Raw genomic sequence first — 131,386 nt, 5'->3', positions numbered from 1 at the left:
GATATCGGTTATAGTTTTCTAATTGGTGAAGATGGCAATGCCTACGAAGGACGAGGCTGGGATCGAAAAGGGCTCATACCAAAGGCTATAATGACGTTGGTCTGGCGTTCTCTTTATCGGTAATTTCATGAGCGAGTTGGTACGTTTCTATGTTTTTTACCCTAAGCTCTACCCTAAAATTTACTTTATAAAACGTTTTGCATCTGTGATTAGCAGTAATTTCTTTTTTGGCATCTTTCCGATCCAAATGCATCTTTATTTTTCACCTTTATGTATGCTTATATAGTTGCTATATCAATCCCGGTTAGCAATGAGTCTATGAATTTGCATCATAGACTGAAACGGTAGTTATTTTCACAGCCTAACAAAAAATAAGCAACAAATTTATTTAAGCAATTGACCTTTTCCTTAAATCCCATAAGCCTTTGCGAGTACACCTGAGATGTCGTCATTTGACGTCACGCCGATATGCGCCGTTAATAATAATAATAATAATGATAATAATAATAATAATAATAATAATAATAATAATAATAGAGATTTCTATAGCGCCCAATGAATAAACCTCTAGGCGCTTTACATAAAATACCAAGAGCTGGCTTAAAACTAATACACTTACTTAATGCTTAAAACTTAATACACTTAAAGTACACATGGTTAAAAACATATTATATGCAGGTACACAAAGAAAGATAAAAGCAGTCATGCAAGCAATAACAAAGTATAAATTATCAAAATAATACAACCAGAAATACATATTATACAAAGGCATTTAATAGCGACGAAATCAAAAAGTGTGACCGGCACAATGATGAGCAACCCAGGAGAGGAGAGGTTGCCAGCACTTCACTCTCGACGAGATCATCAATATATCTCGCCCCATGTAATATACAACAAAACGTTGGCTGGGTGAAGATTGCACAGTGAAAGATGAAGCATGAAAAAGCACAGATGTGACCGGCACAGGTGCTTGTTAACCCTGGAGAGGAGAGGTTACCAGCACATCACTCTCAGCAAGATTGTCAATATCTTGCTCCCTGGATGGAAAATGGGCAGGGTTATATAAATATAAATATCAGATAAATAACAATTACATACAAAATAAATAAGTTTTCAGAAGACGCTTGAAGGTGAGAAGTGAGTCGGCAGTACGGATGTTATGCGGGAGATTATTCCAGAGAGACCGCGCAGCGAAGAGGAAGGATCTCTCGCCATAGAACTTGGTGGATGGGCGATAGCGTGAAGAAAGAAGTGATTTTGAAGATGAACGAAGCAGTCTCTGCGGAGCATATTGCACGATTAGATCAGAAACATATTGCGGGGCTAGATCATTTTGAGCTTTGAACGTAAGAATCAAGGTTTTATAAATGATGCGTTTATTCACAGGTAGCCAGTGGAGTGACTGAAGAACTGGGGTTATGTGATGACTGCGAGGAATGCGAGCAACAAGTCGGGCAGCGGTGTTTTGTATGCGTTGGAGCTTTGAGATGTATGATTCTGGGAGACCATAGATGAGAGAGTTATGATAAGGATAATGAACTGAGTGCAATGCATTCGTCAAGATAATCGCACGCGCCGTGGAGTTATTGCATTTAGATCGAGAGCCGATAGGCTCGAGAGCTAAATGCAATAACTCCATGGCAAGTGCAATTATCTTGACGAATGCATTTGCACGAGTACATTATCCGTCATACACTTTGAGTGTATTAAAACAATAGGCAATATTAATTGCTGCATTCATTATATTAGTTTTAATATTAGGGAAAATATCTTACATTTTAAAAACACCGTCAGGCCATTGACCAGCTAGGTAGCATTCAACTGGTAAAGAAAATCAATCCCTCTATAAGTTAGCTATCAATGGTATCGATTGCGCCATACGTCATACTTTAGTAACTTATTCACGCATGGTTTGTAACCAATTGACTTTATGTTGTGATCATTTAATACCGTGGTTTCGAACACAGATAGCACTGAACCAATTCACCTGGAAACGATCAATTTAGATGTCCGACTAGTACTACGGTGAATTGAGATGAGAGAAAAAACATATCAATATCAACTGGACTTTATAGCTCTATAATTTGAACTTTAAAATCTACTTATATTAAAACACACGACATTGGGATTTTACAATTTGTTCAGTATTATAAAGCATGATCATGATATTATGCGCTAGTGTGTGTTTCCCGGGCCCGGCCATGTTATTTTAGATATAGGCCTACATGGATTTCATTTGTAAAATGCTGAATATTTTGCAATGGTGTCATCTTGTATAATTATGATCCACCTGTTTTGGCCCTTTTTAATTAATGGAAGCTCGATTATTCTCATTTGATGTTTGATTTATTTGAGGTCATTAATCATAATTTATGACTATGCTATTTGCAAAATAGAACACCGTTTGTAACTGTACCATTTTAACACCACAGAATGTATATTCGTACTTTTTTGATGGTATATATATCGAACAGACAATTATATAGTTATGTGACCTCTGTGTCGAAAGCGCCACCTAACTCTACTATATAGTTATGTGAAAGTAGTATTTCTAGTATTTGAGCGTGCACGTATTATCTAGAATCTATTGTTTAGCGTGCGGGTTTTAGATAATGCATTGTTTAGCGTGCAGGTTGGGCTATGAAGGGTAGTTCGCGAAAATAATGCACGGGAGAAGAATACATAACGATGAATAGAAACGGGCACTAGAGGTGTATACACGTCTAATTTCGATGAAACGAAGGCGTGAACAAGTCTTGCCGTTTCATCATCGCTGATTTAATGCCTTATCTGATCGATTTTACGAATGGCAGCTAACGCCGACCTACAGACGGTGTCTATGTGATCTTTCTTACACAGTCTGGAATCATTCACTGCACTAAGATTTCGCGCACATTTAGAAGGATTGATTACAGATTCACCGACAGTCAGAGAAGGTGATGAACAGGCTACTCTCGAGAACCGTGATGTTAGGTGGACAAGCTCAGTCTTGGAATCATTTAGAACAAGCTTGTTTTCAACAGTCCAGGACTTCACATCAGCGATACATACTTCCATTACCTTGACAGCTTGCTCGCGATCGGCAGGGTTAAAACAAAGATACAACTGCGCACACCATGAGTAATGATCAGATCTTGAAAAGGTGCGCTATACAATGTGAACAATAATGGTCCGGCGACAGACCCCAGATGAGAGGAGATTTGTCAGAAGTTGCATCTTTGATAACAACAGATTGTGACATATTTTCTTAGTAAGATGTTATCCACGACAATGCGGTGCCGGTAATGCCATATCTGCTAACCAACCTCCGAAACAATAGCTGATGATCAATGGTATCGAAGGCCGATGAGAAATCGAGTAGTACAAGCAGCGCTTTGTTTCCTTTGTCTAGAGCACAAACAATGTCATTCCGTGATTAGCACGGTAAGCAGACTGTTTGGATGCGATAAGATTGTTGTCATGAAGGTAAGATTGTAATTGGGAGATGGCAATTCGCTCAACATGATGCAGTCATGGTCCATGGCAAAGGCGATTCGACCTTTGTGGCATTAAACCCAGTTAACAGGAAATTAATCCAGTAAATCGATTCAGTAAAGCAAATAAGCTCATGCATTCGATCACTAACGGCAACAAGCTTCGGTCGATTACCCCAGCTGCAGCGTGTGTAAACTCTAATTTGCATAGAGGCTGTACGTGAAATTATTGATTGGCTCCAAACAAAGGATTTGAACCGGTGCACGTAATCATGGCGCAGTGCAGTCCATTCAATCAAATGTTGTCATCAACCTATTTGATCGCAGTGCATTGTTATGTGTGTGAGACGAACTGTCGCGGTTGATTGCAATCAAACAAACGATGTCTTATGTATTACTTTGTTCCGTGATGAAAATCGTGATGTTTTATTCAATCACTCTTGAAAATGTATTTCTTTTGTAGGCCTATTACTTTGTTTTGTGATGAAAATCGTGATGTTTTATTTCATCACGCTCTAAACAATAATTATAGTTACATGCATTTCAAGAAAAAATCTTATTAAAACGGTAGGCCCTATGTTGTTTAGAAAAATGTAGAAAGTGATGATGATGATGATGTCGATGATGATGATGATGATGATGATGATGATGATGATGATGATGATGATGATGATGATGTCTCCAAAAGTGTCCCGGTTTGTTTTTCTTGCTCTAAATCGTGCGTATCTATTAATAAGGCACTTCAATAATCAATAATCAGCCCGTGACGGCCTCCACTAACTTGCTACTAACTTGGGTTTATGGGCGCTGATATTTCATGTTCACTGTCACTTATTTATCAGAAAAGTGCGACCATTTGTCAATCACCTACAGTACCCAATTTCGGCATACTATATAAGAAACTCATCATGATGATTGCCAGAGAATAGTTAAAATGTAGGGCTTGTACCGTTTTTTTGTGGCATCCTTCAGAAGTGAGCGGTCCGATACCAATATTTTCGGTCAAATCTCCATTCAATTAACACGGGGAGTTGGCTAGCTATGCCTTGCCCTCACTCATATTTTACAAAAGTGCGACTATTTCTGAACATCTAACCTAGCTGTAATTTTAGGTCATGTTAGAGAAATATATTTGCTAGAAGTTTGGAGAATAGCTAACATATTGGCTGGTTATTTTTCACACAGTGATGTTAACTAGGCAAGTGTCCATTCTCCCAACATACATCATTTGTAAAGGTCACGCGTCAATGGTGAGAGCACTGTGTATTGTGTATAGGAAAACGGACAGTAACTGCAGTATGATTAGTTTGCCAAGATAGCTCAGATTAGATATCGGCCGATAACTGGATAATGATTCGTCATCAAGTTTCGGCTTCTTCAGCAGTGGCGTTATAACAGCATGCTTTAGGTTAGAAGGAAACTGACCAGATAGCAGAGACTGGTTAACGATGGCAGTGATCGAAGGCAAAAGATCAGGTACGCACTCCTTAAAGACAGACGCCGGTAGTGGATCCAGTTGACATGAGGTAACGTGAGAAGACTTGATAATTTTCAAAACATCGTCTTCTGTAACTGGATGAAAACCGTCGAAGGAACTGCGACAGATGTCATTTGCGATAGCAGCGGATGGTGATGTAAAACAAAAGTCAAGACGTGTGCGAATATAACTGATCTTTTGATGGAAATAATTCGCGAAGCGATCGGCGAGATCCTTCGGATCTTGGTGCGATGGGAGAGTACAGGCCGATTTTGGTTTAACTAGATTGTCTACAACACGAAATAAATCACGCTGTTCTGTGTCCCTAATCACCTGTTGGTGGTACGTCGTCTTGGCAGTGGTAAGAAGATCTTGGTAAAGTGTACACTGGTTCTTTAACATTTCTTTGTGAACAGTCAGACCAGAGGAATTAAATTACCGCTCACTACGTCGCTTGTCTTGTTTATCTTTTCGAAGGGCGTCACAATACCAAGGCGCATGTGGCCGCAAGATCACCGTGCGATCCTTTACTGGGGCATGGTCATCAATAATAGACCGAAGAGTGGTAAAGAACTGATCACATATTGAAACAATGTCGTCAGAAGGCTCAGCCACAAGATGATTAAGACATGATGAATTAATGTCTTTGCGAACAGATTGAAAATCAACGTCACGAAGCTTTCGACTTCGAAGATGAAATATGGAGATCCATCTGCTCAAAAGATTTGAAAGAGTGAATGTTGTTCAGTTTTATTCGGAGACCATGCCTTGAAAGAAAAGGAAGGCCCCCCCCCCCCCCCTCTTGTAGTACGAGGGCTATGGTGAGATTCATAATTTGGAAGCGTATTCTTTATATCGGCAGTGGCACGATCATCTCCAGTAAGCCATGTTTCGGTGATGGCTATAATATCCAATTGCTGGTTAATCACAAAATCACATAAGGCAGTAGACTTGGTTTTGGCTTTGATCGAACGGACGTTCCAAGTCGCAAAACGCACCTGAGGTGCATTATGGGTTTTGACACATTTGATTTTTATTAAGTTCTTGAAATTAACACCAGGCTGAGAAAGTTTTGAACTGCATGACGGGATTCTAATGCAAGAGGATATGTAGCGCTTTTTATGTTGTCCACCTCTGCAGCCTCTAATTTTTTTGTCATTAATCCATTTATTGTCCGCACTTATAATGTTGTTGATCACACTTTTTCCACGTCGTGTGATCGTGAGCGAGTCCAACTGACAAAACAGCAAAAAGGATCTTGTACGCATTCTCACAAATTTCTTTTGCTGGGTGCCAATCATTCGCCTGTGAATGTGGTCCAGGAAGCTGTTCCGTGTCAGTGCATTTTGCTGTTGTGTCAGTTGGACAACCGCTTTATTACTGATATGTGTTTAGAATAGAGTATTGAAGTAATCCTGTATGTAATTTTGGTTCATTTTTATGGACAGGATTTTAAAATATGACCTTGTGAAAAATTATAAATATCTTTTGAGCCCAGTTTACATTATACGATGAATCGTCTCCACTGCGATTGGTGAAGTTCAGAAGTTGGCTTTAGAAATTAGACATATTCATTATTAGGTTCCATTGAATATTACATTTTTAATCGTTTGTTCTCCATCGATCATGAATACTGGAGTAATCTGTAAACATGGTAAGGCCTAAATTATCATTTATGTCTCAAGTTAATTGTATGTATTTTTTCTCTCTATCTACCTATCTCTCTCCCACTCTCTAGCCCAACCAAGCTGCTCGTGATTTGGCACAAAACATGATAGCATGTGGAGTACAGTTAGGAAAAATTCGATCTGATTACATCCTACGTGGACATCGGGACATGAGAGAGAGGTACAAGCCTTGTCCCGGTGACAAACTGTATGAAGAAATAGAAACATGGTCACACTATTAATAATTAAACCTGATTATGTTCTTCATAAACTATAAAACGTGATTATGATGCATATTCATGTCGTCGTTGACTTATGATTTTTTGTACGAAAGTGAATTTATTAAGTGAATGAAACTCTGTTATTCTATCTAAAATCATATTGCTTTAAGGTGGTATTAGCATTATGGAAGTGCTCGAAGCATGTTTTAAACAGATTAATTGAGTAGAGCAAAGCACACTTACATGTATGTTCTAATGTATTATATAGTGAAGAAGCCCCCTTATTTGCATATGCATAATTAATGAATTAACAATTATGCAAATTAACTCATTAATTACGCAAATATGCAAATTAGAGGGCGGCTTCACTATATAATACACTTTGATTCGGGGCAAAAGTATGCAAAATAAAAATACCCTGAACATTTATGCATTGATATTTAGCAAAATATTGGTAAAAATTACATATTAATGAGCCTTTCCAGTCCTTTTAGCTCATTAACTATATTGATTATTGACATAAAAAATATGATACAAAGAAAATATAAATTGATATATTATGGAAACCGTATGTCCGATTTGCTCCAAACAAAAGGCATATTGATCCGTGTACTTTGCCCTACTCAATTAATCTGTTTAAAACATGCTCAAAGCATTTCTTAATTTCTATATAGAAAATGCCTCCAATACTACCTTCATAGCACAGTGTAGCATACGTATGTGCAAATTTATTCAATACTATAAAGGTCTAATGCACCATAGTTGCATCATGTTGCATTATCCTATTATGCTTAGAAATAAAATCACATTATTAGCGCATTGTAGCACAAATGATGCCATTCTGTTTAAAAGTTATATATAGGTGCATCATTATTACAACAAAATTTAAATCCATATACTTTCAAGTACACCAAGTAAGAAAGTTCAACTATACTTGATTAATTAAGGGAAGGGGTATGAACGTTTGGACAGTATTTATTTTGGGACATTAGAGCACATCAGACATATCGAATTGCATTCTGAATACGAATAATGTCCTTCTGATATCAAATAATTTGGATTTTTTGAAATTCGCAATTTAATACACATTTTATGGCAAATCATTGAAATTTGATATTTTTGATATTTAACAGTACTCGAAGTAAACTTTATAAATCTGATGATTTATACTTAAAGTGTATGTAGGTGGGATGAAAAGCCGACGATCAATTGAAAATTTTGACCTTTCATATTGAAGATATGGATTTTTTCCCAAAACACCAAAAAAAAATTAGGTCTTTTTGCGAAAAAAATCCATATCTTCAATATGAAAGGTCAAAATTTTTGATATCAGGAAGACATGCTTTGTATTCAGAATGCAATTCGATAGGTCTGAGACGCAATAAACGCTCATACTGACATACGATCAACATTTGCCAACAATTTGGAAATAAAAGTATTATTTGTTTTCAGTATTCAAACGGAAATAAAAGCATTAGAACTTGACGTGTGTTGATGTTTGCTTTTCTGATCCTTGATGCGTACTGCACGACAATACCAACTGACCTGTTCGGTAAATCCCATAAGCCTTTGCGAGTACACTTAAGACCCAGCAAACACAAAACGTTTTCGACATCATTCGCAAAAGGTTATAAAAGGTTGTCAGAAAACGTTTAAATGTCGGGTTATATAAAGGGTATATTAAGAGTATAAAACGTTTTCGTAACCTTAAAAACATTTTTTGATAATCTACTGCTCAGCAAACAAAAATGTTTTACAGAAAACGTTACAATGTCGGGTTATATAAAGGGTATAAAAACGTTTTAATAACATTCCAAAAACATTCTTGAAAACTTGATACAAAACATTCTAAACAGAATGTTATTTTGGGGTTGAAAAAATATTTTGCGAAAAATGTTTGCCCAAAATATTTTCAATAACGTTTTAAAAACGTTTTCATGACCTTTGTATAACCCGACATTTAAATGTTATTAAAAGGTTTTGAAAAAACATTTTAAGAACATTTCTGTGATTTCTGGGTTCAAACATTTTAACATAATGTTATTTAAGTATTGACACAATATTTGGCAAAAATGTTTGTAAAAATAGTTTACAATAACATTTCTTGAAAACATTTAAAAATATTGTTGTAGTGTTTTCATACAAAACGTTTTAAACGTTATCATGACCTTTATATAACCCGACATTTTAATGTTATTAAAACGTTTTTACCTAAACCAAAAGCCAAAATATAACTTATTTAAAACGTTTTTAAAACGTTTTTGTGTTTGCTGGGATGTCGTCATGTGACGTCAAATGACGACATCTCAGGTGTTCTCACAAAGGCTCACGGGTTTTACCGAAAAGGTCAATCAAATCTACGTGATACAACAAGCTTGATGTCCACGGAGAATGGTGAAAATATTGATTTTAATATGTTATCTTCATATTTTATGCAAAAAAAAAATTAAAAACTTACAAAACCGACTCAGGTACCAATGTTTCGTAGTGAATTTCGTAGTGAATAGTGGCGTGCTACCATTCATACTACAGTTCATTCATCAAAATATCAAACAAAGGCTCACGGGTTTTACCGAAAAGGTCAATCAAATCTACGTGATACAACAAGCTTGATGTCCACGGAGAATGGTGAAAATATTGATTTTAATATGTTATCTTCATATTTTATGCAAAAAAAATTAAAAACTTACAAAACCGACTCAGGTACCAATGTTTCGTAGTGAATTTCGTAGTGAATAGTGGCGTGCTACCATTCATACTACAGTTCATTCATCAAAATATCAAACTCACTCGATAGTATCGACCATAAGGTATATTCGAGCCAAACTTGAACACCATCCGGGTATTTTGATTTCATGTACCATGCAATATTCATAAATATACCACTATAATGCACATATTTGGCAAACCATTAACACAAATATTATGCACAGGTGCGCTGGAAAGTCCGTGCCATTTTTACACGGAAAACAGCTAGCTTCTCTTTTGATGTTTACTGAGGTATGGAGAGTGCGGCCTTCAACACGTAAAATTGAAAAGGCTATTGAGCATAACAAAGGGTTACACACTGTGTAGAAAGGAAAGTGGTTATTTGCATAGTAAATACACTGTTAAATCACGGCGATATGTAAATTGGGTGATGATGCCACAGCTCATTAGAGTATGTCACTCGGTCTATTGCAACTTGTTGTAATGAGTAGATATTTGATGAAGTAGTGTGCTATCAGCAGTAGATGATGAAGTAGTGTGCTATCAGCAGTAGATAATTTATGAAGTAGTGTGCTATCAGAAGTAAAAAGGGATGAAGTAGTATGCTATCAGCCAGGGGCAGATCCAGGAAGAGGGGCGCCGAGCCACCGCCGCTGCCGTGGCGGCTCGGCGCCCATACAAAGTAAAGCGCCGCTCTGCAAATGATACACAAAGTCAGGCGCCGCTCGAAAAAAAATAGAGGGCGCGCGCGCCGGGTGCGCCCCCTCTAAATCCGCCCCTGTCAGCAGTAGATAGTTGATGAGTAGTGTGCTGTCAGCAGTAGATAGTTGATGAATTAGTGTGCTATCAGCTGTAGATAGTTGATGAAGTAGTGTGCTATACTATTTGATGTATAGAATTGGCTACTAAAGTACTGTGATATCATCATTAGTTAGTGGATGAAGAGTTGTGCTATCAGTAGTATAGATAGTTGATGAAGTAGTGTGCTATCAGCAGTAGATAGTTGATGAAGTAGTGTGCTATACTATTTGATGTATATAGAATTGGCTTCATTATTAACTAAATACAAACTATAGATGGCGCTTTTTATCCTAAACCATATTTCTTTATTTGCAAGGGGTAGGTGATTAATACTGCAATTAAAACAGCTGGAATAGGTGAAATAAGCAACAAGGAAATTTTATAAACAAATTGTACCAAACAATAAACGGATTTATTTGTATTAAATGCTTGAAAGAGCAATTTCCAGTAACTAAAAGCGCCACCAATTTTGTCATTAAAAGATACATTTTATATCGGGAAAAGCTTTAAAAAATGCTATAAAAGTGAATAATTTTGTAAGAGAGGGAAAATTAAAGTTGAGAATGACTCAAAAGCATCTGTATACATTAGCATGATATCACTTTAATCTGTTTAAGCCTAAAATTTGGTTGTACATGCAGGGATGCAAATTGTGCGGGAGCGGGGAGCACCGCTCCTAGGAAACGAGAGTCAAAATTGAGGAAATAATGCCATGGGAAGAAAAAAGAAAGAGAGGAAAAAAGGCAGAGAGAGAGAGAGAAGAAAAGAAAAGAGGAGATAAAGGGAGGAAAGAAACAGAAGAGGAGTGAGGTACAAGATAATAGGGGATTGCTGTGAGGCAGAGAGGAAATCTTTAAAGACACTGGTTGTGTAAAATTTGTAGGAATTCACAATATTGTTCAAGAAATAAGACCAAAGAAGAGGAAGGTGTTGGTTTTAGAATATGGAAATGAGATATGAGGAAATTTACAATTCATCACCATAGGAGGTATTCAATGCAATTTAACAGGAAAAAAAGGAAGTTGGATGAAGGCAGGTACGTGGCCAACAGGGCATATATCTGAGGAAATTTACAGGGAGGCGGCAATCATATCTGAGGAAATTTATAGAGAGGTAGCAATGAGGATGGGAACAAAAGTTATGAAGGAATTCAGTGTATCAGTAATGCCACTAAGAGGACAAACTGGAAAATATTGAGGAAATTTAAAAAGAAGAACCATAAAGCACTGAACAAGTTGTGCTCCCTCTGACAAAAAATTAAAGAGGAAATGGGGAGTAAAGGAAAATAAAAGGGGGAAGGAGCATCTGTCCCACCAAAGTTGACCCCTAAGTGTAAAATACCATTTTTGACTCGCTACGCGCGCACATTGTCCTCATAAAGCCTTTTTTGGAATCTTGAAGACTTGACATTGAGTCGCTCTAACAATACACAATATGTTAACAATAACATGCTCATCTTTTGAAGTGTAGAATAAAGCTATTTTATGCATGGTACGATTGAGGAAATCTTGAGCCTAAAAATCTTGCTCCTGAGGAAGAAATCACAATTTGCACCCCTGTGTACATGATGTTTTGTTTGAAAAACTAATGAATGATCCCATCAAACAACCGTGTTAAGGCAGCTGTGTACTCTCAGACATGCATGTAGTAAAAGTGCCATAACTTTGTAATTATTCACGCAAGACATATAAAAGTATACATTTTTATAAAGGCAATACATCAATGAATCTTAATATAAATACAGATTTGGTGTAAAAACCACAATTATGAAGAAAATCACAAAAAGTGAGTTTTTGGCAATTTTGTTCGGTACATCATAACAAAAAACACTCTTTCCAAAAATTTTTGTTTTGTTTTTTTCTTAATCTTGAGACACCATTCCAAAAACGGTTTTTTTAGTTTTTTGATATTGGTCTTATTTTTTGAGATATTGACCATATAAGGCATCAAAATTAACTTTTAAAATTCACAAACGCCTATTTGAAAAAAATGATGTTTAAAATCGGAAATAGACCAAAATATAAAAAAAATGAGAAAACCGTTTCTTAAGTCGATCATGCTTTTTATGATGAGCATAATTGCTTACCTATAGATGCTGTATTTATTGAGTTATCGTGTACCTAAATCGTCATTTTACCGAGAAAATGAACATTGAAATAAAGGCCGTTGAAGTTTAAAGTGGTCACATTTTGCACTTTGATTGAAGCTCACAGGAGAATGCGACAGTTCTTCTTTTTCTACCTTACATTACGTGTACATCGGGTAAATCCACAGCCCCTTGAGAAGTTTGGGCGAAATCTATTCATATCTTGATGTTTAAATCGGGGGAAAGAACTTGAAAAAATTCACATTTTATCAGCTAAAACGGAGCCATTTGACCGCTTGGTTTTTATGAAATTAGTGCTTCCGTGGTGCTTCCATAAGATGCGCCGCGCATGCAGATAAGCGTTGCGTATGCGTAGCGTAACTGTGCGTTAACAAATTGCGCGTCTAAAAAACGCGATGCGTTGTTGCGCGCGTATACCCCGATGGTACAACAAAGATTTTCTTTCCTTTTAAATTGCGGAAATGAGTGAAATAGTGAAATAAAATCCATAAAATAGAGCAGTTGGAGTTAACAAATCTGGATTTTCTTTCCTTGTATTTATAAAAAACATAACAAAATAAATACATTTCAAAAAAGCTCAATTTCGCGAAAGAAACAATGTCTAGAGTACACAGCCGCGTTAATTGCTGGATAAAAAGTTGTTCTGGGAAGATATGTTTAACAGTTACATTGAAGCCGGCTACATGTAGTAGAAGGAAATTCATTATTGAAACTCAATTGAGATCATTCTTTTTCACTCTTTTTTTTTTTAAACTCTTTCACAGTACAATTAAAGACCCATTGATTCAGAAGAAAGCAGCAGTATTAAGGGGGTACTACACCCATTGATTTTTTTTGGATTTTTTTTGCATTTTGTGAAGAAATTACAAAAAAATTGGACAAAGTGGTATGCAAAATGAAGGGCAAATCTTCTCGTTTTATTGGTGGCATCGGTATCAACGTAGCTTACATGCTTTTAAAAGTAGAAGCCAAAAGGTGGTACATCACTGATGATTTAAATTCACTTCATTTTGGAAAGCTTACTATCAATGGATTTCGTTAAAATTTTGGATATGTGTTGCTAACACGTTAGGGAAATAAAGTTGATATGTAAAATGGGAATAAGTGGTTCCTGATTTCTTTTATGACTTCATGAACTTGGTGCTCCACAACTATCAAAAAGGAACTGGTTAAAATGCTTCTATTTTCAATGTTGAGCTATATTTTGTATTTTTAACTTGCGACATTATTTCACTGAAACATAACTAAGCCCCAGGTAATAGGTTACCACAACCATACTGCAGCAATGTTGAAAAAATTGTATTTCTTGTCACCTATACCACCATATTGGGTAGTTTTCCGTAAGCTTAACTTTTGTGATTTTGGTAACTATTTTATATTTATTTGTGAAATCCATCTCAACTAGGCATTCAAAATTGTACTCACCATTTACATCCCAAGGTATATTAGTATATCCACCTTGCACTTCTCGATATATATCCAGTTAAAGACAGAATATCAAAATTATTCCTCATTATGATATCACAGACTCTTACATGTGTATTCAAAATTGATGCTTAAATTTGACCTGAAGTCCTGAACCAATTGACCTATAACCTGACATACGGTGACCTAATAGCCTTTTCTTCTCCTAACAACACATTATATAATTAAATTGACTAATGACTATTCATCCATTGTGTAAGTGTTTATTTAATTTATTCAGTGTTATATATTTTGCATGCACCACTATAGATTTTCTATAGAGAGTATAACAAAGGATTTAATGTATTCTATTCATGTACCCTACTTGAACATGTTGAAAAGAATAAATTATAGTTTGTTATGAAACACAGATCTGAGTTACTAGGATACACAGTAAACAAAAAATATATAGGGCTAAAATGACTTACTACAATGTGTAAAAGCATTTTTTTCTTCTTTTTTTTCATTTTTTTTATTTCACATGATCCGTGCATATATAGCCTAGCTATAAATGAAAAAATATTTTTTTAGACCAATCAAACCAATATATGGGTGTAGTATGCCCTTAACGAAGTTAAAGCGCCATTTAAATACATGAAGCTAATTTATATACTGTCAGCATAATTATATAAATTACAGATTCATGTAAATTCCTAATTTTTGTCTTAAATACACGGCTTTCGGCTGACCCACTAGCAGGCACATTTATGACAAGGTACCAAAATCTGAATTTTGATGATTTTTACGATCGTCTGGATGATCAAATCACTGAATGGGCCTTTAATCACTGTTAATTATTAAGTTTGATTTAAAATCGGTAGAAAAGAATCTACGCTTTGATCATTTTGCAGTTAAAACTCAGAAACATTTACTCATATTTTATGTGAAAGTATCAAAGTGAAGCTTTCCAAGCTCCATATATATAATTTCAATGACTTTGATACTATGATTGGTAAATTCTACAAAATCATACAAATTTGCAAAATGTTATCCCTACATTTGGCGGGTTTAAATTGTATGTCATATCCAAACGCATACCTTAAGTGGAAGATTGATTTTATTCAGTAATAGGTGAAGTTTATACAGACTTACATTTGTGATGTGATCGAGCACAATCAGTCGAAAGTCGGATACAATGATTTTGAGATATAGTCAAATAAACGGAATAATTTCTTCTCTTTCCTATTGTTTTGGAAACCCTTCAACTGCTCATATCTTTGGAACAATTTGTCAAATTTTAGTGGGGTTTTCTGCAACATGTAGCTTTGCAAATGTTTTATACATCAAATTAGAAAAATAAAAATTGAATATGCCCGACTTCAGACTGATTTTGCTTGATCACACCACATTTATTGACCTCATTGTACAATGCACATGCACATCATTTTGTATGTGAAGTTTTTTTTATTTGTGTAGTAATTTTAGATTTATATAAATTATTATTTGCGTTTCTGTTATAATTATTTGATAATAATGTGTTTTTCTGGGTTTTGGATTCTCTAATAAAAATAAAATACAATGACAAAAAAAAAATAATTCTATGGAGTTGAATTGGAAGCTACTTTTAGATCCATGTTGAGCAATGTCCTTCCCGAAAATTCCAAAACCAATTCCATTAATATAAATTGAATATTCATACGTAGTGGTATAATTAAATTAGAAGAATTGTTTGACTTCAACACTATACTTAAAATTTGATCGTTTACCGAGAGCGCTTTCACAGTACCAACTGCGTCCTCAGCCGGATGTTATGGCTCTGATGATTTATGGCTTGACAACTTTGGATGACCCAAAGAATTTTCCGGAAGAGTCCTGGAAGTCATTCACATCAGGAAAGAAGGACCAAACTTGCACAGAGACACTGGAGTGGACTTAGATCCCGTTTGGAACAACTTTCTCATTCCCAAGACCACCAGGGGATGAGGAAAACACCTTTGACATCATTTTCTAGTGTGACGTCATCCAAGGCTGTCAAGCCATAAATAATCAGAGCCATAACATCCGGCTGAGGACGTAATAGGTACTGTGAAAGCGTTGCCGGTCGGTAAGCGATCAAATTTTAAGTAGTTTTGAAGTCAACCAATTCTTCTAATGAATCTAATCAAATCCATTAAGTTCAAATGCATCGAGTTAGACTGATATCAGTCCTTCAACAGCTACGCACGGTCATCGGGTTGTGCTTTGCAAGTGAGAAATCATTTTGTTCCGCCACATTTACTAGTTTCGAGAGAGGGCCGCGGGAATCAGACTAGTTTCGAGGCTAGCGCTCCTCGTTTATTCTTCATCAGATTCTGTGTTGCTCAAGGCTCCCTTAGGAGCACGAGCTGACATTCGCGCCATCATGGTCATATTCATTTTCGATGCGTGGCCGTTACGTGTCACGCTCCTGTTGGGTGATATCCGCTCGCTTTTATCTGATGAACTAGTATGAACAAAAAAGTGAAAAACACAACAGAAAATTGAAGAAATTAAATAAAACTTACAAGGAATAGTTCTCTGTTCATATTTCAACAACAAAGATAATAATAAAGAAAGGGTAAAACTCACACATAAGTACAGGGATTCGTAATGCGCGACTTACCATCCACCAAGTGGGCATCCAGGCGCGCTGTTGTAAAGCGCAATTTACTAAAATCGCAGCTATAACACAACGAGGTAAACTGGATCAGTTGGGACAGGACTATGGGGAGAGGTCCAATTTAATATGCAAGAAGTCATGGATCTTATTTACAACCATGCTCACTTAACGGCACTGCGGAGAATCGAACTCGGGTCGCAGTGGTGAGAGGCGTACACATCGACCACTACACCAACCCGTCCTCCCCATTGATTATCTTAATGATTCTCCTAAAATTGGTTTGCTAGAATCAAAATTGATTCCTGTAAACATTTTAGAAACAATTAGTTGAGATTTAATTGACCTTTTCGGTAAATCCCATAATTCCTTACCGAGATGTCAAATGACGACATCTCAGGTCTACTCGGAAAAGGTTATGGGATAAACTGAAATGGTCAATTGATTCTCGCAAAATTCTGTGATGAGAATCAAATTTTATTGATTCCATAGGCTACAGTGGCGTAGCTAATAAGGGGAGGGAGTAGCTGCCCCCCCCCAGTCTTCCCCCTGTGGGATGCTGGCAGCCCTGAATCTAAGAATCTAAGCCCATTTTAACCATATTCGTCAACTTTTCCCTCTTGAAGGTTGCCGTGCCATCTCGCCCCCTTCCCCCTCTGAAAAAGTTCTGGCTACGCCACTACAAAGCTATCTCCACCTTAATGTGTTATTATTCCAATTAACAAAACCTTATGGAGCAGAAGAAATAACAGCAATGCGTTTTACGGATTCATTCGTTTGACTATATAGTTATGGTGACGTGCACATACATGGGCAGAAAGAAAGAATGTTGTCCTTTTATCATCCAGAAGAAGAAAATTATGCAATTTATATTAATGCATGCATTTGGATGTTAATTGTTACCTATTTCCGACATCGTCGTTTACTGTTAAAGGTTTATCGTCATACATGTTAATCCCTTCTTTGAACTCGTCTGGGGTTCGATTCTTTTCACGGACAGATATAAAAGGCATCGAATAAGGCGAGTACAACATGTGCCTATCAAACCCACTCCGAGGAAACGTCCTTGTATTAGGCGAATCATCAAAAGATCATTTAAATTCGTCACCAACTCGATCTCAGGATCTTGCGTTACATCCGCCCCCTCTTTGCGTGTGCCGTCCCAACCGAAGTGGTGTTTTCTGTTGACGTTGCTGTATTTGCGATATCCACATTGTCCCGAGTGTCATAATCCACGATCTTGTTCTTCTCTAGTGGACTTGGTGGTGGAGTTGAAGATGAAGACAATTTGATAGTCAAGGAAGAACGTTTTAAAATATTTAACGGTGGTCCTTGATGCTTAACGTTATCGCTCGAGGATCCCTCAGGTTTATTAACGACATAGGTGTCTTGGCGCGTCGGGGGCTCTGGTGATTGTGGCCTAGGAGCATCGCTTGTAGATTTAAACACATCATTGGTGGAGGGCGACTGGTTTGGTCGGATTTTACTTGGCGCTACACTACCCCTCTCGTTTGATTGTGCCGTCCCACTCGATGATGTGTCCCTTCTCAAACTCAATACGTCTTCATGCATGTGACTTGCAGGTTCTTTGTCCTTCTTTATTAGCATATTACATAGTTGCTCGCGTTTAATATCGACCTGTTCCTGCAAAGAAATAAATGCGAAACCATCTGATATTAGTTTAACAATGTATTGTTTTAACAGAAGACGTTCATGTCGCATGGAACTGTATTGTTTATTTGCATGTCTGCTTGCGACTGTCATGTGCGCACTGAGTTTGTGGGGATGTGTGTGAGAGAGCCTTATTTTACCACAAGTTACAAGTCATAACTTGCAACAACACTGGTGTGGGGTGGGTCGTTTGTGGGGTGGATGTGAGGTGGTGGATGTGCCGTCAGTGGGAGTGTATGGGCGCGCGAGCCCACTGGGGATGAGTGCGTCTGTCCTAGTTTGGCTTTAATTAATGTGCTTGTATGTAATCGTGCACTGAAAGCCAAACTGGGGTCATCTGACTCCTCTGAAGAGTCATAAAGTTCTTGACTCCGCGGAAGAGTCACCGTTGATGACTCTACACAGGAGTCATTTGACTCTCAATATGGAGTCATTTTTGACATAGAGTCACTCCGACAGTTTATATAGGTATATAAGTATATACCTACCGGAATAGGAGACTTTACTTTTAGTTTCACGCCACATAGGCGATTACGCGATCGTTTAGACTGAACCACCATCCCTTAGGAATTGGAGAATACATTCCATGGTGTTAACAACCAAACTATTCCAGAGTTTGACTCTCTTGAAGAGTCATAAATTTCTTAACTCCGTCGACGACTCTGAATGTAGAGTCAATTGACTCCACAAGTAGGTCATCTGACTCTCCTGTGACAATCAGGTGACTGCTTTTGAGAGTCAGTGCTAGTTTACTCCACTTAGAGAGTCACTTGACTCTAGTATAGTCTGGCTATCAGTGTGTCTGTGTATCTCTTTTATCTCTATGTTTGTTTGTCTGTTTGTCGGGATGTCCAAATTTCAGCATTTTACTGTTACATACCTTTTTGAGCTGTTCGCTTTCGTGTTTCAGTTCCAAAAGGTACTCAAGAAGTTCCTCTTGACCACGCCCCTCAATTACTGCGCACGCGTCTAGTACAGGTGCCACGCCCAAATAGGCGTGCATAGCCTTGACTGACAGCTCCAATCTCTGCAATGGACTTCCGTATAACACCTCCTGTTATATCCGTAAACAAATTCATCAGGATTGTCAATAAATTTCTATCATCCTAAGTTTTACACAATATCCCCTTGGATTTGTTTAGATGAAATTTGATAAATGACCACTTCTACGGACCCGGCCGACACATAATTGCACTTGTCTGCAAGCGGAGCGGCACACCGCTGAGCGGCAGCGGCATGACTCTGAACTGAGTCATTGTTGCCACTCAGCACCGCTCAAAAATCATATTGTTCGATACGTCAGAGCGGCACCGCTCCGAGTTGATTTGATTTCAACTCCCAGCGGTGCTGCCGCCGCGGCAAAGCGGTGGAGTGATCGATATATCAGCTTGCCGCTGGTCACCGCTAGCGTTTCTGGTGCGACTGTGCAATGAAGTAAAAGTATGAAACCAGCATAAGATTTATATTTAGCCCCTTAGGAAAGCCCAAAAGTGCACAGTCAATACAGTTCTTTCCCCCACTAAAGAGGGGGAGGGAAGGGACGGAGCTAAGAGAGCTATATAGTGATCAATGTATTGGTCCGATAGAGGTCCACCCATGATTTCTTACCTCTCGTGTGATACTTCCTTCACACAGGTTATTAGCTATAGCACACATCAGTAGACCATCTTCAAATCTTATTAAGACAAAACAATTAATAAGATAATATATAATTAATGAATATAAATTAATTTTCATATTTTGCAATTAACTAACCATCACCTTTTTGGTGTTATTTTCTAATGATCAATGGGCTATTCCACTTAAAATCCACACTACCCATGTGGAAGGTTTATCTAAAGTCTAGTATGAGTGTTGAATAAAATAGACAATTGGGTCACTTCCATTTGAAATACTCACTCCAGTTGTGGAAGATAAAGGTAAAGCCGTAATACAGAGGGAGTATTGGTTTCAAAATGATTAACCCTGACTGACCAATTACATTTGAAAAACATACTCCCTCTGTATGTGCAAGATATTTCCACAATCTCCCACAGGGGGAGTATGGATTTCAACTTGAATAGCCCAATAATAATAATAATAAACCCCAAGGATCCACAGATGCAACTTTAGAACCCGTTTTTGTCCCGTGTACAGTACCGTAAGCAATGCTAAGGTTCTATAAAGAACCTAGGCCTAGGAACTTTCTAATTCATATTGAGGAACTCCTCACAAAGTTTAGAAAAGTGCATGAAAAGGCGTGAAACCCTTTTTGGTTATAAGAAACAAATATGTTTGATGAGGACACTGCTAAAGACGCCGCGGAGCATGAAATGCCACAACCAATCGATCGATTGATTGGGTGAGTGGTCGAGCTTGTCAGATCGATTTCAGTCGGTTATCAATTGATCGATTAATTATCAATTAACAATATTCAATAGTTACATTTTATAATGATCAATCTTGACCCCCAGTAGATGTTTGATCCATCCAAACACAGCCATATCTTCCTTGTACCAAACGGTGAAGGAGGTATCGAACCGTCGTCTGTTAGGCCATCGAGGATTCGAACCCTGATCTTCTGAATCCGACATCATCAATTGCAGATCATCGCCTAAAAGGGCAAAATAAGAAGTAGTAATAGAGTATACATAAAAACAAACGAACGACCGAACAAAATGATATTAATCTTCAATGGAATTTAGGAAAGGCCAGAATGGTTCAACATAAAGACGCAAATAACTTTCACTCAAATTTCACTTTACAAGTTGAGCCCCTCAGCACCCCAAACCATGTATACTGCAAAAACAATGTTTAGAAATCTGAGAACAGCAAAATGGCCAGCATTTGAAACACATTAATGTTTAGATCCTAAACACATTTCATATGATTATGTGTTTAGATGTTTAAGATCTAAACATTAAAGTGTGCTGTAGACATTTTTAAATGTTTCTAAACACCAATCTGTCCTCGATTTCTAAACACTGTTTTTGGTCGGCCATTTTAGTCAAAATATGTTGACATGATAAAGTAGACAAAAATCTGCAAAGGAGTTTAACACACATTTTTGACTTAAATGGCCGAGTACAGAGCCGTATTTATAGCCTACATACAAGGCGAGTCAAATATGTGTGACTGCAATGTGTTGCTCATTTAATGGTGAACATTTTAGTTTGCAAAGTAAGATAATTTGAAAAAGATAAACAAAAACGGAATTACAGTCACACTAGTTTTCTCTTGATCTCGGCTTATATCTTAGGCAATAGCTCTAATATTGTGAATAAATCTGCTGTCTACGGAAGATAGCATATACTTTTAGCTGTCTACGGAAGATAGCATATACTTTTATGCTGTCTACGGAAGATAGCATACTTTAGATATGCCTCTGGAGGGCGTAAACTATGGCATATTTTATAAAGCAAGCGGCCTGCTTATTATGAATTCAAAATATAGGCAAATTATTGAGGAAAACCAAAACAAAACAGCATTATAGGCCACACTACAACTTATACGGTTATTTTTTTTAAACACTTGCCATACGTTTTCTATTCAAGTGGAACTATCATGTACATACAATGTACATGTACTGACATTTTGTCAATCATACTGTGTCACATCATTACGTTCGTAGAAAGAAAAATAAACTTATATAGTTTGACTGTAGTAGGCTATATTTTACTTTTGAATCAGCTATGTAAACATAAAACTAAGTCACGTTACGTATTCAAATAAACTGTACTATGTGTAATGCATACTAGGCCTATATGAGCTTATAATATATGCAACCAAAATCAAATATCATTCTAAATAAATAATTATATAATACATACCCATGACAGTTTCAGGAATTATGAGGTTTTGTCACACAATTCGATATCAGAAAATTATAGCAGAGACCATGATGAATTAAAATAGCTTAAAATGGCGTCATGTTACAAGCAGAATCATTGTAAATTAGCAACATTTACAAAATTGATAGCGATACACGTTACGTATAGAAGGCGAACAGGTGTGCACGCGACCTGAACAGATAGATACTGCTCATGTAAAGAAAGCTGCCCGTTGTCATTTCAATGATGTCACCGGCATATATAATAATCATAAATCATTATCAATTTTAGTTCATTTTAATCAGCCAAACAAACAAGAGCTAACAAGCAAGCAAGCAGCTAACCAACCGAATGAATGAATAAATGAAACGACCTTATATTTAAATGAAATGAACTCCAATGAAATTAACTTATATGAAATGAACTTAAATGAAATATGAACGTGAACTAAAACAATATGACCTTAAATCGGGCCTTAAATGAAATGAACTTATATGAAACGAACTTATATGAAATGAAAAGAAATGAAAAGAAATTAAATGATCATGATGAAATAGCGAAATAACGAAATACCAAAATAATGAAATGAAATGAAATGAAATGAAATGAAATGAAATGAAATGAAATGAAATGAAATGAAATGAAATGAAATGAAATGAAATGAAATGAATGAAATGATATGAATTGATATGAAATGATATGAATTGAAATGAAATGATATGAATCGAAATGAAATGATATGAAATGAAATGATACGAAATGAAATGTTAGGTGTGGTGATGGTTGTGACCAAGTTAGGTCATTATTATGTTTTGATGGATCCAAGTTGTGATAATATTGGATCCAAATGATAAAATTGGATGCTTTACGCCCAATACTTATTGGTCTCGCTATGAGTTATAAAATAATTTAGAGGTTTAAACCTTTGATCTCAACACAAAAATTTGCGTACCTGGAATTTTCAGTCGACACTTCGACTTTCATCAGCAGATTGGCAACCCAATTCAGTCAGCGACCTTTCGGACACTTGACCCCAAAATCGGGTCGTACACTCTTGGTAGCTTGTATCGGCCCCCGTCTCTGTTCAGCGATTTTTGTGTTGAGATCAAAGGTTTAAACCTCTAAATTATGTTTACTACCAACACAGATGAACTTTCATTCTAGAGTTATAAAATATTGGACTCGACTACGTCTCGTCCAATATTTTAAAACTCATAGCTCGACCAATAAATATGGGCTCAACCGATCCAATTTTATATCAAAATCGGTGTAAGCATGTCAGTGTGCTAGAGCAAATGTAAAAGTCGACAGAAGAAAGAAGAAAGAAAGAAAGAAAGAAAGAAAGAAAGAAAGAAAGAAAGAAAGAAAGAAAGAAAGAAAGAAAGAAAGAAAGAAAGAAAGAAAGAAAGAAAGAAAGAAAGAAAGAAAGAAAGAAAGAAAGAAAGAAAGAAAGAACTCGGCTGTGTAATGAAATGATGAAATGAAATGAAATAAACTTAAATGAATGAAATGAGATGAAACTGAATGATATGCTTACTTGGCAGCTGTCACACTGTAGCACCATTTCAATCAATTTTAGCTAATTATTCTCGGGGCATGTTAAAAACAGATGTTACACTGACTGGATTGTATACTGTACATTCAATTGCATAATTATTTAAACACAATAAAATTTCCGTTTTACTGTCACCGTGATTAATAATGGGGTCGTGCATGCTAAGCTGTCAATTTCTTAGTTCCAGAAAAATCTTAGAGCAGAATAATTAAATTTTTGCACAAATTTGATTTTATGGTGACCTTTCTACATATAAATACACACTTCCAAGTTCCAAGTCATTATTTGAGACCATTTTGGCATCAGTATCAGGCTGAATGAGTAAGGGGAGAGTGGGGTAAGTGGTCCACTTCAGCCTAAATGTCTATATAAAATCATGGAATATCTGGAAGGTCATGTTCGCTTTGTCATGTTTAGGGCCTACTATTAGGGCCTACTCTTGATGGTAAAGAACATAGTTTGAGCAAATTTTCACCCATTTATATAAAAAAAGCATTGTTAATCAGAAATTAATCAATTTAAAATTGAATTTCAAATTGACCACTTACCTCAGGCCCGAACATCAAATAATTATTACGTATTCACCAAGTTATTGATAGACTGATATAACTTGATATAGGCCTAATACAATGCTACTTTTGTAGTGCAAAATAATTTTTTTTTTTAAAGTGTGAGACGAGATAGGTTTGGACCACTTACCCCACAAAAACCACGGGATAAGTGGCCCAGGTGACTAAACAAAATCATTTGACTAATTAACCTTTTTTTTTTTTTTTTGTGTGTGTGTTTTTTTTGTTTTTTTTTGACATTTGTTTTTAACTAGCCCACTTTCTTATAGCAAAGTGGACACGATAAAATGTTCCTGATTTAGACCCCTACAAAAATATAAGTTGGGGTGTTTTGTAGCCTTTTTGTGTTCAAATTAGTACAGAATGTCTTATTTTTTATAATTTTGATATACTACCGGTACTTGAGAAAAGAAAAGTTGGGTTCAGGGAGTGTTAAGGCTGAAGTAATTTTGACAACTCGGACAACATCAACTTGAATAATAGCTAATAATATTTTGGGAGTCGAAGATGATGATTATGGGTACGGTGCTCCCAAGAAAAAAGGAAGACACATCAAACTTTCGATCGACGACGAAAACAAAAATCAGCTGGATGGAAGACTCGCGGGTTATTTGACAAGCGTTTTTGCTTTTGAATTAATTGCATTAGCGTTGCCACATGGTATTTTCAATAGACGAAATAAAGATTTTTTCAGTAAGTGATATTTATATTTTTAAATTTGAACAATTTATTGTGTAAGGTAAGGCGTAACGAGTTGATCAATATTCAGCGCAATACAGTGAACTGGTTCAAAATTCGACAGCTTGACATACAATACATTGTAGGAGAAGCCAGACACGAGCCTATCCAGACACAAACCGTTCAAACCCAAGGAACGTCCATTATAATATCAATCTCTTTATGGGAAGTCACCACTTGACTTCGATTATTCCGTGGTATCAAAAGCCACAAGTACTTGAGTAGCATCACCCACATCCCAGTCAGCTGACACTAGCAGATTTAAAAATAAATAAAAATACATTTAAAATGAAAAATAAATAATAATGGATCATGATATTTTTATTATGATTTTAAAATATATAAATAAAAATACAGGAATTATATCAGTAGATTTATCATGTAAAATGATGAACAAATAAAGTCGTCATTTTAATAAAATAATGACAAACTTATAATTAAAATCATGCTACCATCTAGGCCTAAATAAATTTAAATTAATTCATGAATGATAAATAAATGAAAGTTACCTGAATAATAATATGTATACACGATGATAAATAATAGTAGTAAAATAATAAAAATAAACATTAAAAAAACTTAACATTCATCCAATTCATTAAATATTGTGTTATTTTTTATAATATTAATTATCAAACTTAATTCTAGACACTGAAAACTATAAAATAACTGTAAATAAACTAAATAATAGCCAATTGATCGAATTCCATCATAAAACATGCAGGCATCCATTGCCAACTTGACGGCGAAAGAGGATTAGGTATATAACAAAGAACTAGTATTATAATAATAAAGGGCGTTCCCTTGGGTTTGAACGGTTTGTATCCAGACGTGGTCTAATTCTGCATAAAACCGGGCAACGTTATTTCTATAGATCTGCTGTGCATTCAAATTGCATTGTATTGCATCGTAATTTCATTTGTGTCCATGCTAATTATGTTTGTACATGAACTCACATGTTTTCAAGCAAATTTGCCGTAAAATAGGTGATAAAAAACAAAAGCGATCGGAATGTTACAAAAGTACAGATCGGATTCAGCTTACTTCATATGAGATGATCTTTGGAAAAATACGGCATAATTTGTCATGGTGCTTTGCAGAATGCCATGCAGTAAAATACTAAAACGTTGGCGTTGCAGCAAATTCATGATTGACAACTAAAAATCGGCGTGTCGTTTGAATCCTCCGCTGTCAATTTCTTATCCACTCACTAGTCCTCACAAAAGCTTTGTGTTGATTACGTAATGTGTGGAGGCTAATTGCAATAAGTACGGTACAATGAAATAATGAGTAGGGCGGGCTCCGAGGCGGGTTTCTTCTTAAGTAACAGTATTGTTCTCCAAAAAAACCCGGAAGCTTGTTGTCTGGCGCTCTAGCTGAAATACAGCAAGATAATGTAAGATAGTAAATGTAAACCTGTATTTTAGCTGGAGTATCTCGAGCTAAGCGTATCCCGTCTAAAAGTGGGTTTTCTTATTTCTAAAGATTGATTGGTAGCACATTCATGAGATGCTAATTTCTGTTGTGTTAATTTCTGTGACAAACACACATCTATTTATTGAATCAATTCTTTCTCACTTCAATCAATGGACATGGCGAATAAAATTATAACAATGATTAGAGGTAAATAACTGTGCATCGGTTATTTGGAGAGTAGGCTATTGTCCAGTGTTCTTAGTCGGTTAATTAACCTCAATCTTACCGGTTAATTTACCGGTTAAATAACCGCATCATATTTAACCGGTGGTAAAATAGGTTAATTATGAATTTTGAATTATTCTGGCGTATGAAGTATTAACATTTTAATATCACTTCAATGTTCACTGGAAATATTAAAATAGTTTTCTTCTGCTTGTTCTCTAGTCCTAGAGTGTCTTGTAGCACATCAAAGATCATAATATGGTCTATTGTCTATGAGCATATGTAAAAATCTATGGGGGGGGGGGGTTCTTTGAAAAATTTTGTGCAAAAAGTTACTATTTTCGTCTGTTTTGTCATACACTTGTAAATTCAATGAAATATGACATTGCTAAAGAGCGCTAACAAATTGATGACCCAAAATGTGCAAATTTTGGCGCTTTTTGCGCATAGCACATTTTCCCTGTCCTTACCCATAGATATTCCAAAACCGTGGCACATCCCCGTATACCTTCAACCAAGCAGAATGCCCCCCTCCCCACCACCCGTTGTACAAGTGTCCAAAAATCCACAGCAGAGTTACAGATTATACCAGGTTATTATAACAGGGTTGAATTGACATAAGTTTATATGAAAATAATTTTTTTATTTTAATGTAAAAAGCTAAAGGTGGACAAGAACACTTCATCTGCTCATGTTAAATACTTGCATAATGTTCTTCAGTATGATGGCATATATTGAATTCCGAGCTCAGATTTATATATTTTCCAACCATAATTAACCAATCTTACTGGTTAATTAACGTTAATTAACCGGTTAATTAACCGCCATTTATAATTTACCGGTAAATTAAGAACACTGGTATTGTCTTGATTGTGAAAAATCTAAACATTTTGCCTTTGGAACCAAGGAATATTCCGAGGTCCAAAGCAAAATGTTTAGATTTTTCACAATACCCAACATAGCCCGAAACATCATGGCCTTGTTCCTTCCTCACTAGAGCCATGTAGCATGAATGCCATACATACGTAAAAATGGGGCACCGTGAACTCACGTCGCGGACTCGCGGTGATCACGTCACACTGACGGCATCTATTTATAGACAGAATTCAAAACACGGCGACGATAACAGTCACAAGTCTGGTCTTTTACATCCTCAAATGTGCTCAAAATTTATGAACATGCACCAAATATGTTTTGTTTAAGTCTCATCTTCACGTGAGGAATGGTAGGAAGTGGTATTTATGAGAAAAAGTGGTATTTTATGTGTACCCTGGACCAGATAGGCTCAGGAGTCTCAGACCTTTACGAAGAAGGACAGTGGAAATCGTAGTGATGGAGGTGTGAGTACCTCGGGCTATGCCCAACAATGCAACCAAAGTTCTTAAACTCATTCATAACCGTCACTTTAATCTCTTCACTTTACGTTACAAAATAACACAAAATTTGTGCTCAAAAGTTTTGCAAAATAGACGATTTTTACCTCTTCCCTTTCCAAACATCGATCAGGCTAAAACAGGACGACCAATAACAAAAGTGCGTATCACAATCTGGCAAATATAAATGGTAGCGCGCAATCAAAATACGGCAGCCAGCGCGCGCATACTTTGTTCGATGCACATTCATAACCTCATTAATAAACGCGATGTGTGCGATCCAATCATATTTTATTATTTGCAAAAACGCGAACATAAATCGAGGTCATTAATATCTCACAATTGACCGCAAAATGCGTAATTGTTCCAATGTCGCACACAATTGACTTCCGCGTTCGCCTTATTGTCCGTCCAACAAACTGCGCGCGCGCTGGCTGCCGTATTTGGATTGCGCGCTACCATATTTGCACAGATTCTGATACGCACTTTTGTTATTGGTCGTTCTGTTTTAGCCTGATCGATTTTTGGAAAGGGAAGATGTAAAAATCATCTAATTTTATAAACTTTTGAGCAAAATTTGGTGTTATTTTGTGAGGTGAAGATATTAAAGTGACGGTTATGAATGAGGTTAATAACTTTGCATCGATAATATATCGGGCATTGTGAAAAATCTAAACATTTTGCTTTGGACCTCGGAATATCCCTCGGGCTCGCCTCGGGATATTCCTCGGTTCCAAAGGCAAAATGTTTAGATTTTTCACAATGCCTCCAAATAACCGATGCGCAGATTATTAACCTCTAAATACGGTGCTCGCGGAGGTTACTAATATTTACTTTCAACCTCGATTTGCGTTCGCATTTTCACAAATTATAACTAAATGTGATTGGATTGCACGCATCGCGTTTATAATGAGGTTATGAATGGCCAACAAGGTCGCGTCACTGAAGTCATGAAAAGATTTGTTTGTATTGTATTGTGAGTGACACAGTTAATTGGGCTATTCCATTTGAAATACACAATCCCCCTGTGGAAGATTTGGAAAAGTCTTCCACAGAGGGAGTATGAGTTTCGAATAGAATAGACAATTGAGTAACTTCTATTTGAAATACTCACTCCAGTTGTGGGAGATATAGGTGAAGTCATAAAACAGAGGGAGTATGGGTTTCAAAACGATTGACCTGACTAATTACATTTGAAAAACATACTCCCCCTGTGGAAGATATTTCCAAAATCTTCCACAGGGGTAGTGTGGATTTCAACTGGAATAGCCCATTTCAAGCCAACTTGATTTATGAAATTTAACAAGTATTTTTGCAAATTGCAGGCTTCAACTGTTGAGAAATTCCAACTCGGACAGAACCAATAGCAGAGGGTGAAGTATTTGTTGTAATCACTGAGTACAGACAAACATTACAAAATGGTAAGAATTGCCTATAAGTAGGACAGGTGTATTAAAAATATTGAGTATAGTTTTCCCAATTACACATTGAGGAGAGACCTTGCGTCATTGAGCATGATTTTCATTAGGCACAGTTTTAAGAAGTGTAGTGTTCACTGTTCAATTCCGGGAAAGTGCAGAGATTGAGTTATAAGGCGCTCGAGTGTGATCGCACACCATCACACACCTTAAATCGCCTCTCCGAGTTCGATTTATAGCACACCTCAATTGCTAAACTTCTTAATGCACGGTGGCCGAGCGGAACGGGCTAGGACTCATAATCAGAAGGTTGCGGGTTCGAGCCCCGGCGACGCCATCGTGTTGTGCCCTTGAGTAAGGCACTTTATCTCGATTACTCCTCTCCACCCAGGTGTGAAATGGGGAGCTGTTATGAATACTGTCCATTGAGCGCCGCCCAAAGGTATGAGCATGCCTTGGGCATTGTATGGCAGCTGACATATTCTAATGACGGCGGAATAAATGTAAAGCGCTTTGGTACATGTTCACATGTGAAAGGCGCTGTATAAATACCAACATTTATTTAATGCAATTTTTATACCATGCCTGATGACAGTTTGCCCTAACATTTCCAGAAGTGCGATTTTTAGCATGCCTGTCATTTTCAAAACTCACCACAAACCCTAAATAACATAGCTGATGGGAGCACATTTGCTACTCTAATGGTGTAATTGTAAACAGTTTAATATGGAGCTCTAAGTTTAGGTAAACCTAAACAGGGGTAGCACTAGGTTTTAAAACCAGGGGTTCTCAGAACCCCTGAACCCCCTGAAAGTGTTAAAAATATGCGCTCAAATCCTAAAATGAGGGGTTCTCTAATCTGTCAAGTATTGAATGTACCGCTTTAATATATCAGTATCAGATTTTGTGATTTTGGTTACAATGAAAAATGATGTGTTTACCTGTACCATAGTTAAGCAAGGCCCGGCAAAAAACACAATCTCACGCTTTTCATGCCACGATTCTCGCTATTAACCAACTATCGCACTTTTTAAGAAAGTTCCCAAGCAGTGTACTTTAATAAAAGTGTTGCTTTATGCCATAAAAGTTCGCCGAATTCCATAAAACGCAGTTCAACTTCGGCCATGTCGGCAAAGTGCAGAATTCAACACCATTGCAAGCACATGGAAGCTATGCTTTACTCAATAAAAATGACATTTCATTGCAAATGAGTTCAAGTTTAGGTCAAATATCATGATATTTACTGAATTCCTGGAGTATTTTGACTATAAAACATAATTCAAGGGCAAATGTTTGTCATTTTTTTCTTCTACGGCCGATATCATTGCGTCGTATTTCACAGATGACATATCTCTACACACCACCTGCCAAGCATTTCTTTCCGATCCCTAGAATTAGAAATTACCAACTCACGTACGTGTCATCATTCAGTACTGCAATAACTCATCAGCAGTGATTCTAGACAATATCGCAATCTGTGTAAATATGCCATGTGTGTGCATTTTATTTCTATTTTTAATTTATGTTACAATGCTACGGCGACTTCACTTGAACATTTATGTTACATTGCATTTTATGTTACATAATTTCTGGACGGGCCGTAAATATTGGAGATCGAAGCTTTTATTTTCTTTCACATGTTTTCATTTTTCTACGCGCATGAAAACCCCTGAACTGGTATGCAAAAATGAATATATGCGCTCAAACTTCAAAATATGCGCTGTACGCGCAGAAACGCAGGTTAGCGCGACCCCTGAACCTAAATGTAATTCAAAAAGCTTATTCCCAATTTCTATTGATTCCGATTTTGTGTTTGCGAGTTTTATGTTTATTACACTGCTCCATAGACAATATGTTGTAATTTTGTTCTGATGTACCAGAACGTAATTCAAATTTCAAGATATTTTTGCTGAACGAATTAATCTACAATAAACATCATGTAGCCAGAGGTTTCCAGTGGCATAAAAATCTTTTGAGAAAAGTGGGGGGATGTTGGTGTGGACCATGCCCTTTTAAAAGAATGCAAGTTTTGATCATCTGACACATATTTTGAATGATTTCAAAATCTTCGCAAGCTTTGACACATTTTGTTCAAGCCTTGAAATAAGCAAACTGGAACCAGGTGCAATTTGTTTTGAACGTTGCTCCTGGTTCACTGGGATTTTACAAGAACCAGGAGCAATTTCTAAAGAAACAGGAGCAATTTTGAAATGGTAAGATTCTGTCAAACTAAAAGTGACATTTCTACCAATTTGTTGATATTACAGAGGAGGAGCTTAGCTCCAAGTCGGTTGGCCTTGGCACAGAGAGAGCGAGAAGAACAGGGAACAAAAAGGAAATCAGGGGATGGCAGTGACTTTGAGGTAAGTTGTTGGGGGTATAGATAGCAGCATTTGAGCTGGGCCAAAGCCAAAAATTCCGTAGTGCGACAGGATGGAAATTTGATACACATTTTAAATCCATATCATTAATTTTAGCTGTTGATATTTCAGATATTTCTGCTCATTCAAAGAAACAAGGGTCCAAGGCACTACAGTAGACTACTATCAAAACAAACTTCAGGTTCATCGTGTTGCCATGGCAATGAAAATAAATGGGTGCGACGGGACGGATCGAAAAATAGTTGGTTTTTGTGATCATGGGACATTTATGAATGTTTTATCAAAAGTTATTGGAGATCAATTTTATTTTCAGCATATATAAAAACTTCAATTACCCCCTTCTCTTATTGACAAAAAAAGTGGCAAGTGTTGGCTAATTAGTGAGAATCGTAATTGAAAACTATTCTGGCATGCAAAATTGAGACCTACTGAGATTTTTTGCTAGGAGACGGTTGTAGTTTCAGCTGCCAGTTATGTAATTAGGCTATACTTTGATCAGCTTGTAATTGGCGGGAAATGTTCGGCTTTTACCACTACATGTACGCCGAAAAAATAGATCCACATTAAGAGTGATATAAACTCCTCAACAAAAGTTTGGAAAGTTTTTTCAAGCATCTGTATCTCAAATTATTTGTGACATATTCATATCTTGTTGCATATCAATGGATAGCAACAATACTCCCCTTTACAATGACACCCCATTTGAAACAATAACATTTTTCACGGCTGAGTACACGCCTTGTGAATGTAGTGGGGTCTCAAATAGAAAAGCCAATTCTGTGGCTTTCTGTGCAGACCTCAATCATTTTTAGGAGCTTTTTGGCAGACTGGGCCCTCAACTAGAGTTGACAGACTGCTGACCATGCCACTATAGAGTGTTGTGGACCAGTTGCTGTGCTTTGTTTTTGCTTATGTGTAATCTGTTTTTTATTTGGTGTGTTCATTTCAGGAATACGGTTGCAAGAAATGGAAATCAGACGATGGAGTGGGAAGAAAGCCACTGCATAATATCAATCAAGCGTGTCATACAAGTTCTCTCTCTAAATCATCTCATGTGAGTACATAACAATGTAGATAGGGGTAGAAAAATATTACAAATTCCCAACAACAGAGAATACTGAAATTACTTGGTACTCTGGGTTGGGGATGAAATCAAAACTCGACCGTTCCAGACGGTTCCGCTGCTTGGAGCTGGTTTCTTTATGCGGTTCAACCGGCAGATGAGTTTTGATTTTATCCCATGGTAAACATGAGTAGGATTAAATCTTTCCCTAGAGAAGTTGTTTTCAAAGGGCTGGACTTCCAGAACAAGATAATAATACAAGACAATTTTGTTTTCCATAATGCAAACAAATCATGCAAGTATAAATTTAAAGAAAAAAAAAGAAATTAACTAATATTAAACAAAAACATTTTTACAAACAAATCTTGGAGGAGCTAGATGAACAGAGGAAGTCACCCCTTTAACAAAGATTTGTTACCATTAAAAGAACTATAGTGAGAGCCATCTTCAGAACTAAAGATGGACTCTGAAGATGGCACTCGCTAGAGTTCCAAGAGCTCAGCCCTCTGGAAAGGACTTCTCTAGGGAAAGATAAAATCCTACTCAATCAGACACTACTTTTTCCAGAGAGTGGGCTTAGATGAGCGCACTTTCACTTATTGTATACTTGATGTGTGCTACTCTAGATTACAGAACTATTTTGTTAATTTGGAAAAAAAAAAATTATTCTGTCTTATGATGAATCTTTCCATCCCTTTACCTTTACTGTAATATTGGTTACATTTTTTATTCATTTGCAGGAAGATCTAATCAGGAAGATTTTATCCAAACCATTCAAGATTCCAATACCAAATTACCAAGGTAACAATCATAACTTAAGGGATCTGGAATGAGCGTTTTGAGCGTTTCGACAGTATTTTTTTGTGGGACATGAGAGCACATCAGACATATCGAATTGCATTCTAAATACGAAGAATGTCTTTCTGATATCAAATAATTTTCATTTTTTGAGATTCACGATATAATAAAACTTTATGACAAATTATTAAAATTTGATATTTTTCACATTTTTGATATATAACAGTCCTCGAAGTAAGTTTTATAAATCTAATGATATATTCTTAAAGTGTATGTAGTTGGGAGGAAAAGCCGACGATCAATTGAAAATTTTGACCTTTCATATTGAAGATATGGAAGGTCAAAATTTTCAATTGATCGTCAGCTTTTCATCCCACCTACATACACTTTAAGTACATATTATCAGATTTATAAAATTTACTTCGAGTACTGTTAAAATTTTTTTTAATCATTTCCCATAAAATGTGAATTACATTGCGAATTTCAAAAAATCTAATTTATTTGATATCAGAAGGACATTCTTCGTATTCAGAATGCAATTCGATATGTCTGATGTGCTCCAATGTCCCACAATAAATACTGTCCAAAGGTTCATACCCCACCCCTTAATAACAATAATAAAAGCATTGTTTTAAGACCCAGCCATGTCTCTATCGCATGATATACACGTGAGGTAGTGTTATTTTAAGTGGAACAACAAGGCAGCACCTAGAGTTCCAAGCAAAAAAAAGATATTTCTCGTGTTATTTTAAGCGATAGAGACTCATTTGGGTCTCACAATAATACTTTTATTCTCATTCTTAAGCAGATCACCTGTAAAGTCATGTTTGCATGTATTTTAAATTTATGTCCACTCTTTATGGCTATTTTTATCAAATTCAATCAGTCACTCCATGCAATCCATGGTATGCTATGCCCAGTGTCAAATTTGCAACCACTCAGAGTTGTAGCTAACTCACTTGTAGCGTTTGCACAATGGGCTATCCCAGTTGGAAGACATGACCTCAGGGAGTGTGAATTTCAAATGGGGTTACCTGGATGGGTGACTCCATTTGAAATCTACACCCCTATGTGTACGATTAAGGTCATGCTTTCTATGGGGGGTGAAACTGGTGTATGGATTTCAATTGGACTAGTTTAATGGCTGCCAATATTTGGTTACCAGGGATTTCTTTCTTGATTGGGCTAATCCATTTAAAATCCACACTCCCCCTGTGGAAGATTTAGCTGAAGTCTTCCACAGAGGGAGTGTATATTTCGACTAGAACAGACAATTGGGTAACTTCCATTTGAAATACTCACTCCATTTGTGGAAGATGTAGGTAAAGCCATAGTACATGGGGAGTATGGACCTGTTTCAAAATTACAAACTCTGACCAATTACATTTGAAAAACATACTCTGTGGAAGATATTTCCAAAATCTTCCACAGGGGGAGTGTGGATTTCAAGTTGAATAGCCCATTGCTACACCTACCAGTGTGATATGGACATTATGTTGCTTTGCATATTTACATACAGGTCCATTATTAGCATCTCGAGGGCTAGGAATGCGAAGGATAGGATCGCGACAACCGTTGCACGACCCATATGAAGAGGGCGCCCTTGTATTATACACACCACCAGCTATTTCTGCTCATGAACAACTCACTTTAGACCGGTAAGTTGATGACCATTGTAGCTTATAAGACTAATTGGATTTTGCAGTGCATTTTTGTGCGTATTTATTAATTACAAAATTATGTACTACTCTCGTTTTTTGCATGTAGCCTTGCTTAATCACCAGGGTCTACATAATAGGTACAAGACATTTTTTTCTGGCGGAAAAAGTGAATTGGGGGTGGGGTCAAAATCCGCTGCCACTGGTTGATCAGACAGTGGAAGTGGATATAGGTATAGGCCAGTACTCAATTTACCAGAAAAAAGTTACTTGCATTTGTGCAGGTAACATAGAAAATCCACCTGCACAATTTAACCATATAAAATAAGAAATTTGTGCAGTGAAAACTAATCATCTTTTTTACAGATGAAAAGTAAAAAACTGGTGTCATTTCGTAAGGGATATTTTATAATACTTGTTTCCGATTCCAACTGTGTAATGTTACGACTAAAATTCTACATGCACTTGTGCAGGTACATTTGAAAAGTTAACTGCACAGAATCAAAATCACCTGCATATGTGCAGGTGGTAAATCGAATACAATAGGGCTGACACTTTCACAGTGATACCCACAACTTCACAAGTGATTCAAATTAACTCTCTCCATGCGGATGTCGTCTGCAGATGACAAGTTTTGTTTTTTTTAAATTCAAATTCAAAAATTTCAGATTTGAAAATTTTCATGACTGTATTTGGAATCAGCATGAATAATGTGTTAAAATGAGTACAAACAAGCCTAGTATTGATTCAGTTGTTCTTAACTTGGGAACTTTTATGTTGAAGCCTATGTTGAAGGCCTGACATTAAGAAAGGTTTGTTACATGAGACTGTGCCCTAACCACCAACAACCTTATGTAGTACCTCTTAGATGTATGGAAACAAAGGGAATAACAATCACTTACAGTGTGAAGAAATCAGGTTATAGAAAATTGATGAACCTGTTCATGCAACATTTTTGTGAACAATTTTGGGAGGATGGGATATGTGTAGTGGTTGATGCACTCACCTCTCACCACTGTGGCCCTGTTTTGATTCCCCACAGTGCCGTTAGTGAGCATGGTTGCCTATCCGTGACCATCTTCGCAGGTGTTTCCATAAGTTCTGTAAAAGAGCTGATGGGAAAAGTATGACAAGCATCATAGTTTACACAAACATTAATTTTTTTCTTACCATTGTCCATTTTGTTTGTTGTTTTTTTTTCCAGAGAAAAGCAGCAAGTCCATGGTAAGTATAGAACGCCTCAATGGGCTATTCCAGTTGAAATACATATACCCTATGGAAGAAGACATGACCTTTATAATCCCACACAGGGAGTGTAGATTTCAAATTCCACACTAAACTTTACTAAACTTTACAAAGCTTTGTCTAAATCGTTTGTAACTTACGAGGAGTCGTAAGTTCATTTCACTAATAAACTTACTTACGAACGGTACCCTTCGTAAGTAATAGGGATTTACTGCAGGGACCCTTTGTAAAGTTATGTCTAGTAGTGGGTATTCATAACTTTACGAACGGTTAGGTAACTTTGACATATCTACATTTCTCTGTGTGTGTGAGAGATTGTTTTCCTTAGGGGGTTTATGGATTTCAACCAGGTCCGCAACACTCCGGCGCTTGTTGGAGGACAGGAGCATAGCAGACAGTAGTACATGTACAATTGTGATTCCTATATATAATTATAGTTTTGAGAACGTAGACTCGACCAAAGTGTGTACTTCATGACAGAACTGCTACGATTAAAACCAGATCTAGGATGGGTTTAAACCATTACAAACATGACAAACCGAGAATGTTTTATTGGAATATGTTTTCTGTTATCGAGTGGTCATAAAATGCTCTGAGATTATGTAAACATGGTATTAAATGAGTAAATCAACCGAGGACTTCCCTAGAGACTTCGTTAAGACTACGTCATTGCTAATCTTGCCAGAGCTTGTTTTATTTTTCATTAGAATGATTGACAGCGTTGGGCGGACTTATACTCTTTGTTTTGTGAGCGGTACAAAAATGTGATTCCCAATATAAATTAATAAATTAATAAATTAAAGAATTCGGACTTGGCCGGCGACGACGCTTGCGAATTGCATGTCCTCAACTGCGGTATAGTATAGGCCGTTTGTACAGAGTGTCTTATCTCATAGTATAAAATCTCTGTTTCAACTGAAATAGCCCATTATTATACCATTAGGAACCATGTTGATAATGTGTAGCACATGTATGTAGTTAAATAGTGTACTGTTCGAAGTGGGGTTGGTGGAGGCAGTTGCATGTAGCATGAATAGATTTATTATTCAGTAGGCATGAAAAAGGACATTTCATTAGTTAATAAATAATAGCCAATTTATTTTCCTTTTGTGCATACCATTACCGGACAATATACAGCTATTTAAACAGCTCTTGATCACAATCTCATGTAATACAACCTCAAAGCAGTGATATTTCTTGTATTGCATTTAGCAAACAGGGACTAACTAATGTCTTGTTTCTAATACTTGTGTTTTCTCCAGTTGTTGTAGACCCAGTCCTTGCCAAAGTATTGAGACCGCATCAAAGGGAGGTAAGTGTTTTATTTGCCGATGAAATTATTTTCATTGTCATATGATCTGTATGTACTTTTCTTTTACATGTATTGCCCTTAAGGGAAGGGGTATGAGCGTTTGGACAGTATTTATTTTGGGACATTAGAGCACATCAGACATATCGAATTGCATTCTGAATACGAAGAATGTCATTCTGATATCAAATCATTTTGATTTTTTGAAATTCGCAATTTAATACACATTTTATGGCAAATCATTAAAAACATATCGAAACCTTTGGGGAACTAAGATTTTCCGAGGTATTCCACGCTTGAACTCCTATGGAAACACAGGCTAAAATCGGGTCCTTTTTTACATCTCTTGCCACCGAAACATAATTTATAGTGATATAACTTGGATCCGCTAGTTACATGGAACTAATACTGTGATCTTTTGATTTTTTCAAAAATAAACATGCTCGAAACTTGTTTAGACTCGCGTCTCTAGTGGTAAACCTTTTATTTTTAGTCAAAAATCGCGAAAATTTCAGTGTAAATTTCCCGTTTCTTGAAAAATCGGCAGCTTCTAGTCAGCTTCTCTTCACCAGAAAAATAAACAGCGCCATCTATTCACTTGGATCTCTTGAGTAAAATTTCTTCGAAGTGACCGCTTTCCATTGATGTAACATTCATTTTGATGGCTTCAGATTAAGACTCGCGTGTGTTCGTGAAAGGAAAAACCGTGAATTCGAAGTCGGACTGAAATCCAGTCATCAGGCCGTCATATCCTAGTCGTTTGCACAGACCTAAACATTTCGACGCACTATATGCGCAAAGCCTATCGATCAGGAAGTAAACAAACAACCCGCTGAAGAGGTTAAGTGGGCTCATTGTGTGTAACATGGACAAACTTCTTCGCAAAGTTCGTGTAGATTCTTCTAGTCTTTGTGGCCAAAAATTGTAATTAAATTTTTAATTTGTATTATTCTGTAACCACAATATTGCAAAACAAGTAATACAGAATAAAAGGTGTGTATTTGTTTGCAATAAAACACAATATAAAGTGGTTAAAATAGCAATAAACGAGTCATATGTCAAAATAAAAAAAATTCAACCGATCCTCCAATGTCGTTGACAGTATCGATCTGTGTTCACTATGCGTGACCTGTGCGTTCAGGCCAATTTTGATAGGGTCCTTTTCACTAAAAAGGTTTCCATATGTTGATATTTTTGATATTTAACAGTACTTGAAGTAAACTTTATAAATCTGATGATTTATACTTAAAGTGTATGTAGGTGGGATGAAAAGCCGACAATCAATTGAAAATTTTGACCTTTCGTATTGAAGATATGATTTTTTTTTCCCAAAACACCAAAACAAATTAGGTCTTTTTGGGAAAAAATCTATATCTTCAATATGAAAGGTCAAAATTTTCAATTGACCGTGGGGCTTTTCCTCCTGCTACATACACTTTAAAATATATCATTAGATTTATATAATTTACTTCGAGGACTGTTATATATCAAAAATTTGAAAAATATCAAATTTTTATAATTTGTCATAAAATTTGTATTATATTGTGATTTTCAAAACATGAACATTATTTGATATCAGAAAGACATGCTTCAAATTCAGAATGCAATTCGATAGGTCTGAGGTGCTCTTATGTCCCACAAAAAATACTGTCGAAACGCAATAAACGCTCATTTTAGATCCCTTAACAGGATCTACAATAATATAGAATAAGGTATGTAAATTCCAAAAAGTTCCTTCTCCTTATACTAACCTCCATAGTTAGACCAGGTCTAAAGTTAGACCAGGTCTAAAGTTAGACATTGTCTAACTTGTTTTGTGCATACTGACTGTAATGTTTAAAGGTAAAGGTATTGAATTTATCAGCTGCTATGTATTTATCATCATACATAGCATAGCTGATACCATTATTTGTAGTAGATTGTAAAGGCAGATGGTTGAGTTATGCATATGTATTGAATTTTATGGTACTCTGTATATCCCTGTGTGACATTTGTCCTTTTTTGCTCAAATTTAAAAGTGTAAGCAATTTTTTTAATTATTTTTTTGGTTTTTTGTTCATTCAAACCAATGCCTATAAGGCCAAAAAAAAAAAAAGTGTGTTTCAAAGCTCACAAGAAATTTAAAAATAAATGCGAAATGCGATTTTTTTTTATTCCCAACTTTTTTTCATGGTATTTTGTAGGCCCCGGCAAAAAAACGAGATCCAAAATTTTGAAAAGCGAGAAAAGCGAGATTTTTCCTGAAAAATGGCACAAGAAGCTTTAAAACACCCGAAAATCTGAAAATAATAATAAAAAAAAAAAAAAAATATTGCCTACCTGGCCCTCTGTTGATCAGATTAGGTCAGTTTAGATTGTCATGTAATTTGTGAACAACTCCCTGAACTGACGGCCCGGCGTGAGTCGAAGAAAAAGTGACAAAAATTTGACCATGAATTATGTTTTATAGTCAAAATATTCCACTAATTCGATTAATATAATGATATGCACATGACATTTTTATAGTAAGTGCACTGCTTGGAAACTTTCTTAAAAAGCGAGATAGTTGGTTTAGAATCACGGCGAGAAAATTTTGAGAAAAAAGTCTGATTTTCACGATTTTTTCTGGAAAAACTTAAAAAATTTTTTTTTTTTTGAAATAAAAAAAATTTCCGCATTTGTTTTTTGTCAAATAGTGGGATTTTACAAACGCGCGCGTCAGATTTGAGACGAACCTTTTTTTTGGCCTAATGAGGTTTAGTCAAAAAGATTTGGATGGTCTGGAGTCCGTACAGTCCTAATTCCAGTTGAAATCCATAGACCCCCTTTCGAATGACCTGAATCTCCCACAGATGGGGTGCAGATTTCAAATCGAGTCACTCATTCAGGTAACCCATATTTGAAATTTACATTCCCTGTATAGAAGATTAAGGTCATGTCTTCCATAGGGGATTACGGATTTTAACTGGAATAGCCCATTGCTCTGGGAAATTTGCTATATATTGGATTGTTGTGCAACATAGTGCGCTTGCAGCATTTTTACTATAACATTTTTCACCCTGATGTTGCTGTGACTTCAACGAGTTGAAACAGCTGTTTCGCTCGCGCATCTATGCGGCATCTTGAGCACATGCATATGTATGCCAGTGTTTTGAGACTGCCCAATGAAATGCGCACCGACGTCACTGCCACATCAGGGTGAAAATGATATGTTGTGTGACATATATAGTGTTGTGTTTTTTCCCTTCAATTTGATTCTTATTGCTTGTGTTTTTCAGGGGGTAAAGTTCTTGTGGGATTGTGTGACTGGACGAAGAATAGAAAACAGCTATGGCTGTATTATGGCAGATGAAATGGTGAGAGTAAAAAAAAAACATTGTGTATTTATAACATACCAGGTAGGGCACAAAAAATACCAAATTACAGGTTAGCCCAACATCAAAATGAAAATTAAAATCCCCGGGTTAAAAGCAAAGGAGGTCTACATTTGGCTGCCTTTCATGACCGAAATTTGGGATGCACAGTGACACTGCTTATCTGCCATCTACAAGCCTATCATCAAGTCATGTGACCCCTGGTTACTCTGTGGGTCACATGACTACCTTGCTGCCCCTACTTCACAACTTTCTGTGCAGTTAGTCTACATTTTTTGCTGAGAGAACTATTTGAATCTTACACTTAACAAAATGTAATTAGGTAATGGGGCACTCCACACAAGAGTGGGGATCAAGGGGGGGGGCAGGGTGGACAAAGTTTAAGGGCCCGAGGGTTCAGGGGCCCCAAGCAAAAGAGAAAATGAAATAAGCGCTGATTAAGGAGGTGCTAAAAGACAGGGCCGAATTAACCTGGGCCAGGCCAAAATTGGGAGGCCTCAAACTCACAGTGAGGAAGGCATGTGCACTCAAGAGGCCAAGTTTGGTTTACAAATTGGGGGCCTACTATAAGATCGACAGTGGTGGCAGAAGCATTGCAAATTAGAGGGCGATAAGCATATTTTGTTCCGTTTAATTTCAGATAATTTTAGCCCAAAATGAAGGTGAATTTTGCTATGTAAAGAGCTAGTATGATATGCACGAAGCGCGCCAAATTTTGCAATGTTACCATACTTTGGTCCAAAACATGGTGGTGTCAGGGTAAAAGAAACATGCATAGGGCAATTTTGGGGGCCCCTCTGGCCCTGCTAAAAGGGCTCACACTGTTTCTTGTCCATGGGCCCCAAGGCTCTTGCTATGCCCCTGGTGGGGATGCGCAATAATGTTCATCAATGTGTCGGATTGATGATATGTGGATCTTCGCATGTGGTGCTTTAATCTGTGCGTTTCTGGTTAAATGTTCTAAATCATGAATAATGTGCTGACTTTCATCTGCAATGTCATTAGTTCTCACGTGTACAATGATGTAAGATGTTAGCTCAGGAACTTCCATCAAAGAATGTTCCATGTCTGCTATCAAGGCTCCACTCATATCAATGGTGGTGTTGGGGAAGGGAGAAGGTCTGACATCTCAAAGCATCGAGTCTCCTATCAGTAATGACTGACTGGGCTTATCATCTTGGTTTGGACCATGCTGTTTTTTGGGCAGGTTGCTTTTTGAGTCCAACACATATGATGTGGAATTATCTTTGGCATATGAAGAATTTACATAATTTTGACCAACTGATTTAGGTTTGATGGCTGAGCACATTCATGGCTATTGCAAAGATTTATGATGTTGTTTGTATTTGTATCTTCAGCATCACTTGTTTATTCAGCAGTTGCTGGCTGGGGTAGAGATATGAGTAAAGTCTGCTGTGTAGGGGTGGTTAGCGAGGCAACATATTTGGTCAAACCACTTTCTTTGGTACTCTTGTTAACATTCTGTTATTTGGTAGTAGGGATTTTATTGTGTCTGATGTCATCACATGCATCGCATAAAAGTTCTTCACACTGACATATCTGTACTTCTTTTCCTTTATTTTGTTTACAGTCATAACAACCTCTGTATTTATTAGACATGTTTGGGCGAAATTCTGTAGGCCTTCGGTTCAAAAATCATGGTGAGAGGTGTATATCGCACTTCTGAAGTAGATGAATCGAGTTTGTGATATAATTCCAAGTCAGTGAGGCAAAAGCACAAATCATGTAATGTTACATTATCATCCAATCAATTAATCAATAACAATTGTATTGAAGATGGGGGGTGTTTACTTCCAATGTAAACCTACTATAAGTGATAGGCTACACTCTCTCTCAACATCTCACCATGAATTTTACTGTCTTGTAATGCAATACTTACCAAGCACTTCCGATACACATTGTATGATGTGCATTGATGTGATAAGGTTACTTTGAAGTGTCACAACACTGAAATTTGCAATATGTAGGTTTGGATTTTGAAAAGCCACATGATGTGGACTTCACTATCGGCAAGTTGGTTCAGGATATTTGACACTTTTTGATACTTGTTGTGAGAAGTTGGATACAACATGTCGCCTCATCCACAACTATCGCGACTACCACCAACAACTCTGCTGCTTCCAGGTGGCCGTCTTCGCTGCCACCATAAACACCACCACTTCAACTGCAATTGCTGTTGCTGCCACTAATACCACCAACAACAACTAGAATAGCAATACCTACCTAAAGTTTGTTCGGCTTATAATTAGGCAAAAATTATTCAAGTTTTTGTTACTGCGCAAAGTTCCAACTCATGCTCATGTATATTCACATAAGTGTGCACCAGTCCCGCACTAAGCATGCAACGCGCAAATAACGTAAGTGCTGTGCCCAACTGCGTGCAAGCCATTCTATATCAATACACAGTGTATATGAATCTTGTGTTTTTCGCCTATTATAAGCCAAAGAACTGTACAATTCTGGGATGTTCTTGACATTATTACACAAATTGAATTTTCAGGGTTTTTTTAGTTTTTTTTATGGTAGTGCCCATAATTTCGACCATTTTACCTTTTTACCTATAATTGTTTCTTTTCAGGGTTTGGGTAAAACTTTACAGTGTGTGACATTAATGTGGACACTATTAAGACAGAGTCAGGAATGTGAGTAGAAAGTTATGTAACACTAGCTACTTTGCAGCAAGGTATTTTGCTGCACACCTTACTTTTGATACTTTCCCTCTTGACCCCATGGGCACTACTGCCATTATTAGAGTGTCCCTGATTGGTTAATTACATGATATAATAATTTCAGTAGCCAATCAAAATAGAGCTTTCAGATCTGTTAGCAATTTTAAGCTTATTCCCCTTCAGCCCTACTGACCAATCTTACCATGTCTCTGATTGGCTAAATACATGATATAGCCCTCCTTGTAACCAATGAAAATGGTTATAAGAGGTCCAATAACTAGCTGGTAGTGACCATGGGGTTGAATTTAATTGTTTTTTCACAGCAAGATGGATACACTGCTCTTTTGATCAAGTTCTTTCAAAAGCCCAAATGTTCAATTTCCTTCAAATTTTAAAGTTGTTATTCTATACTGAAAATGTTGAAATAACACTTGTTGTTGGTAAGGGTTTCTGTCCATTATGAACTGAAATAACAAGGTAAAGTGAAAGAAACCTTACTGGTTATTTTGTCTGTTAAAACATGAAGTTCTATAGGAGAACAAAGTCATAATTCATGAATTATGACTTTATGTCAAACTTTGCTCTGTTGACCTACAAACACAACAAATTTGGCTGATTCCATTTAGGTGCAAGTTGGGACATGCATAAATATTACAAATATGACAAAAAATCAGGTTTGAATAAAATTAATCAATTTTATATTATAAAATCATACATTATGGCTTTAAGGCCATGATGAGTTTTCTGACCTATTTCTACTTGTAGTTGAATACTTGCCTTATTAGGGCCAAGCAAGAAGGTTAGATATGTCATAAAATGGCTGTGGTAGAGCCTTTATCTGTATTTAGGATTTATAAAACAAACAATAGATAGACATAATTTAACATAGCAATAACCCTATGACTATATAATTTATTTCTAATTTTCCCCCACAATTTTGCAGGCAAACCAGAAATAACCACATCAATAGTAGTAGCTCCTGCCAGCTTGGTCAAGGTAAGACTTGGTCACATTGTGATATTCCATTTAAAATTGCTAAAGTCTTCCACAGAGGGAGTACAGTTTTGAATAGAATACTCAAATGTAAGTTTATACGTGCTGGTGATAAACAATTTCAAGAAGTTTTTAAAAGTTTAAAAACTGACTTTCAGCACCAAAATTCACTCACCTCAAATTTTCAATGTGTGACACACATCCTCATCAGAAGAAGTCCTAAGATGTTGTGATGGACTTGCCCATTTGTTGACCATTGGGGACTTTACGGATATTCTGTTGCGCGTATATTGCTATCGCGCGCACGTATTCTGCACTAGTCTACACATACAACGCGATACATACGCGAACCTCTACAAGCGTGTTACGCATTATCAACACTCATGATGACGTGGGGTCGTCTACGGCCTGATAGACGGCACCCGAAATCATGCGATTGTCCAATCAGATTATGTGTGTACCAGCATGACCACTCCCACTGACTAAGAATATGCCGTGAACTAGTATGACTACAACTGGTATCTACTGGTCAGTTAATGCTCACATTAAGGTCATGTCTTCCATAGAAGGTGTATGGATTTCAAATAGAATAAACCATTACATTACATGGATGGTATTCTATAATACTTATGCAGGATAAACTTGCGCAAAACTTGGAAGAGTTCATTGTCACTGCTCATGTGATTGTTTCATGAATTTTGTCGATGTACAATACCATGCGCCTCTAGCGTTTGCTGGGGAGAGGTCAAAATATGCAGTACATCATGGGAAAATGTGGACATCCAAAGCCTGCGTAATTTCGAAAATAAAACAATGTTTCATTGTATGTTTAAATATCAGTATAATGATGTTACACATAATTTGCCATTATAGTAGATTTTTTATCTATTAAGGCGATATAATACCCTGATTTTCATCAGTACCCATCTTCTTTTTTTTGTTGCAAATTTATAAAGTATATAAATATGTTCATCATCTCATGTCCTGAACTTATAAAATATCTCTACATACAAAGTGGTTTTAAACCATTTTAGAAAATCATTTTAGCCCTATATATTTTTTTGTTTACTGTATCCTGGTAACTGAGATGTGTGTTTCATAACAAACCATAATTTATTCTATTGAACATGTCCAAGTAGAATACATGAATAGAATACATTAAATCCTTTGTTATACTATCTATAGAAATGTACTCACTGATTATAACACTGAATGAATTAAATAGGCCTAATCTCTTCCACATAGACAATTTAAAACTACACCATGTATGTATCTTCTATAATGTGTTGTTAGGAAAAGAGATTAAAAAAGGCTATAAGGTCATCAAAGGTCAGGTTATAGGTCAATTGGTTCAGGTCAAATTCAGGCATCAATTTTGAATACATGTGATAGTCTGTGATATCATACATGTCATAATGAGGCATCAATTTTGATATTTTGTCTGTTACTGGATATATAATGGAAATGTGTGAGGTGGATATACTAAAATACCTTGGGATGTAAATGGTGAGTACAATTTAGATTGCCTACTTGAGATGGATTGGGCAAATAAATATAAAATAGTTACCAAAATCACAAAAATGAAGCTTACGGAAAACTACCTAATATGGTGGTATAGGTGACAAAAAATACAATCTTTTTCAACATTGCTGTAGTGTGGTTGTGGTAACCTGTTACCTATGGCTTAATTAAGTTTCAATGACATAGTGTCATGCAAGTTCAAAATACAAAATATAGCTCAACATTGAAAATAGAAGCATTTTAACCGGTTCGTTTTTTGATAGTTGTGGAGCACCAAGTTCATGAAGTCATAAAAGAAATCAGGAACCACTTATTCCCATTTTACATATCAACATTATTTCCCTAATGTGTTAGCAACACATATCCAAAATTTTAACGAAATCCGTTGATAGTAAGCTTTCCAAAATGAAGTGAATTTAAAACATCAGTGATGTACCACCTTTTGGCTTATACCATTAGAAGCATGTACGCGTCATTGATACTGATGCCACCAATTGAACGAGAAGATTTGCCCCTTCATTTTGCATACCACTTTGTCCAATTTCTTTTTCTCCTTTCTTCACAAAATGCAGTAAAATGCAAACCTTAATCAACCGGAATCATTTCTGGAGCTGTTTTTAACATTATTATTATCACACTCACTCATGTGAAAATCCAATGGTGGCTAGAATGGTGATGTCGACCTGGAGGTCAAAAATTGGACTGGCAAGAGCATCAAATAGTGGCGCATCATATAATGAATCACGATAACTCTTAAATGTTAATGTGTCACAGATCTCTGTATGCATTAGTTATGGTGTCTGGCTGGATTCCTGGTGTTTTGTACGATCTCTTGTCGGGTTTTACCTAGGGATGAGTGTCAGCTTCGACTTGTTTCTTGCCAATTCAGCGGGTTGGATCTGGCATGGTTTTACATAATCAAACATCAGGATGACAGAGACCCGGTTAAAAGAGGTCCAAATAAGGGAGGTTGGACTAGGAATAAACCGCATCAAGCAGCCCCTTGTAATTGGTAAAAAGATGATTTTTTAAAATACATAATTAATGAATTTATAACAAGTATTATTAATGAATTTATATATTTTGTTACTTTTTAGAACTGGGCCAATGAAATTCACAAGTGGCTAGGAGGAAGAATAAATGTCCTAGCAATAGATTCCGGTACCAAGGCTGGGATAGACAAAAACCTTGGTAAGTTGTGTAGGGGTGTCTGTGTGTTGGAAAATGCCTACAACTGAGGATGTTGACCAAAATGCACTTCGCATAACAGTGAGCAGTGCGGACATCCTCGGTTCCTTTTCCCCCATCCACATTATTGATGTATTGCAAACAACATGAAATGCATATATAAGAAAATGTCTCCTTGAAATTGAAAAAAAAAATCAACATTTTTTTTTTCAATTTTTTTTTTGCTCCAGGCATGTTAAACATCAGTCGATTTTGACCCCAAAAAGATCACGAAAAATGAAAAAAATGAGAGAAAAAATAAAAAATAAGATTCTGAAAATATAATAATGATAAAATTTGATGTTTTTTTCACCCAATGCAAAATTTATTGGTCTCGCTATGAGTTTTAAAATATTGGACTCGACTATGTCTCGTCCAATATTTTAAAACTCTTAGCACAACCAATAAATTTGTGCATTGGGTTCAAACCATCAAAATTTGACCCTCAAATATAAAACAACTTGTCTATACCCATGGAAGGGTCACTGGGTTCAAATGTCCTGATTAAAATGGCTGATTTGGCCTTTGCATGTCACTTTGAATTAGTCCCAAGTTCATATACCCTTAAAATCATCTGTTTTAGAGCTATCACATCTTTAAAATCCATTAAATATACCCGTCTAAAAAATTAGATTAGCCCGTCTTAAAGACGGGCAGAAATATGGCTGGCTAAGACCTTGGGTCCAAGGTAAAGGACCTCAGTTGGAAAATATGTGTTTGTCAATATTTACAAGTAGTGGTGTGGGGGTGTGTTGGTATATGCTGCCAAGGACACAGCAAATTGTTTGTGACATGAAGGAGAATCACAACTTTGGTAAGAGTGGGGGTGTTTAATTTAATTTTTCTTTATTGAAGGGAACAACTAATGGCTCTTTACTATGCAACTGTTTCTATAAAGCATGTTAAAACTTCATTTTCAATTTTCCCCTTCAATTGGGGACCTCTTAGGAACTGTCACCTTTTTATAAATATGTACAATGGGCTGCAAATAACATAAATAGAAAATTGAGAGTGCATCCCCTATCCCTGCTTCAAGGTTAAATGTCATAAAAATTGTGTTTAATTTGTGTAGTGTTCCTGGTAAACCAGTGAAAGTCAGTAAGTAACATTCCCATTTGCAAAGTATCCCCATGGGGAGTGTTCACATACAGGTGTTTGTGTAAATTGGACTTGTTCATGACACAAAGCTACATAATTCACCTAAGGAGAAATAAATCATATTTTTCCACTTTTATTTTTCATTACAGCATCTTTCATGAGCCAATATGGCCGCCGCATAGTCCATCCAATTTTGATTCTGTCGTACGAAACATTTAGATTACATGCAGAAGTATTACACAAAGGAGAAGTAGGACTTATCATATGCGATGAGGTGAGTTTCGGTTTGTTTTTACATCAAGACTTATCTATAATATGTAGGCGTATGCCTTCCTTGAGGCAGTAATTTAGATATTGTTTTTATTCTCATAGTTCAATATTAGGCTTTTTCTGATAAATACTGGATCTGACAAACCAAATTGAAGTTCCCCAAATCCTCCGAAAAAATCCATGCACCACCTGATATGATATTCTGAAGGAACCTTCCTAGGACAATATTATATCTTTCATTAATATATTCTTGTTCATTTATTGGTTAAACGAGTATCATGTGACCAAAAATGTTTAACTGTTTTGCAAAGCAGTCAAAAAGCCGATTGATGAGGGAGTGGGTTACTATTCAAGTACTATTTCCCGGGGAAATAGTTTTAGTTTTACTATTCCCTCTGAGCATGTATGACCTCATTGCCGCATCTCAGTTCCTAGTGGTCGGTGCAACTCGCCACATACGCAGGATTTCAGTAACAGTTCCGGGGTTTTAATGTGTAGCAAGTCATGTCATGATGTTGTCTTGCGAAGCACACAAGCAGCACAGAACTCCATCTAAAATATGGTGGTTTCAACAAGAGGGAGGGGGAAAGCAAATTTTGGCACACCATTTGGAAATTTTACCCCCAGGCTCATAATCAGAAAAATAAAAACAAATATATCCATCAAACTACTATTTAATTTCTGTTCAAATCTGATATTTATGGTAACTCTGAAGGGGCTGTGCAATAATTATCTAGACCATTTAAAGGAGTATTTTGTGATCCTAGCATCCCCTTTTTATAACATTTTTCACGATAGTCAACGAGTTATTTATGATTACATGTGTATTACACTGCTCCATAGGCCACTGTTGTAATTTCGTTCTGGTACACCAGAATGTAATTCAAATTCGACAATATTTTTGCTAATCTAATTAATCTGCAAGAAAATTTTTTTACATAAACATTATGTAGCCAGAGGTTTCCAGTGGTATAAAAATCTCAACTTTTTTTTGGAGAAAAGTGGGAGGATGAGGCTGCGGATCACAAAATGCCCTTTTAATTAGAATTTAAATCAGTATTTTTTTAAACCACATTAACATCCCTAAAGTCTACCAAAGTGGCTCAACACAATACCTATAAAAAACCTACAGAAAAATCTGATTTGAAAGGGCATTTTTATATTACTGGAAACCTCTGGCTAATATTTTTTGCAGATTAATTCGTTTAGCAAAAATATTGTGAAATTTGAATTACGTTTTGGTACACCAGAATGAATTACAACACATTGCCTATGGAGCAGTGTAATACACAAAATCATGCATAACTCGCAAACACAAAATCGGAATCAACTGAAATTTTGGGATTAAGCTTTTTCGTGGATATCTACTGACAAATGTCATAAAAAGAGAATGCTAGGATCATGAAAATAAAAATAAATAAATCAGATTTATTCACCAACCCTGAGTATTGTGCAATATAAGGAAATGAATATTTGGTTACAAACATTATGATTATAGACAAGTTTGAAATCATTGTGCAATATAAGGATATGAAAATATGAATTGGAATTCCCCTTGAAATCACTGCTTACCATTTGCTATAAATAATCTGTGATTAGCGAACCTAATTGCAAATTGTACCTCTCTTTTTCATGTGATAGTTTACATCAATAAAATTAAAAAAAAATTTTGTTTGGGTTTGTAGTTTTGCACAATTGTGCTGAGCCACTTTGATGAATTAAAGGGGTGGTAAGAGATAAATAAAAAAAATATATATATATATATATAAAAATCTGATTTTAATAAACAAAATCTGATTTTGTTTAGGCCAAATTAAAAATAGGTTTGTCTCAAACCTTTTCACGCATTAGTTTATTCACGCGCATTAGTAAAAAAAATGTCCCCAGAAAAAGTGTCAAAAATATGATCGGATATGCCGTTTCTTTAACCCTAACACCCATAAATAACACAATGAAAACCACTGCGCATGCGTGAATCCCAGGTTCTGCGATGACGCAATCACCCCAAGTGCTACATGCTCATGGAATCACTGCCCGGGGCAGCGTAACCGGCGTGGCTACCGGTCAGTGATCGTGTGCTTGGCATGCGAGGGGCCTAAGGTTCGAATCCCAGGGTGCCAAGTGACTTCTTTGTTCATCTTCTCTCCTTTTTTGTTTCTTCTTTAACTTCCGATAGCAAAAAGCAGGGTTGGGTGTTAGGGTTAAACCTCCGGAATTCATTAATTTTTTTACTATGCAACTGAATATGTCCCCATCTGAGATGGTTTTAATAATCTCTGCGACATTACTTTGACTACTGCCTGTAGTGTCGAGCTTTATGTGAAAGCAAACGAATATACTTGCGCAAGTGACGACTCTGCCTATGTACGACTCCCCCATACTTATTTACAATATCGTAAAACCCCGTCTACAAGCATACATAATAATAATAATAATAAAGACAGATTTAATATAGCGCCTAATGCAAATGCCTCTAGGCGCTTTACACAACCAGAAACCGATTAAAATATCTTAAACTACAAACAAAGAAAATTTTAAGGGCCTAACAAAACAATTTTTTTTTTTTTTTTATGGTGTTTTTTATAAAAGCTAAATTAATTCGAAGTAAGCGTAAATATACCAATACAATAGATTGGTCTTAAAATAATACTTGTTAGTATATGCTTGAATCTATAATTTATTTGCTCAAACTCCATAGTGGCGCCTGGATTAATGTAGCTTTCATCAGAAGCACTCTTTATGCTTGTAGATGGGGTTTTACGGTACATCGAAGTTTTGCGTATTGCTGTACTAACGTGTAGGTTGACTTGACTTGACATCCAACATCAATGATACATTAATTCTCAAAGTTCTGATCAAGAGCTGTAAAAGCAGCTGCACAGAAAACAGGCTGGTCAAGCTCACTCCAGAAGATTTTAGAGGAAATACTATCGGGGCGAACCCGTGTAATGATGCACCAAAAATCATTGTTGAGTTTTGTGGGTTTTCTGGTGAGAGCCATCCGGTGGTGAGGGTTTCCGAATTCGGCAATCTCGGTATAACAACTACTTGTAAAGTGACTTTGAGGTTTTTTCACATTTGAGTGTGCACCTTCGTCACGATTGAGTGAGTTTTTGCCCCTCCTTCTGATTTGGATGATTTCTAGCAGACTTGTAGTATTGGTACCCGTCATGAGTACGGGTACGGGTAATGGTCCGAGCCATGAGTACGGGTAGTGCGGGTACAGGTCCCAGACCATGGAGTGCGGGTACAGGTACGGGTCCCAGGCCATGGGTACGGGTACGGGTCCGAAGCCATGAGTACGGGTACGGGTCCAAACCCAAAATAGGGTACGGGTACGGGTCCGGAGCCATGAGTACGGGTACGGAAATTGGGACTCGAGTACAGGTACGGGTCCCAGTATGGGTACGGGTACGGGCCATGGGTACGGGTACAGATATTGGGACTAGAAACATTGTATGAGTCCCATTATGGGTACATGGGTATAAACAAAGCTATTGTTATTGATTATTGACATTAATTTATTGGCTATTATACCTTGCTGTAAATACACTCTTTGATGCCATTTATACCACAACAAATGAATTAAACTACATTTTGCACCAACAGAATTAGAGAAATTAATTTTGTCATAAGCATATACAACATTTTAATTTGTTGTGTGTGCCATGAGTTGCTGAGACATTTCTATTTGCTAAGAAGTACTTCCATTTACAGAAAATTGTAGAACTGGTTTTGTGGAATTAATCAAGTACAAAAAGAGATTGGTGATGGTCTTAGTGAATCTAGCTTAAATATTTTGGGATGCAAAAATCATGCAAACTATGTATGTGTATTGACACACAGACTGCACAATACTAATTTCAACATACATTTAGCAGTGATATAGCATTCAAGTTATTATTCACCTCAAAACATCAACTGGATTTCAAATTTGATCCAAAATTTGTAGACTTAATTGTCAATATCAAATTTAGTGAAGCCTTTCATGCACATCCACACATCCCAGCACACATCCACCAGATTATCCATTAGCTTAATATAATTATTATCATTAATTATGCACATCTGGATAATTATTAATATTTTGCCTATAAGCTCCAATAAATCATGAATTTCTGTAAACATGGTATGGCAAAGGAACTCTGTATCATTTGACTCAAATGCACACACTGCCCAAGTGCATGTGGTGGGAAAATGTAGTTTTTATGTGTGCACTTGTGCTAGGGGAGTGTATTTGGATGGGGAATATTAAAATGATGAATAAAATAATGCTATAACAATGATATCAAAACATGATAACTTGAAATTCACCACAAACAACAATTTCCTGAAATGTTTTACTTCCACTTTGCTATTTTTTTCTGTATCAGTCAGAGTGTGAATGCTACATCATATACATGTATGAGTGGCATACAGTGTGCATAGGCTGGAGGCTGTCACAATCATGACAATGTAGGTATCTACCCTGTGGGTAGCATACATGTACATTTTGTGTAGCCAGGACTAGATTTACCTTTTTCAGGGCCCTGGGCCAGGCTACAATTTAGGGCACTTGCTATCTGGATCCATGCATGTGTTACTCCCCACCCAACCCCATCATGAGTGGAGTTCACAGGCTTGTGAGAAGTGAGAGTAGATCTACTCTCACTTTCTTACATGCATGTAGGCAGGCACTGTATGGTATGGTACCCGTACCCATGGTACCCGTGTCCACGGGTACGGGTCCCGGGCCATGAGTACGGGTACGGGTCCCAGGCCATGAGTACGGGTACGGGTCCCGGGCCATGAGTACGGGTACGGGTCCCAGGCCATGAGTACGGGTACGGGTCCCAGTCTATGAGTACGGGTACGGGTCCGGGTCCGACGCCAAAATAGGGCATGAGTACTGGTATGGGTCCGGAGCCATGGGTACGGGTACGGAAATTGGGACTCGAGTACGGGTACGGGTACTACAAGTCTGATTTCTAGATCATGTATATGACCCACTGCTAAAATCAACATCACTTCCGGTAACGAGGATGCGTCCTTAGCAACCAAGTCTCGCGGGAAAAGCAGTGGACCAGTTCATCTGTGATCAAGCCATCAGCCAAGATGGCGAAAGCTCAGATTCGTGAGTAATTTTTATTTGGATTTGGCTAACAAAAATACCAGTTAATGATTTCAACAATCCTACCAAATGAATCTCTTTACTGAATACATCTTAGTGTTGATAAATATCAAGAAATCTCAAATTCGGGCGTGGACGAATATGTCTTCCATTACTCTGGCCTTGAGAAGGGTGAAATTAGACTCCGAAGATGACCGCACTGGTGATCTACCAATGAACTACCTACCCCTCCAACTGATAGTAGTAAGACTAGGTTCCTGTGACCAGTCATTGTCCGTAATGACTTTGCACATCCCAGTTCCAGCAGTGCAAGCTCTGCTCAGCTGACTCTAACTCAAGGGTCTGCTGGGTAATATAGGGGCATTGACTTAGCACATTGGTTTATGCCACTCATACCAGCTGTTCCTAGCCTGAAAGTAGGATGGAGTGCCCAATCTGATGATGGTTTAATTACTTGTATCTCTGAGGGAAGCGGGACGGTTGGGATCCCTTAAAACCAGTTTAACCCACCAGAGACCTCAGAGAATTGGTTGATGCCTACCCAAGACAAGGAGATATGCAGTTCAATAAATACTTCCCAAGACACCTTCAAAGAGGCATTATAATGGAGTGTTCAAGGGTGAAATAAGGCTCCGAAGGTGACTGCACTGGTGCTCTACCAATGAATTACTTATCAGAGAAAATAGCCAATATTTATAGCCACAAAAAAGTGAAAAATGGCATATTGAGAAAATCGCAATCAAAAATTATATTTAGTACACACGTCAATAGGAAAAATAAAATTAAAAGCTGCCTAACACAATATCTGAATATAATACTGCTTCTTACTTAACAGAAATGGAAGGAGGGGTATTTAATGTATCTATGCAGGCAAGAATTTTTTTTATAAATTTTGCATTTTTTTCACCAAAATTTGATGACATCATTATTGCAAATATCTATTTTTTTGCAATCCTGGAGAAAAAAGACGACCTCTGAATTCATATTCCTGAGGTTCCAGACTATCAATATCAAGTGGTTTTTAAAAAAGTTCTTTCAAGGTAACCTAACTCCAGTTTTGGAGCCCTTTTTTAAGGTTGGGGCTCTGACAAATATAAAGTATACAATACTGTAAAACACTTTAATTTCGCGGGTACTTTATTTTGTGAATCGCTTATATTCGCCATTTTCGCTAGTATATAATTTTGTGAATCCAGGATTTTGTATTTCAAGTCAAAGTTTCCAAATTCTTATCTCTGCATGGCCAGAAGCTTATTAGTGAAAATTAGCCTTACTTTGTTGGGTATTTCCGCCTTACCTTCCCTAAATTGAATGTTGGGGTATCTCTGAAATGAAATATGGCCATTTTTTTGTAGGAAATAACATGCAAGCTATGATAAAATTACGAAATACTTTTGCCCAATCAACCAATGCCATTATGGCCACCATGGGGGCGGCCATTTTATTTCACAAACTTTCATTTCTGTCTCATAATATTTTATTAATATTACTTCTAAACAATTTAAAATATCTTTTTAAATCATAGAAACAAATGAAAATAATATTTTGGAGCGTTGTTTAGAGTGTTATAACGTGAGAAAACAAAGTTCAAAGCAAAAATAAAATGTTCTGATTGAACGAGGATGTGTATAATTGATTGATTGAGTGATTGATTGATAATTGGTCATTATTTTCTATGCAGCAAATGGATAAACAAAAACAGATTTTGCGATTTCGCGATTTTCTAGCGAGTTTTATGTGGAGGTTCAATGCTTTGTGGAATTTATATGATCCTTATAATGATATATGAGGCTATTTTGATGATGTTTCAAGGTAAATAAATGATCTACTAATGAAAATTATGTCACATAGTCACAAAATAACTTTGAGGTGAATTCTGTACTGGAAGTTGCTTGAGTTAGGTTGTCAAATTCGGAACCAATGTGCAAATCGTATGTGATAAAATTTGCGAGTATTTAATTTCGCGAATCAAAAGCCCTCGCGAAATTAAATACCTCGCGAAATTAAGTGGTTTTACAGTATACATATTTAGAATTGCAAAGACTAGATGAATCCATCTGTTAGGTCAAATTTTGGCAAAAATGCTCAGTTTTGGGGAAACTACAAAAATAAAACATTTCTTGACCCAATTTTTTGGGGGCGGGACGAAAAAATTCTTGAGTAAAAAAAAAAGTTAATTTTCAAGAACTATATATATCTAGGACCTGTTTAATTTTGACGAAGTTAAAGAAATTTTCATCAAAAATGGTTTAAAAATGCTCAATTTTGCCAAAACATGAAAAAACATGCTTTTCACCCAAAGTTCCAAAAAATTGGGAATTTGGGTGAAGTTGATCAAAATTAAAATTTTTTTAAAAAGCTGGTCCTAGATATTTATATCTAGTTTTTAAAAATTAATATATTTTCTTTTTACTCAAGAATATTTTGTGTTACATTTCCCCAAAAAATATGGGTAGAAAAACTGGGGTTTTGGGGTGTTTTTTTTCTCTCCAAAATTGAGCAGTTTTGCCCAAATTTGACCTCTTTGCCATTCAACAATTTGGCAGTTATGAGGCCTAAAAATTTCCATAATTCCAACGTTAAGACCAACCTTAACTCAGAAAAATCACCTACCCTGATTATTGTGCAATATAAGGAAATGAAAAGCTGGCTACATACAATACAAGTGCAAACAACATAAAACATTGGGTGAAAATAAAATATGAATTGAAATTCCCCTTTGAAATCACTGCTTTGCCATGACTATTTATATCTATCTGTGATACGTGAGCCTTGCAAGTTGTATGTGTTGAATGAAAGGCCAGACATTGGGACTTTCCACCGTTACTAAAATGATGATTGAAACTACATGCATGAAACATTTAGGCTCATTCTTCTACTGTATGAAGAAGGACTGCTTACATGAAACTAATGACTCTTAACTGGTATTGCATGAAATGCACATATAAAACCATAGTGACAATCACTGTAAAGAGTCTACAAAAACTAGAGTTGAAAGGCTATCATGGCAAGTCTAAGAAGATGTTAATGTTGTGTGTTGCAGCATAACATTTGAGGAGGCAGTAGTCATTTGAACTGTGGAACTGTTATTGTGAAATCCAGTTTAATGTTTTGAGAAAAAAAAGTTGAAAACATGTTCTGTCTCTGGTGACATCAAGTAACATTGAATCTCAACTGATACTGCAACAAGCGTATAAACCATTGAAGCGACAACTGCAAAAAATTCTACACAAAGTAGGAGTTGAAAGGCTGCCTGCTGCCATGGCAAGTCGAAGATATTAATATTGTACAATGTATGTTGCTATGCGACACTTAATTTGAGGAGAAAGTAGCCATTTTGAAGAGTTAATACGGTGGAAGTATTAGCATGAAATTCAGTTTGTTTTGAGAAAAAAAGATCAAAACATATAAGTACTGTCGCTGATGTCATCAAATAGCTTGAAAGAGATTAATGCTTTCTGCAACCACGTATCTACTTTGTCAGGTGATAGCACCAGGGTGCCAAAAATTTACAGCCTGAATTGCAGGTCAAATAATCGAAAAGTTGCCCAATTTTACTCTTAAGCATCGGATTCTATGGAAGAGGAAACTACTGGCAGTTGCTTTTGCTAATGTTGAAAAGTTGCCCAATTTCTTAACCATTGGATTCTATGCAAAAAGGAAATGGTCAAAAGTCACAGAAAAAATTGTCAAAAGTTGCCCAATTGGGCTACCTAACTGCAGGTTTAGCAACACTGGTACAGTGTTCAGTATGTGTTTTAGCTGGAAGCAAGGAAAATACAATAGGATTGCAATAAACAAACCACCTTATGTCCGTAAGATCTCAATATAGCTAAGAAAAGGCACCGGAGTGACGTTAAAGATGGCATTGAAAAAGGCAAATAAGCTTGCAGTGGTAAGAAAATAAACTTGATGTACAAATCTTAAAACCAATCCAATTCATATTGTGTGTGAATCTGACAGTATTCAAGATGACATACAGATTGCACTTTAACCTTCTCCATTTCTCACTTGTGATGCTCTGCTTTGATTTAGCATATATATTAGTTATATCAACTGAAGTGACTGATGCCAATGATACTGTAAGATGTCAAAATCAACATTTCATTCTTTCCCACAATGATACACTTACAATTCAGACATATAAAAACAAAACATGCAACTCGGTGGTGTCTTCCACAAGTAACCACGGAATTACAGTGAATGTTCTTCAGTTGTCCTCTTGGTCCATTTTTGACTACTTTACCCTGGAAGAATCGGGAGCAGAATGCTTGAATCGATCTTTTGGCTGGATTGGATTTATGCCGGCAGAACCATGCACGATAGTAGTTAATTGCAGTACAGTTCATATCAACATGAGAGCGTCATCTATTTTGGAGATACAGGAGAGCAGTTACATTGCATCAACAAGCAATTTTGAATATACCAAATGGTTTGATACAGGTAACCTGTATGCTTTGGAGGACTTCAAGTTCAACCAGTGTAAAAATGTTCATATCATTCATGAGATTTATCAAATGCCATACATGTATAATGAAATTCCCTATGTCAGACTAAAAGAGTTCAACCCATCTCTCAAGATAACATTAGAAGGTGATTCACACTTCCACCCAGATGAACTTCCTGGATTTGTCCTTGGTCTTCCAGATGATATGCGTTTAGCTGAGTTCCCAGTATGTTCTAATGGCTGCTTCTGTACCCTACACTTCCAGATGTTTTTTATTGACTGTCCAGATGTGTATGTTAGCAAGAACATTCTCTTAGTAGGCGGATCTCCTGCTTTGATTCTCGCAAACTCAACTGCAATAGACCTCTCTGACAGACAACTCGTTCACATTGAACCTCAATCCTTCCTCAATCGATCAGATGTTATCATTTTATTGTTGAGCCAGAATAAGATGACAACAATTGGACCTGGTATTTTTGAAGGTTTAGAAAACATTCATACAGTGGATCTCTCTTTCAACCAAATCTCAAATATAGAAGCTGGTTCATTTTCACATTTGTACAAATTAAAACGGTTGCTATTAAATGTAAATAAGCTTGAGTATATTTCACGTAGTTGGTTAGATGGTTTAGTTAATGTACAGGTTCTGTATTTAGGTGGAAATACTATTAAGGATGTAGAATCAGATATATTTTCACATATGCAGATGATAAAGGTGTTGTCTTTACCTGATTGCCATTTATCCCAATTGAAAAACCTTCCAAATGACCTATTATTGTTGGATATTGCATCAAATATTTTTGCAAACTTTCCCATAAATCTGCCAAAACATTTAACCCATTTGTCCATAGTTTACAACCATTTTTCCTTTCTGAACCAAACAACACTGTACAATAAATCTACATTGATATCACTAGTGCTATCACACAATAATTTATCTGTCATTCCAAGTGACTTATTCAGTCTGTCTACTTTAAAACGCCTTTACTTGGACTTCAATAATTTGAAGAAATTAGAAACAGACCTTTTTTATAAGATAACGAAGTTAGAGATATTAACTATATATAACAACAGTATTGACTCACTACAATCAGGTGCATTCAAAGATCTTCATCAATTGCGAAAGCTTTGGCTGTATAGTAACAAACTCAATGTGATACAAAGTGACCTTTTCAATAGTTTGACAAAGCTAGAGAAATTGGGTCTGAGTAACAATAGCATTGAATCATTACCATCAGGTGTATTCACATATCTGCATCAATTGCGAGTGCTTGGGCTGAATGGCAACAAACTCAATGTGATACATAGTGACCTTTTCAATAATTTGACAAAGTTAGAGATATTAGGTCTGCACAAAAATAACATTAAATCATTACCATCAGGTATATTTGGAGATCTTCATCAATTGCGAAAGCTTTATGTTAATGACAACAAACTCAATGTGATACAAAGTGACCTTTTCAATAATTTGACAAAGCTAGAGATATTAGGTCTGTACGAAAATAACATTAAATTATTACAACCGGGTGTATTCAGGGATCTTCATCAATTGCAAGAACTTTGGCTGTATAGGAACAAACTCAGTGTGATACAAAGTGACCTTTTCAATTGTTTGACAAAGCTAGAAATATTAAGTCTGCATGAAAATAACATTGAATCATTACCATCAGGTGCATTCAAAGATCTTCATCAATTGCAAGAGCTTTGGCTGTATAGTAACAAACTCAATGTGATACAAAGTGACCTTTTCAATAGTTTGACAAAGCTAGAGGTATTAGGCCTACATGAAAATAACATTGAATCATTACCATCAGGTGTATTCAAAGATCTTCATCAATTGCAAGAGCTTTGGCTGAATGGGACCAAACTCAATGTGATAAAAAGTGACCTTTTCAATAGTTTGACAAAGCTAGAGGTATTAGGCCTACATGAAAATAACATTGAATCATTACCATCAGGTGTATTCAAAGATCTTCATCAATTGCAAGAGCTTGGGCTGTATAGTAACAAACTCAATGTGATACAAAGTGACCTTTTCAATAGTTTGACAAAGTTAGAGATATTAGGTCTGTTTGAAAATAACATTGAATCATTACCATCAGGTGCATTCAAAGATCTTCATCAATTGCAAGAGCTTTGGCTGTATAGTAACAAACTCAATGTGATACAAAGTGACCTTTTCAATAGTTTGACAAAGTTAGAGATATTAGGTCTGTTTGAAAATAACATTGAATCATTACCATCAGGTGCATTCAAAGATCTTCATCAATTGCGAAAACTTTGGCTGTATAGGAACAAACTCAATGTGATACAAAGTGACCTTTTTAATAGTTTGACAAAGCTAGAGATATTAAGTCTGTATGAGAATAACATTGAATCGTTACCATCAGGTCTATTCAAAGGTCTTCATCAATTACGAGAGCTTGATTTGCATGGGAACAAACTCAATGTGATACAAAGTGACCTTTTGAATAGTTTGACAAAGCTAGAGAAATTTAGCCTGTATGAAAATAACATTGAATCATTACCATCAGGTGTATTCAAAGATCTTCATCAATTGCAAGAGCTTTGGCTGTATAGTAACAAACTCAATGTGATACAAAGTGACCTTTTTAATAGTTTGACAAAGCTAGAGAAATTTAGCCTGTATGAAAATAACATTGAATCATTACCATCAGATGTATTCAGAGATCTTCATCAATTGTGTGAACTTTCGCTGTATAGGAACAAATTCAATGTGATACAAAGTGACCTTTTCAATAGTTTGACAAAGCTAGAGCAATTAAGTCTGTATGAGAATAACATTGAATCACTACAATCAGGAGTATTTAAAGACCTTCTTCAAATGCGACAGCTTAGGCTATATGGCAATAAACTTAAGGTGATTGATATTGACCTTTTCTATGGGTTGACAAATTTAGAGATATTAAGACTTGATACCAATGAAATTGAATCACTGCCTTCGGCTATTTTTAAAGACCTTAAAAGCTTGAAAGAGCTCCACCTCTATTATAACAAGTTGACTGAAATACCAAGATATGTTTTCCACCAATTAAATGCAATGCCTTTACAGGTATTAACTCTCCATTCAAACAAAATAGTCAGACTTTATCCATATCAGTTTGCAAATTTGACAGATTTGATAGTTCTGGACCTTGGTGGTAATGAATTAGAACAAATTCACAATAAAGCACTGTCTGGTTTAACCAAATTGAAATTTATAAACTTTGAATATAATGATTTAACAAAAATAACAAAAAAATCTTTTATGGGATTGAGAATGCAAAACAATAGTTATATCCAAGTAGACAGCCCAGCCACATGTTGTTTTCTTGAAATGCTAAGTCAGTCTCAATGTGTACCAAGATTCAAGAAATCTCCTTACTTAACATGTAAGCAGCTCCTCCCATCTACAGCAGTGAAATGTTGTACATGGATCTTTGGCGTTTGTGCATTGTTTGCAAACATTGTGGTGTTCATTTGGGGATGTCAAAAAATGATGTCAAAATCAGCAGATGAAAAGCAAGTGAAACAAGTTGTTTTTATTACCAATTTAGCTCTGGCAGACTTACTTATGGGTGTGTATTTGTTAGTTATTGCATCTGTCGATCAATACTATAGTGAGTATTTTCCTTCATTTGCTGAACATTGGCGTAATAGTGCACTTTGCAAATTTGCAGGATTTCTTTCAGTTTTATCAAGTGAAGCATCTCTTCTCTTTCTAACACTTATAGCTGTAGATAGACTTTGGGCATTTCGAAAAATCTTTATAACACGCAAACTATTTGGCAAAATGACGCAAGTATTGATGACAGCATTTGCATGGGCTACTGCTTTTGCTTTAAGCAGTGTAACTATTTTCTTACAAGATGATAAATTGTATCAATTTTCTGATGTTTGTATTGGGCTACCATTAGCCAAAACTAAAATATATGAGGTAAACTATGAAAATGTTACAACATCATACAACTTTGGCAGGCCTGATGATCATACTGAATTACAAACATTTGCAAAACTTGGCTCAAAACTAGACAACTATTTCTCGATCGGACTTTTTCTTGGGCTTAACTCTCTGTTGTGTTTGTTGATTGCAATATGTTACATACTCCTATTTGTGTATATGTAAATCAGGATTCTCCTTGCTCAGAACTGATTTGAAAATGGCCATTAAAATGGGTGCTATCACATTGACTGACCTCATGTGTTGGCTTCCTATTGTCATCTTGGGTATTCTAGCACAGACTGAAGTAAAGGAACTTCCCCCTGAATGGTTTCCATGGATTACAGCATTTGTTTTACCTATCAATTCTGTACTCAATCCATTTCTGTATGCGACTGTAGATCGTGTATCAAATCATTTTGTAGATCGGTTACGACCAAATTGTTACAATGAAATGGAGACAATGATGTAGTCCATATTTTCATGTATTTGTTATATCAGTATGACTTTACTAAGAGATAGCATTTATATGCTATTTCTAAATAGTAGAAAAAATACTTTGCAAAAGTTTTAGGAAAATGGAAAGTGTTATATGGCAGCAGTAATGTATACAAAGATAAGTGTTATAATTAGAAAAACACTGGACAAGATAATAACAATAACAACAATAATGGGTCAAAATGTTTCCAATTTTTGTGTACATCCATATCAAAAGGATGACTTGGTAAAAAGATTTTTACATCAAATTTTGGGTGATTAATTATGTCCTCATATTTTCCCCAGTGCCACCCATCAATACATCAATGATTCTGATTTTAAAAAGTGTGACCTCTTTGTCAGCTTCAAGCTTAAACTGATATAGTATTTTATTTGGTTTTTTTTCTTTTAAATTAATACCGTAATTTCTGTACCGAGTACAGTTTGTTTGCTGTTGTGTACAATTTAGCAGCACACATTGTTATTATTTGTTACTATTTTAGAAATCAGTGTTTGTCACCAAAGGTGACTGTCTACCCTTAGTAAAAAACAAAAATAAATAATAACAATAAAAATGGTCATGTTTTGTTGTCTCTTTTCTTACATTGTAATTCTTTTTTTCCCTCTAGACATAAATACTTCATAAATATGTTATGGTACAGCTAAGATATTGTTGGAAACATAAAAAAAGGAACATTGGAAGAAAGGAAACTTGTGATAATGATTGTATAGTTTGATCAGCATGTAATTGGCAAGAATTGTTAGGTTTTTACCTCTACGCCAAAAAGTAGACCGACTAAGAGTGATATAGTTGACCTGTCTGGCCTATATATGTGACCGTCCACGGCGAATGAGCCGTAAATTCCTCCCCCGGTCAATTTTGTTTTATTTCGTGTTTAAAGAATAAACATCATAAACTTAAAAATGGTATATCATTTGACTTCAAACGATATCCAGAAGCGGGGTTATGGTTTGTTAAACTTTGCTCCTTCAACAAAATTATAGCTTTTTACGTTTTTACATTTGTCTCTTTTTCCACATTGCTGGCAATAAATATCAAACAGTCATAATTGGCGGTCATTTCAAATCATCCCCAAGTCAACGAGGTTTAAGAAAGTTCTCTCCTTGTTAATTGTTGGTTATGCATACCTGTACAAAATACAATGCCTGGTAACCCACCACTGAACAGGATTTAGCAAAAGCAAACAAAGACCAGAGCTATTAAAAGTTCAATTAGTAGGTTTTTAGCGGGTTCGCTGTCGGACAAGTTTAGAACTGTCTTTTATTAATTTCCTTTTTTTTTTAATTTTTTTTTTTTTTTTTTTTTTTTTTAAATTTTGCTTTCGTCAGGAGTAGCTCTGACTTCTTCAGGACAAAGTACCTAAGAATGAGACATGTAGACCGCCCCTTGTCTACTGATGACTCTGAAAAGAGCTGTTTGCTGAAGACTGCCCCTTGTCAACAGAAACTAGCAGATCTCGCCTATCTGCTGATTTTGTAAGTTTTGGTGGCTCTGAAAAGAGCCGTTCAATGAAGACTGCCCCTTGTCTACAGAGAACTAGCAGATCTCGCCTATCTGCTAATATAAAGGTTTTGGTGGCTCTGAAAAGAGCCGTTTGCTGAAGACTGCCCCTTGTCTACAGAAACAAGCAGATCTCGCCTATCTGCTGAATTTGTAAGTTTTGGTGGCTCTGAAAAGAGCCGTTTGCTGAAGACTGCCCTTGTCAACAGAAACAAGCAGATCTCGCCTATCTGCTGATTTTGTAAGTTTTGGTGGCTCTGAAAAGAGCCGTTCACTGAAGACTGCCCCTTGTCAACAGAAAACAAGCAGACCTCGCCTATCTGCTAAATTAAAGGTTTGTTCGCTCTGAGGAAGAGCTGTTCAATGAAGACTGCCCCTTGTCAACAGAGAACATGAAGACTGCATTATACATAAACTTGTCCGACTGTTCAAATGGAGCTACCTAATGTGCTAATTCCATTTGAAATTCATACTCCCCCTGTGGCAGTTATTTCCAAAATCTTCCACAGGGGTAGTGTGGAGTTTAAATGGAATAGCCCAATGTTAACAGATGAAGTGTTAAACTAAAAGCTAAGGACCATTCATAACCTCATGAACAAACATGATACATTTGATCCAATCATTTTTATTTGCCTAAACACAAACACAGGACACGATTACTAATATTAAACAGTGGACCTCCGCACCACCAGCGTAAATATTAGTAAACTCTGTGTGCCAAACAAACTTGCGCGTGCGCTGGGTACCATATTTGGATTGCACACTACAAGAGTGTGATTCGCACTTCTGTTATGGGTCATCCTGTTAGCCTGATCGATTTTTGGAAAAGCAAAATGTAAAAATTGTTTATTGTTTATTTACTTTTGAGGAAAATTTTATATTATTTTGTAAAGTGAAGAGTGACGATTATGAATGAGGTTAATAACTTTGATTCGGTTATATGTCGGGCATTGTGAAAAATCTTAAATATTTTGCTTTAGACCGAGGAATATTCCTCGGTTCCAAAGGAAAAATGTTTAGATTTTTCACAATGTCCTCAATTAACCAATGCGCAGTATTTAACCTCTGGTCGATGTCAGGATTTTAAAAATCAATATATTGGCCAATCAATATCGATAAAAATGGTTAAATCAATGTTCTTCCAATTTTCGTGATCTGAAAATTCAAGTCACTAAAAGCTTGAACATTGGAAATGGAATATAAACCTTCAACTGCAGTAAAGTTAAGCAACAGTTCTTGATTCCAGAGGTTATTTACTTATTATTATTATTATTATCGGTATTTTATTGTTCACATATCGTAGCTAAACGGCCAAATTACATGTAAAATTACAATATGAACATACATAAACATTAAAAATATTAAACATTTTAAGAACTTTTAAAAGACATCAAAAATTGCATTGATAGGGAAAAAAGTATTAGATCATGAAAGCACCATATTGCACACAAATATTAATTAAACCAAAATACTATTGCACTATGAAAAACATCAAAATATACTTAAATTCAAAACGTCAAAAATGTTATAACAGTTGCACCAGACTAAAAAGCAATCATGGCAATAATGTGTCTATTTTGGCATAATAGCGGAGGCTAACACGCAGCATACAATGTACGCCCAATTTGTCAATACTTTTTTCATTATATCGGCAACTTGGATGCACACCTCTTTTTTCCTCCCATAGGGTCATCGTCTAAAGAATTCTGACAACCAAACATACCAGGCACTGACCGGCTTGAACTGCAAAAGATGGGTTCTCCTGTCTGGAACACCCATACAGAATGATTTACTGGAGTACTTTAGTCTGGTCCACTTTGTCAACCAAGGAATTTTAGGTAAGTGTTCAACCTGCATAGATTCCATGGAAATATAGATGAGTGTGCAAAGAACCGACCATGTTTCCATGGAAGTACAGGCAGCACTCAAAATCGACGGGAAGCTAAGGGTGATTTGTCACCAGAAATGCCAAAATAGTCCTCAAAATTAAATTACGGGGGTGATATTTAATAGAATGTAGCCCTGAAAGGAAACTATTTTGAGGTTTGCAGCTAGGGATTTTATTTAGCTCCTGAAAGTAGTCCCCGAAAGTTAAATTACCGTGGTGAGTTTTTTCAACAGTTTGAAAAAGTATTTTGAGGTCTGAATACATTGTAATTGTGCAAGTTACAGGATTTCCATGGAAGTTTATGAGACAGTACCATTACCAATGAGGTAGAACCAAAGAGTACCCACTCTGCCATGTTTGTATGTCGCTCATGGAGGGCAAATAGTGTACCTCCCAATGAGGTAGAACCAAAGAGTACCCACTCTGCCATGTTTGTATGTCGCTCATGGAGGGCAAATAGTGTACCTCCAAATGAGGTAGAACCAAAGAGTACTGACTCTGCCATGTTTGTATGTCGCTCATGGAGGGCAAATAGTGTACCTCCCAATGAGGTAGAACCAAAGAGTACTGACTCCGCCATGTTTGTATGTCGCTCATGGAGGGCAAATAGTGTACCTCCCAATGAGGTAGAACCAAAGAGTAACAACTCTGCCATGTTTGTATGTCGCTCATGGAGGGCAAATAGTGTACCTCCCAATGAGGTAGAACCAAAGAGTACCCACTCTGCCATGTTTGTATGTCGCTCATGGAGGGCAAATAGTGTACCTCCCAATGAGGTAGAACCAAAGAGTACTGACTCTGCCATGTTTGTATGTCGCTCATGGAGGGCAAATAGTGTACCTCCCAATGAGGTAGAACCAAAGAGTACTGACTCTGCCATGTTTGTATGTCGCTCATGGAGGGCAAATAGTGTACCTCCCAATGAGGTAGAACCAAAGAGTACCCACTCTGCCATGTTTGTATGTCGCTCATGGAGGGCAAATAGTGTACCTCCCAATGAGGTAGAACCAAAGAGTAACAACTCTGCCATGTTTGCGTGTCGCTCATGGAGGGCAAATAGTGTACCTCCCAATGAGGTAGAACCAAAGAGTAACAACTCTGCCATGTTTGTGTGTCGGTCATGGAGGGCAAATAGTGTACCTCCCAATGAGGTAGAACCACAGAGTAACAACTCTGCCATTTTTGCATGTCGCTCATGGACGGCAAATAGTGTATGCTGTTTCTTATAGAAACTTATCAGTGGCGTACAAGCAAAATTTGCAAAGGAACACAGTCCCAAGACGCCATTTAATGCTAACATAGGCCAAAATTGGGTGACATCAAGACGATGGTATCCTGCACTTTAATGCACGAGATGTTTTATTTTTTTCTGATAAGCCCTGGGACCCCTTTTGGCAGAGGCCTCAAGCCCCAAAAGGGTCGCGACCCACACTTTGGGAACGATGTCTTAGGGTATCTCTTTGTACAAGTTCCAGGGTTAAAATCGGTCACAAATCCCTAGAAACGGCAAGTAAAGAGTAAATTGTCATAACTTTGCGACAAGTTACTTATGCTACAATATGTTAAAAGCTTAGTGAAAATTGAATTTAGATTAATGTAGAGCATAGGATCCATAATTGTAAGATTGTGGGTTCAAGCTGGTGCCGCAGTGAGTATTATTTCTCATGTGAGCAAGACATTAAACTTGATTTGCTCCTTTCCACCCAAGTGTGTCATGGGTAGCAGCTGGGAAGGTTAACAAACTCATTGAGCTATTCCAGTCAAAATCCATATGCCCTACAGAAGACATGTCCTTAATCTTCCACACAGGGAGTGTGAATTTCAAATGGGGTTACCTGAATGGGTGACTCCATTTGAAATCTGCACATGTGCGGGAGATTAAGGTCATGTCTTCCACACAAGGTGTATGGATTGGAATAGACCAATGTGCAGAGGACTTAGAACAACCCATCGAAGCCATATAATGCACAGAGAAATCTGGCCCAGTCACTACTGAAAGAGAGTTGGCCTATCTAGGAAGCAATGAGAAGAATAGCCATGTCACCAAGAGCTATTCCAGTTGAAATCCATACACCCGCCTATGGAAGACATGGCCTTAATCTCCCACACAGGGGGTGTAGATTTCAAATGGAGTCACCCATTCAGGTACTGAAAGAGAGTTGGCCTATCTAGGAAGCAATGAGAAGAATAGCCATGTCACCAAGAGCTATGGCAGTTGAAATCCATACACCCTCCTATGGAAGACATGGCCTTAATCTCCCACACAGGGGGTGTAGATTTCAAATGGAGTCACCCATTCAGGTACTGAAAGAGAGTTGGCCTATCTAGGAAGCAATGAGAAGAATAGCCATGTCACCAAGAGCTATGCCATTTGAAATCCATACACCCTCCTATGGAAGACATGGCCTTAATCTCCCACACAGGGGGTGTAGATTTCAAATGGAGTCACCCATTCAGGTAACCCCATTTGAAATCCATACACCCTCTATGGAAGACATGGCCTTAATCGCCCACACAGGGGGTGTAGATTTCAAATGGAGTCACCCATTCAGGTAGCGCTATTTCAAATTGACACTCCCTGTGTGGAAGATGAAGGTTATGTCTTCCATAGGGGGTGTATGGATTTCAACTGGAATAGCCCAATTTACCATAATTATTTTCACTCTCATATTTTCAGGTACAGCTCAAGAATTCAAGAAGAAGTTTGAGACGCCGATCTTGAGAGGTCGCGATGCTGACGCTAGTGACAAAGTCAAGGAGAAGGGACAGGAAAAACTACAAGAGGTAACACTCCCCCACTCACACGAGGACCTTGACTTTTAACTTTCCTCTCTTTAGACCCTCCCTCGGGTCCATGGAGAACGACTGGTAATGTAGATTATATAACATTAAATAAACCTGATACATGGACCCTCCCAATCTGTAGGCAAATTGCCTTCCAGTTCCCAGCATTTTGTGGGAATTCACTTTTACCGATCCTGGGTCAGACAAGTTTTCTATATATCACGTCCGTGGTCTCACTGTCTTGCCGTTTGTGTAAGCGGCTACTTAGTCTGACCAATCAATGTAGATCTCAGCAAGCAAGGCGATATTTGAAATGATAACCAACCCGCGCGCAAAATGACAATAGAACTCGTTTACAAACGCACACACATATGCCCACCCCGCATGCACCCCTACTCATATTCACCCACAACCTTGGACCCTTGGATTTTACGCAGGCATGTGAGGACATGGAAACTGGCATATTCGCTATTGAAACTGTGAACTCAACATTTTATTGCCAGCAGACTGTTCTTCCATATGACATTGTGTGAAAGATGAGCTAAAGTCCACTCTCTAAATAGTCTTCCACGTACACTTAATCATGGTTTTCATGGAAGAAAGGCCCAACTCCATGGAGTTGGGCCCTTCTTCCACAAATATTGGATCAAAGAGGAATTTTGTTCATCCATTAAATCTTCTTTTCAGTACAATAAACTTTCTTGCTAACATATTACATGCTTCTATTTGTGCAATTAATGGATAATTTCCGAATTTCTGTAGCTATTTCTGCTTACGGAACTGGCACTTGCAGTATATTAGTGGAAGAAGGGCCCAACTCCAGCTTGTATTAAGACCTGTACCATTGCCATGGAAACATCATATATGACTTCGAATGTATGTAATACTGTATGTTCATGAATTAAAGGTCCCCTGAAGATCAAATCTTTCTGTCTATAAAACTTCCAAATATTAAGTTTTTTCTGAATATCTCAAAAACAGTTTTAATAGAGTTTGGCCCTTCTTCCACTCAGGTATTCAATTCTCTCTTGATGTTACAGTGATTATTCACAGTGGTTATTGTGAGAAATTTAAGCTTATTGATCATGGAGTCTACAAATGATGGTAAAATGGCACCCGATGCCTGATACTGGTTTTTTCTTAAATTAATGAAAAGCAATCACCATCATGTGCCTTTGTGCTTGTTTGGTCTAGAGTGTCCATGACATGGATAGAAAGGGTACTATACTGGGACAAAATATGACCCGATTTAGTCCACTCAGGCTAATGTCCGCAAATATGAAACTGAGATATAGCCAGAAATAGGTTAGGGTTATACATTAATCATAGTTAGACTATCAACATGTAAAAATGTTGTAACTTCGCAATCAACCTAATTATAACTCAGTTTTGAAAAAATATGACTTTAGCCTGAATGGACTGGATCGGGTCACAAATTAGTTTTAAGCATTGATTTTTATTTTTATTTTTGCAGCTGGCCTCCATTGTCAACAAGTGCATTATTCGGAGAACCTGTAAGTAACCAATAAGTTAGGTTTTCAAATGGGGACCCATGTCTGACATCACTTGGGATTGCTTGTGTATGGAGTTGACCCCGTGGTTAATGTTTGTTTTGCTTTGTTTGCATCGTGCAGATGTTCATGCTTTCGGCTATAGCAGTTGAAATCCATAACACCCGCTATATGGGGCTATTCCAGTTGAAATCCACACTTTTCAAATGTAACTAACTGGTCTGGTTAATCATTTTATAACCCATACTCCCCCTGTATTATGGCTTTACCTATATCGTCCACAACTGGTGTGAATATTTCAAATGGAAGTTACCCAATTGTTTATTCTATTTGAAATTCATACTCCCTCTGTGGAAGACTTTAGCCAAATATTCCACAGGGGTAGTGGGGATTTTAAATGGAATAGCCCATGGAAGAAATGGTGTTTCACAACTCATGTTTCACAACTTGAGGTCAAAATTTGAGCTTTTGCTTGTTTGGGTCATTGGGCTATGCTAGAGCCCGAAATTCTCCGTGTTACGGAAAACAGAAAAATTTCACAGAATTCGAAGTAGAAAACAGAAAATGGCATGTCCAAAATACGGTCCGTTATGTCCTAAATAATGTCTGTTATGTCCAAAATAAGGCTTGTTATGTCCAAAATAAGGCTTATGTCCAAAATAAGGTTCGTTATGTCCAAATAAAGTCTGCTATATCCAAAATAAGGTCCGTTGTGTTCAAAATAAGGCTCGTTATGTCTAAAATAAAGTCTTATATTCAAAATGAGGCTCGTTATGTCCAAAATAAGGTCTGTTATGTTCAAAATAAGGTCTGTTATGTCCAAAATAAAGTCTGTTAGATCCAAAATAAGGCTTGTTATGTCCAAAATAAGCTCGATATGTTCAAAATAAGGCTCGTTATGTCCAAAATAAGGCTCGTTATATGTCCAAAATAAGGCTCTCTATGTTGAATATGAAATTAGTTTCTCTATGTCAAATCTAACTCTAACCTGACCCTTACCCTAGCCCTAACCTAGTCCTAACCCTTAGACTAGCCCTAACTCTATACATTGGTGTGTATTTCGCTGGGCGCAGTATCGAATCGTGTGCGTAAGTTTAATGATGCAGAGCCCACACGCACACATTTTAGAGCAATTTGTTGAGGTGTATCCTTGGTGTAAGACATCACTCCCTAACTTGAGGTAAACCAAAGAATAGCTAACCTTATTTCATTCTGTGCAATTCCAGCTATGCCAAGACATTTTCAGGAAAGAGGTCAAACATCACTTTTTTAAGGAATCGCAAAAAATGAACATACAATTTATCTTTTTAACTAAGGCTGGACCTGATGCATGTTTTTTCAACATTAATATATTGTGTGTTTTTAATATTATTTTATTTTTGTTTTCAAAATTTGTAGGTAATGATAACAGTATTTGTAATATTATATGTTTTATGCTTGCTGAACAGTTTAAATTTAGGGTGGTACTACACCCCTTGATAGGTGTGTGACTATTTTTGTAGTTTTCTCGGGGGATAGTCGTGCATGGGTGGGAGGAGTCGTGTGTGTTGTGGGGGCGGGGAGTCCGGTTGCTGCACTGGAATTTTCGGTGGCTCAGGAGGGGCGGCACACACCGTCATCATCCCTATATCTTCGTGTTAAAAATTGCCGTGGTAGTACGATAAATCCTCACGTTTTTCAACAACTACGCATGGTGATTTTGAGCTATTTTGTTCGAGATAGGCCGTGCGACTCAGGCTATGCATACAATTTGAGATTTTGAGAGCCGCCACACTGTTTCTATTCTATGTTTTACGATTTTCGCATGATCAGTATATGGCTGGCCGTAACCGCCATTAACGTGGAGCTGCTACGCCGTAGCTTACTTTTAAACGCCATGGAGCTAAATTGACCAATCATGTTAGATCTTTTCATTACGCTGGAGCCAGTTGATGCATCATCGTTCCAGAGAGAGAAAACTCTTGCCAAAATTAATGTTTACTATGTGGATTTTAAATGAATTGAATGTAAATAAACCACAAACAGTTGTACAGGATCAATACCATTGTTTGATTAGTGTATAGTCAATGTTACCTTGCATGCATGTGCCATGTGTGTGGCGTGTTTGTTTGTTTGTCTACTGTGTCAGGCCAGGATCACTGACACCCACGGTACTGATACTGTCATACTATCACGGTGATCATATTGTTGAATGTTGTTGACTTTAAAATAATCATGATGCAGTCATGTCTACAGTAGAATTCACCACGACCTTTGAAGGACTTAAACCCCATTAAAAGCTATTAAACCAAGATAGCACTCAATGAAAACAGCTCAACTATGTTACATCAGATCTTCTCTGGTTAAATACACACTGCACTTGTGTCTGTTTTACCTGTGCAATGAACAATGAGCTGGTATTATAGTTTCAGTTGGGTGAATGATTATAAAGCTGAACGCAAGGTAACAATACTGTCTGGGCTTTTGTTTACGAAATGAGACAATAGTCTGCTTATTGTTAACCAGCGTTCTTGAAAATGAGAAGCATAATGGTTTGCAGACTTAACACGGTTTAGAAATAATTTGTTCATATTTTTTGGTGTTATCTGTCGTTTACATATCCTTCCTAAAACACAAAAGTACCAATATTTCCAAACACCTAAATTAGCTAAAAATTTAGGAAATGTTACAAAACTATATTTTCTAGAATTTCAGAGAATACTTTAAATATTGACTGGTTATTTTTTACACAGTGACGTCATATAGGCAATGGCATAATACTTCTAACATACCTAGGTCACGCGTCAATGGTGAGCGCACTGAGTATTGTGTATAGGAAAACGGGCAGTACCGTAACTACAGTATGTATGGCCTACTACTAGTATATAAAGTAAATCCGAACTGGTTTGCTGAAGGTCGAATTCCGCAGGCCACGCCAAGCATAAGATGTACAAATCAGCTCCCGGCGATACACTGCAGATCGCAGAATTGTGTGCATGGTTTACCACCACTCTGCCTAGCTATATAGTTGTGTACAATACTGTATGAGTTTCTTGTGAGTGCATGTCCATCTTAATAATAAGTCGGTTCGTACTTTTCATAAATTACTTTTTGAATCATAACTATCGTGACCGAGGATATCTTGCAACTACGTGAAGCTCGTCTGGCAAATTCTTAATGACTAAATTAAGCTTCACGTAATGAGTAAGTCGTGCTTGATTGGTCAGTTTTACCTCCGAGTAATGAAAAACTCTAACATGATTGGTCAATTTGGCTCCACGGAACAAAAAGTCAGCTACGCGTAGCAGCTCCACGTTGTGGCGGTTGCGGCCTACCATATCAGTATCCCATATGATATTTCTATTGTAAGAAAATTTTATTTGTTGTCACGTAAATCACAGGTTTCGCTTTAAATGTACTAACTGGAAATTAAATGTACTAATTAGTGAGGACCGGTATTTTGCTGTGGATATGTTTAACTGCAATTTGCGGGTAAAAATTTGAAATCCTGGGTAAAAATTTTGATAATATTCAACTCTTTGAGAAAATTATTTTATAAAGGAATTCTGGTAAAGCCAGGTGCAATACAATGTACATTATTGACACACTATCACGCTCTTTATCTTCGTCAATAATAGAATAATCGATTTCAATCGAATTGAATGCATGAGTTTGTAGTTGACTACTGAGCGACCTAAGCGATCGATTGCTAGCCAATCAGATAGAACTCCTTTTCTTGCGTTCAGTGAAATACCACTCGCCTGTCGCTCACTACCACTCGCCCGTCGCTCACCAACGGAGTATTAAATTTATATTTATCGTATAGGACGTCGACGGTGTGCGGCATTTGTTTTGTTTTAGGAAGGGAGGTACCACTAGAATGTACCTCTTTTTCTTGACATATGAAATGGGCCGCTGGTTTTGAGTCGCTGGGTTTTCGGTGGGGAGATTGGGTTCCTTGCCCCTGTAGTGTGCATGGCTTTTGTTGCCAGTGTGTGGTTGTTTCTTCGGAGGAGTGCAAAACTGGTCACAGGATTTGTCAGGGGGTGTGGTACCACCTTGATGTTTGTAATATCATATTTAAGTGCAATCCAAATATTTCTTTATTCTTGTACCTTTTAAGTCTTAGGCTCATGAAGGACCACAGTGGAAATAAGTGTGCTTTTAAATGTATTCTTTTCTGTGTTTTTTATCCTTGGTTTGAATCCTAAATAAAATGAAATGAAATGAAATATACGACATAACAAACCTTTAATGATATTTTCGACATAGTACTTAGTAACTCTTCAACACAGCAAACCTTGGACATTGTGGGCAGACACCTGCATCAAAGCCAAAGCCAATTTTAACCCCATGAGAACTACCTGCCTATTGGCCAAAATGAATATTGTGTCCAATTTTGAACCAATCAAGGAGGCTGTTAATAAGATCGTCTGCAAATACAAATAATTGGCAACCAATCAGAAATGCTGTTAGATGACCAGTAGTGTCCAGGGGGTTAAACGCATTGGGAAGTTCCTGTAAACCTTTGATGAGAACATATTTAAGCGTACATCGCATATTTACTGCGTTGAAACGCACTTGTCTCTGATTGTCTGCTGAGGCAATCTGCTGTTGCCAAGTGGAAATTTATTAATGAACTTTGCATCATACGAGTTGTTGGCAACTTCACTTCACTGTAGTACCGTACCTGCCAACTACTCCGATTTTCGCGTAGTCACTCAGATTTTCCGAGTTTTAAACCCCCGAAAATCGGAGTACTCCGCGATTTTCTGGGGAAATTTTTTTTAAATTTGGGCTATTTTATTTCTTTTCCAAAGTTTTCGGCGACTTTGGAGAACCACTGGACCTATTCTGAAGTGCTAAGATCATTCACAGTTAATTTGAAGAAAAAAAATGGAAAAAAATTACAGTTTGTTATCCTTAATATGCAAACCACTAACTAATGTTTACCTCTTCATCTATCACATATTTAAATGCATATTGGAAAACCAATGTATTTATAATATGAGATAGATGAAGAGGTAAACATTAGTTAGTGGTTTGCATATTAAGGATAACAAACTGTAATTTTGTTATAATTTTTTTCCATTTTTTTTTTAAATTAACTGTGAATGATCCCAGCACTTCAGAATACATCTAGTGGTTCTCCAAATTCACCAAAAACTTTGAATTTTTTTTTTAAATGGATTTTTTCCCCCCTGAATTTTCACCTTTGTATTGTGCATCATATCAGTGTCCGATCAGTCACGTACATGTAGGCCTTGTTATAAAGCCAAAATAAATCACTTCAACGAATGATTGTTATGTACAAAAGTACCCCCGGCCGTCAGGGGCGATATACTACGGGCGCTTCGTGCCCTCCGTTCACCATGGACTCTGTTTTCTAGGTTTTCAATGTTGGCAGGTATGTAGTACGCGTTCGTCAAAGGTTTACAGCAAAATATTACAGGTCAAAATTAAACAGCAAAATATTGTAGTTTGGACCCTCTTGATTACCAGCAGGTAGCAAGTAGTCTCAAAAGAACGCTTCAATCAGTTTAGCAAATTTCTGGAATCGTGAGTAATAGCTTGTATTTTGTATCTTTCTTTTCTAGCGGCTCTACTTACCAAGTACCTTCCCGTCAAAAGTAAGTGGTTTAACTTTAACCTGGGTTTAAATAACATAGTAATTGTTAGACCCAGTTCTAAATAACATAGTAACTGTTAGACCCAGGTCTAAATGCTGTAGTGATTTTTAGACCCAGGTCTAAATAGCATAGTAACTGTAAGACCCAGTCTTGAGTTTGACCTATGCACAAAACAGGTTTAACTTTAAACTGGGTCTAAATAGCATAGTTACTGTTAGACCCAGTCTTGAGTTTGACCTATGCACAAAACATGTTTAACTTTAAACTGGGTCTACATGTAAATAGCATAGTAACTGTTAGACCCAGTGTTGAGTTTGACCTGTGCACAAAACAGGTTTAACTTTAAACTGGATCTAAATAGCATAGTTACTGTTAGACCAACACACAAAACAGGTTTAACTTTAAACTGGGTCTAAATAGCATAGTAACTGTTTGACCCAGTCTTGAGTTAGACCTATGCACAAAGCAGGTTTAACTTTAAAGCGAGTCTAAATAGCATTGTAACTGTTAGACCCAGTCTTGAGTTAGACCTATGCACAACACAGGTCTAAACCGGGTCTTAATAGCATAGTAACTGTTAGACCCTGTTTTGAGTTAGACCTATGCACAAAACAGGTTTCACTTTAAACTGGGTCTAAATAGCATAGTAACTGTTAGACCCGTCTTGAGTTAGACCTATGCACAAAACAGGTCTAAACCGGGTCCAAATAGCATAGTAACTGTTAGACCCTGTTTTGAGTTAGACCTATGCACAAAACAGGTTTAACTTTAAACCGGGTCTAAATAGCATAGTAACTGTTAGACCCGTCTTGAATTAGACCTACGCACAAAACAGGTTTAACTTTAAACTGGGTCTAAATAGCATAGTAACTATTAGACCCTGTCTTTGAGTTAGACCTATGCACAAAACAGGTTTAACTTTAAACCGGGTCTAAATAGCATAGTAACTGTTAGACCCAGTCTTGAGTTAGACCTATGCACAAAACAGGTTTAACTTTAAACCGGGTCTAAATAGCATAGTAAATGTTAGACCCAGTCTTGAATTAGACCTATGCACAAAACAAGTTTAACTTTAAACCGGGCCTAAATAGCATAGTAACTGTTAGACCGAGTCTTGAGTTAGACCTATATAAAAAAAGATATGTAAATACCAAAAAAATTTCTTCTCCATAGTTAGACCAGGTCCAGTTCAGTTTTAGTTTATTTCATCCATTATATTGCAAAAAAATAAAACTGGTTTAAATTGTTTTGTGCATGCAGACCTATAGACTGTGTAAAGTTAGGTAAAAAAAGTGTTTGTTCACTTCTTTTTATTTGAAACTCATAAAATTTCATAAGTTTTGCATGTTTTCTCCCAAAAGTGTAGTAAAAGTGAGATTTTGGGGTCAAAGATCATTAAGGGGTCAGTGCCCGGGTCACCTCACGGCTGTTTTGTGGTCTTAGACCACAGCTATGTCTAGTTTTCTGTATATTTTGGCTGATTTCTTATAGAAAATGCTGAGAATTTTCTTCCCTAATCAAATCCTAGCTTGATAAATTGATAACTTTTCAAAGAAAAGTCGTATAAACATGGAATTTTCAGTTTCAATAAGCTCTAAAATGTCCTCTATAGAAACACATGTAAAACTCATTTTCAACCTGGGTCAACATGTGATTCATTGCCCTTGATCTCATATATATGATATAGAGCTCTCATGGGGTTAATGCTTTCTGGTTACTAAGAAACAGTCCATGGATATAGAACATGTAATCTGCTTCACTCCTACCAACGATTCTTACCAGATCTCTGATTGGCTCAATATATGATTTAGGGCTCTGTGTAACCAATCAAAATAGTCCTTATATGCCGGTAGTGCCCTTGGGGCTAATGCTTCCTGGTTACTAAGAAACAGTCCATGGATATATAATCTGCTTCACCCTTACCAGCCATTCTTACCAGATCTCTGATTGGCTCAATATATGATATAAGGCTCTGTGTAACCAATCAGAATAGTCCTTATAGGCCGGTAATGCCCATGCGGTTAATGCTTCCTGGCTACTAAGAAATAGTCCATGGACATAAAACTGGGTGTGTTGTTGAGGTTGTCTTTTAGAGATATTTACGTACAAGCACAGGAAGCCATCAATCAAGTCGAGCTAGCTCTTAATGCTCTGCGTGCTGACCATAGGATTCAACATAAAAAGTTTTGAGATATTTTCTCAAAATATCATGAGCTATCTTAAGAACCACTGAACCAATAATAGGCTTATGTACTCATTTTAATGTATTTTTCATGCTGATTGCTGATCTTAAAACTATGGTTATGAAAATGTATAATTCTGAAATTTTTGGATTTAAAAAAAAAAAAAATAAACTTGTCGTCTGCAGTTGACACCCATGTGGAGAGAGTTAAATATATGAAGATTTTAGATGCGAAAATGTGTAGATATATGGTATTAAAGGCTGCTTTGGGTTTTTTTTAAATAATTATCTATAGGCAATCTGTAGATGAGAATGACCTTTGACACCTGATCAAAATTATTTAAGAAAGGGTTAATACTGTGCCCTTTACACCGAAATTATGAGTCCGAGGCAGTTAAAACATAATTTATGGGTGCGGCACAGCCAAATAATGTGTCCAAGGCAGTTAAAACATAAATAATGGGTGCAGCGCAGCCAATGCAGACGTGTTTACTGCCAAGGACACATTTGGGTGTAAAAGACAATTCAGCAACCTTTATTTCTATTGTCTAATCTCAAAAATAGTGTGATTTAAACAGAAAGTATCACTTTTTTCCCAAATAAATAATTAAAGTTGCTTTATCAAGATAAGCGAGTACACATATCCGCTGCGCAAGTGACAGTGTGTATCCAGGCCCGTACGCAGGATTTTTTTGGGAGGTGCTGATTTTGAAAAAGTGGACTTTTTTCCCAAGGGGGGCGATTTTGTGAAAAGTGGACTTTCTTTCCAAAATTTGGACCTTACCCCCCTGCATATGGGCCTGTGTGTATCACAGAGATTTTGTACGCATAACCATGCCTAATGCTATGCGTAGAATGTGTTGTGGCGCTTGACCCAATATTGCAGAATGGCTTTCACGTTATGTGTTTTAACAAATCAGAGAGCACGATTCTGAATAATAATACATTGGGCAATAATACATTCCGCTGCATGGCTACAGCTGCAGTTATCTTCCTTTTGAGGTTGGTTCAAAATCGAATGAGACCCGCCTTAACCGCTTTCTGCATGCAGTCAAGTCGCACATCAAATAAGATCTGAAGAATGACATCCCCAAAATAGCGCTTGCGTCTTCTTTTTCCATCTTTCAGACAAGGCATATAAAAAAGAGTGGAATGTCAATATCCTCAGATAGCCTTACAGGGTGATGTGTCCGTCACCTGTTTCTCGATGTGCTTGTTAACCTTGTATATCGTTTTCTTTTTAAGGTGGTATTTTAGGCATTATGGAAGTGTTCCAAGCATGTTTTAAACAAATTATTTGAGCAGGGCAAAGCACACTTATCAATATGCCTTTTCGGACATACAGTTGTTCAAAATATATCAATTTATATTTTCTTTTTATCTTATTGTTTTTATCAATAATCAATAATCAAACCTATATTTTCAGGTAACTCCATTTGAAATTCACATTCCCTGTGTGGGAGATTAATGCCATGTCTTCCATAGGGGGTGTATGAATGTCAACTGGAATAGCCCTATAGACCTTATCAGTTCAACACATTCAATACCTAGAGTCAACAATATTGATAAATATAGCAATAAAGCAGCACATTGCAATTTGTTCCTGATTTGAAATTTTAATGTCAAATGACATGAATTTCATTTAGTGTGTTGGGGGGATTTATCAGAATTCTATAAATAAAATGATACTTCTCATTGTATTTATTTCTTATTGAGCCAGCAGAGTGTTAGCATATCACTTTCGGGCGGGTAACAGTTACAAGCTATCCAGTTTACAATGACTTTGGCAAATGCAATTACATCACTTGTTCTCCGCTTTGCAGTGTCTTTGGTAGGAACACCAGCAAACATCTGTTTGTTAAAAACTTACTGCCACAGATCTGTAAAGAAGGATAGTATGATTATTTCTGTTATGGCTCTGGCTGCCTTGGATTTGGTAGCTTGCATAGTGGTGAATCCATTCAATATCTTGTTCTCTGTGTTATATCTTGCATATAATGTGAATGATGGTCACCTGTATGGTTTGGATACCTTGAATGTTACCGATGATCACTTAAATACCACAAATAATTTGACTCTTACTGAAGCGGATATTTCCGAAGGTATATGCAGCAAAGTTACCAGTGGGAAAATATGTGACATTTATTCGTTCACTTTCTTAACAGTGACATCATCATCTGGATTGCTTCATACACCATTAGCAATAAATTGCTATTATGTTATTAGTGGTATAGCATCAGAGGGAATCCGAATCAAAAGCGCACTGTTACTTATGTCACCATCCATTTTCATTGGTGTATTGGTAGGAATTATGCCAAAATCTTCATGGGTTTTTAAGATTTTCTGTGGAGTACTGTTCGGCATGGTTTTCCTAACCATAACCGCATTTCAAACTTTGACGCTGTTTAATGTTTTCCGACGGCAGCGGACTCAAAAGAATTTGGAAAAAACTTGAAGAATCTTCTGGATGTGTCAACAGTGAAGAAAGCATGGAGAGAAGTAGAGAGAAAAGATTGCAAAAAGAAATGAGGAAAAAAATCATAAAGCAAGGCGAAATCAAATTGCAAAATGGTTATATGGTATGACATGGTTTTTTTTCTTCACTACAATAACAACTATAGCAGCACGTCATCTCAAATCTAAGTTTACAAGTATTTCTATTATAATAATATTTGAAGTACTGAGCCAGCTATATCACCTCAATCACATAACAAATGTGTTTATATACGGATTGAGGACACACAAATTTAAAACTGAAGTACAAAAGATAAAATTAAAAGGTCAAAACATTCCCGTAACTCATGTTAGTACCGTAACCACCCGGGTATAAGCCCACCTTCGGCTATTATAAGCCCACCCCCTATTTTTCAAAACATTCTGGGAACAAGGGTGCACTCAGGCCCAGTACTAAATTTTGGCCAAGTTCTTAAATCAAATCAATGCTTTGCTCTCATATTTAAGAACAAATATAAAAAATATCAGTTGATAATTAACATATATTTCCACACTTATAATTTTAAGAAATTGACATAGAAGATTCTAATTAGTGGTACATTGGCATATACAAATGGGGGGTGATTGTTCATATTTTTAAATTCAAGTACTAGCCCTTCCCCGGTTATAAGCCCACCCCCATTTTTGAAGTGAAATCTGCCATCTAGGGAGGTGGGCTTATACCCGAGTGGTTACGGTAATAACATGTAACTTCCTTTTCGATTTTATTTGTTTGTTTTAGTTCCTACATACAGAAATGACTTTGTTATATGAATCATTAAGATGTACGTGGCTATGACTCCTTTAATTGACACATTACGTTTCACTACCTGAAGAGAATTGATCAAATTGTCAATGAGTTGACCATATCACCAGCTAGAGGCAGTATATTGCACACATGGGTCAATGAGTAACATAAAAATGACCTTAAGTGGCATTTAGTTCCCAGGATGTGAGTTTTTCCTGAGGCAATTTGTGGGTAAATGTTGATCCTCACTACAAAAGTTATTACCGTCGATTTGGATGAAAAAGGAGGTGAGACATGATCAAATCTCTCCAGGTAACAAAACGTAATGAAGCTCATCGGAATGTGTACAACAATTAAACACTGATAACAGCAACATCACAAACACTATCAAGCGTTTGGTATATATCTGCGAAAGAGACAGTTATTTACAACTGCTAATAGCAGCTCGAGATCAAAAACACTATCAAGCGTTTGGTATATATCTGCGAAAGAGACAGTTATTTACAACTGCTAATAGCAGCTCGAGATCAAAGACACTATCAAGCGTGTGGTATATATCTGTGAAAGAGACTGTTGTCTGCATACTATAAATGACAGCTTTGCATCCAAGACATCAAGTGTGTGGTATGTCATGTAAAGGCAGTCACTTTCTACTGGCACAAACGTGACCGTCATCTTGTAAATATAGCACATTGGACTTTGCACCGTGAATGAGCATGCATAACCCAGTTTCCTTAACGCTGCATCTGCTGGATTCTGTCGAGTAGGCCTATCGTTGGAGAAGTAGAAGTGTGAAAGAGACAGCTGTCTACATCTGCTGATAACAGCTTGACATCAAAAACACTATCAAGCGTGTGGTATATATCTGTGAAAGAGACTGTCTGCATCTGCTATAAAATGACAGCTTTGTATCAAAAACACCATCAAGCGTGTGGTATATATCTGTGAAAGAGACGGTTGTTTACATCCACTATAATGTCAGCTTTACATCAAAAATACTATCAAGCGCATGGTATGTTATATAGGCAGATTCACTTTTTCTCGCACAATGACTGTCATCTTGTAAATAATATAAAGAAAAGCGCAGTGATTTATAGTGCGCTACGCTTTGAGCACAACACCTAAACGTTGATCCACAAGCCTCAGCACACTTTACAGGTTTATAAGGAACGCCTTATCGATTGAGCTAACTTGACTGCTAATAAAGCACCTAGCACATTGGACTTTGCACCGTGCACGATGTCCCAGTTTCCTTGACGCTACATCCTGACTTATGGATTCTGTAGATAATTGTTGGAGTGTGAATAATTAACAGCTCTACATTAGAAACACTATCAAGTGTGAGGTACATATCTGTGAAAGAGACTGTTGTCTACATCTGCTATTAATGACAGCTCTGCATCAACTTTTGTTGAAGAGTTCATGTGCTATTGATCATGTTGATTTCAAATCGGACTATATTTTGGCCTAAACGTAGTATTCAATCAAGGACAAAGATGTACTCGTAATCAAGGACTCACAATTGAGGACAAAGATTCATTCAATGAAGCCATAAAACATTGCTGTACGTAGTAAATAATGAAAACTTGGCAAAATTGTTGTGATTTAATGAGTTGATTAAAAGAATGCCTATTTTTGCTGAAAGATAAAAATGGGCTATTCCAATTGAAATCCACACTACCCCTGTGGAAGATTTTGGAAATATCTTCCACAGGGGGAGTATGTTTGTCAAATGTAATTGGTCAGGGTTAATCATTTTGAAACCCATACTCCCCCTGTATTATGGCTTTACCTATATCTTCCACAACTAGAGGAGTATCTTAAATGGAAGTTAGCCAATTGGCTTTTATATTTGAAACTCATACTCCCTCTGTGGAAGACTTTATAGCTAAATCTTCTCCAGGGGTAGTGTGGATTTCAAATGGAATAGACCAATGCATATTATTTAGGCAATCAAAGTATATCTCAGATCTTGTGGTGTATATTGTATATTTGCTCCGATAAATGAAAACCTAACCGAATTTGTTTTTACTCCAAACTTATCACAAAAAATTTAGGGTAAAAAAGTGTAATTTTGCGATTTTTTCAAAACCTGAACATTTTTATTTAAATCTGAATTACCATAGGATTTCTTGACTCATTTTCATTCTACAAATGTATATCTTTTATATTGTTTGGACTTCAGAAATAATAAAGTTGGAAAAGGTCCATGTTCTCTCCCATTACTCTCCCCTTAAGTTAAAAGTGAAGGATAAGTCATTAAAATTAGGTATTTTGGGGGGGAAAACAAGGAAAACAGCAGTATTGGCAAAGTTGAAACCCCATTCAAATACATGTCAGGGCCCACAAAAGGTTTTCGAAATCGAACAAAGGTTTTGTTGAATCAGGGGATATGTGTCCATTAGACTATAGCCAAGATAATGAATATTTTCTCTTCTCACCCTTTGCATTTTGGTATGCGTACGTGTTTGCGGGCAAACGAGGACACACACAAGATTTTTCACCCTAAACTGCGGACTTACTTCCAACCAAGGAACGTCCGCAATCTCAAACTGCTGCAAAAGACCTCAAATGCATGCTAATTGCTTTATAACACTATTTGCCTGAAACCGAGGACAAACGAACCTACTTCCAACCGAGGACTGTCCTCGGTCTCAAACTGCTGCAAAAGACCTCAAATGCATGCTAGATGCTTTAAACGCTATTTGCCTGAAACCGAGGACCACACGTGTAAACACTACCGTCCGCAGGGTAATGGCTAAAATTCCGTTTCGTATTATACACAAAAAAATCCGCCATTTTAGTCCACGGTTAGGCGATGAAAACATCATACACACATCCTCGGTTAGATAGCAAAACACAATGTCCACGTTTGGAGGCAAACACAGACAGGGGTGAGTGTAGGAGGGGGGTAGTTCATAAGTGGGGGTTTTGTTTGTAGCTAATTTTTCTACTAAGTAGAGAAGGTACAGATTCATGTAAAATGGCTTATTTTGTGTTTAAGGCTCAGTGTAACCAATCAGGACAGTCCTTATAGGCCAATAGTGATCACGGGGTTAATACTTCCTGGTACTAAGAAACAGTCCATGGATATAGAACATGTAATCTGCTTCATCACTACCAGCCATTCTTACCATATGTCTGATTGGCTCAATATATTATGATATAGAACTTATGTAACCAATCAGGACAGTCCTTATAGGCCAGTAGTGCCCATGGGGTTAATACTTCCTAGTTACTAAGAAACAGTCAATGGATATAGAACATGTAATCTGCTTCACCCCTGCCAGCCATTCTTACCAGATCTCTGATTGGCTCAATATATGATACAGGGCTTTGTGTAACCAATCAGAATAGTCCTTATAGGCCAGTAGTGCCCATTGGGTTAATACTTTAGAGTTACTAAGAAACAGCCAATGGATATAGAACATGTACTCTGCTTCACCCCTGCCAGCCATTCTTACCAGATCTCTGATTGGCTCAATATATGATACAGGGCTTTGTGTAACCAATCAGAATAGTCCTTATAGGCCAGTAGTGCCCATGGGGTTAATACTTCCTAGTTACTAAGAAACAGCCAATGGATATAGAACATGTAATCTGCTTCACCCTTACCAACGATTCTTACCATATCTCTGATTGGCTCAATATATGATATAGGGATCTGTGTAACTAATCAGAATAGTCCTTATAGGCCGGTAGTGTCCATGGGGTTAATACTTCCTGGTTACTAAGAAATAGAACATGTAATCTACTCCAACCCAACCAGCCATTCTTACCATATCTCTGATGATATAGGGCTCTGTGCAACCAATCAAAATAGTCCTTATATGTCGTGTAGTGCCCTTGGGGTTAATGCTTCCTGGTTTCTAGGAAACAGTCCATGGATATAGAACATGTAATCTGCTTCACCCTTACCAACCATTCCTACCAGATCTCTGATTGGCTCAATATGTGATATAGGGCTCTGTGCAACCAATCAAAATAGTCCTTATATGTCGGTAGTGCCCTTGGGGGTTAATGCTTCCTGGTTTCTAGGAAACAGTCCATGGATATAGAACATGTAATCTGCTTCACCCTTACCAACCATTCCTACCAGATCTCTGATTGGCTCAATATGTGATATAGGGATCTGTGCAACCAATCAAAATAGTCCTTATATGTCGGTAGTGCCTTTGGGGGTTAATGCTTCCTGGTTTCTAGGAAACAGTCCAGGGAGGTAAATGAGAACAATGTTATTTGTATCTCAGTTTGTATGAAGCAATTTAAGACTTCTACGTTACTCAAATTTCACTCACCGGAGCGCTTTCACCGTGTCCATTGTAATTTTATTTGTGTTTTCCACAAAATTTAGACCCAAAATAGGAATAAATTGTCTTTTATCTTGTGTATAAATTGTATTAATTTTATTGTGTGGTACCTTTATTTTGTTTGATGGGATAGCTAAGTCTGGTCATATTGCCTTTTGTGTATCTCCCTGATTCAATTTATGTTATTGTATTTTATGCCTAGATGTTGTATTCCAGATTTTATCAGGCGTGAAAATTTTCAGCGTTTTAGCTGATTTCAACATTGTTTGCTATTGTTTTCAGTGTTTTTCAGCTTATTTCTGAATCAAATTCACAGAAAATGGTAAAAAACTTTTTTTTTCAACACCAGTTTTCATGCCTGTTTTATTACTTTTAATGTAAATTGTGGGAATAGCTAAATGAATCTTTTATACATTTAAAACAAGTTTTACTATTTGCAGGCCTACTGTACTTTTTATTTTATTTATTTATTTATTACGGTATAAAAATCCAGAAATACAGTCAGAAAACTGAGACATCTGGTTTACAATGCATACATCAAAAAACACAGAAATATATACATGTATATAAAAAAAACACACATTTTGACAAACAACAAATCAAGAAAGATTCTCAACTGCAGGAATTGTTGATTTTTGGTAGCGAGTTCTCTTGCATCTAGGCGGGTCAAGTTGTTGAGCATTCCTGAGGTTTTTACCGTGTCTTTTACTTTTGGGAGCAGGGAGCATCCTGTTGTGACGCTCTGATTTCAAAATGCTCTCGCCAAAACCTCTAAGGAGATGTTCCCGCCTTTCAACAAGAGAACAGAGCTCAAGCGTCTTCAGAGCCTCTGAATACGAGCTGTACGGGTTACCGAGTATTATCGGCAGGCGCTTTTGGATAAGTTCCATCTGGTCAGCTTGGTGTTTAGTGATACTACTGTGCCACAGAGGACTGGCATATTCTAATACCGGACGCTTTATACATTTGGTAGACCGAGGTCAGATCACTAGCAGAAGCTCTGAATCGCTTAAGAACATAGAGCATGTACATTCTCTTTGAAGCCTTTGTAATCATTTGACCAACTTGGATATCCCACTGGAGATTGTTTTGAATTGTGACTCCCAGAAGTTTCATACTGTTAGTGGTATCGACCTTCTTGCCATTGATAGTAAAAACTGGAAACTGGGGCTCATTTCTTAGAGAGCAAACATGCATAATGTGACATTTCTCTGGCTTGGGAACCATATCATTTTCATTGCACCAAGTCCCAAGTTGGTTAAGATCATTTTGCAACTGCGAGCTGCCTTTTTCCCCAAGGGTTAAATCGTCCACATATTTCCACCGCAGTGGGGCATCAATGGCAGAGTCAATTTGCCACAGCAGAGAAAATTATGGGGCCAAAGTTGGTCCCTTGCGGAACACCACCCCATATGTGGAGAGATGTAGACGACTTGCCTTGTATCCTAACAGTCTGTTTACGATTGGTTAGAAAATTGCATATAACCGGTATTATAATTCTACGAACACCAATATCAATCAATTTCGTGATTGCTACATTATGGTTGATCCTGTCGAAGGCCTTAGTGAAGTCGATTGCACATAATGACGCATAATGGCCTGGCTTATCAACTCCTCTAAGGACTGTGTCGACAAGATCAACCAAATAATGCGTGGTGGAACTATTCGGCAAATTGCCATATTGTTTGCACTAATTGTTGATGCTTTTCCAATGCACTCCAGGCCCGCATACAAGTGGAGGGGGAAAGGGGCCCACCAAGAAGTGGAGGGGAAAGGAGGCGCCTATATGCTTCACCCTAGCTAAGACAATGCAAGACACTAATTAATATATGCGAGGATTGGAAATAAACGATCCAAGCCCGAGAAATTATTATTTACATGACATGTTTGGGGCTCGAGCAAACTGACATGTGAAAATTTTGAGAGAGAAAATTTCACATGTATCAAAGCGCTTTACATTTATTCAGCTGTCGTTAGAATATGTCAGCTGCCATATACATATGCCCAAAGCATGCTCATACCTTGGGGCAGCGCTCAATGGACAGTATTTCTAACAGCTCCCCATTTCACCCCTAGGTGGGTAGAGAGAGGCAAGTGAGGTAAATCGCCTTGCTAAAGTGCACAACACAGTGGCGTTGCTGGGGCTTGAACTCTCAACCCTCCGATTACGAGGTAGAGCCTGTACTGCTGCGCCACCGTGCCCCCAATATGTTTGTTCCATTTGAAATTCATACTCCCCCTGTGGAAGATATTTTCCAAATCTTCCACAGGGGGAGATTGGACTTTAAACTGATTAGCCTAGTAGCACTATAGGCCTTCTTCAGTTCATCACTTGTCAACAATAATGATAACCATAGCATAAGGCAGCTATAGCGCATGGTTGTAGTGCAATTTGTCCGACATTTTTTGTTATTTCACTGAAAGTATTTCTTTTAGTGTGTTAGGAGGATTTATCAGAATTCTATAAATAAAACAATAAAACTATACTTCTCATTGTATTTATTTCTTATTGATGAGCCAGTAGAGTGTTAACATATATAGCTCTAAATTCTGCTACAATGTATATCATATTTCTTGGGTTTATATTGAGGTCTTCATTTTTGGGCCAGTAAAAGTTTACAATGACTTTGGCAAATGCAATTACATCACTTGTTCTCTGCTTCGCAGTGTCTTTGATAGGAACATCAGCAAACATCCGTTTGTTAAAAACTTACAGCCACAGATCTGTAAAGAAGGATAGTATGATTATTTCTGTTATGGCTCTGGCTGCCGTGGATTTGGTAGCCTGCATAGTGGTGAATCCCATCAATATCTTGATTTCTGTGTTATATCTTGCATATAATGTGAATGATGATCACCTGTATGGTTTAGATACCTTGAATGTTACTGATAATCACTTTAATACCACAAATAATTTGTCTCTTACTGAAGCGGATATTTACCAAAGTAAATGCAGTAAAGTTGTGAGTGGGAAAATTTGCCACTTTTATACGTTCACTTTTGTAACACTAACGGTATCCTCAGGATTGCTTCATACACCATTAGCAATGAATTGCTATTATGTTATTAGTGGTATAGCATCAGAGGGAATCCGAATCAAAAGCGCACTGTTGATGATTTCAGCATCCATTTTCATTGGTTTACTGATCGGAATTACGCCAACATCTTCATTGGTTTTCAAGATTTTCTGCGGAGTAGTGTTTAGCATACTTTTCCTAATCATTACCGCATTTCAAACTTTGACGCTGTTTAACGTTTTCCGACGGCAGCGGGACTCAAAAGAATTTGCAAAAAAGCTTGAGGAATCTTCTGGATGCATCAGCGGTGAAGAAAGCATGGAGAGAGAAGACAATAAAAGAATGCAAAAACAAATGAAACAAATTCATAAAGCAAGGCGAAATCAAATTGCAAAATGGTTATATGGTATGACGTGGTTTTTTTCCTCACTACAATAACAACTTTAGTAGCACGTCATCTCAGTTCAAAATATAAGGTTACAAGTATTTCTATTAAAATAATATTTGAAGTACTGAGCCAGCTATATCACCTCAATCACATAACGAATGTGTTTATATATGGATTGAGGACACAGAAATTTAAAACTGAAATACAAAAAATAAAATTAAACCGGTCAAAATATTCCGTAACTCATGTTAGTAACAACATGTAATTTCCTTTTTGCTTTAGTTTTATTTGTTTGTTATAGTTTCTGCAAACAGAAATGACTTTGTAAAAAATTGTAGATAATGGATAGTTAAGACCTTCATGGCTATGATTCCTTTAATGGACAAGCTCGCTGGAATGTGTACATCAATTAAACACTGGTATGATAACAGCTACATCATCAAACACTATACAATCGTGGGATACCCTATATATCTGTGAAAAAGGTGGTTATTTACATCTGCTAAGTAACAGCTCTACATGAAAAACACTATCAGTAGTGGTGGGTTAAGGAATCCTGATGCTTCAAATTTCTTAGGGAACAGGCTTATTTGATGCAGTATGATATCCTGAGCATTTTGACACCATTTTCATCCAAATCGGCCAAAAAATGAGTTGGTGCCGGCCAAAACAAATATTTGGACAGGGGGGTCTGTAAATCAATATTTTTGACAATAATCATTATTATATGCCTAATTCTGTTAAAGTTGATGCTGATTTGTATGTAATTGATGTCTAGAATTCCATTTATGAAAGTTGCATCAAAATTGGAGTTGTCGTTTTCTTAAAATGGCTGTTTTACGTCCAAATATGGATGTGAGGGCGCTCTGCGATTGTGATCATTTACTTACAGAGTATAATTTTAGAATTTCTTCTCACCTCCATACACTGCTTAGCATGTGCGACATCTCGTGGTTCGGAAGTCACATATAGCTGTTGGTCCTGTGTGCAGGAAGAGTAAAACCCTGTGCACGTTAAGTACAGAGCACGTAAAACCGTCCATTAATACTCAAACAGTTGAGGTACAGCCATAGAATTAGAGAACCAGGACTCCCTATACTGCCACGTACAATCACCTTGTCAGCTATGAGGAGAAATTGGGGGTATCCGGGTCCTTGCCGATGGTGCGTAGAGACGAACGAAAACAACAAGATTCTGCGTCTCATCTGAAGCGTCTTGATACTCATGTGCAGGTCGCATCAAGTGCCTCGCTCAAATGCACCCATCATCCATGTCGCGCTTGCCTCGAGGGCATTCCGACGGAAACCGAATACCCCAATTTTTGGCCCCCACATATATGTGGGGCTTATGTTATCGCCCAAATGGTTGTTTGTTTCCTTGCCTGTTTGTTTGTTTGTAACTTTCTTTGTATCTTTGTTTGTCCGGGTGGAAGCAAATTCATTAATCCACTCTGCAGCTCCAACGCAATGGCAGATCAACTGCAGAATCTTGCATCCTATAACCTGGCTGTCCGATAAATTTGTGTATCGGTCTCCTGGAGCTACAGGGTTTTTTCATATCTGTAACCTCTTCATAGAGTGCATAGTTCATATACTTTATATGCACAAGTCACCATGTATAACCAAAAATCACATTTTTGACCAAAAATCATATTTTAGACCAAAAATAACATTTTTGACCAAAAATCGCATTTGACCAAAATCACATTTGACCAAAATCACATTTTAAAACAAAAATCATGTTTTTTACTAAAAAGCAGTTTTTGACCAAAAAATCATGTTTTTGGCCAAAAAAAGATTCTGAAGACATAATAATGATAAAATTGGACAGAGACTTTTGCATGATACCTGAATTTATCGATCTCGCTAGAGTTTTCAAATATCACGCTCGACTTCGTCTTGTGTGATATTTGAAAACTCTAGCTCGACCGATAAATTCAGGTATCACACTCAATCCGTCCAATTTTATATCAAATGTGGTACGGGGATAGGGTATGGTGGCCTCATGTGCTGTATAGTTTTGTGTTGCATGATTTGCATATTTATGAATATTAATGAGCTCATTAGCTTATTTTGCCTACATTGTCATTAATCCACTCTGCAGCACAAATGCAATCACCATTCAATTTCATTATTATGTCTTCAAAATCTTGCATCCTATACCTTTGTACATAACCTAGCTGTCCGATAAATTGGTCGCCTGGAGCTTTTCATATCTGTAGCCTCTTCATAGAGTGCAAAGTTCATATACTTTATGTGTAAAAGTCTCTTTTGGTGTGATTTGTTTTGTAAATGTGACATGCCATGACCAAAAAACACATTTTTGACCAAAAATCACATTTGAGCAAAATCACAATTTTATTAAAGCAAAGTCATGTTTTTGACCAAAAAATGTTTTCTTCTAAAAATTGTGTTTTTTTTTTTAAAAATCATGTTTTTTAACAAAAAAGATTCTGAAGACATAATAATGATAAAATTGGACCCTACAATGTAGACTCTAGCTCGACCGATAAATTCAGGTATCATGCTCAATCCGTCCAATTTTATATCAAACTTGGTATTGTGATAGTATATGGTGGCCTCATGTGATGTATAGTTTTGTGGGGGCCACCTTAATTACGAACCGCATAATTCTAGTTGCCCCATGCCTGTATCAAGATGGCAGTCAAGTGTATATGTATATGGGTGGATGGGTGGGTGGGTGTGTTGAGGGGGTATTTGGGTGGGATTTTTGTTTTTATGTAGAAAATCCCTGATCTGTATTTAATTGATTCACTTGTAACCAACATTATTTGTTTCATGTTAGTATACTATGGTGCTTATTCTGCCCACTTATGGTGGGGGGACCCAACGGTGGCCTTTGTGTCTGGTTTTTAAATGAAAATTTTTTTTTCTTGCCTTTGCTTGACTACCACTACTTGTTTTTGCTTGCCTTTTTCATCACTCTTCGTAGTGGGCAGCATTATGCTCTTTTTAGCAGAAGTATCCGTTGGATCCTGTTGTCATGGTGGGGCAGTATTTTAAAAATCTCATTGTCATATTCTGATTGTATATTTGTATCTATCTTGGTTACCGTAATTAAGATGGGGTCTGGTGGAGCATGCCTGTATGTTCTTTTTTCCTTTCCACCAGGCCCAAGTACAGGTGAATAAAAATGGAAAAAAAAAAAAAAAAAAAAAAATGGCAGTCGAGTCCTGGTTCTCCTTCTCTAATTCTGTGGGTACAGCACATATGAAGGAGGAACTATAGAGGGCCATGCATGAAATTATCGATTGGCTCCAAACAAAGGATTTGAGCCGGTGTCCTTCACCGTAGTTATGGCGGAGTGCAGTCCATTCAATCAAATGTTGTCATCAACCTACATGATCGTAGTGCAGGGTTATGTGCGTGAGACGAACTGTCACGGTAGATTGCAATCATGCTTTTGTTGAATGCATTTGGGTAGTCCGCCATATTTACGGGATGATACGTCACATGTATGCAAGGCCTCTATTATGGAATGTGCGGCAAATTAGGTCACAGCAAAGTGAATTACCCATAATTCCAGTCTCCTTTCCCATAATTCATGTTCCCTGCCTGTGTATAATAAATAAGTAACATGTTTTATCCATTGTTGGTTTTTTATTATTATTATTATCCAGTTGAACAAATAGTGTGCTGCAGTATGACGCCACTGCAAAGCGCCCTCTACAGAAAATTTGTGCAATCCCAAGCAGACATCTGTCGGCTTAAAAATGGCAAGGTCACAGCATCGTCCCTGTCTTCAATCACTACACTCAAGAAGTTGTGCAATCGTAAGTTTGTAAAATGTTGTATATTCATTAGTCTACTGGGCATTAGCTTAGATTCTGGTTTTTATTCAATATTTGATAAAGTAGCGATAAATGTGAAAAATAATGAATGAAATGTTGGTAAATATTGTCAGACCGAACAGGTTTTCAGCTTCCACTTGGCGAACCGGATGAGAAACACTTTTAAATTCTTTATAGCAAGCTGTAGAACAGCAGGTACCAAATTGAGCTTCGGAATTTGAAAAGTATAAATCACATTGGGTCTAAGGGTGAGCTAACACTTTTCTTTGATGACTTTGACCACGATTTTTAATTTTTTTAAATATCTTTAAAAAAACAAGAATCTAAGCTAATTGAATGAACAGTAGTTGGAAGAAAGGGGTAGCCTGTACCTTGGAAATCAACTTCTAGACTCCCGATTCCAGAAAAATACAGCACTAATTTTTGGTGATTACAAAATATTATCCGTTTTCGAGAAATGAATCATAGCTAAATCCTAATCCTTTAGTTACTTCTAACTAGCTATAAAAGTCAAATTTCAATATTTGGCCAATTTTTGGAAACAAGGTCAAAAACATGCATTTTTGGAGCGTTCTTTTATATGCTGTGAAAATCAAGCCCAAAGACTTGTACAAAGACTATTTTCAAGTTACGGGTTTTAATATTTGGAAAACACTATTTTCTATTCTTTTTCACAACCAATTATCAAAAGTAACATAAAATATTAAAATTATGAGCTAACTCTTAGCCTATACTCAAGATTTTAACTAGCCTATAGCAAACCTTGAATTAACTAGCCAACTGAAAATGCCCTTTGTAGGTTTTAAATTTACCAGCTTGTGTGTCTTTTTTGTTGCCTGCATAAATTGTATACAAGTAAATCTCATTCCACTAATCCACTAAGTTACTCTTGAAGTATCACAGTAAAATTAAAAGTTTTATCTCATTTTCAGATCCCGCTCTTGTATATGAGAAGTGCCTTGAAGCAGCTGAAGGCTTTGAAGATGCATTGGATCTCTTCCCGAGTACTTACAATGGGAAAATGATTCAACCAGAACTCTCAGGTAGGTTGTTACCCTGAAGAGATATCTTACTCACTTCCCACAATGCATTTCTCCCATTTTAATTTCCTGTACTGATTTACTATCTATAGTGCAACATGGGTTGACAGTGACAAAAAGTACCTCGATGAACAGAGCACATCCAGATCTTGCAAAATATGTTTATTTCTTGACTATCGACCCATGTTTAGCCAGTCTATTCTCAACGTGAAGACAAAGGAAATCTGTACAAAGTAAGGGGCGCACCATTAGATTTCCAGGGGGGGCATGGGAGTTTTTTGAAGAAAAGAAAACTTCGCCCACTAGTGAGACGGAAAAAAAACTTTGCCTACTAGTGAGATGAAAAAAAAAATTTTTGCCTCACTGATAAGTAAAAAAAAATTTCCCCACCCAACTTTGTATAAAAATTTACATTAAAATTGAAAAAAAAAACTTCAAGGCGTGAAAAAAAAAAATTTGGTGCTCTCGAGTCGAAAAAAAAAAAAAATCCGCGCCGGCGGCGAAAAAAAAATTCTGCCTGACCCAAACTCCCATGCCCCCTGAGAATCTAATGGTGCGTCCCTAATAGGAGTATCATTTCCTGTAATGAGGTGATACATTATGTTAAAAAGGATTCTGGGAAGGGTAAGATATATTATCTGGTTGTTACCATAGATCACTCGAAAAAATCCCCAAACCAGTACAACATAATAAGTGCAATGTGCAGGTTAATATTAAATGCCTACGTCTCATGATATTAATTGCAAAACCAGTGATAATTTTCATGAACAAACGGGATAACTAATAGTATTTTTATACCTGTTGTGGTTGTAGGCAAGATGTCTGTTCTGGACTACCTACTGGCTCTAACAAAGTCTACGTCATCTGATAAAGTGGTATTAGTATCCAACTACACTCAAACATTGGATTTGTTTGAGCAACTCTGCAGACATAGGCGGTAAGTATGGAAAAATTGGGTGTTCCCCAGGGCTCAGTTATTGGCCCATTTTGTTGTGTTTGTGCAAGAACATTGTATCTGCATTTTTGTAAAAGCATATTTGTGTTTTAATTTATTTATTTATTGTTATGTAACTTTTTAATCATTTTAGTTAAAATTGAATAAATTGCTTCTAAGACTTGTAAAATAGCTTAAAACCCCTGATACATTTTGTGGCTAATTTTGCATTTTTCTCAAAAAATAACTGCACACTGGTAACGAAAGTTAAGTATATGTGACCGTACAGCACGAATGAGCCGTAAATGTCCTCAATTGTATTCTGAGTTACAGTGTAAAATGGGCATGAAGGTCGTATTCATAGGTACCTCAATTTGGTGCTACGTGTACCTCATTTAATGAGATACACGTAGCACCAAATTGAAATACCTATGAATATGACCTTCATGCCCATTTTACACTGTAACTCAGAATACAATTGAGGACATTTACGGCTCATTCGTTGTACGGTCACATATTATAGAGCAGGGAATCAATTACTTCACTGAAATTTCAGTGATTCAAGACAAGTGGTTCATTATGTATGTTAAGAAATGAGGTACATTCTAGTGGTACCTCTTTTCTTATCATAAATAATGTGCCGCTTGTCTTGAGTCACTGAAATTCCAATGAAGTAACTGGATTCCTTGTCCCTATAATATACATAACTTTTGTTACCAGTGTGTTATTATTTTTTTGAGAAAAATGCAAAAATAATCACAAATTTGTCAAGGGGTGTAGTACCACCTTAAAATGTGTGTATTTTCCTATTTTTTCACAATCCATTGATAACTCAATTGTACCCAAAATGTCACTTACAGCATTCTTGCACTGACCTGGCGATTTGTTAGCCGTTCTTTTTTAATGCAATAATGTGATTTGCATAAAGAATAGATACCTATTTATAAATGTTAGTTTCCACTGATCACATTGTCCACTTTTAATTTCAAGCCAAACAAATGAGGTAAAATGAAGAAAATTGCTATTTCATTCCAGTGCTTACAATGTGTGTATTAGCTTGTATCATCGCGCGAAGCATCACGCAGCTGGGACGTACATTGTATGTATAAGATGTACGATGAATAGCGATATGCACACAATATATATATGGCACTGATTCAATGACACATGAACTTACATTCACGAGGCGTGTTAGCAAGCGCTCGATAGGTGAACTCGGAATAATATAAAAACTTTTAACAAAATTTACTGTAATTAAAGCACTTCAGGCTTAGTCTTTCACATGGTATTTTTGTACACCACTGGGCATTAGAATCATACAAAAGTAGAAATTCAAGAAAAATTGAGGACGTTGCTGTGGAGCAAATCATACATTATGGCTTTAACTGCTCTAACCATTATTATAGTCTGGCTGATCATCTAACATTTTAGCTGATTTCAGTGATTTTCAGTCTATTTCTGCATCAAATTTACTTGCGGAATCTTGTCTATTTATAGATTGTCAGTGTTATTCTCAGTTTTCATGTCTGAAGTGTATGACATAAATTTTCCCATTGTGTTTTATCTTTTTCAGATATCAGTATGTAAGACTAGACGGTACTATGTCAATCAAGAAGAGAGCCAAGATAGTGGAGAGATTTAATAATCCTGTGGTGAGTGTGTTCTATCTATTTAAAATCAGGTGTTCCACAGGGCTCCATTATTGGTCCACTCTTGTTGTTTGTAATATGTAAAATTAGACGGCACTATATGTCAATCACGAAGGGGGCCAAGATATTGGAGAGATTTAATAACCCTGTGGTAAGTGTTGTCGCTCTGCTTAAGGGTGCACTCGGGATCGTTTTGGCGGGACAATTTAAAACTTTATTTTCACTTTTAAACTTTTGAAGTAACAATGACTAATATAATAAAATTCATACAAGAAATGGTGAAAGGAATTCAACTATATGCTGAAAATTAGACAAAATTGGTCCTGGGAGCATCTCAAATTCCATTACCTCCAGAGTTGACACCTTTATGCTGGTTTCATACTTTCCTGCCGCTCTGAAGCGCAGTTGCGCAAGAAACGCTAGCGGTTACCAGTGGCAAGCTGATAAATCGATCACTCCACAGCTTTGCCACGGCGGCAGCCAGGTTGGGAGTGAATTCAAATCAACTCGGAGCAGTGCCGCTCTGACGTACCGTATGAGAACAAAATTTGATTTTTGAGCAGTGCTGAGCGGCAAGAGTGGCTTTCAGAGTCATGCCGCTGCCGCTCAGCGGTGTGCTGCTCCGCTTGCAGACAAGTGCAAGCGGCGTGATGAAGCATCACGCCGCGGCAGAAAGTATGAAACCAGCATAAGAGTGCTACATATTTTGAACGGCAAAAGAAAAAGAAAAAAGAAAAGCGCAGTGATTTATAGTGCACTACGCACAGGCACAATGCCTAGACGTTGATCCACAAGCCTCAGCACACTTTACAGGCTGTCGCTGACCACTACAGCCCCACATCATTCCATAAACCATTTAACAACAAATCAGGGACTTTGCTGCTACAAGAGCGCACACCCTAGACATTCCACAAATAACCATCGCAACCAGGATCAGCTCCCAGAGTTTCGTGACGGGTTACAACGAGACAATTAGCAGTAAGTTCCTTGTCCAGGGAATTTCAAGCTAACTCAATTTTTCCACGAGAGCATACTAGGCACCGCCAGGGTTCGAACCCGCAACCTCTCGCACTATAGTCGAACGCCTTAACGATTGAGCTAACTTGACTGCTATTACTCATACGACCTGACAAATTATTTCTATTTCCTTTCGATTCTTTCCCGCATTTCATCAGAACCCAGAGTTTGTGTTCATGCTGAGCAGCAAGGCAGGGGGTTGTGGTTTGAATCTGATTGGCGCAAACCGCTTGGTGATGTTTGACCCGGACTGGAATCCGGCCAATGATGACCAGGCTATGGCTCGCATATGGAGAGATGGACAGAAGAAAGAATGCTTCATATATAGGTTGTTATCGGTAAGTTCTATTAGCGGCAATTTTAAAAGCTATATGTGACACGATTATTACATTATACATACAATAGGCTATCATTTACTGAAAACACCAAAGGTCTAGCATTCTTGGTTCTAAAGTTATGAAGTTTTGTGATGTCTATTTTCTTATGTATTTTATTGTTTTTTACTCCATATTTTTACCTTTATCTCAGTTTCAAATTTACGGCCTTTGGCCCCATAGACCAGATTGTGTCACATATAAAAATAAAAATCGAAGAAAGCCTTGAATAATGGTATCCTCTGAGAGGAATCATCAGAGAACCAGATATTGGGATATTCCAGTTAAGTCCACACTACCCCTGTGGAAGATTTGGGAAATATCTTCCACGGGGGAGTATGTTTTTCAAATGTAATGGGTCAGAGTTAATCATTTTGAAACTCATACTCCCCCTGTATTATGGCTTTACCTATATCTTACACAACTGGAGTGAGTATTTGAAATGGGAGTTACCCAATTGTCTATTCAATTCAAAACTTGCACTCCCTCTGTGGAATATTTTAACTAAATCTTCCACAGGTGGTAGTGGGGATTTTAAATGAAATGGCCCATTGCAGCCATTTAGGTGATGGAAAAACCTGTTTTACTGGCCTGACCGACCCACATTTTGCACTTTGTGGAATTTTTTTAAATTTTGCAGAAATCATTTAAAATCAACTGATTTTTGGCCAAAATGTAGTGACTTTGACTGATTTTTTTTTTTCAAAATATATTTGCAAAAAATGATCAAAATTTTCAAGGTTTTGGTAATATTTTAAGTGTCATTTAAAAAAAAAAATCTTTGTGGACTAACCCTAATCAGGGTTTACTTTAACGCACAAATCACGCCAATTTACGTGTTCACATAATTTGCGAACCCCTTTAAATCAAAAGTCCAACGCGTACAAAATCTTGAAAACGTACGCGTTCAAATATTGCATGATTTGAATATAGAAACACCTGATTTTTCGGAAAAAGCCCAATTTTGCCTCACTGTAGTCAATAAATTTATGAAATTTCCCTAAAATGTGTAAAAATTAAGACAATTTGTGTTAAATTTTGCCGAAAAACTTTGAATGTTGATATATCGATGGGTCTCAATTTCTTGAAAAAATGGTATATTGATGGATCCACTTTCTAATTCACAGGCCAAATTACCAATGCCAACTTAAAAGCGGTTCCATTTTCATTTGGGGTGATGGGGGTATGATATAATAAGCATTGAATCATTCGAATTTTGTCAAAAAGACACAGAAATTTGCCGTTGTTTATTATAATAATAGTTTTATGTGATTCATGCACCTTATTCAGTGAAATTGCTTACATAAATGGTAACTCCTAAAATACATACATTGTTAAAAATGTCTTTCAAAATAAAAATACCCCTTGGACAATATTTTTTACCCCTTCAGAGGATAAATACAAAATTGAAAGGGTCCAAAAAATTTGAAAATACCCTTAAATGCTTAAAGAAAACCCTGACCATAATTTAAAACGGTAAAACACAGGGAGGCAGGAGGTTTTCATCGTCTTATGTAATTGAAATCCAGAAATCCAGAAAGCAGGGAACCAGTTTTCAGGCAATTGCCTGATTTCCTACTTTTTGTTACTCCAAATTTCCACACTTTTATTTTTTTCAGCCAGTTTTGAGGCTTTATTATAGCTCGAATGTGCGCGCTTTTGCAGGCTTTTCCTGCAAAGCCACTTTGGGACACTGGCATCCTTTTTTAATTGAGAATGCTCCTTCCAGTGGAAGAAAGTTTTATTTTTTTAGTTTGCAGGGAAATTTTGCTTCACCAAGTGAAGAAATGTTGAAGAAGTGGGCAATATATTCTTGTGGTATATGTGGCTTATATCTTCACTACATTTTTAAATGAAATTACATTATCTCATCTTCTTATCTATTTGATAGACTGGTAGTATAGAAGAAAAGATCTTCCAGCGTCAAGCTCACAAGAAGGCCCTGTCTAGCTGTGTGGTAGACAACGAAGAAAACGTAGAGAGACATTTTTCTTTGGAGGAACTTAGAAGCCTGTTCAAGCTGAAGGAAGATACTATCAGCGACACTCATGACAAGTATGTAATACTTTAGGGGGTGTCATTTTCTTCAGAAGGGGGGGTCATGAATATGTCGGTGACCGGTGTCAATTTTTTTATGACCCCCCTATCGTTCTGAATTTTGAACTTTCCAAGAGTAAAAAATGGCCACTCAAGTTCTTGTTTTTTGTACTGCCCCAGGGTCGGAAATAATCACCGATAAAAACATTAAAAAATATCTAAATAGTAGTCATACCTACAATACAATTTATTTCTAAAAGATAATGTAACAATCTATGAAAAAGATATTTACTGTAATTAGATCATCCAAAGAAGGTGAGAAAAGACAGTATTTTTTTAATGCCGTCTGCTTTGTTTACGTCATGCATGGCTCATTAGCATAAAAGATCCGGCTCTTACACTCTCCAGCTCTGACACAATTTTCTGCTCTTACACTGTCCTCAGTTTTGCGATTGTGGCACCTCTCATAATTTAGTTCTCTCAGGTTATGGTTATTGTTAAGGGTGCATGGGGTATTCTCTGTAGTTATTCTGTTAGTTTAATATTTTTGTCCATTTTTTTCCTGTGTTCTTATCAAAGGTTCAAGTGTCGTCGATGTGTGAATAACATCCAAGTTAGAGCGCCCCCAGATGACAGCGATTGCAACAGCGATCTCATCCACTGGTTTCATTAAGCTGATAAGAAAGGACTCAGTAGACACAATGCTAAAGAGAGCTTGGGATACGAAGAGTATATCGTTTGTCTTCCATCACAGATCACATGAACAGATCAAGACTGTGTAAGAAGCTATGCATAAAATGAAACCTGCGATAAGAAGAGTATATATTTTTCTTCCATCACAGATTACATGAGCAGATCAAGTCTGTGTAAGAGGCTGCGCATAAAATGGAGCCTGCGATACGAAGAGTATATATTTTTCTTCCATCACAGATTACATGAGCAGATCAAGTCTTGTGTAAGAGGCTGCGCATAAAATGGAGCCCGCGATACGAAGAGTATACGTTTGTCTTCCATCACAGATTACATGAGCAGATCAAGTCTGTGTAAGAGGCTGCACATAAAATGGAGCCTGCGATACGAAGAGTATACGTTTGTCTTTCATCACAGATTACATGAGCAGATCAAGTCTGTGTAAGAGGCTGTGCATAAAATGGAGCCTGCGATACGAAGAGTATACGTTTGTCTTCCATCACAGATTACATGAGCAGATCAAGTCTGTGTAAGAGGCTGTGCATAAAATGGAGCCTGCGATACGAAGAGTATACATTTGTCTTCCATCACAGATAACATGAGCAGATCAAGTCTGTGTAAGAGGCTGCGCATATAAATGGAGCCTGCGATCTGAAGAGTATATATTTTTTCTTCCATCACAGATTACATGAGCAGATCAAGTCTGTGTAAGAGGCTGCGCATATAAATGGAGCCTGCGATCTGAAGAGTATATATTTTTCTTCCATCACAGATTACATGAGCAGATCAAGTCTGTGTAAGAGGCTGCGCATAAAATGGAGCCCGCGATACGAAGAGTATACGTTTGTCTTCCATCACAGATTACATGAGCAGATCAAGTCTGTGTAAGAGGCTGCACATAAAATGGAGCCTGCGATCTGAAGAGTATACGTTTGTCTTTCATCACAGATTACATGAGCAGATCAAGTCTGTGTAAGAGGCTGTGCATAAAATGGAGCCTGCGATACGAAGAGTATACGTTTGTCTTCCATCACAGATTACATGAGCAGATCAAGTCTGTGTAAGAGGCTGTGCATAAAATGGAGCCTGCGATACGAAGAGTATACGTTTGTCTTCCATCACAGATTACATGAGCAGATCAAGTCTGTGTAAGAGGCTGCGCATAAAATGGAGCCCGCGATACGAAGAGTATACATTTGTCTTCCATCACAGATTACATGAGCAGATCAAGACTGTGTGAGAGGCTAAAAGGGAGCCTGGGATATGAAGAGTGTATAGTTGTCTTCCATCATAGATTATATGGAGGCTTTGCAAATAAGGGTAGCCTGGGATGCTAGTACTTTCATTCGTTTTCCATCGCAGATCACGACTGTGTAAGAGGCTATGCATTTAAAAGGGAGCTTGGGATACTAGTACTTTCATCTGTCTTCCATTACCGATTATGACTGTAAGAAGAGGCTAGGTATTTAGCCATCACCGATCACATAAACAGATCAAGACTGTGCAAAAGGTTATACATTTAAAAGAGATTCTGGGATGTTAGCATATACATTTATTTTCCATTACGGATTAAGACTGCGAAAGAGGCTATGCCTTAAAAGGGACATAAAAGGAAGCTAACAAAGGTTCTGATGATAATATATGGTGAAAAAGTATAGTATACATGTATAGTAGACCACATCAACAGACTTAAGAATGTGTTAAGGTTGGTCTTCACCCTGGAATTATGGAAATGTTTGGGTCTCATAACTGCTAAATTGTTGGTCTAAAGTGTTTATATGTATACAGTATTGTGGCAAAGACTTGACGAATCCATCTGTGAGGGCAAAAAGATTTTTTTGACCAATTTGAACTTGCAGGTGGATTTTTCATCAAGTGTTTGCCACTCTAAATATGTATACTTTAAGGGCTGGGGTATGAACGTTTGGACAGTATTTATTTTGGGACATTAGAGCACATCAGACATATCGAATTGCATTCTGAATCGAAGAATGTCATTCTGATATCAAATAATTTTGATTTTTGAAATTAGCAATTTAATACACATTTTATGGCAAATCATTAAAATTGATATTTTTGATATTTAACAGTACTTGAAGTAAACTTTATAAATCTGATGATTTATACTTAAAGTGTATGTAGGTGGGATGAAAACCGACGATCAATTGAAAATTTTGACCTTTTCATATTGAAGATATGGATTTTTTCCCAAAACACCAAAAAAATTAGGTCTTTTGGGAAAAAAATCCATATCTTCAATATGAAAGGTCAAAATTTTCAATTGACCGTCAGGCTTTTCCTCCTGCTACATACACTTTAAGAATATATCATTAGATTTATATAATTTACTTCGAGGACTGTTATATATCAAAAATTTGAAAAATATCAAATTTTTATAATTTGTCATAAAATTTGTATTATATTGTGATTTTCAAAAATGAAAATTATTTGATATCAGAAAGACATGCTTCAGTATTCAGAATGCAATTCGATAGGTCTGAGGTGCTCTCATGTCCCACAAAAATACTGTCGAAAAGCAATAAACGCTCATTTTAGATCCCTTAAATTTTATATACTTTACACCAACAATTTAGCAGTTATGAAGCCCAATCATTAATTAAGCCCAATCAGAAAATTAATTTTCAAGGCAGCGGGCTATGACGTAAGTAAATGAAGGGGACATCATGCTCTCATTTACTTGTGTGACAAGTTTGACATTAGCAACAATGAGTTATACTATTATTTACCATAACAATGCTGCATAACAATATGCAGAATTGTTCTTATTTCGGAAACAAAGCCCACAGTATTGTTACTATGCGTTTGCTTTGTAATATTTCATCCAACTGAATATCGCACAGGGAAATCAGATACATGAGTTTGTGGACTTAACACAGTTTATATGCTAGTCACAGATGGATCACGATGAAATTCTAAGCTCAAATTATTTATTTATTTTTTAGGCCTAATATTCCTCATGATATTAATATACATATGAATTGTAATATCACAATTTACTAATATATAAAAAAAGAAGCGGCTGATTTTATCCATTAAATTTGTAAATCTTAATTTACATTTTTTTTTCTGTGAACAACAACAGCATACGTTCTGTCCATTGAGAGCGTTTATAGTCCCTTTTCTCAAAGCGGGCACATCTCATTTCATGACGTCACCTTTTTTCTAGCTCAAATCTGTCTCGTTCAAGGAACTCGTAAATTAAGTTGGTTTTTGCGGAATATCAATTTTAAACGTCTTATTTTCTCAAAAAAGGAGTCATTTTCATTGTCTTTATAATATTAGCTTGCCAATTTTCATGAAGAAAACTTTCAATCATGAATATTGACAAGAGAGCCTTGAAGAATATTGGAATTTGCAACTAGTAACAACAAGATCAGGCAAAATAATAAATGATGAAAAATGAAATTGGTAGCAGTTTTTTTATTATGGAAATCAATCCTGTTCCTAGTGCCGAAGTTTGAATATGAATTGACTGTAGACATGTTTTGGTCTCTGTATGTATTTTTTTTGAGAATTTTTGACCAAATTTTAAACACAAAACCAATGGTAGATGTCACTACCGTCCTGCTAAAGAAAAAATATCTTATGCACTCCTCCTTATTGGCTGAAACAATTGTGTCTGCTGCCCTCTGTTGATTTGTAAACCCAAGCCTTTTGATGTGTCATACTGCCCTCACAATGTTGTATCAAGCTATTTACAAATGAGGTTATAGAAAACTTGGTTTTTATTTTTAAAAATCTTTGCAAATTAAACAGTTTGCTAATCAAGTGTATTTGTGACCCGCTCTGATAAAACCAGGAACAAGTCGCATTTTTGACATTTCATGATTTGAATAAAATGTAAGCACTAGTAATTGGCTTATTCTTTTTGTGAAAGCAACACATACAGATGGGTCTTCTTGAAGAGAATGGGTCAGTTGGTAAGGGGTAATGGCCCAGGGGCACTTAACTTTAGAAGTGATAGGTATGTGCGGCCTACCAATCAGGGGCGGATCCAGGAATTTTTGATAGAGGGGGCGCCTTTTGGTCGACGACGAAAAAAATGGTGTTAAGGGGGTTACCCCCTGGAAAACTCAACGGTTTTGCCCATTGTTTGCTGTTCATGGCCGAATTTGTTCATTTTTTAAAATTTCTTTCATTTTTTGTATTTTTAAGTTAGGCCGGCGCCCTTTGCTAGTCAAAAAATAGAGGGGGCGCGGGCCGGCTGCGCCCCCCCCCCTGAATCCGCCCCTGCCAATAGAGGCAATATCACCCATGAATGTCATTTTATCTGTTCAAAAAATGTTTTGAATCAATTGTGAATTAGTGACAGGCTGTAGGAATACTATCAAGGCCGGAACTGGCAAGGAGGCGCAACTGTTGGCAAAAATTTGTGATGGCACTGTTCAGGTGCCCATATCTCAAAAGTTCAACAAGAAAATCCATTTGAAATATTCACAACTTTGTCACAAAGGGTAGAAAAACAAACTATCTTGTGTTTTCATGTGTATTTCAATGGGACATTTATTTAGTGGTGTGCCCTCTTACAGGGAAAAAGATTGTTTCCTTCATGAACAAAAAAGTGATAGCCTCATCCCCATAACTGGAGATAAGTAACTACTGGGAATTCCAAGAAAAAATTAAACTATTTCACCAGACATAATGTACCAGATAGCATTTTATCCAGGGGCCAATTAAATGTCTTATTTCAACCTTAAAGTATGAGCCAAAAGCGTAGCCAGGACTTTCAAGGGGGGGGGGGGGATTTGACAAAAATGGTTGAAATGAGCTAAATAGTACAAAAAAGGCCTACAAATACTAAAATATCAGGGGCCAGCATTTCACAAGGGGTACGGGGGAGGCAGGGTAAGACTTCTCACAAGGGGCAGACTTTGCCTTTGTAGGTAATAGCATTTTACATTCTAAAATCAACATGAATTCTAAGACTGTTAGTGCTAATTTGCAGTGCCAGTGGAAGCATTAAAATTTAGGGGGCGTAATGACGGTGAATTTTGGTATTTGATGAATCAGTAACTACCAGTGCACATGAAGTGCCCAAAATGTTGCAATTTTGGCCCAAAACACTGTTTTTCTGGCTGAAAAGGGATTTACAGATGGCAATTATTGCTTTATTATTTCTTAAGATTTTTAGTAGGGATGGTCCCCATGAAAAATTTAGGATATGTCCCTGAACCTCCACCTCCTGCTTCAACCACCTATGCTAGTTTGCTTGCCCCCTCCCGCAATGAACATTTGCCTAATCTTATAAGGCCAAAAAAAAAAAAGGTTTGTCTCAAAGCTCATGAGAAATTTAAAAACAAATGCGAAATGCAATTTTTTTTTTGTTTTTTTGTTTTATTCCCGACTTTTTTTCATGGTATTTTGAGAAAAAAGTCTGATTTTCGCCGATTTTTTCTGGAAAAAACTATAAAAAAATTTTTTTTTGAAATAAAAAAAATTCCACATTTGTTTTTTGTCAAATCGTGGGATTTTACAAACGCGCGCAAGCTTTGAGACGAACCTTTTTTTTTTTTTTTTTGGCCTAATATACATAGGAATTGGAACAGATAATAATGCTTACAATAAATATTTTATGCTATATAGTCTCCTCTGAAGCCAGTTTGGTTCTGCTCCCTCCACACAAACATGGTTGTGTATAGGGAGCAGAACCAAACTGACTGCAGAGGAGACTATCCATCTCCACCTGGTGTATGAGCACACAAAAGGTTGGTATGCAGAAAGAGAGAGAGAGAGAGAGTTACAAAAATCTGGCAACATGCCAATTTATTTATGCTTCAGCTCTAGACTGAATCAAGACTTGGATGATGAAAGTACTGTAGAATTGCAATATAGCCATTCACTTTGAGTCTTGAACTAGGTCTATCTTAAATGAGGATCTATCTCTCCAGTGTCACTGTGCAACAGTGTCATGTTCTATTTACAAGAAAAGAGTCTTGATTTTATTCTTGAAACTGCAGATGTGTGTTGGTTGTATAAACTGGCTCAAGTATTCTCTGAAATGTTGGATTAAAGGGGCATTTTGTGATCCACAGCCTCATCACCCACTTTTCTTTAAAAATTGAGATTTTTATACCACCTATATGAAACCTTGGGCTTAGTTTGTGTGCAAAATATTTTTTGCAGATTGGACAACACAGTGGCCTATGGAGCGATTTACAATGTTACAATAGTGAGGTTGCAATTTCCAAACGTATGTATTGTATGCCCACTATTCAAAATCCCATCACAGCTAGGAGAGTGATTTTGAATAGGCCTAGATATATGAGCGTACGATATGTACGTTTAGGAATCGCAACTTCTCTATTGTAATATAAGGCCCTTGAAACTTGATTTCCTGTTTCGCATCACCCGCACGCGTTATGAAATTTCGCCCGCATTTGTAAACCAAGAATCCAAAAAATTTCATTATTTGGTGAAATTGTACGTAAAGCCATAATGTACGATCTTATAATATGAAATTGATTAATTTTTTTCAAACCTGATTTTTTAGCATATTTGTAATGTTTACATATGTCCCAACTTGCACCTAAATGAAGTGCAAATTTGCAGGTCAACAGAGCAAAGTTCGACTTAGTCATTTAAGACTTTATGTCCTCCCATAGAACTGCATGTTAAATGGCCAAAATAACCAGTGGGATTTCTTTCACTTTACCTCCCTGACAGTTATTACTATTAATATTAACATTTTGAATGAAAAATAACAAAATTAAAATTTGACGGAAATCATACATTAAGGCTTTAAGAGTATTTTTTTTTTCAATATTTTAGTGTTCTTCAACGAGAAAACAGACCGCAAAATCATTTCAGAAGCAGGGAATAAACAATTCAGTCTCCGGTGATCCCATGTTCGTCATTTCTCTAGCTTCAAGCGTCTAGCCCTTGCAACATATATGTGTACATACGTACATGTATGGGTGGTGCCAAAGGGGGTAATTTTGATGAGAAATGGAAATCGACAAAAAAATGAAAAAGTTGCCTCATTATGAGCTGAAAATGGTGACAGAAAACAAGAAATCAAGTTTCAAGGGGCTAATCATGCATAGCTCGCATGGAATCAACTGAAATTTAGGAAAAAGTTTTCTTCATGGATATCTGCTGAAACATGCCATAAAAAGAGGATGCTAGGATCACAAAATACGCCTTTAAGAAGATCACGTTAAGGCGGCTGTGTACTCTCAGACATGCATGTAGTAAAAGTGCAATAACTTTGTAATTATTTGCGCAAGACATATAAAACTATACATTTTTATGAAGGCAAGACATCAATAAATCTTAATATAAATACAGATTTGGGGTAAAAACAACAATTATGAAGAAAATCACAAAAAAGTGAGTTTTTGGCAATATTTGTCAGGTACATCATAACAAAAAACACTCTTTCCAAAATATTTTATTTTGTTTTTAGCTCAATGTTGAGGCTCCATTCCAAAAACGGTTTTTAATTTTTTGATATTGGCCTTATTTTTTAGATATTGACCATATAAGGCATCAAATTGAACTTTTAAAATTCACAAATGCCTAATTGCACAAAATGATGCCTAAAATCGGAAATAGACCAAAATATAAAAAAATTAGAAAACCGTTTCTTGAGTCGATCATGCTTTTTACGATGATCATATTTGCTTACCTATAGATGCTGTATTTATTGAGTTATCGTGTACCTAAATCGTCATTTTACCGAGAAAATGAACATTGAAATAATGGCCGTTGAAGTTTAAAGTGGTCACATTTTGCACTTTCATCGAATCTCACAGAAGAATGCGGCAGTTTTCGTTTTTGTACCTTATATTACGTGAACATCGGGTAAATCCACAGACCCTTGAGAAGTTTGAGCGAAATCCATTCATAACTTGATATTTAAATCGGGGGAAAGAACTTGAAAAAACCCACATTTTATCAGCTAAAACGGAGCCATTTGACCGCTAGGTTTTTGTGAAATCAGTGCTTCCGCGGTGCTTCCATAAGATGCGCCGCGCTTGCAGATAAGCGTCGCGTATGCGTAGCGTATTTGTGCGTTAACAAATTGCGCGATACGCAACGCGATGTGTTGTTGCGCGCGTGTACCCTGCTGGTACAACAAAGATTTTCTTTCCTTTTCAATTTCAAACACGAGTGGAATAGTGAAATAAAATCCTTAAAATATTGCAGTTGGAGTTTGCAAATCTAGATTTTCATTCCTGGTATTTATAAAAAACATAACAAAGTACAAACATATCAAAAAAACTCAATTTTGAGAAAGAAACAATGTCTAGAGTACACAGCCGCGTTAATAGTGTGGCTTGATTTATTATTTACTTATTTAACTAAAAAAACCACAAGACCCATCATATTTATGTTAGCAGAAAAGCAACTCTCTCAGAAACCACACATAACTTTAAAATGTGGTTTATGAAGTGTTTCTACCTCTCCACACAGGTGTTGCCTGCAGACGACAACAAATTCCAAATTTTTTTTAATATAAAAATGTCAGAATTGAACATTTTCATGTTCATATTTGGAATTATTATGAAAAATGCGTTAAAATGAGTACAAACAAGCCCAGTATTGGTTCAGTGGTTCTATAGATAGCTCTTGATATTTTGAGAAAATATCTCAAAACTTAAGACTTTTTATGAAACCTTGTATATTGTCTGCACACAAGGCTTTAAAACTGAAAGTATAGCCTTGTATGTTCTGTGAATTGATGGATTAAAAAGAAATATTTTTCTGGATAATTTGTAATTCATCAATTGAATTTTTGTTGTGACCTTTATTGTGGTTTTGCACTAAGTACCACTTAGGCCTGACTCTTTCCTAAAATTATTATTTTTATTTTTTAATGAAATTGTTTTTCTTAATATTTTTGCTGCTCATTCCAAAAAATCAAAGGCAATATGGGCAAATGTTTTCTTTTTCTTCGTATCCTTGCTTGTTGATGGCAACAAATCTCTGAAATTCCATTTACATGTAGTGGTCTTTCAGTATAATTCATGTATTCATGGCACTACCTAGAGAGCTCCCGCTGTGTTTATAACACCCACCCCCCATTCCTGCAACCATTATAATTAAGATTTTAGGCCTGTTTCAACAATTTGAGTCGTCAAAAACAGGTAATCCCAATTAAAATTCACACTCCCTGTGTGGAAGACTAACGACACATCTTCCATAGGGGATGTATGAATTTCAATTGGAATACAGAAGAGTATCCAGGACTTCTTCAGAAGGGGTGCAAGACAACTCTCAACTTTGACGAAAATGCATGCTTGGAATTAAGGATTGACCAGCATTACCAGGGGCTACTTATTGACAAAAAAGCCCCTGGTTCACAAACTTTTCCTTGTAAATTGATATTTTTGACATTTAAAACTCCTCGAAGTAAACTTTATAAATCTAATATGTACTTAAAGTGTGTAGGTGGGATGAAAAGCCATCCATCATAGAAAATTTTGACTTTTCGAATTGAAATTTTTTTTTTTTTTCATTAGATTGATAAAATTTAAAATTCACTTCGAGGACTGTTAAATATCTAAAATATCAAATAATAATTTGCCATAAAAATTTGTATTATATCGCAAATTTCACAAAATCAAAATTATCTGATATCAGAAGGATATTCCTCGTATTCAGAATGCAATTTGGTGTGTCTGATGTGCTCTCATGTCCCACAAAAAATACTGTGCAAACGTTGCTATCCGATTCCTTAACGACAAAATAAAAATAAATGTCACGTATCATCCAACAGCAGATTTCAGAATAAAACGTTCATATTAAGTAAATAAACATGATAACCTTCGAATAAAGAGTTCAATTTGCTGTCCAGATCTGTATCAAACATTCGGGTAAGGAGAAGAGACAACATCGCCAACCTTGACTAAAAGAGCATAATTGGATGGACGTGCAGATTAAATTGAAATTTAGGTTTCGAATTCTTTATTGTAAGGCTTCGATGGCAGTGACCAATTTTGCGGATATTTGTTCATTTCTCATCAAGGATTTCTATCAACTTGAAAATAAACACTTTTGAAAAATTACCCAACATTTTGGGAAAAGTTGTAAAAAATTAAAACAATTTGTATTAAATGTGGCCGAAAAGTTTGAATTTTGGTATATCGATGGGTCCAAATTTTCGGGGAAAATTTAGGCCTAATATCTTCAATGCGAAAAGTCAAAATTTTCAAATGATCGTCGGCTTTTCCTCCCAGCTACATACACTTTAAGTACATATCAGATTTATCAATTTTACTTCGAGGACTGTTAAATACAAAATATAAAATTATCAATTTTTAATAATTTACCATAAAATTTGTATTATATCGCAATTTTCAAAGAATCAAAATTACTTGATATCAGAAGGACATTGATTTCTTCGTATTCAAAATGCAATTCAGGTCTCACAAAAAATGCGTGAAAACGTCCCTATCCGAGCCCTTGAGGGAGACACACATTATAGTTGTTGGTTACCTTGTTTTTCGTATTCCACTGCTGTGAATTGTGGTTTGCCATTAAATTGAGCTTATTTTATGAGAAAAATTCATTTTGCAATTAATGGAACTTTCCGAGTAAAAGGACAAAAGTGTTTTAATATAATACATAGGACCCCATCCCAGGCGTGCATGTTCATTGTAAAAATCGTTTCTTGCAATTAGAATATAAGAAATTGAATCACGTGTGTTCAATCTAAGATAAGTCATGTGGAGCTGGTTTTGAGATGCAGACTCCAGCAAGACATCTCAAATTGAGACACAAAGTCACGTCCTTATGTAAGACATCTCAGATGTAAGACATACTCAATTGCAGACACATCCTCTTCTGAGGAGATATGACTTGCTTGAGGACACGTCTTAATTGAGTATGTCTTAGCCTGTGTCTTCAGCCAAGACATGTCGTTGAAGACATGTCTCTTTGCAAGACACAAATGCTTGCCAAAACACCATTTTAAAAACATTGCCACTAAAGTGCAATCCAGCATTCTTCAAACGTTATCAACGTGTTATTAACGCTTGTTGGTTTTGTTCAACAAAACGTTTTTATAACATTTAAGTGTGGGATTATATAAAGGTCATGAAAACGGTTTTAAAACGTTTTGTATGGAAAACGCTACAGCAACGTTTGAAAAATGTCAAAATGCCATTGTAGAATATTTTGGGGCAAACATTTTGCAAAATATTTTGTCAACACTTACGTAACATGTTAGAATGTTTTACATCAAGTTTTCACAAATGTTTTTGAATGTTGTTAAAACGTTTCATACCCTTTATATAATCCGACATGTAAACATTTTCTGTAACACGTTTTGTGTTTGCTAGGAAGGAGCACGTATAGGAACAACAACAACAAAAACGTACCAAAAAGTATACAATATTATTGCTTAATTGACTGATGGAACAATATCAAAATGATTGAGATTTAATTGCAATGGGCTTTTCCAGTTGAAATCCACATTACCCCTGTGGAAGATATTGGAAATATCTTCCACAGGGGGAGTATGTTTTTCAAATGTAATTGGTCAGAGTTAATCATTTTGAAACCCATACTCCCCCTGTATGGCTTCACCTATAATCTTCTACAACTGGAGTGAGTATTGCAAATCGTAGGGACCCAATTGCCTATTCTAATCAAAACTCATACTCCCTCTGTGGAATATTTTAGCTAAATCTTCCACAGGGGGAGTGGGGCTTTTAAATGGAATATAGCCCAATAGCGTCTTGGCTTTAAAGATAATAGGCCCCTAGCCTTGTACCGTACTAATTCGTGGTAAAGAAATTGTGTGTATTCTCTGCATGTGATAATCAGTCGGACAAACTACGATTACGAATTTCGAAGCTCCGTGTATTTCATTTTCGCAGATTTTGTCAAGAAAAATACCAACGGAGCTTGATTTTTCCACGAGAACGATCCTGACCTATATGGCTATATGTGACAATTAAAGCTGGAATACAATCCATGGCTTATACATGTTAAAGAAGAACCGTTTACTGTCCTGCTATAGGCCTGTAGAATTGAGCGATTCGCACAAATGCGTTACGAATCGCAACCTCTCACAATAGTGTCTTGGTCTCGGCGGGGATGGGTTTCCACTTCCATGTGGGAGTATATAGGCCTACGTGCCTGTCAATAGACTCCACTCTTTGAATTAAAAAGAAAAACGTGCTCAGTGACCCCCAAGTTTATGTTTACATATACCAATGAGTGACCCCCTTTGTAGAATATATCCCATCACCCGTTTGCAGGGAATTCTCAGGCTACCAAAGTAAACTCATCATCATCACCAGTCGGCAGCATCCCTTCAATATCTCCCAGGAGGTGCTGGACAGTGGACATACTGCATATACAGTGTGCGCGGCTGTCCCGGTTTCCTCTTCCCATGTGGTGGAATATAAAGGGCATTTATTATATTGCTTGTTATCTTCAGTAGATAGCATTATCATATGAATGTAAGACGCAGTATATGGATGGCCGAGAAATTTCACTCTGGCAACCAGTGGAATGGTGTTAGTCAAATTGAGATGGTTTCGTGCACGCTTGATGTTTAAAATGACTCTGTTGCAAGATGTTGCAAAGGCATTGATCTTGTTTTCCATGTCCTCACTGATTACTAATGACTCGCTCCCGTAAAGAAAGAGAGTAACATAGCATAGGTTTTCTCAAACAGCTTCATTTTTGTTTCGATTGGCAGGGATGAGCTTCTCCAAGTAAACTACCGTGCAAAAACTAAAATTCTGTCATTTCAGCAAATTCGTATTGTAAATTTAGGAAGATCAAATTGCTTATTTTGTAAATATTCGACCCAAATGCCCCCTCTTTTAAGAATTTGCTAGCCATGACAACTTTTCAGAATTGAGTGCCCCGGGTCTCGAACCTCCTGAATAGGGTTAACGGTAAATTATGAAGAGGCACGAATCATGTCCACAATATGCCATGTTTATGAATAGGCTGTTGTCGACAAGGCTGTTGTCGACAATATTGTCGACAAAGCAATTTTCCCGATTGTCGGCAAGCGTGAACTAATTGTCGACAAAGAGTATTCATTAACAATATTAGAGATAAGCTTAAGATCACAATTATTTACCATAATTGAGCACAAGATGACAATGATAGGGTGGATTAAAAGACTTCATTTGTAATGGTAAGTTACCGACATGATTCCGTGTAGTTGGCAGTAATTATTTTGATTTAAATGACGCATAACATGATCTCTGAACTTTATATTTTGACTTTATTGATGCTTTGCTTTGTCGACAACTTCCCGACATCGGATCTTGAGATTTGACGATTGTCGACAATGAAAATTCTACTCGACAACAGCCCTTATTGTTACCATACTCTCTATATGGACACGTGCTTTAATGAATTTCATCAAAGAATAAAAATAGAGCTATAAAGTCGCACTGTCATTACATTTAATTTATGATATGACGCATTTAATAAACTAAGATGACAGAATTGGGACAGTTTTAACTTTGAGATTTTATCTTTTCCATGACTTCATTTGAGATAAAGGGCGTTGGGCTATTCCGGTTGTAATCCATACACCCCTATGGATTAAGACTTGACCTTAATCTTCCAAACAGGGAGTGTGAATTTCAAATGGGGTTACCTGAATGCATAGGTGACTCCATTTGAAATTCACATTCCCTGTGTGGGAGATTAAGGTCATTATGTACTCTTTAAAATACGGGGTCAAATATGCACCGAGTAAAAATAAATTGCAAACAACCACTTATGTAGTCAAATTTGAACCTTCATAAAGGTCACTTTTTTGACTAGCTGCAAGCAATTGTCAATTATGCACCGACTAAAAAAGGGGTCAAATTTGACCCCATATTTTTAAGTGTGTGGGGTGTATGGATTTTAACTGGAATAGTATGACTTATCTAATCGCTTTGTGCGTAAAATGAGCTTCCTTTAAATGTCAAGAGCATATCGTTTTATTTTAGTATTATATTTAGACCCTTCTAATGTTTTATACAATATATTAAGATAATTATCACAGAGACGTAGTGATAATATTACATTTAAATGTGTCCTCAATGAATGCAATTTATTAAGGTAGTTTTTGAAGTGGCTCTTTACAGACCCCTGATAAGTGGCGTAGCGTCATAGGGGCACGTGCCCCCCCCCCCAATTGATTGCAAAATTTAGAAAATCTCATAGGAAAATTGCCAAAAAACGGCTTGTTCCCCCACCAGGCGCGGGCCCCTCCCCCTCCAATATGATGACCCACGCTACGCCGCTGCCCCTGATGTTTCAGTACTATGGCTCAGCCGATGTGATTCTTTGGCAGATAAGAGTGAACAGTAATGCGATAACTTGCTATCTTCAGTAGATAGGACAATAATATGTCCTTTTCCTGCATTTTTAATTCAATAGACATAACTTATACCCACTAGAAAGAATAATTTAATCATAGGGTTAAGTTACTTGCTATATCTTCAGTAGATATCATAATGATATGACGTTTTTCTACATCCTTTAAGTAACACTTGAATAGATTTATTTAATCACAGCTTACTATCTTCGTCAAATGATATAATTAGCCGGATAGCCGGCAGTTGCCAGTGAACAGTTAGTTTATGTGATTACTTGCTATCTTCAGTAGATAGCATAACATATTCTTTAACTAACACTTCAATAGATATGATTGTTGTATATAGACAGTAGAAAGCTTTATTTAATCATAGTTTACTGTCTTCATCAGAAGAAATAATTAGTTGCCAGTGAACAGTTAAGTTATGTGATTAATTGCTATCTTCAGTAGATAGCATGTGACCTTTTTCTACATTCTCTAAATAATACTTAAATATATAAACATAGGCCTATGCCTATAACTTACACACTACTTACACACAAGAAAGCATAATTTAATCATATGTTTCGTCAAAAGATGACATAATTTAATGGTACCCGGCATTATGGGTGGACGAAGATTAGTATCTTCTGTAGATAGCATAATAATAATGATATTTCCCCCTCCCATATTCATTGATTAACACTTAAATGTAGATATATACTGCTTGCAGTACACAGTAGAAAGCACAATTTAATAATTTACTGTCTTCATCAAAGGACAGTAGTTGGTAGTTATTAATGAACAGCAAGGTTATGCGATTACTTCCATGCTATCTTCAGTAGATAGCATAATAAGATGACCCTTTTCTACATGATTTAAGGGTTTTTACGGCTACGGTGGCATGCACAGATTTGCTTTGTACATGGAGTGTTTTTGCCATGTTGCCAAGTTCATCAAATTAGCTTAATTTATGAAGCACTCTCCACGTAGGCTAAAAAAATAAAATGTGGAAAAATGTAGATAATTTTCAAAATATAAGAAATACATTGTTTAATATTGTATACGTATAAACACATTAAAAATAAAAGCACAATTAAAGGCAAGCAATATTATTCTAACGCATTGTAAACCACACTTTCCATTTGATTTTTATATATTATCTTGCAACAATTTAGTTGAATCAATCAATCATGGTAATTTGGTGAAGTGAATTTTAAATACTGGTACATATAAACACATTAATATAATTATAAGCATATTGAGAAGGCAGAATCATAAAATTGCACCAGATGGTAATATTTCAGACGATGAGCCATTATACCATCCTATTATTTTACTTTCTTGTATTTTTTACAGTTTCGTTGAATCAATTAATCATGGTAATTTGGTCAAGTGTATTCTAAAACAGTCCTACAAATAAACACGTTAAAATATCTAACTGAGCGCAAAAAATATATTTTAACCAAAAATCAAGGTAAGTATATTACCGAATATTGCCTGTATTTTTACAGTAAGCCTACTTAGACCAAAGAGGTATTTGCCGAAACGGGGGGTTGATATTGTGTCCCCCAATCCCAAAATATGGAGGGGACAAATACCCCCTTCCTCCCTCTCCCGGATTGACGTCCATGCCCCGACCCCCTACATGTGGTAGGACAGAAACATGCCAACTTCTGTGATTGACCCAATTTCTTGAAAGCTTCGTGCATGGGCGTCAATCCCGGAGGACAGGGGGACACCCCCATGCACCTTTCGACGAAATGAACCATTTTGTGTCCTTTTCAGCCACAACCATTTTTGCCGGGTGCCCCCCCCCCTCCCATTTCAAACCGCATTGGCGCTAATGGCTCTGTGTAAATATGATGTTGATTATAGTATATATAAGCCCATGTGCCTAAATATAGCGTTTTCTGAATTTGTTTTGCTATCTTCAGTACAAAGCCAGTGCAAATATCTGTCAGGTGATTGCAATATTCTAGCCCTATAAGGCTAATAAAATGAAATGATTAGTTTCCCGTCACCCGCCCTCATAACCTTTTCAATTTGACCAAAACTTTCATTATTTTCATAAAAAGTCAATTACCTGAAAATTGAGATGGAAATAATCAAAATTGAAACTCTCAAAATGTTTGACATCCCCTGCTGATCATAATCAGCAGTTTTTCTTAGTTGTAGGGGTAGAGGATGTAGTAAATAATGGAAATTTAAGGATCACCTCATCATGTTTCTAGTGATTACAAACATTGCTAATTTCTTTTCATTTTAATAAAAATAAATTCAAATCTTTTCTCAATCTGTTGCAAAATGTCTGTAATGATGATTTAAGCATTAATACCTGTTTTGAGATGGTGTTTCATCAACAATATAGATAAATAGCCATATAAATGAAAGTTTTGACATTATTGGCAATAATGAAATTTTTCAAAATGAAATCATGACCTCATATTTCACTGAAAAAAAATGTGACGGGAAACTAATCATTTCATTGCATTAGCCTAATAAGATTCGTTATTATTTTGCTATCTTCAGTAGAAAGCATAATTATTATCAGGTTCAGCAGACAGCATATTTTACTTTAAAATAGAATTCATCTGTATGTTGGCTTGCTATCTTCAGTACAAAGCAAAGGCAGTTTATCAGTTGCTTGCCATATTCTGCAAATATTCAGTTATCGAAAACAAAATTTGCTAATAATTTGCTATCTTCAGTAGAAAGCACATATTACTGAGTTAGTACTAGTTGTTATCACGTTCAGTATAGACAGCCGTTGCGTATACAATATTGTATTGCAATTTGCAATGATAGTTTGCTATCATGACTATTATGAAAGGCAGTTGATTACGTCCTGTATTCAGGTATAACACGATAAAATCAACCCAAAGCAGGTAATTACAATAAAACAATTCATTATTGATCCCAATTTGGGCGCAAAATGGAGGAACATATCAACTTCTGTGATTGACCCGATTTCTTAACGCTCTGTGTAAATATGCCGTCTGTTGATATAGTTTAATTTTGACAGAATTTTTCACAAAACACTTTAATTCAATACCCACCAATTTTAAGCATTTGTGTAAAATAACACGGATCGCTTCTGGCCCAGTGGTTCTTAAAACAGAGGATACGCATATTTGGAAAATAAATTGATTTTTTTGCACAAAATTATCCATCGTTTAAATTTTTAACGACATGAACGCTAGACGGTGTGCCCGCCAGACGACCCGCGCATGAAAACATTAACGCTTTGCATGTCACGAAAATTTACAATATCAAATTTGTACCGAAATATTCCAAGCTTTTATTTATTTATTAATTTTCCTTGCATCATCATTAATACTGTGGCAACAATCTCAAGTAGTTACGACACGATTTATCGTGATTTGAGATGGACGACAATTAAGGGATTTTTTTAAATGTGTAAATAATGCAGACGAGATGATCTATACGTCGGTGTGTGCGATATCCCGTCTTTGCCAACTCGCCCAGGGATTTTCGCTGTCGCTTTATTTTCGCGCCTGAGTTAATTTTGTTGTTCAACATCACATTTACCAACGAAATTAAAAGCACATACAATTATGTTATACTGACTGTTAAATAAAATAATGTTGACTACATAAAATAAAAGAATAAACAAACAGTGGTATATCGTAAAAAATTGTTCGCTCAAATATAAATATTTTGTTCTACATGTACGATGATGTTTCAGGATACTACGTACATGTACATCATGAATAGACCGTGTGGAGAATTGTACATAAATTTGTATATGCCTTGGTTACCATGATTTAATTCCATTTTTTAATGTAAATTATGTAAGTCGAGAAGGGAGTTGTAAGCTCCGGCTTTAAGGGTTTCACAAACAGACACAAGTGACATAAATCGCTATACAGCCTGTAAACCTTGTCCGCCCGCGTGATGTCGAAGATGATGGTGATGATGATGAAGATGATGATGATGAAGATGTAGATCATGATGATGATGAAGATGATGATAATAATGATGATGATGATGATAATGATGATGAAGATGATGATGAAGATGATGATGATGAAGATGTAGATGATGATGATGAAGTTGAAGATGAAGATGATGATGATGATGATGATGATGATGATGCTACTGCTGCTGCTGCTGCTGATGATGATGATGCAGATGATGATGATGATGCTACTGCTGACGATGATGAGGATGATGATGACGATGATGATGATGATGAAGATGATGATAATGATGATGATGATGATGATGATGATGATGATGATGATGATGATGATGATAATGATAATGATGATGATGATGAAGATGATGATAATGATGATGAAGATGAAGTGATGATGATGATGATGATGATGATGATGATGATGATGATGGCGAATTGGTGATCATGATGTATATAGCCAGAATTTTAGTGTGAAAGGGCAAAGTTACATTTTCGTCCCCATTTGTAAATTTTATGTCCCATTTTTAGTCATTTAAAGGACCCTTTACTCTTTGCCGTTCCCATTTTATCCCTGAACATTTTCTGTATGAGGGACAGCCCCCCGCCCCCGGCCCCCTGGCTACGCCTCTGATAACAAATTGGAAAAGCGTTTGTAAATCGAAATTTTATTCATGCTGTCAACGCATCTCTATAAAAACATCAAAATATGAAGGCCTACATTGCAACTACGTAAAAATATAAACATACACCCACTGTGCAACGCGGACGATTGACGACTCACATTTCTTGGCATTCGAGGCGAATCTTTTTAGTGACATTATTTTCCATCGAAGAGTTTTATACGTATATCTTTTTATCTGGTAATCAATTATATACACCAGTTGTTTACAACTACTGACGATAATATTTTATATGATTATTGTTTTGCTATCTACTGAAGATAGCTCTACATTTATACACCTTGCTATCTACTGAAGATAGCTCTACAGTTATACACCTTGCTATCTACTGAAGATAGCTCTACATTTATACACCTTGCTATCTACTGAAGATAGCTCTACATTTATACACCTTGCTATCTACTGAAGATAGCTCTACATTTATACACCTTGCTATCTACTGAAGATAGCTCTATATTTATACACCTTGCTATCTACTGAAGATAGCTCTATTATAATACACCTTGCTATCTACTGAATTGAAGACTGCCCTGAAGATTTGCATTAATTTATACCTTGCTATCTACTGACGACTGAAGAAAGTATTACATTTATACACTTTGCTATCTATACTGAAGACTGAAGATAGTTCTACATTTATATACCTTGCTATATCTACTGAAGATAGCTCTACATTTATACACCTTGCTATCTACTGAAGATAGCTCTACATTTATATACCTTGCTATCTACTGAAGATAGCTCTACATTTATATACCTTGCTATCTACTGAAGATAGCTCTACATTTATACACCTTGCTAGCTACTGAAGATAGCTCTACATTTATACACCTTGCTATCTACTGAAGATAGCTCTACATTTACACACCTTGCTATCTACTGAAGATAGCTCTACACTTATACACCTTGCTATCTACTGAAGATAGCTCTACATTTATACACCTTGCTATCTACTGAAGATAGCTCTACATTTATACACCTTGCTATCTACTGAACATAGCTCTACATTTATACACCTTGCTATCTACTGAAGATAGCTCTACATTTATACACCTTGCTATCTACTGAAGATAGCTCTACATTTATACACCTTGCTATCTACTGAAGATAGCTCTACATTTATACACCTTGCTATCTACTGAAGATAGCTCTACATTTATACACCTTGCTATCTACTGAAGATAGCTCTACATTTATACACCTTGCTATCTACTGAAGATAGCTCTACATTTATACACCTTGCTATCTACTGAAGATAGCTCTACATTTATACACCTTGCTATCTACTGAAGATAGCTCTACATTTATACACCTTGCTATCTACTGAAGATAGCTCTACATTTATACACCTTGCTATCTACTGAAGATAGCTCTACATTTATACACCTTGCTATCTACTGAAGATAGCTCTACATTTATACACCTTGCTATCTACTGAAGATAGCTCTACATGTATACACCTTGCTATCTACTGAAGATAGCTCTACATTTATACACCTTGCTATCTACTGAAGATAGCTCTACATGTATACACCTTGCTATCTACTGAAGATAGCTCTACATTTATACACCTTGCTATCTACTGAAGATAGCTCTACATTTATACACCTTGCTATCTACTGAAGATAGCTCTACATTTATACACTTTGCTATCTACTGACGATAGCTCTACATTTATACACCTTGCTATCTACTGAAGATAGCTCTACATTTATACACCTTGCTATCTACTGAAGATAGCTCTACATTTATACACCTTGCTATCTACTGAAGATAGCTCTACATTTATACACCTTGCTATCTACTGAAGATAGCTCTACATTTATACACCTTGCTATCTACTGAAGATAGCTCTACATTTATACACCTTGCTATCTACTGAAGATAACTCTACATTTATACACCTTGCTATCTACTGAAGATAGCTCTACATTTATACACCTTGCTATCTACTAAAGATAGCTCTACATTTATACACCTTGCTATCTACTGAAGATAGCTCTACATTTATACACCTTGCTATCTACTAAAGATAGCTCTACATTTATACACCTTGCTATCTACTGAAGATAGCTCTACATTTATACACCTTGCTATCTACTGAAGATATCTTAGTTTAATTTTTAGATCCATGCGACAAGACTTTATACACTTTCAAAGAGACTAACAGTGTAATGATGACAATCGTGATCATGGTATATTGGTGATCATGATGATCATATCAAATTAAAAACGTTTTTGTAAAACCGAAATATTTTCGTGCTGTCAACGAGCCTATAAACAATATATCAAAATATGTACATTGCAACTACGTAAAATAAAAACATACACACACCCACTCGCCATGTAAAATTATACGGCACTGGCGATTCACATTTCTTGGCATTCGAGACGGATCTGTATTATGACATTATTTTCAATCGAAGAGTTTTATACGTATATCTTTTTGGTGATCAATTATGACGATCTTGATCATGGTACATTGGTGATCATGATGATCATATCAAATTTTAAACTAGTGTTTGTAAAAGCGAAATATGTATATTTATGCTGCATGTCAACGAGCCTATAAACAACATATCAAAATATGTACATTGCAACTACGTAAAATATAAACATACACATGCACCCCCACCCCCATACGCCACTGACGATTTACATTTCTCGAGAGCTAGTGACATTATTTTCAATCGAAGAGTTTTATACGTATATCTTTTTGGTGATCAATTATATACACCAGTTGTTTATATAAGTACTGACGATAATATTTTATATGATTATTATACCCATATCTTGTAATCTACTGAAGATATCTCTACATTTATACACCTTGCAGTCCACTGAAGACTGAAGATAGCTCTACATTTATACACCTTGCTAAAGCTCTACATTTATACACCTTGCTATCTACTGAAGACTGAAGATAGCTCTACATTTATACACCTTGCAGTCCACTGAAGACTGACGATAGCTCTACATTTATACACCTTGCTAAAGCTCTACATTTATACACCTTGCTATCTACTGAAGACTGAAGATAGCTCTACATTTGTACACCTTGCTACCTACTGACGACTGAAAATAGATTTACATTTATCCACCGTGATATCTATTGAAGACTGAAGATAGTTTTGCTACTACTGAAGATAGCTTAATACACCCATGCATGCTACAAGACTTAGCAGTTTTACACACTTTCAAAAGTGTTAAGACTTTAATGGTGAAGATGAAGTTGACGATCATGGTGCATTGATGATTTCAAATTTAAAACAAGTGTTTGTAAAAGCGAAATATTCATCGGCTGTCAACGTGCCTATAAATAACAACGTATGCACATTGCAACTACGTAAAAATATAAACATACACCCACTCGCCATGCAATACACGCACTGACGATTCACTTCTTGGCATTCGAGACGGATCTATATAGTGACATTATTTTACATCGAAGAGTTTTATACGCACCCTTTTATCCGGTGATCATTTATATGTACCAGTTGTTTACAACTACTGACGATAATTTTTATAGGCCTATAGGATTATTATACCCATATCTCGTTATCAACTGAAAATAGTTTTACATTTTATACACCTTGCAAATTTGAAGATATAGCTCTACATTTATACACCTTGCTATCTACTGAAGAGAGCTTAGTTTACTTTTTACACCCGTGCTATACAAGACTTTGCAGTTTTACACACTTGTTTCATTCCTAAACACCGATGTCAAATTCCAAGACATCTTGTGTATACCCAAACACAGGCCATTAAATTCCTAAACATGTTTAGAAACATGGTGAAATATAATTATAGGGTTTAGAAAAGTGTTAAAAATGTTGGCAAAAATTTGCTCAATTTTAAACATTTTTTTCGATTTCCACCTGCTCTCATATCTTACTTTGACCCTCTCATTGTCTGTCGCAAGAGAGTGATACCCTTGACTTCTCTCTAGTCCGAAGGGTTGCTAGTCCGAAGGGTCGCTATAGTCCGAAGGTTCTCTAGTCCCAAGGGTCGCTAGTCCGAAAACCAAATTAAGTTCGCTAATCCGAAGGTTCTCTAGTCCGAATATACAGACTTGACATTTAATATGGAATATGTTTTTGCAACATTCCAAGACTGGTCTGGACGGAGTCTGCATAAACCGTACGGGAGGCTAAATATTAATTGTATGGGGCGTGTCGGGAAATGGTGTAAAATAGTGCTTTATAAGTTTACATTATGGTGCTCTTAGCCTATGTATATAGCAAATTTGCCTAAAATAACGGATTTAGGGAGGCTGGATTTGAGCTTTGTGGGGACACAATTTCGGACTTATTTATAGGGGTTTGAGGTTAAACTTGGTCAGCACACTCTCTGTGTGTGAACCACTTTTAAGAGCCATATTTTTAAAGCTCCTCCCACTTTCAATACTGGTAGATTACAAGTGCATTTCAGTTCTGACGAACACTTATTGGTATTTAGGTTCAGTAAATATCTCCTCAAACCTCAATAAACTTGATAATATCAGAATAATGTTCAGATATTTTACCCCCACAAAAATCAAATTCAGTCTCCCTAAATCCGCCATTTTAGGCTAATTCACTACATTTATGAGCGCCAAAATGTAAACTAATAGAAAGCACATTATCTGTCAAACAATTATTTTACACCACATCCCGACACACGCCAATTAATATTTAGCCCGTGCGGTTTATGCAGATCCTTTCCAGACCAGTCTTGGAAGTTTGCGAAAGAATATTCTATAATAAATGTCAAGTCTGTAGAATAAGGGTTAGTGTTAGGGTTATGGTTAGCGAGCTTTATTCTATATTCGGACTATAGAGAACCTTATAGGGCCTATTATTCGGACTAGCGAACCCTCGGACTAGAGAACCCGATATTCGGACCCGGCCCCCAACTCGACACAAAAGTTGACAACCATGAGAGTTACCAAATCTTTCAAAGGCCCCCTTTGCAATGATTTGGTAACTCTCATGGTTGTCAACTTTTGTGTTGAGTTGGGGGCCGGGATTCGGACTAGCGAGTACACACTAAAAACTACGGGGTTATATTTTCCGTGGTCATTTTGAATTGACCACGTTTGGGGTTGTTTTGACCCTTCAAGGGGGTTGTACTGTTTTAATTTGACCACATTCACGAGGTCATTTTAGCCACGACGAACGTGGTCAAAAACTTAGTGGTCATTTTGCCGATACCGTCGCGCATTGATATCAGTTTCAATCTTCCGCTTTGAAAATCTCAATTCATAAATGAGTTTAAACATGAGCTGCAATTAATGTTTGTTGATTAATAAATAAAACTAATTTTTTGACCGAAGTTACACAATTTGTCAACTTTATAATGACTTGCATTTCGGAACTATTTGCACACACGGTGTGCATCGGCTCACGTGGTCACATCAGCGCCATATTTGTTCTGATTGTGCAGCTCAGCGGATTGTCGTGTGTGCTTGTCTGCATGATGGAATATGAAAAGTTAGTTGAAAAGTGAGACTGCAAGGATGCATAGACCCTTGTCTATGCACGCAGATTCATTCAATTTCATGCTGTCGTGGCTGGTGTCTTGGCTGCAGTTGTTATAAGCTTATATCATGTAAGCTTATAATACGTGAACTGTCATAGGCGATGACTGACTGTGTGTGAGTGTGATACACAGATGCATTTTGCAGTTTGCTGTTTATGTAATGCTTTCTCTGTGCAGAAACACACTTATGTCCTGGTGGGACAAGCATGACCATAGGCCTACTAAAAAAATCCAAACAACCCCTAAATGTGGTTATTGAGTAACCCTATAAAACAACCCTTTCAAATGGGTCATTTCATTTGACCCCGAAATGAGGTCATTAAGTAACCCAATAAGGCAACCCTTTTGAAGGGGTCATTTCATTTGACCCCGAAATGTGGTAATATTTTGACCCCAATGGGATTACTATTTGACCCAAATACGTAGTCATTGCAATGACCCCGACCAATGGGGTCAAAATGACCCCGTTAGTGGTATGGTGTTTAGTTGATAACTATGCTGGGGTCAAAAATGACCCCGTTTGGGTCATTTTTTGACCCCGTAGTTTTAAGTGTGTATAGCAAACCTTTTTCAGAATTCGGATTAGTGGTAAATTACGTGTTCGAAGGAGCCTTTGGACTAGGGAGCCTTCGGAGTAGAGAATTGTCTCCCCGGGTCCGACAGCTGCTGAAACATGTGAAATGTTTCCTAATTTAATGACGTATCACAGACAATCAATTTTGTAACCTAAATTTCGTCAATGCTGTTAAACCTACACAAACTACCCTAAATGCGTATAGTTTTAGAAGCTTTTGTAGAACTTTCAATAATTCCTGCAGTAGATAAAGAGAATTGGTAGACAAAAACACTACCTGTCTTACACAAAACATTAGGCTGATTTCACCATGGGAATTTTTATTTGCAAGTCAAACATCTAGGCCTCTCTATAAACGTCTAGAGCTTTTGACTGTCAGCATGGTCACATGGTCAGGTACCCCAAAAGTGCGTTGCCTTTTCCAAAGCACTCCTTGAAAAAGACGACGAGTCCACCCTATGCTGAAAATGACACCTTTTTGGACGCGGGTGTGTAGCAAATCCAAAGTGAGTGACTCCGGAGGGTCTTCACAATGGGGGGGGTAACCCCACCCGTAAGCATGCAACTGCTTCTTGTATAATCTTATACGTATAGGCCTATATTTTCCCCAGCGTATAGGCCTATATTTTCCCCAGTGAAGCATCTAGAAGCGGTATAGTCATCTCAGACTTCCTGTTGATAACTAACCTGTCCTACGTAAATCTGAATTTGGACTTCAAGTCGCTGCGACGAGCAATAGCTCGCTGACCAATGAAATAGATCGGTACTTCTGTGAAAATAAATACGATCAAGATAATTGGTCACACTGCTTACTTACGATTAAAACTAAACATTTAACATGATGAATACTGTAGTTAAACTGCGATTGACATAAGCGTTGTGATTTATATTTGCTTAATTAGTGTAAATATAAAGAGACTTGTACGCGGCAAACTAAACATAAACAGCGGAAGTGCGTGATATCCTAAATATAAGAGTACTTTCCTTCATTCCCGTGACAGTTTATTTTGTTGATTCCCTTTAAGCTCACAAACAAACACATAAACAATTATGAGTAAAAACGGGTTCTTTGAATTTGTCAGAGGAGGGAGAGAAATTTGCAATATTACTGCTGTGTCAAAATTGTGGTGATTTGAACTACAACTATCATCACTAGATAGCAATTTGTACGTATGAACTCCCTTCAGTAGATAGCAATTTGTATGAACTATCATCAGTAGATAGCAAGTTGTATAATATGAACTATCTTCGTCACATAAAAAGTTGTTAGTAGGCCTACATTATGAACTATCATAAGTAAATGCTTAGCCTGAACTATCGTCAGTAGATAGCAATATATGAACTATTCTAAGCAGGTATAAGCAGTTGTAAACACATGAACTATCTTCAGTAGATAGCAAGTTGTATAATACGAACTATCATCAGCCTGAACTATCTTCAGTAGATAGCAAGGTGTATGAACTATTATAAGCAGGTAGTAATTTTAAACATATGAGCTATCTTCAGTAGAATAGCAAGTTTATAAGAAAATTATTCTATATATGGGACACATTGCCAGTGGTTAAGAGAAACTTCCATTCACATTCAGCATTATCTCAAAGCGGAAAAGATTCTTATACTGTGGAAATGAGGCATACAATCATAGTATTATATTTTCATTGAAAGACGATGATTTAGAATTGTCAAAAGATTTGGTTCTGGCATAATTAGAGCGAGTGCATGGGCACCCTTAATCAGTTCCGAAAACTTTGCATTTCACACAAAAAGTAACGCAGCCGTCAATATACGTCTATATAGCTTTAAAACTATTGATCGTATTTACAACATTTTTAACATAGAAAGAACGAATTGGTTAGGGGAAAAATTGCTTGCTTGCCCTCCACTGACCGACCAAAAATGGCCAAAATCAGGGTCGGCACTTTTTTTTTTCTATTTAAAAAAAATTGTTAATGTTTTTATATTATTATTATTCTGTGTCTAAATTTAATTTCAAAGCTACATTTTTCCGACCGACCCACCCGCCCCAAAAATCGCACTGAAGGCCAAGCAAACGATATTCTTTTTGGCATTATTTACGCGTAATTTGATGTCTCAAATGTCCAATGTCGTTCAATATTAACAACATTAGTGTTTTTAAAGAAAAAAATCCGAATTTAAAAGTTGCCGTTTACCATGTTTACAGTGATCAATTATTATACACAAGCATTGCGGCACGTAAAACGTCCCATTAAGCGGTCCTAAGTTCAAATCATTACAAATAGCTGCCACTTTTAAATTCGGGTATTTTTCTTCAGAAACACTATTGCGTTCTTAATATTGAACAATATTGGACAAATGGGGTATCAAAATGCGCACAAATAAACCATCGTTCTTTCTATGTTCAAATATTGTGATTACGATTATTATCAGTTCCAACTCCAGTGACACCTCAAGCATATTTCCCTGAGTAGGATTAGGCCTCTGTACTCTGAAATGCTAATACATATTTCAATGCATCCAAAGGTCTAGGGAAATTAATGGCGCATCTATTACAATGTAAAAGCTACCAAAATCTGAAATTTGATGATATTTGCGATCGTCCGGATGTGCAAATCACTGAATTGGCCTTTAAAAGTCGCCCCATAAATGTGTGCCAAAAATCGCTTGTCCCCTCTCCCCCGCTCTCTCGGCTTGCCGAAAATTGTTCTCCCCTCCCTTTGACTCGCAAAAACTTTCTTGCCCACCCCTATTTTACCCTCCATCAGGGCTCATAATTATTTACACATGCAGCCCCTGACCACGTGCAAGTCGCGACCATCGGATCTAGAACGGCGAAGAAGCACACGTAGGCCTATACGAGAAGCTACTAGAAGTACCATAATTATAGACATCATATTATTATAATTATATTAAATAAACAGGCAAATAACACTATGTTGTCCTTCTTTTACATTTTCTCTTCTAAGAAACAAGGCCAATTTTATCTAATTAAAGTGCGCTACGTACGTCACGTACAAAATGTATTTTATTTACATGTAGGGCCTATGTTTTTACCAGTTTACGAATCGAAAGTTTTACACTGCAGGTAGCTTTTACGACTATAATCCTTGATTTTTTCATTCAAAAATTCTCCGCAAAAATAGCAAATAAATGTACAGAGATGAAAGAGAAACAGAAGAGTGAGAGAAAAAACACTTCCCATAATTCAAGCACCACTCCTGTTCATCAACCTTCCACCAATCACCTTCTTCGGGTATTTAGTTCACGTAGCTTCATCACGTTCATATTGGGCTATTGCAGTTGAAATCATACATACATCCGATGACCCAGGAGTGTGAATTTCTACTGGGTTTATACACCTATCCGACTTCGCCATTACTGCGGTGTCCCCGATGTAAAACTGCGGTGTCCCGAGGTCGGGGGTTCCATCCATTATTTATTGTGTGCTATACAGAATTGTACCCGGAATGTACACAATAGTGATATTCAATACACAATCATGAGTATTGAATTACGAATTAAATCTCCCGCTCTGGTACATCTGTGTTGCCGTCAATAGAGGGCCAAATACAGTAAACGCTTCTCGGATTGGTGTATACCTGAATGAGTGACACCCTGTGATGGGATATTGGAGATGGGGCCATGTCTTCCACAGGGGGGTGTATGGATTTCAACTAGACTAGCCCAAATTAATGTTGTAACTAAACTAGTGTAAACAGAGACAACGTGTTATCGGTTACGCTTCATTATTGTGAAGGACGGTTATTCTGAAGGGTTATTACTCCAAAGGGTCATTACTCCGAATTTACAACAAGGTTCGTTATATTCCGAATTAGGGTCAATACTCCGACCTTTCAGAATATTGAGCCATCGGAGTATAACGAGCCTTGTTGGAGTAATTACCCTTTAGAGTATCAAAATGACCTTTTGGAAATGTGTACAACTTGCTATCTACTGAAGATAGTAAATGTGTCCAACTTGCTTTCTACTGAAGATAGTAAATGTGTCCAACTTGCTATCTACTGAAGATAGTAAATGTGTCCAACTGGCTATCTACTGAAGATAGTTAATGTGTTCATATTACTATCTACTGAAGATAGTAAATATGCCCAACTTGCTATCTACTGAAGATAGTACAACTTGCTATCTACTGAAGATAGTAAATATGCATGTCCAAATTGCCATCTACAGAAGAAAGTAAATATGTACAACTTGCAATCTACTGAAGATAGTAAATATGTCCAAATTGCTATCTACTGAAGATAGTTCTTATATCCAAATTGCTATCTACTGAAGATAGTAAATATGCCAAACTTGCTATCTACTGAAGATAGTAAATATGTACAACTTGCTATCTACCGAAGATAGTTCATAAACTTGCTATCTACTGAAGACAGTCCATATATCCAATTTGCTATCTAAAAAGATAGTAAATATATACAACTTGCTATCTACGGAAGATACGGTAGTAAATGTGTCCAACTTTCTATCTACTGAAGAAAGTAAATATGTCCTACTTGCTATCTACTGAAGATAGTAAATGTGTCCAACTTGCTATACTGAAGATAGTTCATATCAAACTTGCTATCTACTGAAGACAGTCCATATATCCAATTTCCTGTCCAACTTGCTACCGGTATCTACTGAAGAAAGTAAATATGTCCCACTTGCTATCTACTGAAGATAGTAAATATGCCAAACTTGCTATCTACTGAAGATAGTAAATATATCCAATTTGCTATCTAAAAAGATAGTAAATATATACAACTTGCTATCTACGGAAGATACGGTAGTAAATGTGTCCAACTTTCTATCTACTGAAGAAAGTAAATATGTCCAACTTTCTATCTACTGAAGAAAGTAAATATGTCCAACTTGCTTTCTACTGAAGATAGTAAATGTGTCCAACTTGCTATCTACTGAAGATAGTAAATGTGTCCAACTTGCTATCTACTGAAGATAGTAAAATGTGTTCATCTTACTATCTACTGAAGATAGTAAATATGTCCAACTTGCTATCTACTGAAGATAGTTCATATATACAACTTGCTATCTACTGAAGATAATAAATATGTCAAAATTGCTATCTACTGAAGAAAGTAAATTATGTCCTACTTGCTATCTACTGAAGATAGTAAATGTATCCAACTTGCTATCTACTGAAGATAGTAAATATGTACAACTTGCTATCTACTGAAGATAGTTCATATATCCAATAGTAAATGTGTCCAACTTTCTATCTACTGAAGAAAGTAAATATGTCCAACTTTCTATCTACTGAAGAAAGTAAATTATGTCCTATTTGCTATCTACTGAAGATAGTAAATGTGTCCAACTTGCTATCTACTGAAGATAGTAAATATGTACAACTTGCTATCTACTGAAGATAGTTCTTATATCCAACTTGCTATCTACTGGAGATAGTCCATATATCCACATTGCTATCTAAAAAAGGTAGTAAATTACAACTTGCTATCTACTGAAGATAGTAAATATGTCCAATTTGCTACCGTATATACTAAGATAGTGAATGTGTTCAACTTGCTAT

The 131,386-nt window shown here is 36.7% G+C and overlaps 2 protein-coding genes across 2 annotated transcripts; one reads left to right on the top strand and one right to left on the bottom strand.

Moving 5' to 3' along the window:
- Positions 1-17,625: 17,625 nt before the first annotated feature.
- Positions 17,626-22,076, bottom strand: LOC140140022 (uncharacterized). Its single transcript, XM_072161836.1, has 5 exons — positions 21,975-22,076; positions 20,590-20,758; positions 19,774-19,840; positions 19,046-19,219; positions 17,626-18,138 (listed from the first exon to the last, which is right to left on the bottom strand). Exons 1-5 carry the CDS (start codon positions 21,976-21,978, stop codon positions 17,626-17,628), a joined length of 927 nt encoding a protein of 308 aa, XP_072017937.1. The 5' UTR covers positions 21,979-22,076.
- A 9,402-nt stretch (positions 22,077-31,478) lies between these two features.
- Positions 31,479-101,479, top strand: LOC140140013 (DNA repair and recombination protein RAD54-like). The gene is given in 23 exon segments (XM_072161825.1): positions 31,479-31,631; positions 32,599-32,703; positions 33,453-33,513; positions 35,030-35,168; positions 36,373-36,392; positions 37,676-37,725; positions 40,980-41,057; positions 43,675-43,738; positions 44,709-44,761; positions 47,377-47,470; positions 48,754-48,878; positions 66,058-66,208; positions 68,936-69,042; positions 70,517-70,556; positions 76,130-76,162; positions 92,941-93,093; positions 94,044-94,154; positions 94,965-95,088; positions 96,659-96,737; positions 97,910-98,089; positions 100,017-100,180; positions 100,742-100,856; positions 100,858-101,479. Coding segments are annotated over 23 exon segments (2,286 nt in total). The 3' UTR covers positions 100,945-101,479.
- Positions 101,480-131,386: the final 29,907 nt, after the last annotated feature.

Source organism: Amphiura filiformis, chromosome 2, assembly GCF_039555335.1.
Source record: "Amphiura filiformis chromosome 2, Afil_fr2py, whole genome shotgun sequence".
Lineage (NCBI taxonomy): Eukaryota > Metazoa > Echinodermata > Ophiuroidea > Amphilepidida > Amphiuridae > Amphiura > Amphiura filiformis.
This window is presented reverse-complemented; position numbering and strand designations above follow the sequence as displayed.

What these genes read in the sequence shown, in the direction of transcription:
- LOC140140022 (XM_072161836.1), bottom strand. An exon ending in AAGATTGATCATTATAAAAT is followed by an intron (nt 19,841 to 20,589) that starts GTAACTATTGAA and finishes TGTCTTAATAAG; the next exon opens with ATTTGAAGATGGTCTACTGA. An exon ending in AAGGAAGTATCACACGAGAG is followed by an intron (nt 19,220 to 19,773) that starts GTAAGAAATCAT and finishes CGGATATAACAG; the next exon opens with GAGGTGTTATACGGAAGTCC.